Raw genomic sequence first — 112,500 nt, 5'->3', positions numbered from 1 at the left:
CTAGCATCGTGTTGCTAGGCTAGAGAACAGAATGAGGTCAGTGAGGATAGCTAGCATCGTGTTGCCAGGCTAGAGACCAGAATGAGGTCAGTGAGGATAGCTAGCATCGTGTTGCCAGGCTAGAGAACAGAATGAGGTCAGTGAGGATAGCTAGCATCATGTTGGCTAGAGCACAGAATGAGGTCAGTGAGGCTAGACAGCAGAATGAGGTTAGTGAGGCTAGACAGCAGAATGAGGTCAGTGAGGCTAGACAGCAGAATGAGGTCAGTGAGGCTAGACAGCAGAATGAGATCAGTGAGGCTAGACAGCAGAATGAGGTCAGTGAGGCTAGACAGCAGAATGTGGTCAGTGAGGCTAGACAGCAGAATGAGGTCAGTGAGGCTAGACAACAGAATTAGGTTAGTGAGGTTAGCTAGCATCGCACTGCTAGGCTAGAGAACAGAATGAGGTTAGCGAGGCTAGACAGCAGAAAGAGGTCGGTGAGGTTAGCTAGCATCGCACTGCTAGGCTAGAGAACAGAATGAGGTTAGTGAGGCTAGACAGCAGAAAGAGATCAGTGAGGTTAGCTAGCATCGCACTGCTAGGCTAGAGAACACACAGCAGCCATTATGGTTTGGTCCCACTAAGATACTTAACCTTCTGTAGCTAGCCTAGTGCTAAATAGGAAACAACTGACTACGTACAACAGGTAGAAAGAAAGCTTTCTCCTTCTCTCTCATTATATCCCTTCATCTCTAGGCTAGGGAAAACACAGCAACCGTTATGAGTACATAATAACAGATAGAATGTGAAATTCTCTCTCTCTACTAGTGAGCGTTAGCAGGCATTGCCTCTTACTCTCTCTGTCTCTCTCTCTCTCTCTCTCTCTCTCTCTCTCTCTCTCTCTCTCACACACACACACACACACACACACACACACACACACACACACACACACATACACATACACACACACACACACACACACACACACACACACACACACACACACACACACACACACACACACACACACACACAGAGTAATCCGTGTATGGTTAAGCGTGTAATCCAGTGATTAGTATATCTGAAGAGTGTGAATGTTAAATCAGAGCATGTACAGACCAGCTGGCTGGAGTGTTTACGGACATATTCAAATCTCTCCCTACCCCCAGTCTGATGTCCCCACTTGCTTTATGTACGTTCACTATTGTTTCTCTACACGAGAAAGCTAAAGGTAACTGAACTAAATGACTCATGAAGTGCTTTGAGAGACTGGTCAAGGACCATATCAACTCCACCTTATCGGACACCCTAGACCCACTACAATTTGCATACCGCCCCAACAGAACCAAGGACAATTGACCTCGCCCTATCCCTATCCCACCTCAATTGACACTGCCCTATCCCAGCTGGGCAAGAGGAACACCTATGTAAGAATGCTGTTCATTGACTACAACTCAGACTTCAACACCATAGTACCCTCCAAGCTCGTCACTAAGCTATGGCTATGCACGTCTCCAAGTCAATCATCAAGTTTACGACACAACAGTGGTAGGCTTGATTTACAGCAATGACAAGAGCCTACAGGGAGGTGATTAGAGCCATGGCGGAGTGTTGCCAGGAAAATAACCTCTCTCTCTCTCAACGTCAATAAAACGAAGGAGCTGATTGTGGACTACAGGAGACAGCAGAGGGAGTACGCTCCTATCCACATCGACGGGCTTCAGGTTCCTAAGCGTGTACACCACACCGCCTCTTCAACCTCAGGCGGCTGAAGATATTCAACTTCCACCGATGCACTATTGAGACGATTCTGTTGGGCATCGCCGCCTGGTACGGCGACTGTACTGCCCTCAACAGCACGTCTCTCACCTGGAGCACGCTGCCTGTCCTCCAGGACATCTACAACACTCGTCGTCACAGGAAGGCCAAGAAGATCATCAAGGACCTCAGCCCCTCGAGCCACGGGCGGTTCACTCTGCTACCATCTAGAAGATCATCAAAGCCCCCACAAAGTACATGGTAGAGTCCCAGGTAAATACTTCCCCCATAAGGTACATGGCCCTTCTTACATCAGCTGATATCTCAAAGTGCTGTACAGAAACCCAGCCTAAAACCCCAAACAGCAAGCAATGCAGGTGTAGAATCACTGACCCAACACCATGTTTCACCGTGGGCATCAGGTGCCTCTCCTTGTATGCATCTCTGTTTCGACGCCAGACATGCCGATGCTGTTTCTGACCAAAACGCTCAATTTTGGTCCCATCTGACCAGAGCACCTTCCTCCAGTCATAATTTAAATGACGTTTGGCTCCCAGCGTTTGCGTCTGTGTCTTGGGGTCAGAAAGGGCTTTCTTCTGGCAACCCTTCCAAAGAGCCTGTGGTTGTGGAGGTGGAGTCTGATGGTGCTTTCTTCTGGCAACCCTTCCAAAGAGCCTGTGGTTGTGGAGGTGGAGTCTGATGGTGCTTTCTTCTGGTACCCTTCCAAAGAGCCTGTGGTTGTGGAGGTGGAGTCTGATGGTGCTTTCTTCTGGTACCCTTCCAAAGAGCCTGTGGTTGTGGAGGTGGAGTCTGATGGTGCTTTCTTCTGGTACCCTTCCAAAGAGCCTGTGGTTGTGGAGGTGGAGTCTGATGGTGCTTTTTGGGGGGATTTTGTTGCTTCTCTCACCATCCCCCTCCCTATATTGGGGGGGCAAATGCATCAAAAGATCTTTTAATCTTTAGATTTTTTTAATAATTGCCCTGACAGTGCTCAGTGGTAATAGTCAATCGTTTGTGGATCTTCTTGAAGCCATTACCAGATTTATGAAGGTCTACGACCATCTGTCTCTTTTTCAACAGCCAGTTCTTTTGTTTTCTTCGTGGTGTTGGATCACAGCGGGATGTTGCATGTGTGTTACCTCATTTTGATGCCCTAGTGAAACAGGAAGTGATGTAATGGCTCAACATAGTTCCTTAAGACTTAGATAACCTTAAATAAGTGGAATTTAATTCCTGGTTTAATTTTGGTAGATGTTATTTACAATCATCTGTAAAGGTGCCATTAATTGTGGAACCTTGATTTTGGAGGACATTGATTTTTAATTAAATCAATCAATTATTTTGTTGGGTTCCATTGAAACATTAATAGTACAGTATTTATCACATGTTGTTATTTTGAGTTTATCTCTATAATTAATATTGTTTATATTTATTTTAAGTGTTTGTTCATTGCCAGTCAGAGGTGTTGAGCCTGCTGTACATACTTTACGTATTCTCATACATACCTATTGCTGTGTATCTACACCTTCTCCTTCTATCTATACTGCCTATACACTGGGTATACCAAACACACACACACACACACACACACACACACACACACACACACACACACACACACACACACACACACACACACACACACACACACACACACACGGTGGCAGGCTCTGGTCTACAGACATCACCTAATCTGGAACACAAGGGACATACTGAATACACTTATTGGAACTCATTCAATCCTTTGTTTGTTTTTATATCCCAGAAAGTTAAATCAGATACTAACATACAGATGCCGTATCTTAATTTGATACAGTTTCATACAGCAGTAAATAATCCTACAGCAAGAGGACATGTTGCATTGTTATGTGGATTATAACTAACAGACATGTTTTTGTAAAGTGTTGATACGTTTTTTTTTTTTTTTTACTTTAAATACACTACACGTTTGCATTTACTGGTGTGCTGGGAAATTCCTGCAACAACAGGATGATCAAATTAAGATACAGCATGTGTAGGAGTAAACAATCACTAGCTCCCTTTCTACTGTGGGCTAAACCTGGTGCTTGTTGGTTCCAGAGTTCCTAGAGTCCATTTCCATTGTGTTCTCCTAGGCCATAATAACAGGGTTTATCCAATATCTCTAGTCTAGGCCAAGTGCTTATGTTCCATGCAGAAGTTCCTGGGCTGAGATTATTGGGCTTCAAGCCCTAGTCGAAAATGTATTGTTATGTGCTATGTAGGTTGAGGAGAGCCAATAGAGCATACCCACCAGAGAAAGTTGGGTTGAGGGAGCCAATAGAAGCACTCGCCAGAGAAATCTGGGTCGAGGGGAGCCAATAGAGCATACCCACCAGAGAAAGTTGGGTTGAGGGAGCCAATAGAAGCACTCGCCAGAGAAAGCTGGGTTGAGGGGAGCCAATAGAGCATACCCACCAGAGAAAGTTGGGTTGAGGGAGCCAATAGAAGCACTCGCCAGAGAAATCTGGGTCGAGGGGAGCCAATAGAGCATACCCACCAGAGAAAGTTGGGTTGAGGGAGCCAATAGAAGCACTCGCCAGAGAAAGCTGGGTTGAGGGGAGCCAATAGAGCATACCCACCAGAGAAAGTTGGGTTGAGGGGAGCCAATAGAGCATACCCACCAGAGACATCTGGGTTGAGGAGCCAATAGAGCATACCCACCAGAGACATCTGGGTTGAGGAGCCAATAGAGCATACCCACCAGAGAAAGTTGGGTTGAGGAGCCAATAGAGCATACCCACCAGAGAAAGTTGGGTTGAGGAGAGCCAATAGAGCATACCCACCAGAGAAAGTTGGGTTGAGGAGAGCCAATAGAGCATACCCATCAGAGAAAGTTGGGTTGAGGGGAGCCAATAGAGCATACCCACCAGAGAAAGTTGGGTTGAGGGGAGCCAATAGAGCATACCCACCAGAGAAAGTTGGGTTGAGGGGAGCCAATAGAGCATACCCACCAGAGAAAGTTGGGTTGAGGGAGCCAATAGAAGCACTCGCCAGAGAAAGTTGAGTTGAGGGAGCCAATAGAAGCACTCGCCAGAGAAAGCTGGGTTGATGGGAACCAATAGAGCATACCCACCAGAGAAAGTTGGGTTGAGGGGAGCCAATAGAGCATACCCACCAGAGAAAGTTGGGTTGAGGGGAGCCAATAGAGCATACCCATCAGAGAAAGTTGGGCTGAGATTATTGGGCTTCAAGCCCTAGTCGAAAATGTATTGTGATGTGCTATCTAGACCAAGTGCTTATGAAGTTCCAGGCTGAACGGCTTGGGCGGTATACCGTATACACTGTACTGAATCCCGGGGAATCTGGGAAATAACCACGGGATGGTTTTTCAAAATTATAAATACCGTTGAAACTATTTCTTTGAAGTTTTTCCGATACATTTGAATATTTGTAGCTACTTTTTAAGTAAATATACGCAGTCAGCGTGTGCAATACGTTAATGAGATAAAGCAGATGTCTTTGGCTGGATGTCCTTTGGATGGTGGAGCATTCTGGATACACGCAGGAAACTGTTGAGCACGAACAAACCCAGCAACGTTGCAGTTCTTGACACAAAGCGCTGCGCCTGGCACCTACTACCATAACCCCGTTCAAAAGGCACTTAAATATTTTATCTTGTACATTCATCCTCGGAATGGAGCACATACACAATCCATGTCTCAATTGTTTCAAGGCTTAAAAATCCTTCTTTAACCTGTCTACTCCCTTTCATCTACACTGATTGAAGTGGATTTAACAAGTCACATCAATAAGAGATCATAGATTTCACCTGGATTCACCTGGTCAGTCTATGTCATGGAAAGAGCAGGTGTTCTTAATGTTTTGGACACTCAGTGTATGATAAACAGAGGAGCACCAATGTATGTGAATAGTGTGTAAGTGTCTCTGTGTGTGTTGGAGTGTCAGTGTAGTGTGTGTGAGTGTGTGGTGTCAATATGAATGTGTGTGTCATTGTGTGTAGAGTGTGTGTGTGTGTTGGAGTGTCAGTGTAGTGTGTTGGAGTGTGTGGTGTCAATATGAATGTGTGTGTCATTGTGTGTAGAGTGTGTGTGTGTGTTGGAGTGTCAGTGTAGTGTGTTGGAGTGTGTGGTGTCAATATGAATGTGTGTGTCATTGTGTGTAGAGTGTGTGTGTGTGTTGGAGTGTCAGTGTAGTGTGTGTGAGTGTGTGGTGTCAATATGAATGTGTGTGTCATTGTGTGCAGAGTGTGTATGTTTTGGAGTGTCTATGTGTGAGTGTGTGAGTGTGTGGTGTCAATATGAATGTGTGTGTCATTGTGTGTAGAGTGTGTGTGTGTGTGTTGGAGTGTCTATGTGTGAGTGTGTGGTGTCAATATGAATGTGTGTGTCATTGTGTGTAGAGTGTGTGTGTGTGTGTTGGAGTGTCAGTGTAGTGTGTGAGTGTGTGGTGTCAATATGCATGTGTGTGTCATTGTGTGTAGAGTGTGTGTGTGTGTTGGAGAGTCAGTGTAGTGTGTGTGAGTGTGTGGGTAGAGTCCAGTGAGTGTACATAGAGCCAGTGCAAGAGAGTCAGTGTAGTGTGTGTGTGGGTAGAGTCCATTTTGAAGCCTTTTGATGAACTGTTCAGGAGTCTGATGGCTTAGGGGGGGCAGAAGCTGTTCAGCAGTCTGATGGCTTGGGGATAGAAGCTGTTCAGGAGTCTGATGGCTTGGGATAGAAGCTGTTCAGGAGTCTGACGGCTTGGGGATAGAAGCTGTTCAGGAGTCTGATGGCTTGGGGATAGAAGCTGTTCAGGAGTCTGATGGCTTGGGGATAGAAGCTGTTCAGGAGTCTGATGGCTTGGGGATAGAAGCTGTTCAGGAGTCTGATGGCTTGGGGGCAGAAGCTGTTCAGGAGTCTGATGGCTTGGGGATAGAAGCTGTTCAGGAGTCTGATGGCTTGGGGATAGAAGCTGTTCAGGAGTCTGATGGCTTGGGGATAGAAGCTGTTCAGGAGTCTGATGGCTTGGGGGCAGAAGCTGTTCAGCAGTCTGATGGCTTGGGAGTAGAAGCTGTTCAGCAGTCTGATGGTTTGGGGTAGAAGCTGTTCAGCAGTCTGATGGTTTGGGATCCTGACGGCCTAGGAACCTCCATCTCCTATCTATCCAAGTAGTAGTAGTTCTAATATAGAACACCAACCTCCATCTCCTATCTATCCAAGTAGTAGTAGGTCTAATATAGAACACCAACCTCCATATCCTATCTATCCAAGTAGTAGTAGGTCTAATATAGAACACCAACCTCCATCTCCTATCTATCCAAGTAGTAGTAGGTCTAATATAGGATACCAACCTCCATCTCCTATCTATCCAAGTAGTAGTAGGTCTAATATAGAACACCAACCTCCACCTATCTATCCAAGTAGTAATAGGTCTAATATAGGATACCAACCTCCATCTCCTATCTATCCAAGTAGTAGTAGGTCTAATATAGGATACCAACCTCCATCTCCTATATATCCAAGTAGTAGTAGGTCTAATATAGAACACCAACCTCCACCTATCTATCCAAGTAGTAGTAGGTCTAATATAGGATACCAACCTCCATCTCCTATCTATCCAAGTAGTAGTAGGTCTAATATAGGATACCAACCTCCACCTCCTATCTATCCAAGTAGTAGTAGGTCTAATATAGGATACCAACCTCCACCTCCTATCTATCCAAGTAGTAGTAGGTCTAATATAGGATACCAACCTCCATCTCCTATCTATCCAAGTAGTAGTAGGTCTAATATAGAACACCAACCTCCACCTATCTATCCAAGTAGTAGTAGGTCTAATATAGAACACCAACCTCCACCTATCTATCCAAGTAGTAGTAGGTCTAATATAGGATACCAACCTCCATCTCCTATCTATCCAAGTAGTAGTAGGTCTAATATAGGATACCAACCTCCATCTCCTATATATCCAAGTAGTAGTAGGTCTAATATAGAACACCAACCTCCACCTATCTATCCAAGTAGTAGTAGGTCTAATATAGGATACCAACCTCCATCTCCTATCTATCCAAGTAGTAGTAGGTCTAATATTGGATACCAACCTCCACCTCCTATCTATCCAAGTAGTAGTAGGTCTAATATAGAACACCAACCTCCATCTCCTATCTATCCAAGTAGTAGTAGGTCTAATATAGGATACCAACCTCCATCTCCTATCTATCCAAGTAGTAGTAGGTCTAATATAGAACACCAACCTCCACCTCCTATCTATCCAAGTAGTAGTAGGTCTAATATAGAACACCAACCTCCACCTCCTATCTATCCAAGTAGTAGTAGGTCTAATATAGAACACCAACCTCCACCTATCTATCCAAGTAGTAGTAGGTCTAATATAGGATACCAACCTCCATCTCCTATATATCCAAGTAGTAGTAGGTCTAATATAGAACACCAACCTCCACCTATCTATCCAAGTAGTAGTAGGTCTAATATAGGATACCAACCTCCATCTCCTATCTATCCAAGTAGTAGTAGGTCTAATATAGGATACCAACCTCCACCTCCTATCTATCCAAGTAGTAGTAGGTCTAATATAGAACACCAACCTCCATCTCCTATCTATCCAAGTAGTAGTAGGTCTAATATAGGATACCAACCTCCATCTCCTATCTATCCAAGTAGTAGTAGGTCTAATATAGAACACCAACCTCCACCTCCTATCTATCCAAGTAGTAGTAGGTCTAATATAGGATACCAACCTCCATCTCCTATCTATCCAAGTAGTAGTAGGTCTAATATAGAACACCAACCTCCACCTCCTATCTATCCAAGTAGTAGTAGGTCTAATATAGGATACCAACCTCCATCTCCTATCTATCCAAGTAGTAGTAGGTCTAATATAGGATACCAACCTCCACCTATCTATCCAAGTAGTACTAGGTCTAATATAGGATACCAACCTCCATCTCCTATCTATCCAAGTAGTAGTAGGTCTAATATAGAACACCAACCTCCACCTATCTATCCAAGTAGTAGTAGGTCTAATATAGGATACCAACCTCCATCTCCTATCTATCCAAGTAGTAGTAGGTCTAATATAGGATACCAACCTCCATCTCCTATCTATCCAAGTAGTAGTAGGTCTAATATAGGATACCAACCTCCATCTCCTATCTATCCAAGTAGTAGTAGGTCTAATATAGGATACCAACCTCCATCTCCTATCTATCCAAGTAGTAGTAGGTCTAATATAGGATACCAACCTCCATCTCCTATCTATCCAAGTAGTAGTAGGTCTAATATAGAATACCAACCTCCATCTCCTATCTATCCAAGTAGTAGTAGGTCTAATATAGGATACCAACCTCCATCTCCTATCTATCCAAGTAGTAGTAGGTCTAATATAGGATACCAACCTCCATCTCCTATCTATCCAAGTAGTAGTAGGTCTAATATAGGATACCAACCTCCACCTCCTATCTATCCAAGTAGTAGTAGGTCTAATATAGGATACCAACCTCCACCTCCTATCTATCCAAGTAGTAGAAGGTCTAATATAGGATACCAACCTCCACCTATCTATCCAAGTAGTAGTAGGTCTAATATAGGATACCAACCTCCATCTCCTATCTATCCAAGTAGTAGTAGGTCTAATATAGGATACCAACCTCCATCTCCTATCTATCCAAGTAGTAGTAGGTCTAATATAGGATACCAACCTCCATCTCCTATCTATCCAAGTAGTAGTAGGTCTAATATAGGATACCAACCTCCACCTCCTATCTATCCAAGTAGTAGTAGGTCTAATATAGGATACCAACCTCCACCTATCTATCCAAGTAGTAGTAGGTCTAATATAGGATACCTAGTATCAGCTGGTGGAGATGACCTCCATGAGGATGAGCTCTTACATGTGCTACATGGATACAGGAAGGTGTGCTCACTGCTCAGTGAAGATGCCCTCCACTGTTGTCCCCCACCATTCTCATCCAGCCACATCTGGACACACGAAGGTAGTGGACTAAACTCCACGGTGAAGGAAGCTCATCTGAGGAAGCTCCTCTGAGGAAGCTCATCTGAGGAAGCTCCTCTGAGGAAGCTCCTCTGAGGAAGCTCCTCTGAGGAAGCTCCTCTGAGGAAGCTCATCTGAGGAAGCTCATCTGAGGAAGCTCATCTGAGGAAGCTCACCCACCTGAAGCTCACCCACCTGACTCCAATAATCAATGAATCATGATCTTCAGTTTAGAATACAATTAGTTGAATCAGTTGTGTTAGCGAGGGCTGGGGGGAAAAGTAAAACACCAATCAGGAGTTGCCCATCCCTGGCATAACGCTTCTTAGAGAAGGCCTAATCTAGGATCAGTTTAGACTTTTAAATCATAATGAATAATACAGGGGGACCTGATCCTAGATCAGCACTTCTACTGAGACGCTATGTGGATATGGCCCCAGGTAAAACTGCAGTTAGCATTCCCAGCCCAGCTAGTTGTACCGGTATATATCATTAGACCATCCAGCCTTGACACATTCCAGTGATCTGTAGACGACAGTAGCTAGCTGAGCAGGACCAGCAAGTTTCCATCCACAACAACAGCAAAATGTTCAACTGTTTAGCTTCTAAAAAACAACCATTCTGCTATTCAGGTGGTGAGAGAGAAACACACTACACCTGTAGGCCAATGTAGCGGACAAGAGTCCCATGGGGGACCCAGGTTCATAACCCGTCCATGACACCTACAAATCAAATCAAATGTATTCATGAAGCCCTTCGTACATCAGCTGATATCTCAAAGTGCTGTACAGAAACCCAGCCTAAAACCCCAAACAGCAAGCAATGCAGGTGTAGAAGCACGGTGGCTAGGAAAAACTCCCTAGAAATGCCAAAAGCGAGGAGGAAACCAAGAGAGGAACCCAGGCTATGAGGGGTGGCCAGTCCTCTTCTGGCTGTGCCGGGTGGAGATTATAACAGAACATGGCCAAGATGTTCAAATGTTCATAGATGACCAGTCCTCTTCTGGCTGTGCCGGTGGAGATAATAACAGAACATGGCCAAGATGTTCAAATGTTCATAAATGACCAGCATGGTCAAATAATAGATAATAATAATCACAGTGGTTGTCGAGGGTGCAACAGGTCAGCACGGCCAGGTGGACTGGGGACAGCAAGGAGTCATCATGCCAGGTCATGGTCCTAGGGCTCAGGTCATCTGAGAGAGAGAAAGAAAGAAAGAAAGAGAGAAAGAGAGAATTAGAGAGAGCATACTTAAATTCACACAAGACACCGGATAAGACAGGAGAAATACTCCAGATATAACAAACTGACCTTAGCCCCCCGACACACAAACTACTGCAGCATAAATACTGGAGGCTGAGACAGGAGGGGTCAGGAGACACTGTGGCCCCATCCGATGAATCCCCCGGCCAAACAGGCAGGATATAACCCCACCAACTTTGCCAAATCACAGCCCCCACACCACTAGAGGGATATCTTCAACCACTAACTTATCATCCTGAGACAAGGCCGAGTATAGCCCACATAGATCTCCGCCACGGCCCAACCCAAGGGGGGGGCGCCAACACAGACAGGAAGACCGCGTCAGTGACTCAACCCACTCAAGTGATGTACCCTCCTAGGGACAGCTTGGAAGTGCACCAGTAAGCCAGTGACTCAGCCCCTGTAAAAGGGGTAGAGGCAAAGAATCCCAGTGGAGAGAGGGGAACTGGCCAGGCTGAGACAGCAAGGGTGGTTCGTTGCTCCAGTGCCTTTCCATTCACCTTCACACTCCTGGGTCGGACAACACTCAATCATAGGACCTACTGAAGAGATGAGTCTTCATTAAAGGTAGAGACCGAGTCATCGTCTCTACCCTGCATCCAGCTGTTCAAATTAGGAGGCCTGCATTTGAGTTGTGAGACTCTGCTGTAGTGCTCATCACTCCCCCTAACTGTGAGGGGGCCAGAGACAATTACTCGATGCCGACACATCTTTCTAGCTGATTTACACGCTGAAGCTATGTTGCGCTTGGTGACCTCTGACTGTTTCATTCTAACATCATTGGTGCAGATGTGGATAACAATATCTCTATACTCTCTACACTTGCCAGTTTTAGCTTTAGCCAGCACCATATTCAGATTAGCCTTAACGTCGGTAGCCCTGCCCCCCGGTAAACAGTGTATGATCGCTGGATGATTCGTTTTAAGTCTAATACTGCAGGTAATGGAGTCGCCATTGACTAGAGTTTTCAATTTGTCAGAGCTAATGGAGTTAGTGTTCGGCAGTACAATGGCCCCCTTTCAGGCAGGGAGGGGTCCATGGTGGTGCCTGTAGCCCTGGCAGGGATGCTGTCTGTAGGGGTAGCCCTGGGTGAGATGGAGCAGGGTGTTGGAGGAACTAGGCTGCAGCACCGGTGACACCAACGGCCCCAGGGTGGGTTAGAGGCACTGGGTAGAAAGATCCACCAGCGCCTCTCTGTTCCTCTGTCCCCTGCTGCCTCTCTGTTCCTCTGTCCCCTGCTGCCTCTCTGTTCCTCTGTCCCCTGCTGCCTCTCTGTTCCTCTGTCCCCTGCTGCCTCTCTGTCCCTCTGTCCCCTGCTGCCTCTCTGTTCCTCTGTCCCCTGCTGCCTCTATGTTAGCTAGCCAGGTGATGTTTGCCAGTCTCATCTTCTGCTGTAGCTGCCTGGCCGTGTCCCAGGGGGCTCCCTGGTGACGTGAACCCCAGGAAGGGACCTCCGGGCCCAGGGTAAGGTGCTGCCAGACCCTTCTGTACAGTTCTGTGGCCCCAATCCGGCCTGGTAGGCCACCAGACCCCTGGTCAGACATGACAACACACGGTCATACCGGTCCCTTATCTCGGCCAAAAGACATGTCTCAATGCAGGCTGGAGATCTAGACAGAGGAGAGAGAGATAAGAGGAGAGAGAGATAAGAGGAGAGAGAGATAAGAGGAGAGAGAGATAAGAGGAGATCTAGACAGAGGAGATTTAGACAGAGGAGAGAGAGATAAGAGGAGAGTTGAAGGGGAGAGGAGAGTTGAAGGAGAGTTGAAGGAGAGTTGAAGGGGTCAGAAGGAGAGTTGAAGGGGACAGAAGGAGAGTTGAAGGGAGGAGAAGGAGAGTTGAAGGAAAGTTGAAGGAGAGTATGAGAGTTGAAGGAGAGTTGAAGGGGAGGGAAGGAGAGTTGAAGGAGAGAGAAGGAGAGTTGAAGGAGAGTTGAAGGGGAGGGAAGGAGAGTTGAAGGAGAGAGAAGGAGAGTTGAAGGAGAGTTGAAGGGGAGAGAAGGAGAGTTGAAGGGGAGAGAAGGAGAGTTGAAGGGGAGAGAAGGAGATTTGAAGGGGAGAGAAGGAGAGTTGAAGGAGAGTTGCAGGGGAGAGAAGGAGATTTGAAGGGGAGGGAAGGAGAGTTGAAGGAGGGTTGAAGGGGAGGGAAGGAGAGTTGAAGGAGAGTTGAAGGGGAGAGAAGGAGAGTTGAAGGGGAGGGAAGGAGAGTTGAAGGAGAGTTGAAGGGGAGAGAAGGAGGTTTGAAGGGGAGAGAAGGAGAGTTGAAGGAGAGTTGAAGGGGAGAGAAGGAGAGTTGAAGGGGAGAGAAGGAGAGTTGAAGGGGAGGGAAGGAGAGTTGAAGGGGAGTTGAAGGGGAGAGAAGGAGGTTTGAAGGGGAGGGAAGGAGAGTTGAAGGAGGGGTGATAGGGGAGAGAAGGAGAGTTGAAGGGGAGAGAAGGAGAGTTGAAGGGGAGGGAAGGAGAGTTGAAGGAGAGTTGAAGGGGAGAGAAGGAGGTTTGAAGGGGAGAGAAGGAGAGTTGAAGGAGAGTTGAAGGGGAGAGAAGGAGAGTTGAAGGGGAGAGAAGGAGAGTTGAAGGGGAGGGAAGGAGAGTTGAAGGGGAGTTGAAGGGGAGAGAAGGAGGTTTGAAGGGGAGAAGGGGAGAGTTGAAGGAGAGTTGAAGGGGAGTTGAAGGGGAGAGAAGGAGGTTTGAAGGGGAGAGAAGGAGAGTTGAAGGAGAGTTGAAGGGGAGAGAAGGAGAGTTGAAAGGGAGAGAAGGAGAGTTGAAGGGGAGGGAAGGAGAGTTGAAAGGGAGGGAAGGAGAGTTGAAGGGGAGGGAAGGAGAGTTGAAGGGGAGGGAAGGAGAGTTGAAGGAGAGTTGAAGGGGAGAGAAGGAGGTTTGAAGGGGAGAGAAGGAGAGTTGAAGGAGAGTTGAAGGGGAGAGAAGGAGAGTTGAAGGGGAGAGAAGGAGAGTTGAAGGGAAGGAAGGAGAGTTGAAGGAGAGTTGAAGGGGAGTTGAAGGGGAGAGAAGGAGGTTTGAAGGGGAGAAGGGGAGAGTTGAAGGAGAGTTGAAGGGGAGTTGAAGGGGAGAGAAGGAGGTTTGAAGGGGAGAGAAGGAGAGTTGAAGGAGAGTTGAAGGGGAGTTGAAGGGGAGAGAAGGAGGTTTGAAGGGGAGAGAAGGAGAGTTGAAGGAGAGTTGAAGGGGAGAGAAGGAGAGTTGAAGGGGAGAGAAGGAGAGTTGAAGGGGAGGGAAGGAGAGTTGAAGGAGAGTTGAAGGGGAGAGAAGGAGAGTTGAAGGGGAGGGAAGGAGAGTTGAAGGAGAGTTGAAGGGGAGAGAAGGAGAGTTGAAGGGGAGGGAAGGAGAGTTGAAGAAGAATTGAAGGGGAGAGAAGGAGAGTTGGAATCTCAGGGCCACCAAAAACACTAGAGCCCAAGTGAAGGCTGAGGATTGAGAAGCAGGGTAAAGCAAGAGGCCAACCTCTAGGTAACTAGTTTCCTTTAAATCACATGATGCAAACATACGTGGTGCAGCCGGAGGGTGATGATTTTATGGCTGTGAACAACAAACCAAAACAACTTGGTACAGTGAACAAAATGAATCCATACCGGTTTTAAAATGTCTTGTACAGACATGAGTCAAGTCATGAACTTAAACTAGCACTACTACATTTACAAGTATTCATTCAAGAGTTTGAAGTCGAGAAACAAGTTGCTATTATTTTGTTCATGTGATCGCTACTTACCTAGGAAGCGTCGTTTACAAGATTTAAAATGCATAAAAAAAAGTTATTTGTCCAGTGGGCGTCTACAGAGGAAGCTGAGCGCTGTGTTCGTCATTTCCCAGCAGCTTCAAGTCTCAGGTGGACTTACGTTGCCAAACCTGCAGAGGCGAGAGACCGTCAGCGACGTATTCATTAAGCCAATTCTGTTATAAAACGTTTCTTTAAAAAAATAAAAAACAAAAACAGAAACAAATATAAACTTGTGGACTAATGATTACACCCAAAGGTAGTAGTCATTAGTGCACACTGCATCAAAATGTTTTGCAATTGAAAACAATCTAATGAGTTTACATTTTCCAGCCACGACAGCATTATGGACACTATGGCAATATTTGAGGAATGATTGTAAAAAAAAAAAAAAAAGTACAAATTCCCAACTCACTTTGAGCTCTTGTACTTGATGAGGTACATCTTGTGGAGGTCCCTAAGGTAGGGTGTGACCTCTGCCAGGGTGTAACCTGTGAAGATGCACAATGCCTAAGGCCTGGATAACAGAAACCACAATTAGCTGGGAGAGTCAGAAACCGGTCTAAAAAGCATACTGAAACAAATGGCGCCTAAGGGGAAATGTCACCGATTATCAGGAATGCGTTTCGTAAAATAGAGAAGAGGATAAGAGTCCATTAGAGAGACATTAGTATTCTTGATTTAAGTTCCCTGGTTGCAGTAAACAGTCAGCACAGGATGTCTAGAGTACAGCAGAAAGACAGGCTCGTCTTACCTAGAGAGCCATGTTGAGGGTACAGTTGGCCAGACCAAGGCTGCAGCCGTCACCATAGATGGGATGTACTGCTGAGCTCTGCCACATACTGAGAGTACAATTAGTCAACTAAAGACGCTAGGTGGTCAACTGGTGCAACAAAACACCACTGCACAATTAATGTTTGATTTGATAACAAAAATAAATACCAACCATTTAGCCAGTATGTTTAACCTTTTAATTTAACCAGGTCAGTTATTGTGGAACACATTTTACAATAATGGCTGTGGACCCCATTGAATGAGTACTTGGTATAGAGTACTTGGTATTCAGAGTACTTGGTATAGAGTACTTGGTATAGACTACTTGGTATAGAGTACTTGGTATTCAGATACTTGGTATAGAGTACTTGGTATAGAGTACTTGGTATAGAGTACTTGGTATTCAGAGTACTTGGTATAGAGTACTTGGTATTCAGAGTACTTGGTATAGAGTACTTGGTATAGAGTACTTGGTATTCAGAGTACTTGGTGTAGAGTACTTGGTATAGAGTACTTGGTATAGAGTACTTGGTATAGAGTACTTGGTATTCAGAGTACTTGGTATAGAGTACTTGGTATAGAGTACTTGGTATTCAGAGTACTTGGTATAGAGTACTTGGTATTCAGAGTACTTGGTATAGAGTACTTGGTATAGAGTACTTGGTATAGAGTACTTGGTATTCAGAGTACGTGGTGTAGAGTACTTGGTATAGAGTACTTGGTATAGAGTACTTGGTATTCAGAGTACTTGGTATAGAGTACTTGGTATTCAGAGTACTTGGTATAGAGTACTTGGTATAGAGTACTTGGTATAGAGTACTTGGTATTCAGAGTACTTGGTGTAGAGTACTTGGTATAGAGTACTTGGTATAGAGTACTTGGTATAGAGTACTTGGTATTCAGAGTACTTGGTATAGAGTACTTGGTATAGTGTACTTGGTATTCAGAGTACTTGGTATTCAGAGTACTTGGTATAGAGTACTTGGTATAGAGTACTTGGTATTCAGAGTACTTGGTATTCAGAGTACTTGGTATAGAGTACTTGGTATTCAGAGTACTTGGTATAGAGTACTTGGTATTCAGAGTACTTGGCATAGAGTACTTCAACGGATTGCCCTGACGCCATGCTGTTAGCCTACAGACAAATTACAAAGACAAGTGCACTGCAAATACATGAAATACACTCGTCATTCAAATCTAGCTAGCAGTCCAACCACGCAAAAACGCCGTTAAACAACTAGTCCCACTACATAGCAGGGCGAGGCCCTCAGTCTTGAAACGGGCTTCATGGACGGGGAGGAAATGGTGGGGACGGTCATGTCGAAGGCCAGCACATTCAGCGCTGTTCCTCACGAAGCAGCTGCTTCTTGGTGTCGTCTGTGATGACCAGTCATCCACCTGTGGAGGGTAGATCTCCTCGTATTTACTACCACAAGAGTACAGGTAGGGTTAAAAAAAACAATCCTTTCCCTAAACAGCTGAAAGTGCATTATAGCTAGAGACCTACGGTTCTGCTGTATTGTCTGCCACAAGTGGTGCGATCAGACCTGATCAAAAGTCAGTTTAAAATGGACAACTTCCTCTAAATTTGTGAAGTTCCCACTTAGGCGGCCGACAGAAGGGCGGCAGTGCCCACCAGCTGCAACCCCGCAGTACCGACATGCAGGAGAGGAAGCAGTCCATGTAGTTAACGACCAGGCAGATTGTCTCCCCACACAGCCAACCTCCACAAGTCAGTACACCAGGATGACATGCATGTCCGTCTGCTTCCGCATGTAGCCAGGCATCAGACGATCTGGGGCAGAGAGGGTTTTAAGACATTACAGCCTTCGGTTACTGATCCATTTCAAACCACCATGTCATTTTAGAGAATTCCATTCAACTGGTTGTGGGTGAGGCGAACAGAGGGATAACGTTTAAACAAAACCACAACTACAGTGCTAATGGTGTCTTGACCCAGAACTACCACATGGTGGCGATGAATACAATCCATTACAGCATTTCAATTTAGTTGACGCCCTTTTCAAAAGTCTTCATAAAAATGCAAACGAGACATTTATAGTATTGATTGCACACGTCGCTCTCCCGTAAGTGTTTGTGGATGTCCTCTGCATTCTCTGCTAGACACATGACATCCTGAGGGCCGAAAGCTTCGTTGTCATCGATCGACTGAATAGACGTGTCCATACATGACATCCTGAGGGCCGAAAGCTTCGTTGTCATCGATCGACTGAATAGACGTGTCCTTACATGACATCCTGAGGGAGGAAAGCTTCGTTGTCATCGATCGACTGAATAGACGTGTCCTTACATGACATCCTGAGGGAGGAAAGCTTCGTTGTCATCGATCGACTGAATAGACGAGTCCTTACATGACATCCTGAGGGAGGAAAGCTTCGTTGTCATCGATCGACTGAATAGACGAGTCCATACATGACCCTGCAAAACAAACAAAAGCGTAATGCATCAGTGAATATGGGCTGATAAAGGACGACAACAATTACAATACTGAGCCTTTGGTATGTGTAATGACACCATAGGCAGACCGCCTACCTGAGCCCAGGTCGAACAGCCTGAAATCTTTATGTTGCAGCTTCCTCATCCACCACCCAAGGATCTGCAGCCACCACCTCGCTAGAGGCTGGTAGGACGACCTTGCATGGCTCATCCACATACATCTCAAAGCTAGAACTGGAGGGACAACCCAGGAGAGAGAGAGTTGTCTGAAATGGATCCACGTTTGGACAAGTAAACTCCCTAAAACAAAAAAATTATTTGCCATTATGAACAAATGAAAGAACGATTGACGTTAAAGTTCTAAAACCACCCACCTGACCAAAAGATGAGATCCGTTTTCAGTTCAAGACGCTGAGCACCTTCCTTTGTCTGTTTGACCCAGTTCATCCGGGATGAAGTCATCCTATTTGAGGCCAGAACGTTCTCCTGCTACGGCTGGCAAGACAGAACATTCTCCTGCTACGGCTGGCAAGACAGAACATTCTCCTGCTACGGCTGGCAAGACAGAACATTCTCCTGCTACGGCTGGCAAGACAGAACGTTCTCCTGCTACGGCTGGCAAGACAGAACATTCTCCTGCTACGGCTGGCAAGACAGAACATTCTCCTGCTACGGCTGGCAAGACAGAACGTTCTCCTGCTACGGCTGGCAAGACAGAACATTCTCCTGCTACGGCTGGCAAGACAGAACATTCTCCTGCTACGGCTGGCAAGACAGAACATTCTCCTGCTACGGCTGGCAAGACAGAACATTCTCCTGCTACGGCTGGCAAGACAGAACATTCTCCTGCTACGGCTGGCAAGACAGAACGTTCTCCTGCTACGGCTGGCAAGACAGAACATTCTCCTGCTACGGCTGGCAAGACAGAACGTTCTCCTGCTACGGCTGGCAAGACAGAACATTCTCCTGCTACGGCTGGCAAGACAGAACATTCTCCTGCTACGGCTGGCAAGACAGAACGTTCTCCTGCTACGGCTGGCAAGAGCGGCGCTTATATTTAGATATTACCCAATTTGCCAAGTGGAAACAAACCTGGCTGCCACGGTTACTGGCAGTGGAGGGGTTAACACGTTTGCTGGTCGCCTTGTTGAACTTCTTTAGCTTGCAAACCTAGCATCGCAAAGCTATGACAGACTTTCGAAAAACAAATCAATCAGTCCCTAGATGGGAGACCAGATGCTGCTGAAAGTGGTGTAGGAGGCACTCTTTCCGGTTTGGTCGGTAGGGATATCCTTGTCTCATCGCACACCAGCGACTCCTGTAGCGGGCCGGGTGCAGTGCGTGCTAACCAAGGTTGCCAGTGCACGGTGTATCCTCCGACACATTGGTGCGGCTGGCTTCCGGGTTGGATGCGTGCTGTGTTAAGAAGCAGTGCGGCTTGGTTGTGTTGTGTATCGGAGGACGCATCACTTTCAACCTTCGTCTCTCCCGAGCCCGTACGGGAGTTGTAGCGACGAGACAAGATAGCAGCTACTAAACAATTGGAAACCACGAAATTGGGGAGAAAAAAGGGGTAAAATAAAAAGATATATATCAATTAAAAAATGTAAAAAATTGTAGCGGTGTTGCAGAGAGAAGGGTACATATAGGAAGTATCTCTGAGTGTTTGTGTTTTCAGAAAGTTGCAGTTGGTTTAGATTATTGATCAGGATTTGTAACTATTTGACTTTATGATGGGTACATGCTGTACTATCATCTGTCATAGGTTACAGAGCACTATAAATATTGCTGATCTCTCTGTCACTGTCCCCCCTATCCTGCTCTCTGTCTCTCTGTCTCTCTGTCTCTCTCTCTCTCTGTCTCCCTCTGTGTCTCCCTCTGTGTCTCTCTCTCTGTCTCTCTCTCTGTCTCTCTCTGTCTCTCTCTGTCTCTCTCTGTCTCCCTTTGTCTCTCTCTGTGTCTCTCTCTCTCTGTCTCTCTCTCTGTCTCTCTCTCTGTCGCTCTCTGTCTCCCTTTGTCTCTCTCTGTGTCTCCCTCTGTGTCTCTCTCTCTGTCTCTCTCTGTCTCCCTTTGTCTCCCTCTGTGTCTCCCTCTTTGTCTCCCTCTGTGTCTCTCTCTCTGTCTCTCTCTCTCTCTCTCTCTGTCTCTCTCTGTCTCCCTTTGTCTCTCTCTGTGTCTCCCTCTGTGTCTCTCTCTCTGTCTCTCTCTCTCTCTCTCTCTCTCTCTGTCTCCCTCTGTGTCTCCCTCTGTGTCTCCCTCTGTGTCTCCCTCTGTGTCTCTCTCTCTGTCTCTCTCTCTGTCTCTCTCTCTGTCTCTCTCTGTCTCCCTCAATTCAGTTCAAAGGGCTTTATTGGCATGGGAAACATATGTTAACATTGTTATCTATTTCACTTGCTTTGGCAAACAGAAGTGAAATAAACAATAAAAAAATGAATAGTAAACATTACACTCACAAAAGTTCCAAAGGTATAGAGACATTTCAAATGTAATATTATGTATGTATACAGTGTTGTAATGAAGTGCAAATAGTGAAAGTACAAAAGGGAAAATAAATAAACATAAATATGGGTTGTATTTACAATGGTGTTTGTTCTTCACTGGTTGACCTTTTCTTGTGGCAAAAGGTCACAAATCTTGCTGCTGTGATGGCACACTGTGGTTTTTCACCCAGTAGATATGAGACAAAATTAGATTTTGTTCTCTAATTCTTTGTGGATCTGTATAATCTGAGGGAAATATGTGTCTCTAATATGGTCATATATTTGGCAGGAGGTTAGGAAGTGCAGCTCAGTTTCCACCTCATTTTGTGGGCAGTGAGCACATAGCCTGTCTTCTCTTGAGAGCCATGTCTGCCTACGGCGGCCTTTCTCAATAGCAAGGCTATGCTCACCGAGTCTGTACATAGTCAAAGCTTTCCTTAAGTTTGGGTCAGTCACAGTGGTCAGGTATTCTGCCACTGTGTCCTCTCTGTTTAGGGCCAAATAGCATTCTAGTTTGCTCTGTTTTTTTGTTAATTCTTTCCAATGTGTCAAGTAATTATTTTTTTGTTTTCTCATGATTTGGTTGGGTCTAATTGTGCTGTTGTCCTGGGGCTCTGTAGTGTGTGTTTGTGTTTGTGAACAGAGCCCCAGGACCAGCTTGCTTAGGGGACTCTTCTCCAGGTTCATCTCTCTGTAGGTGATGGCTTTGTTATGGAAGGTTTGGGAATCACTTCCTTTTAGGTGGTTGTAGATTATATTTATCATCATTAGTCATTTAGGTCAACATTGGATCATTCAGAGATCCTCACTGAACTTCTGGAGAGAGTTTGCAGCACTGAAAGTAAAGGGGCTGAATAATTTTGCACGCCCAATTTTTCAGTTTTTGATTTGTTAAAAAAGTTTGAAATGTCCAATAAATGTCGTTCCACTTCATGATTGTGTCCCACTTGTTGTTGATTCTTCACAAAAAAAATACAGTTTTATATCTTTATGTTTGAAGCCTGAAATGTGGCAAAAGGTCGCAAAGTTCAAGGGGGACGAATATTTTCGCAAGGCACTGTAGTTAGGCACAGAAGCACCAGATCATCAGCAAACAGTATACACCTGACTTCAGATTCAGTAGGGTGAATGACAGGGTGTTGTCCAAGGTCACGCCAAGGTTCTTTGCACTCTGGGAGGGGGACGCCGTTGAATTGTCAACTGTGATGGAGAGGAGCAGGCAGGCCTTACTGTCTGTTACCGTCTGGTACTGTCTGTTACCGTCTGTTACCGTCTGGTACTGTCTGTTACTGTCTGTTACTGTCTGTTACTGTCTGTTACTGTCTGCTACTGTCTGTTACCGTCTGGTACTGTCTGGTACTGTCTGTTACCGTCTGGTACTGTCTGTTACTGTCTGTTACTGTCTGTTACTGTCTGTTACCGTCTGGTACTGTCTGTTACTGTCTGGTACTGTCTGTTACCGTCTGTTACTGTCTGTTACTGTCTGTTACCGTCTGGTACTGTCTGTTACTGTCTGGTACTGTCTGTTACTGTCTGTTACTGTCTGCTACTGTCTGTTACCGTCTGGTACTGTCTGTTACTGTCTGTTACCGTCTGGTACTGTCTGGTACTGTCTGTTACTGTCTGTTACTGTCTGTTACTGTCTGGTACTGTCTGTTACCGTCTGTTACTATCTGGTACTGTCTGTTACTGTCTGCTACAGTCTGTTACTGTCTGTTACTGTCTGCTACAGTCTGTTACTGTCTGTTACAGTCTGTTACTGTCAGTTAGTGTTGGTTACTGTCTGTTACTGTCTGTTACCGTCTGTTACCGTCTGTTACTCTCTGCTATTTGTCAGATGTTGACTTTTGACATTCTTCCCTGTACATGTAACCATTGTAAAATATTTTTAAAGTTGTTTATTATTGTAATTATCTATGTTGTATGTTGTAATGTAAAGTTTGCAAACAAAATAAAGTGTGTTTTTCATTGAATTCCTGACTGTGTTCCAGGACACCTCCCACTGGGGACAGACAATTCAACATCTATTCCGCGTTGGTTCCACATCATTTCATTGAACCAAAGTGGAAAAAACTCTGCTCTGAAACCTCATCTCGCTTTTCAAGTGACAAACAACAATTTTTTATCACACCAGGATTCCATAGTCAGTCGGGTGATTGAAACAGGTTAGTGTACTTCTGAGAGTGACTCATAACGCACAGTGGGAGATGCTTCTGTAAATGTGTGTGTGTGATTATGTGTGTGTGTGTGTGTGTGGGTGTGTGTGTGTGTGTGTGTGTGTGCGTGTGTGTGTGTGTGTGTGTGTGTGGGTGTGTGTGGGCAGTTCAGTGTGCTTGCAGATTAATGTGCGCATGTGCCTCTGCTGAACATGTATCTATTAAAGCAGAGTCTGATCTCAGAGAGACTCAGAGAGAGAGAGAGACAGAGAGAGAGACAGAGAGACAGACAGACAAACAGAGAGAGACAGACAGACAGAGACAGAGAGAGAGACAGACAGAGAGACAGACAGAGAGACAGACAGACAAAGAGCCTGGGAGACAGACAAAGAGCCTGGGAGACAGACAAAGACAGACAGACAGACAGTATGTCTCCCTCCCAGTCCTCCCTACTACTGCTACTGCTGATGGTCTCCTGCTCCTGGGCCTCCCACTTTTTAGGAGGAACCATGACCTTCAACCCCAGAGAGACCAACCCAGACGGAACCTACAGGGTGAGACCAATGAAGACCAATAAGACCAATGACAATGATGATGCTTCCTATTAAATATCCTGCCATTTCCTGGTTGCTACAATTCTAATAGTTTGCGTAATTTCAGTTTGTGACAAAACAAACATGTATAGTTTAGATGTATACCGCTGTGAAATATCTTTTCAATAACCAACAATATAGTTTTTTCAGCTGTTTGAAGCTGGTGTACAAAACAGACAGTACAAGACACAAAAAGACAGATCTATAACTCACGTTTCTATGTATTGCAGCTTTAAGTGTTTTCTTCAAATGAGAGAATTTGTTTTGATTTGATTTGTTCTTGCTTTTCATCTTGAAAAATACGTTATTCTTGAGGCCGTAGGTTTACTGGTAACTTTGTAAATGTACAATACATTTTAATTTTTTAATTTATTTTATTTCACCTTTATTTAACCAGGTAGGCTAGTTGAGAACAAGTTCTCATTTGTTGGCTTTAGGGATGATCAGTGAGATACACCTGCGGGAGCGCGTGCTACGGGTGGGTGTTGCCATCGTGACCAGTGAACTGAGATAAGGCGGAGCTTTACCTAGCATGGACTTGTAGATGACCTGGAGCCAGTGGGTCTGGCGACGAATATGTAGAGAGGGCTGCAGTGGTGGGTGGTATAAGGTGCTTTAGTAACAAAATGGATGGCACTGTGATAAACTGCATGCAGTTTGCTGAGTAGAGTATTGGAAGCTATTTTGTAGATGACATCGCCGAAGTCGAGGATCGGTAGGATAGTCAGTTTTACTAGGGTAAGTTTGGCGGCGTGAGGGAAGGAGGCTTTGTTGTGGAATTGAAAGCCGACTCTAGATTTGATTTTAGATTGGAGATGTTTGATATGAGTCTGGAAGGAGAGTTTACAGTCTAGCCAGACACCTAGGTACTTATAGATGTCCACATATTCTAGGTCGGAACCATCCAGGGTGGTGATGCTAGTCAGGCGTGCGGGTGCAGGCAGCGAACGGTTGAAAAGCATGCATTTAGTTTTACTAGTGTTTAAGAGCAGTTGGAGGCCACGGAAGGAGTGTTGTATGGCATTGAAGCTCGTTTGGAGGTTAGATAGCACAGTGTCCAAGGACGGGCCGGAAGTATACAGAATGGTGTCGTCTGCGTAGAGGTGGATCAGGGAATCGCCTGCAGCAAGAGCAGCATCATTGATATATACAGAGAAAAGAGTCAGCCAGAGAATTGAACCCTGTGGCACCCCCATAGAGACTGCCAGAGGACCGGACAGCAGGCCTTCCGATTTGACACACTGAACTCTGTCTACAGAGTAGATGGTGAACCAGGCAAGGCAGTCATTAGAAAAACCAAGGCTACTGAGTCTGCCGATAATAATATGGTGATTGACAGAGTCGAAAGCCTTGGCAAGGTCGATGAAGACGGCTGCACAGTACTGTCTTTTATCGATGGCGGTTATGATATCATTTAGTACCTTGAGCGTGGCTGAGGTGCACCCGTGACCGGCTCGGAAACCAGATTGCACAGTGGAGAAGGTACGGTGGGATTCGAGATGGTCAGTGACCGGTTTGTGGACTTGGCTTTCGAAGACCTTAGATAGGCAGGGCAGGATGGATATAGGTCTGTAACAGTTTGGGTCCAGGGTGTCTCCCCCATTGAAGAGGGGGATGACTGCGGCAGCTTTCCAATCCTTGGGGATCTCAGACGATGTGAAAGAGAGGTTGAAGAGGCTGGTAATAGGGGTTTGCGACAATGGCGGCGGATAGTTTCAGAAATAGAGGGTTCAGATTGTCTATCCCAGCTGATTTGTACGGATCCAGGTTTTGCAGCTCTTTCAGAACATCTGCTATCTGGATTTGGGTAAAGGAGAAGCTGGGGAGGCTTGGGCGAGTAGCTGTGGGGGTGGTGTGGAGCTGTTGGCTGAGGTTGGAGTAGCCAGGAGGAAGGCATGGCCAGCTGTTGAGAAATGCTTGTTGAAGTTTTCGATAATCATTGATTTATCGGTGGTGACCGTGTTACCTAGCCTCAGTGCAGTGGGCAGCTGGGAGGAGGTGCTCTTGTTCTCCATGGACTTTACAGTGTCTCAGAACTTTTTGGAGTTAGAGCTACAGGATGCAAATTTCTGCCTGAAGAAGCTGGCCTTTGCTTTCCTGACTGACTGCGTGTATTGGTTCCTGACTTCCCTGAACAGTTGCATATCGCGGGGACTATTCGATGCTATTGCAGTCCGCCACAGGATGTTTTTGTGCTGGTCGAGGGCAGTCAGGTCTGGAGTGAACCAAGGGCTATATCTGTTCTTAGTTCTGCTTTTTTTGAACGGAGCATGCTTATCTAAAATGGTGAGGAAGTTACTTTTAAAGAATGACCAGGCATCCTCAACTGACGGGATGAGGTCAATATCCTTCCAGGATACCCGGGCCAGGTTGTTTAGAAAGGCCTGCTCACAGAAGTGTTTTAGGGAGCGTTTGACAGTGATGAGGGGTGGTCGTTTGACTGCGGATCCGTAGCGGATACAGGCAATGAGGCAGTGATCGCTGAGATCCTGGTAGAAGACAGCGGAGGTGTATTTGGAGGGCCAGTTGGTCAGGATGACGTCTATGAGGGTGCCCTTGTTTACAGATTTAGGGTTGTACCTGGTGGGTTCCTTGATGATTAGTGTGAGACTGAGGGCATCTAGCTTAGATTGTAGGACTGCCGGAGTGTTAAATACTACCCATCCTGCATGCGGGAGCGTAACGTAGCCTCAAACGAATTAGCATAACGCAGCGGACATAAATCTTCCTAGAAAATGTTCCTATTCATGAAAATCACAAATGAAATATATTGAGACACAGCTTAGCCTTTTGTTAATCACACTGTCATCTCAGATTTTTAAAACATGCTTTACAGCCAACGCTAGACAAGCATTTGTGTAAGTTTATCATGGCATAATGCTATGCTAGGCTCTGCTGGCAGCAGGCAACATTTTCACAAAAATAAGAAAAGCAATCAAATTAAATAATTTACCTTTGAAGAACTTTGGATGTTTTCACTCAGGAGACTCCCAGTTAGATAGCAAATGTTCCAAAAATATAATTTTTTGTAGGCTAAATAGCTCCCATTTGTTCGTCAGGTTTGGCTGAGAAATCGATCTGAAAATGCAGTCACTACAACGCCAAACTTTTTTCCAAATTAGCTCCATAGTATCTACAGAAACATGGCAAACGTTGTTTAGAATCAATCCTCAAGGTGTTTTTAACATATATATTTGATAATATAGCCGTCGAGAATTTTGATTTCTCAAAAGAAGCGATTGGAAAATGGCTATCTCAGTATTTTACGCAAGATTTTCTGTGGGAGACACCATGTGACCACTTGCTAAATGTGGTCCCTTACGGCTATTCTTCAACATAAATGAGTAAAAAGACGTCACAATGCTGTAGACACCTTGGGGAATACGTAGAAAACGTAAGCTCATTCACAGCCATATAAGGAGTCATTGGCATGAGGCGTTTCAAAAAATGCGGCACTTCCTGATTGGATTTTTATCTGATTTTTATCTGGGTTTCGCCTGTAACATCAGTTATGTTGCACTCACAGACAATAACTTTGCAGTTTTGGAAACGCCAGAGAGTTTTCTATCCAAAGCTGTCAATTATATGCATAGTCAAGCATCTTTTCGTGACAAAATATCTTGTTTAAAACGGGACCGGGAACGTTTTTTATCCAAAAATGAAAATACTGCCCCCTAGTTAGAAAAGGTTATTAATTAAGCATCCCATTTCCAGCTTCTACATTTAAAAATCCACCTTTCCAGAAATAAGTCTCTCACTGTAGCCGCTTGTTATAGACCCCCGTCAGCTCCCAGCTCTGCCCTGGACACCATATGTGAATTGATTGCCCCCCATCTATCTTCAGAGTTCGTTCTGTTAGGTGACCTAAACTGGGATATGTTTAACACCCCGGCCGTCCTACAATCTAAACTAGATTCCCTCAATCTCACACAAATGATCAATGTCAATATATCCGTAAACAACCTCATAGATACCATCCTGACCATCCTGCCCTCTGAATACACCTCTGCTGTCTTCAACCAGGATCTCAGCGATCACTGCCTCATTGCCTGCATCCGTAATGGGTCAAACGACCACCCCTCATCACTGTCAAACTCTCCCTAAAACACTTCAGCGAGCAGGCCTTTCTAATCGACCTGGATGGATACTGACCTCATCCGGTCAGTAGAGGATGCCTGGTTGCTCTTTAAAAGTGCCTTCTTCACCATCTTAAATAAGCATGCCCCATTCAAAACATTTTGATCTGAGAACAGATATAGCCCTTGGTTCACCACAGACTTGACTGCCCTTGACCAGCACAAAAACATCCTGTGGCGTACTGCACTAGCATCGAATAACCCCCGTGATGTGCAACTTTTATGGTAAGTCTGGAACCAATATACACAGGCAGTTAGCCGTCCTTTAGCCGTCTTTCCTTCCACTTCTCTGCTGCCAATGACTGGAACGAATTGCAAAAATCAGTGAAAGTGAAGTCTTATATCTCCCTCACTAATTGTAATCATCAGCTGTCAGAGCAGCTTACCGATCATTGTACCTGTACCTGTACACAGTCAGTCTGTCAATAGCCCAATATCATCTGTAAATATATAGTATATAGCCCACCCAACTACCTCATCCCCCATATTGTTTGTTTTTCTTTCTCCTTTACACCCCAATATCTCTACTTGCACATCATCATCTGCACATTTATCACTCCAGTGTTAATGCTAAATTGTAATTATTTCACCACTATGGCCTATTTATTGCCTTACCTCCTCATGCCATTCCTTACCTCATTTGTACACACTGTACATAGACTTTATTTTTTCTCTTGTGTTATTGACTGTACGTTTGTTTATTTCATGTGTAACTCTGTGTTGTTGTTGTTTGTGTGGCACTGCTTTGCTTTATCTTGGCCAGGTCACAGATGTAAATGAGAACTTGTTCTCAACTGGGGTACCTGGTTAAATAAAGGTGTAATAAATATATATATATATATATATATATATAAAAAAAGTGTTCAAAACCAAAAGTAAAAGACACAAAAATACAGATCTATATCTATATCTACGTTTTTTCTTCAACTGAGAAAAATGCTTATTTGTTCCTGATGTCATCTTGAAAAATACGTTCTTCACAGGGTTTGAGTATTACTGGTAACTTTCTAAATGTACCAGTAAACTACCAGCATTTACCAGTTAACTACCAGCATTTACCAGTAAACTACCAGCATTTACCAGTAAACTACCAGAATTTACCATAAACATTCAAGGAGTTTCCAAACAGGGAAAAATATCAAATAATACAAGAATGTACATCACAAATCTTTAAAACAAAGCTGTAAAACATGATCCTTCATATTACCGATCAATTTGTAAATTAAGTACGTTTTGGAAACCTATTCTCAGCTCAACAGGCTTGTAAAATGGACTCTAGACGAGAGAATGGAACGCATGTTTCCATTTTGGTCTGTGGTGCATGTTTGCTGCCCTCTAGTGGTCTTTGTCATGTATGGCTCTACTTTTCTAACTTCTTATACCAACTCCTATTCACTACTTATACCTGCTCCCATTCACTACTTATATCCACTACTATTCACTACATATTTCCACTCCCATTCACAGCATATACCCACTACTATTCACTACATACAGCCACTCCCATTCACTACTTATACCCACTCCTATGCACTACTTATACCCACTCCTATTCACTACTTATACCCACTCCTATTCACTACTTATACCCACTCCTGTCCACTACTTATACCCACTCCTATTCACTACTTATACCCACTACTTATACCCACTCACATTCACTACTTATACCCACTCATATTCACTACTTATACCCACTCATATCCACTACTTATACCCACTCATATCCACTACTTATACCCACTCCTATTCACTGCTGATACCCACTCTAATTCATTACTTTTACCCACTCATATTCACTACTTATGCCCACTCCTATTCAATACATATACCCACGTCTATTCACTACTTATACCACTACTATTCACTGCTTATACCCACTGCTATTCACCACTTATACCCACTTCTTATCCCCACTCCTATTCAATACTTATACCCACTACTATTCACTACTTATACCCAATAGTTATACCCACTCCTATTCACTACTTATACCCACTACAATTCACTACTTATACCCACTCCTATTCACTACATATACCCACTCCTATTCACTACTTATAGCCACTCCTATTCACTACTTATACCAACTCCTATCTACTACTTATACCCGCTCCTATTCACTGCTGATACCTACTCCTATTCACTACTTATACCCACTCCTATTCACTATGTATACCCACTCCTATTCACTACTTATACCACTCCTATTCACTGCTTATACCCACTCCTATCCAATACTTATTCCCACTCCTATTCACTGCTGATACCCACTCCTATTCACTACTTTTACCCACTCCTTTTCACTACTTATACCCTCTCATATTCACTACTTATACCCACTCCTATCCACTACTTATACCAACTACTATTCACTACTTTTACACACTCATATTCACTACTTATACCCACTCATATTCACCACTTATAACCACTCCTATTCACTATGTATACCTACTCCTATTCACTACTTATACCCACTCCTATTTACTACTTTTACCCACTCCTATCCACTACTTATACCCACTCCTATTTACTACTCATACCCACTCATATTCACTACTTATACCCACTCCTATTCACTGCTGATACCCACTCCTATTCACTACTTTACCCACTCCTATTCACTGCTTATACCCACTCCTATTCACTACTTATACCCACTCCTATCCACTACTTATACCCACTACTATTCACTACTTATACCCACTCCTATTCACTACTTATACCCACTCCTATTCACTGCTGATACCCACTCCTATTCACTACTTATACCCACTCCTATTCACTACTTATACACACTCCTATTCACTTATACCCACTCCTATCCACTACTTATACCCACTCCTATTCGCCACTTATACCCACTCCTATTCACTGCTGATACCCACTCCTATTCACTACTTATACCCACTCCTATTCACTACTTATACACACTCCTATTCACTTATACCCACTCCTATCCACTACTTATACCCACTCCTATTCACTGCTGATACCCACTCCTATTCACTACTTATACCCACTCCTATTCACTACTTATACACACTCCTATTCACTTATACCCACTCCTATCCACTACTTATACCCACTCCTATTCACTACTTATACCCACTCCTATTCACTATGTATACCCACTCCTATTCACTACTTATACCACTCCTATTCACTGCTTATACCCACTCCTATCCAATACTTATTCCCACTCCTATTCACTGCTGATACCCACTCCTATTCACTACTTTTACCCACTCCTTTTCACTACTTATACCCTCTCATATTCACTACTTATACCCACTCCTATCCACTACTTATACCAACTACTATTCACTACTTTTACACACTCATATTCACTACTTATACCCACTCATATTCACCACTTATAACCACTCCTATTCACTATGTATACCTACTCCTATTCACTACTTATACCCACTCCTATTCACTACTTTTACCCACTCCTATCCACTACTTATACCCACTCCTATTCACTACTCATACCCACTCATATTCACTACTTATACCCACTCCTATTCACTGCTGATACCCACTCCTATTCACTACTTTACCCACTCCTATTCACTGCTTATACCCACTCCTATTCACTACTTATACCCACTCCTATCCACTACTTATACCCACTACTATTCACTACTTATACCCACTCCTATTCACTACTTAGACCCACTACTATTCACTACTTATTCCCACTCCTATTCACTGCTGATACCCACTCCTATTCACTACTTATACACACTACTATTCACTACTGATACCCACTCATATTCACCACTTATACCCACTCATATTCACTACTTATACCCGCTCCTATTCACCACTTATACCCACTCCTATTCACTGCTGATACCCACTCCTATTCACTACTTATACCCACTCCTATTCACTACTTATACACACTCCTATTCACTTATACCCACTCCTATCCACTACTTATACCCACTCCTATTCGTCACTTATACCCACTCCTATTCACTGCTGATACCCACTCCTATTCACTACTTATACCCACTCCTATTCACTACTTATACACACTCCTATTCACTTATACCCACTCCTATCCACTACTTATACCCACTCCTATTCACTGCTGATACCCACTCCTATTCACTACTTATACCCACTCCTATTCACTACTTATACACACTCCTATTCACTTATACCCACTCCTATCCACTACTTATACCCACTCCTATTCACTACTTATACCCACTCCTATTCACTACTTATACACACTCCTATTCACTTATACCCACTCCTATCCACTACTTATACCCACTCCTATTCACTGCTTATACCCACTCCTATTCACTACTTATACCCGCTCCTATTCACTACTTATACTCGCTCCTATTCACCACTTATGCCCATTCCTATTCCCTGCTTATACCCACTACTATTCACTACATAGTCCCACTCCTATTCACTACATATACCCACTACTATGCGCTAACGTCACCCACTCCTATTCACTACTTATACCCACTACTATTCACTACTTATACCCACTCCTATTCACTACTTATACCCGCTCCTGTCCACTACTTATACCCACTCCTATTCACTGCTGATACCCACTCATTTTCACTACTTTTACCCACTCCTATTCACTACTGATACCCACTCCTATTCACTACTTATACCCACTCCTATTCACTACTTATACCAACTCCTGTCCACTACTTATACCCACTCCTATTCACTGCTGATACCCACTCATTTTCACTACTTATACCCACTCCTATTCACTACTTATACCAACTACTTATACCCACTCATATTCACTACTTATACCCACTCCTATTCACTACTTATACACACTCCTATTCACTTATACCCACTCCTATCCACTACTTATACCCACTCCTATTCACTACTTATACCCACTCCTATTCACTACTTATACACACTCCTATTCACTTATACCCACTCCTATCCACTACTTGTACCCACTCCTATTCACTGCTTATACCCACTCCTATTCACTACTTATACCCGCTCCTATTCACTACTTATACCCGCTCCTATTCACCACTTATGCCCACTCCTATTCCCTGCTTATACCCACTACTATTCACTACATATTCCCACTCCTATTCACTACATATACCCACTACTATGCGCTAACGTCACCCACTCCTATTCACTACTTATACCCACTACTATTCACTACTTATACCCACTCCTATTCACTACTTATACCCGCTCCTGTCCACTACTTATACCCACTCCTATTCACTGCTGATACCCACTCATTTTCACTACTTTTACCCACTCCTATTCACTACTGATACCCACTCCTATTCACTACTTATACCCACTCCTATTCACTACTTATACCAACTCCTGTCCACTACTTATACCCACTCCTATTCACTGCTGATACCCACTCATTTTCACTACTTTTACTCACTCCTATTCACTACTGATACCCACTCCTATTCACTACTTATACCCACTCCTATTCACTACTTATACACACTCCTATTCACTTATACCCACTCCTATCCACTACTTATACCCACTCCTATTCACTGCTTATACCCACTCCTATTCACTACTTATACCCGCTCCTATTCACTACTTATACCCGCTCCTATTCGCCACTTATGCCCACTCCTATTCCCTGCTTATACCCACTCCTATTCACTACATATACCCACTACTATGCGCTAACGTCACCCACTCCTATTCACTACTTATACCCACTACTATTCACTACTTATACCCACTCCTATTCACTACTTATACCCGCTCCTGTCCACTACTTATACCCACTCCTATTCACTGCTGATACCCACTCTTTTTCACTACTTTTACCCACTCCTATTCACTACTGATACCCACTCCTATTCACTACTTATACCCACTCCTATTCACTACTTATACCAACTCCTGTCCACTACTTATACCCACTCCTATTCACTGCTGATACCCACTCATTTTCACTACTTATACCCACTCCTATTCACTACTTATACCCACTACTTATACCCACTCATATTCACTACTTATACCCACTCATATTCACTACTGATACCCACTCATATCCACTACTTATACCTACTCCTATTCACTGCTGATACCCACTCCTATTCACTACTTTTACCCACTCCTATTCACTACTAATACCCACTCCTATTCACTACATATACCCACTACTATTCACTACTTACACCCGCTCCTATTCAGTACTTATACCCACTGCTATTCACCACTTATATCCACTTCTTATCCCCACTCCTATTCAATACTTATACCCACTACTATTCACTACTTATACCCAATACTTATACCCGCTCCTATTCACTACTTATACCCACTACTATTCACTACTTATACCCACTCCTATTCACTACATATACCCACTACTATTCACTACTTATACCCACTCCTATTCCCTACATATACCCACTACTATTCACTACTTATACCCGCTCTTATTCACTACTTACACCCACACCTATCTACTACTTATACCCGCTCCTATTCACTGCTGATAACCACTCCTATTCACTACTTTTACCCACTCCTACTCACTACTTATACCCACTCCTATCTACTACTTATACCCGCTCCTATTCACTGCTTATACCCACTCCTATTCACTACATATACCCACTCCTATTCACTATGTATACCCGCTACTATTCACTTCTTATACCCACTTCTTATCCCCACTCCTATTCAATACTTATACCCACTACTATTCACTACTTATACCCAATACTTATACCCACTCCTATTCACTACTTATACCCACTAATATTCACTACTTATACCCACTCCTATTCACTACTTATACCCAGTAATATTCACTACTTATACCCACTCCTATTCACTACTTATACCCACTCCTATTCACTGCTGATAACCACTCCTATTCACTACTTATACCCACTCCTATTCACTACTTATACCCACTCCTATCTACTACTTATACCCGCTCCTATTCACGGCTGATACCCACTCCTATCCACTACTTATACCCACTCCTATTCACTATGTATACCCACTCCTATTCACTACTTATACCCACTCCTATTCACTGCTGATACCCACTCCTATTCACTACTTATACCCAGTAATATTCACTGCTTATACCCACTCCTATTCACTACTTATACCCACTCCTATTCACTGCTGATAACCACTCCTATTCACTACTTATACCCACTCCTATTCACTACTTTTACCCACTTCTATTCACTACTTATACCCACTACTATTCACTGCTTATACCCACTCCTATTCACTACTTATACCCGCTCCTATTCACTACTTATACCCGCTCCTATTCACCACTTATGCCCGCTCCTATTCCCTGCTTATACCCACTACTATTCACTACATATTCCCACTCCTATTCACTACATATACCCACTACTATGCACTAACGTCACCCACTCCTATTCACTACTTATACCCACTACTATTCACTACTTATACCCACTCCTATTCACTACTTATACCCACTCCTGTCCACTACTTATACCCACTCCTATTCACTGCTGATACCCACTCATTTTCACTACTTTTACCCACTCCTATTCACTACTGATACCCACTCCTATTCACTACTTATACCCACTCCTATTCACTACTTATACCAACTCCTGTCCACTACTTATACCCACTCCTATTCACTGCTGATACCCACTCATTTTCCCTACTTTTACCCACTCTTATTCACTACTTTTATCCACTCCTATTCACTACTTATACCCACTTATATTCACTACTTATACCCACTCCTATCCACTACTTATACCCACTACTATTCACTACTTATACCCACTCCTATACACTACTTATACCCACTCCTATTCAATACTTATTCCCACTCCGATTCACTGCTGCTACCAACTCCTATTCACTACTTATACCCACTCCTATTCACTACTTATACCCACTCCTATTCGCTACTTATTCCTGCTACAATTCACTACTTATACCCACTCCTGTTCACTACTTATGCCCACTCCTCTCTACTACTTATGCCCACTCCTATTCACTACTTATACCCACTTCTATTCACTACTTATACCCACTCCTATGCTCTACTTATACCCACTCAATGCTGGTAACCACTAATATTCACTACTGATAACCACTCCTATTCACCACTTATACCCTCTCATATTCACTACTTATACCCGCTCCTATTCACCACTTATACCCACTCCTATTCACTGCTGATACCCACTCCTATTCACTACTTTTACCCACTCCTATTCGCTACTTATACCCACTGCTATTCACTTGTACCCACTCCTATCCACTACTTATACCCACTCCTATTCACTACTTATACCTGCTCCTATTCACAACCTATTCCCACTCCTATTCACTGCTGATACCCTCTCCTATTCACTACTTTTACCCACTTCTATTCACTACTTATACCCACTCCTATTCACCACTTATACCCACTCCTATTCACTGATGATACCCACTCCTATTTACTACTTATACCAACTCCTATTCACTACTTATACCCACTGCTATTCACGTATACCCACTCCTATCCACTACTTATACCCACTCCTATTCACTACTTATACCCACTCCTATCCACTACTTATTCCCACTACTATTCACTGCTGATACCCACTCCTATTCACTACTTATATCCACTCCTATTCACGTATACCCACTCCTATCCACTACTTATACCCACTCCTATTCACTACTTATACCCACTCCTATCCACTACTTATACCCACTCCTATTCACTGCTGACACCCACTCCTATTCACTACTTTTACCCACTTCTATTCACTACTTATACCCACTACTATTCACTGCTTATACACACTCCTATTCACTACTTATACCCACTCCTATTCACTACTTATACACGCTCCTATTCACCACTTATACCCACTCCTATTCACTACTTATACCTGCTCCTATTCACTACTTATACCTGCTCCTATTCACTACTTATACCCACTGCTATTCACTACTTATGCCCACTCCTATTCGCTACTTATACCCACTTCTATTCACTACTTATACCCACTCCTATTCACTACTTATGCCCACTCCTATTCACTACTTATACCCACTCCTATTCACTACTTATACCCACTCCTATTCACTACTTATACCCTCTCCAATTCACTGCTGGTGACCGCTACTATTCACTACTGATACCCACTCCTATTCACCACTTATACCCACTCATATTCACTACTTATACCCGCTCCTATTCACTACTGATACCCACTCCTATTCACCACTTATACCCACTCATATTCACTACTTTTACCCACTTCTATTCACTACTTATACCCACTACTATTCACAGCTGATACACACTCCTATTCACTGCTTATACCCGCTACTATTCACTACTTATACCCACTCCTATTCACTGCTAAATTCCCACTCCTATTCACTACTTATACCCACTCCTATTCACTACTTATACCCACTCCTATTCACTACTTATACCCACTCCTATTCACTACTTATACCCACTCCTATTCACTTATACAAACTCCTAATCACTTATACCCACTCCTATCCACTACTTATACCCACTTCTATTCACTACTTATACCCACTACTATTCACTGCTTATACACACTCCTATTCACTACTTATACCCACTCCTATCCACTACTTATACCCACTCCTATTCACTACTTATACCCACTCCTATTCACTACTTATACCCGCTCCTATTCACTACTTATACCCACTCCTATCCACTACTTATACCCACTCCTATTCACTACTTATACCCACTCCTATTCACTACTTATACCCACTCCTATTCACTACTGATACCCACTCCCATTCACCACTTATACCCACTCATATTCATTACTTTTACCCACTTCTATTCACTACTTATACCCACTACTATTCACTGATGATACACACTCCTATTCACTGCTTATACACACTCCTATTCACTACTTATACCCACTCCTATTCACTGCTTATACCCACTCCTATTCACTACTGATACCCACTCCTATTCACTACTTATACCCACTCTTATTCACTACTTATACCCACTCACTACTTATACCCACTACTATTCACTACTTATACCCACTCCTATTCACTACTTATACCCACTCACTACTGATACCCACTCCTATTCACTACTTATACCCACTCCTATTCACTACTTATACCCACTCCTATTCACTACTTATACCCACTCACTACTTATACCCACTCCTATTCACTACTTATACCCACTCCTATTCACTACTTATACCCACTCTTATTCACTACTTATACCCACTCCTATTCACTACTGATACCCACTCCTATTCACTACTTATACCCACTCGTATTCACTACTTATACCCACTCACTACTTATACCCACTACTATTCACTACTTATACCCACTCCTATTCACTACTTATACCCACTCACTACTGATACCCACTCCTATTCACTACTTATACCCACTCCTATTCACTACTTATACCCACTCCTATTCACTACTTATACCCACTCACTACTTATACCCACTCCTATTCACTACTTATACCCACTCCTATTCACTACTTATACCCACTCTTATTCACTACTTATACCCACTCACTACTGATACCCACTCCTATTCACGTCTTCTCAGTATTTCAGGCTTTAATTAGCATTATGACAATACAGTGCCTAGTGAGAGTCTACCCACTTGTCAAAACGTGCTGCTTCTAAATTACTTCTACAAGGGATCACCATTAGATTACCACCCCCCCAAGTCATCTAGTTTGTATGGTGTGATTTTTATTATTAATCTGGAAATGCTTTTACAATGTCTCTTTCATTTTATAAATGCAAAGTGTGTAGATGAATAGGAAAACAATCTCATTTCATCCATATTTAGATTTAATTTTAAGCCATCAAATTGTGCAAGGAGGGTGTGTAGAATTTCTCTAGGCATTATATATGTATTTCAACATTTGGAATTGATATTATCTATCTGTTGTTAATAACTAAGTGTTGTTATGAGTTGATATTATCTATTGTTGATAACTAAGTGTTGTTTTGAATTAATATTATCTATTGTTGATACCTAAGTGTTGTTTTGAGTTGATTTTGTCTGTTGTTGATAACTAAGTGTTGTTTTGAGTTGATTATGTCTGTTGTTGATACCTAAGTGTTGTTTTGAGTTGATTATGTCTGTTGTTGATACCTAAGTGTTGTTTTGAGTTGATTATGTCTGTTGTTGATAACTAAGCATTGTCCACCAATGATTGTTGTGCCTAACCACTCCCTCTTCAGGCCTTGATGGAACATGGTTTGTTCTCTACAGAAGGCTTGTTGAATCATTGTAATCCCTGACAAAGGCTGAAATGAATCAGAGTTTAGAATGTTCTGTACTATTGAACATACCATAATGATAAAGGCATTTAGCTATATGAAGAATGCCTTGCTCCTGCTTGTTCTCTTACCCTCCTTACCAAACAGAACATTTATCTAGGTTGCACACTTGTTAAAGACAGCCGTCTTGCAGTGTGTCTGAAGTGGTGGTTTAATGAAGTGTGTCGTTGCAGGTGGACCTTGATTACAAGACAACCTTCCACTCTACCGTCTGCCTAACTGATACCTGGTATTGTATCAGTGAGGACTGTGGGAATGAGATCAGTTTAGTGGTTAACATCGTGGACCAGGGGATATCTGAGGACTGGTGTCAGACAGAGGGAGTCATGACTAGACACGTCTCCAATAACACACAGACCTTTGATCTGCTGTGAGTGTTTCTTTTCTATTCAAATCTTCCATCCGTTACCAGTGTGATTATGAACCTGATTTGTAGTAACAGGGAACAGCTCAGTTATTTTATCCTGGTTACCAAAGTACTTATAGACAATATGTCCAAATTGTCCCATTACATCAGAAAGGACAAAACACACATTAGTTAAAACACACAGTATTGTACATGATGAACATCATCACAACAGTGTTTAGGATGTGTTTTTGGAACTCACCTTTCACCTTTGTCTCTTTATCATTACAGATTGGATAGCGGAAACTGGATAGATAATGATAATTATGTTAGTGCTTGGAGGCTGTGGACTCATGTGGATCTTGGGGTCAGGTCTGACACGACGACAGTCAACCGATCTCCACAGACCACTGTCATGCCTCTGATGCGGTAAATACTCCTACTTATCGGTGTTAAATTATTTAGTTTGACGAACAAGTGATTTTATCAATCTGTGTGTTGTATTCAGTCAATAGAAAACATCTCTCTCTCTCTCTCTCTCTCTCTCTCTCTCTCTCTCTCTCTCTCTCTCTCTCTCTCTCTCTCTCTCTCTCTCTCTCTCTCTCTCTCTCTCTCTCTCTCTCTCTCTCTCTCTCTCTCTCTCTCTCTCTCTCTCTCTCTCTCTCTCTCTCTCTCTCTCTCTCTCTCTCTCTCTCTCTCTCTCTCTCTCTCTCTCTCTCTCTCTCTCTCTCTCTCTCTCTCTCTCTCTCTCTCTCTCTCTCTCTCTCTCTCTCTCTCTCTCTCTCTCTCTCTCTCTCTCTCTCTCTCTCTCTCTCTCTCTCTCTCTCTCTCTCTCTCTCTCTCTCTCTCTCTCTCTCTCTCTCTCTCTCAGTGTCCCTGCTAATTGTCCAAGAGATTTCAACCTGTTGTCGTTTGATCCAGACGGGGATGAGGTCAGATGCAGATATGCAGTACCAACGAATGAGTGTGTCACATCAAGTGACCTTCCTAATGACTTCACTCTAAGAGAGGTTAATATCCAAATAGAACAACACAAGCAACAATAGACTATGATGATGAAGGCAACAACCAGCTGGCCAAAGCAGGTTACTGTCATTGTAACAGAGCAGAGCAACAACCAGCTGGCCAAAGCAGGTTACTGTCATTCAACATGCCAAGGCAACAACCAGCTGGCCAAAGCAGGTTACTGTCATTGTAACAGAGCAGGGCAGCAACCAGCTGGCCAAAGCAGGTTACTGTCATTGTAACAGAGCAGGGCAGCAACCAGCTGGCCAAAGCAGGTTACTGTCATTGTAACAGAGCAGGGCAGCAACCAGCTGGCCAAAGCAGGTTACTGTCATTGTAACAGAGCAGGGCAGCAACCAGCTGGCCAAAGCAGGTTACTGTCATTCAACATGCCAAGGCAACAACCAGCTGGCCAAAGCAGGTTACTGTCATTTAACAGTAAGTTAGAGTAACATAAATAGGACTTTCTGCATTACTAGATTATAACATAATATGGCCAAGATGTTCAAATGTTCATAAATGACCAGCATGGTCAAATAATAATAATCACAGTAGTTGTCGAGGGTGCAGCAAGTCAGCACCTCAGGAGTAAATGTCAGTTGGCAGTTGGCTTTTCATAGCCGATCATTAAGAGTATCTCTACCGCTCCTGCTGTCTCTAGAGAGTTGAAAACAGCAGGTCTGGGACAGGTAGCACGTCCGGTGATCAGGTCAGGATTCCATAGCCGCAGGCAGAACAGTTGAAACTGGAGCAGCAGCACGGCCAGGTGGACTGGGGACAGCAAGGAGTCATCATGCCAGGTAGTCCTGAGGCATGGCTCAGGTCCTCCGAGAGAGAGAAAGAAAGAGAGAATTAGAGAGAGCATACTTAAATTCACACAGGACACCGGATAAGACAGGAGAAGTACTCCAGATATAACAAACTGACCCTAGCCCCCCGACACATAAACTACTGCAGCATAAATACTGGAGGCTGAGACAGGAGGGGTCAGGAGACACTGTGGCCCCATCCGATGATACCCCCGGACAGGACCAAACAGGAAGGATATAACCCCACCCACTTTGCCAAAGTACAGCCCCTACACCACTAGAGGGATATCTTCAACCACCAACTTACCATCCTGAGACAAGAATGAGTATAGCCCACAAAGATCTCCGCCACGGCACAACCCAAGGAGGGGGCACCAACCCAGACAGGAAGATCACGTCAGTGACTCAACCCACTCAAGTGACACACCCCTGCTAGAGACGGCATGAAAGAGCACCAGTAAGCCAGTGACTCAGACCCTGTAATAGGGTTAGAGGCAGAGAATCCCAGTGGAAAGACAGCAAGGGCGGTTCGTTGCTCCAGAGCCTTTCCGTTCACCTTCCCACTCCAGGGCCAGACTAGTCTCAATCATATGACCCACTGAAGAGATGAGTCTTCAGTAAGGACTTAAAGGTTGAGACCGAGTTTGCGTCTCTGACATGGGTAGGCAGATCATTCCATAAAAATGGAGCTCTATAGGAGAAATTCCTGCCTCCAGCTGTTTGCTTAGAAATTCTAGGGACAATTAGGAGGCCTGCGTCTTGTGACCGTAGCGTACGTGTAGGTATGTACGGCAGGACCAAATCGGAGAGATAGGTAGGAGCAAGCCCATGTAATGCTTTGTAGGTTAGCAGTAAAACCTTGAAATCAGCCCTTGCTTTGACAGGAAGCCAGTGTAGAGAGGCTAGCACTGGAGTAATATGATCAAATTATTTGGTTCTAGTCAGGATTCTAGCAGCCGTATTTAGCACTAACTGAAGTTTATTTAGTGCTTTATCCGGGTAGCCGGAAAGTAGAGCATTGCAGTAGTCTAACCTAGAAGTAACAAAAGCATGGATTAATTTAGGGGTCTATATTTGGTTATTGATAAAAACTTTATTTCAGATGAAGATCAGGTTAGCTAGATACAGCTAGCAGCAGGCCCCATTCTGGTAGGAGAACCAGGTAGCAGCAGGCTCCTATTCTGATAGGAGAACCAAGGAGCAACAGGCTTTCATTCTGATAGGAGAACCAGGTAGCAGCAGGCCCCATTCTGATAGGAGAACCAGCTAGCAGCAGGCTTCCATTCTGATAGGAGAATCAGGTAGCAGCAGGCTCCCATTCTGATAGGAGAACCAGGTAGCAGCAGGGCCCCATTCTGATAGGAGAACCAGCTAGCAGCAGGCTTCCATTCTGATAGGAGAATCAGGTAGCAGAAGGCTCCCATTCTGATAGGAGAACCAGGTAGCAGCAGGCCCCACTCTGATAAGAGAACCAGCTAGCAGCAGGCCCCATTCTGATAGGAGAACAAGGTAGCAGCAGGCCCCATTCTGATAGGAGAACCAGCTAGCAGCAGGCCCCATTCTGATAGGAGAACCAGGTAGCAGCAGGCCCCATTCTGATAGGAGAACCAGCTAGCAGCAGGCTCCTATTCTGATAGGAGAACCAGGTATCTGCAGGCTCCCATTCTGATAGGAGAACCAGGTAGCAGCAGGCTTCCATTCTGATAGGAGAACCAGGTAGCAGCAGGCTTCCATTTGATAGGAGAACCAGGTAGCAGCAGGCCCCATTCTGATAAGAGAACCAGGTAGCAGCAGGCCCCATTCTGATAGGAGAACCAGGTAGCAGCAGGCCCCATTCTGATAGGAGAACCAGGTAGAAGCAGGCCCCATTCTGATAGGAGAACCAGGTAGCAGCAGGCTTCCATTCTGATAGGAGAGCCAGGTAGCAGCAGGCTTTCATTCTGATAGGAGAACCAGGTAGCAGCAGGCTTTAATTCTGATAGGAGAGCCAGGTAGCAGCAGGCTTTAATTCTGATAGGAGAACCAGGTAGCAGCAGGCTTCCATTTGATAGGAGAACCAGGTAGCAGCAGGCTTTAATTCTGATAGGAGAACCAGGTAGCAGCAGGCTTCCATTCTGATAGGAGAACCAGGTAGCAGCAGGCTTTAATTCTGATAGGAGAGCCAGGTAGCAGCAGGCTTTAATTCTGATAGGATGACCAGCTAGCAGCAGGCTTCCATTCTGATAGGAGAACCAGGTAGCAGCAGGCTTCCATTCTGATAGGAGAACCTTGGATTACCTAGTGACTTTCCTGTAAATGTATTTTTACGACAGTTGAAATAAGATCATAAGGCATTATTAAGTTATATCCTTCAAGAATCTATAGGTTTATATAGTTGATTTAAAAGTCAAAAATGTATGTAGCCATAACACATTTAATCTTGTTTTTATCTTGTCTCCCTCAGAACTGCACCTTGTCATTTTGGGGCAACAGTAATACCACTAGAACATATGCAGTTCAGTTAGTGATGGAAGATTTCCCGACTCAGTCCATCTCTCTCTCCTATACTGACGGATCTCAATCTATCAGGACCTCAAACAACACACTCTGCAAACTACCTGTTCAGTTTGCAGTGAGAGGTACATATATATTCTATATAGTTTATCTGTATATCTAGGTTTATCTTTTATCTAGTTAGTTTATATCTAGGTAGTTTATCTTTATATCTAGGTAGTTTATCTTTATATCTAGGTAGTTTATCTTCATATCTAGGTAGTTTATATCTAGGTAGTTTATATCTAGGTAGTTTATCTTTATATCTAGGTAGTTTATATCTAGGTAGTTTATATCTATATAGTTTCTCTTTATATCTAGGTAGTTTATATCAATATAGTTTATCTTTATATCTAGGTAGTTTATATCTAGGTAGTTTATATCAATATAGTTTATCTTTATATCTAGGTAGTTTATATCTAGGTAGTTTATATCAATATAGTTTATCTTTATATCTAGGTAGTTTATATCTATATAGTTTATCTTTATATCTAGGTAGTTTATCTTTACATCTAGGTAGTTTATATCTATATAGTTTATCTTTATATCTAGGTAGTTTATATCTAGGTAGTTTATATCTATATAGTTTATCTTTATATCTAGGTAGTTTATATCTATATAGTTTATCTTTATATCTAGGTAGTTTATATCTAGGTAGTTTATATCTATATAGTTTATCTTTATATCTAGGTAGTTTATCTTTATATCTAGGTAGTTTATATCTAGGTAGTTTATCTTTATATCTAGGTAGTTTATATCTAGGTAGTTTATATCTAGGTAGTTTATCTTTATATCTAGGTAGTTTATATCTAGGTAGTTTATCTTTATATCTATATAGTTTATCTTTATATCTATATAGTTTATCTTTATATCTATATAGTTTATCTTTATATCTATATAGTTTATCTTTATATCTATATAGTTTATCTTTATATCTATATAGTTTATCTTTATATCTAGGTAGTTTATATCTATATAGTTTATCTTTATATCTAGGTAGTTTATATCAATATAGTTTATCTTTATATCTATGTAGTTTATCTTTATATCTATATAGTTTATCTTTATATCTAGGTAGTTTATATCTATATAGTTTATCTTTATATCTATATAGTTTATCTTTATATCTAGGTAGTTTATCTTTATATCTAGGTAGTTTATATCTATATAGTTTATCTTTATATCTAGGTAGTTTATCTTTATATCTAGGTAGTTTATATCTAGGTAGTTTATCTTTATATCTAGGTAGTTTATATCTAGGTAGTTTATATCAATATAGTTTATCTTTATATCTAGGTAGTTTATCTTTACATCTAGGTAGTTTATATCTAGGTAGTTTATCTTTATATCTAGGTAGTTTATATCTAGGTAGTTTATATCAATATAGTTTATTTTTACATCTAGGTAGTTTATATCTAGGTAGTTTATCTTTATATCTAGGTAGTTTATATCTAGGTAGTTTATATCAATATAGTTTATCTTTATATCTAGGTAGTTTATATCAATATAGTTTATCTTTATATCTAGGTAGTTTATCTTTATATCTAGGTAGTTTATATCTAGGTAGTTTATCTTTATATCTAGGTAGTTTATCTTTATATCTAGGTAGTTTATATCTAGGTAGTTTATCTTTATATCTAGGTAGTTTATATCTATATAGTTTATCTTTATATCTAGGTAGTTTATCTTTATATCTAGGTAGTTTATCTTTATATCTAGGTAGTTTATCTTTATATCTAGGTAGTTTATCTTTATATCTAGGTAGTTTATCTTTATATCCAGGTAGTTTATCTTTATATCTAGGTAATTTATATCTATATAGTTTATCTTTATATCTAGGTAGTTTATATCTAGGTAGTTTATCTTTATATCTAGGTAATTTATCTTTATATCAATATAGTTTATCTTTATATCTAGGTAGTTTATCTTTATATCTAGGTAGTTTATATCTATATAGTTTATCTTTATATCTAGGTAGTTTATCTTTATATCTATATAGTTTATCTTTATATCTAGGTAATTTATATCTAGGTAGTTTATCTTTATATCTAGGTAGTTTATATCTAGGTAGTTTGTCTTTATATCTAGGTAGTTTATATCTAGGTAGTTTATCTTTATATCTAGGTAGTTTATATCTAGGTAGTTTATATCTAGGTAGTTCATCTTTATATCTATATAGTTTATCTTTATATCTAGGTAGTTTATCTTTATATCTAGGTAGTTTATATCTAGGTAGTTTATCTTTATATCTAGGTAGTTTATATCTAGGTAGTTTATCTTTATATCTAGGTAGTTTATCTTTATATCTAGGTAGTTTATCTTTATATCTAGGTAGTTTATATCTATATAGTTTATCTTCATATCTAGGTAGTTTATCTTTATATCTATATAGTTTATCTTTATATCTAGGTAATTTATATCTAGGTAGTTTATCTTTATATCTAGGTAGTTTATATCTAGGTAGTTTGTCTTTATATCTAGGTAGTTTATATCTAGGTAGTTTATCTTTATATCTAGGTAGTTTATATCTAGGTAGTTTATATCTAGGTAGTTCATCTTTATATCTATATAGTTTATCTTTATATCTAGGTAGTTTATCTTTATATCTAGGTAGTTTATATCTATATAGTTTATCTTCATATCTAGGTAGTTTATCTTTATATCTAGGTAGTTTATATCTATATAGTTTATCTTTATATCTAGGTAGTTTATCTTTATATCTAGGTAGTTTATATCTAGGTAGTTTATCTTTATATCTGGGTAGTTTATCTTTATATCTAGGTAGTTTATATCTACATAGTTTATCTTTATATCTGGGTAGTTTGTATCTACATAGTTTATCTTTATATCTAGGTACTTTATATCTACATAGTTTATCTTTATATCTAGGTAGTTTATATCTACATAGTTTATCTTTATATCTAGGTAGTTTATATCTACATAGTTTATCTTTATATCTATATAGTTTATCTTTATATCTCGGTAGTTTATATCTATATAGTTTATCTTTATATCTAGGTAGTTTATATCTACATAGTTTATCTTTATATCTAGGTAGTTTATATCTACATAGTTTATCTTTATATCTAGGTAGTTTATATCTACATAGTTTATCTTTATATCTAGGTAGTTTATATCTAGGTAGTTTATCTTTATATCAATATAGTTTATCTTTATATCTAGGTAGTTTATCTTTATATCTAGGTAGTTTATATCTAGGTAGTTTATCTTTATATCAATATAGTTTATCTTTATATCTAGGTAGTTTATCTTTATATCAATATAGTTTATCTTTATATCTAGGTAGTTTATCTTTATATCTAGGTAGTTTATATCTAGGTAGTTTATCTTTATATCTAGGTAGTTTATCTTTATATCTAGGTAGTTTATCTTTATATCTAGGTAGTTTATCTTTATATCTAGGTAGTTTATATCTATATAGTTTATCTTTATATCTAGGTAGTTTATCTTTATATCTATATAGTTTATCTTTATATCTAGGTAATTTATATCTAGGTAGTTTATCTTTATATCTAGGTAGTTTATATCTAGGTAGTTTGTCTTTATATCTAGGTAGTTTATATCTAGGTAGTTTATCTTTATATCTAGGTAGTTTATATCTAGGTAGTTTATATCTAGGTAGTTCATCTTTATATCTATATAGTTTATCTTTATATCTAGGTAGTTTATCTTTATATCTAGGTAGTTTATATCTAGGTAGTTTATCTTTATATCTAGGTAGTTTATCTTTATATCTAGGTAGTTTATCTTTATATCTAGGTAGTTTATATCTATATAGTTTATCTTCATATCTAGGTAGTTTATCTTTATATCTAGGTAGTTTATATCTATATAGTTTATCTTTATATCTAGGTAGTTTATCTTTATATCTAGGTAGTTTATATCTTTTTTTTTTATTTTCTTTTTTTTATTTCACCTTTATTTAACCAGGTAGGCTAGTTGAGAACAAGTTCTCATTTGCAACTGCGACCTGGCCAAGATAAGGCATAGCAGTGTGAACAGACAACACAGAGTTACACATGGAGTAAACAATTAACAAGTCAATAACACAGTAGAAAAAAAGGGGAGTCTATATATACATTGTGTGCAAAAGGCATGAGGTAGGCAAATAATTACAATTATGCAGATTAACACTGGAGTGATAAATGATCAGATGGTTATGTACAGGTAGAGATATTGGTGTGCAAAAGAGCAGAAAAATAAAAATAAATAAATAAAAACAGTATGGGGATGAGGTAGGTGAAAATGGGTGGGCTATTTACCAATAGACTATGTACAGCTGCAGCGATCGGTTAGCTGCTCAGATAGCAGATGTTTGAAGTTGGTGAGGGAGATAAAAGTCTCCAACTTCAGCGATTTTTGCAATTCGTTCCAGTCACAGGCAGCAGAGAACTGGAACGAAAGGCGGCCAAATGGGGTGTTGGCTTTAGGGATGATCAGTGAGATACACCTGCTGGAGCGCGTGCTACGGATGGGTGTTGCCATCGTAACCAGTGAACTGAGATAAGGCGGAGCTTTACCTAGCATGGACTTGTAGATGACCTGGAGCCAGTGGGTCTGGCGACGAATATGTAGCGAGGGCCAGCCGACTAGAGCATACAAGTCGCAGTGGTGGGTGGTATAAGGTGCTTTAGTGACAAAACGGATGGCACTGTGATAAACTGCATCCAGTTTGCTGAGTAGAGTGTTGGAAGCAATTTTGTAGATGACGTCGCCGAAGTCGAGGATCGGTAGGATAGTCAGTTTTACTAGGGTAAGTTTGGCGGCGTGAGTGAAGGAGGCTTTGTTGCGGAATAGAAAGCCGACTCTTGATTTGATTTTCGATTGGAGATGTTTGATATGGGTCTGGAAGGAGAGTTTAGAGTCTAGCCAGACACCTAGGTACTTATAGATGTCCACATATTCAAGGTCGGAACCATCCAGGGTGGTGATGCTGGTCAGGCGTGCGGGTGCAGGCAGCGAACGGTTGAAAAGCATGCATTTGGTTTTACTAGCGTTTAAGAGCAGTTGGAGGCCACGGAAGGAGTGCTGTATGGCATTGAAGCTCGTTTGGAGGTTAGATAGCACAGTGTCCAAGGACGGGCCGGAAGTATATAGAATGGTGTCGTCTGCGTAGAGGTGGATCAGGGAATCGCCCGCAGCATGAGAAACATCATTGATATATACAGAGAAAAGAGTCGGCCCGAGAATTGAACCCTGTGGCACCCCCATAGAGACTGCCAGAGGACCGGACAGCATGCCCTCCGATTTGACACACTGAACTCTGTCTGCAAAGTAATTGGTGAACCAGGCAAGGCAGTCATCCGAAAAACCGAGGCCACTGAGTCTGCCGATAAGAATACGGTGATTGACAGAGTCGAAAGCCTTGGCAAGGTCTATGAAGACGGCTGCACAGTACTGTCTTTTATCGATGGCGGTTATGATATCGTTTAGTACCTTGAGCGTGGCTGAGGTACACCCGTGACCGGCTCGGAAACCAGATTGCACAGCGGAGAAGGTACGGTGGGATTCAAGATGGTCAGTGACCTGTTTGTTGACTTGGCTTTCGAAGACCTTAGATAGGCAGGGCAGGATGGATATAGGTCTGTAACAGTTTGGGTCCAGGGTGTCGCCCCCTTTGAAGAGGGGGATGACTGCGGCAGCTTTCCAATCCTTGGGGATCTCAGACGATATGAAAGAGAGGTTGAACAGGCTGGTAATAGGGGTTGCGACAATGGCGGCGGATAGTTTCAGGAATAGAGGGTCCAGATTGTCCAGCCCAGCTGATTTGTACGGGTCCAGGTTTTGCAGCTCTTTCAGGACATCTGCTATCTGGATTTGGGTAAAGGAGAACCTGGAGAGGCTTGGGCGAGTAGCTGCGGGGGGGGGGGAGCTGTTGTCCGAGGTTGGAGTAGCCAGGCGGAAGGCATGGCCAGCCGTTGAGAAATGCTTGTTGAAGTTTTCGATAATCATGGATTTATCGGTGGTGACCATGTTACCTAGTCTCAGTGCAGTGGGCAGCTGGGAGGAGGTGCTCTTGTTCTCCATGGACTTCACAGTGTCCCAGAACTTTTTGGAGTTGGAGCTACAGGATGCAAACTTCTGCCTGAAGAAGTTGGCTTTAGCTTTCCTGACTGACTGTGTGTATTGGTTCCTGACTTCCCTGAACAGTTGCATATCGCGGGGACTATTCGATGTTAGCGCAGTCCGCCACAGGATGTTTTTGTGCTGGTCGAGGGCAGTCAGGTCTGGAGTGAACCAGGGGCTATATCTGTTCTTAGTTCTGCATTTTTTGAACGGAGCATGCTTATCTAAAATGGTGAGGAAGTTACTTTTAAAGAAAGACCAGGCATCCTCAACTGACGGGATGAGGTCAATGTCCTTCCAGGATACCCGGGCCAGGTCGATTAGAAAGGCCTGCTCACAGAAGTGTTTTAGGGAGCGTTTGACAGTGATGAGGGGTGGTCGTTTGACTGCGGCTCCGTAGCGGATACAGGCAATGAGGCAGTGATCGCTGAGATCCTGGTTGTAGACAGCGGAGGTGTATTTGGAGGGCCAGTTGGTCAGGATGACGTCAATGAGGGTGCCCTTGTTTACAGAGTTAGGGTTGTACCTGGTGGGTTCCTTGATGATTTGAGTGAGATTGAGGGCATCTAGCTTAGATTGTAGGACTGCCGGGGTGTTAAGCATATCCCAGTTTAGGTCACCTAACAGAACAAACTCTGAAGCTAGATGGGGGGCGATCAATTCACAAATGGTGTCCAGGGCACAGCTGGGAGCTGAGGGGGGTCGGTAGCAGGCGGCAACAGTGAGAGACTTATTTCTGGAGAGAGTAATTTTCAAAATTAGTAGTTCGAACTGTTTGGGTATGGACCTGGAGAGTATGACATTACTTTGCAGGCTATCTCTGCAGTAGACTGCAACTCCTCCCCCTTTGGCAGTTCTATCTTGACGGAAGATGTTATAGTTGGGTATGGAAATCTCAGAATTTTTGGTGGCCTTCCTGAGCCAGGATTCAGACACGGCAAGGACATCAGGGTTAGCAGAGTGTGCTAGAGCAGTGAGTAAGACACACTTAGGGAGGAGGCTTCTGATGTTGACATGCATGAAACCAAGGCTTTTTCGATCACAGAAGTCAACAAATGAGGGTACCTGGGGACATGCAGGGCCTGGGTTTACCTCCACATCACCCGCGGAACAGAGAAGGAGTAGTATGAGGGTGCGGCTGAAGGCTATCAAAACTGGTCGCCTAGGGCGTTGGGGACAGAGAATAAGAGGAGCAGGTTTCTGGGCATGGTAGAATATATTCAGGGCATAATGCGCAGACAGGGGTATGGTGGGGTGCGGGTACAGCGGAGGTAAGCCCAGGCACTGGGTGATGATGAGAGAGGTTGTATCTCTGGACATGCTGGTTGTAATGGGTGAGGTCACCGCATGTGTGGGGGGTGGGACAAAGGAGGTATCAGGGGTATAAAGAGTGGAACTAGGGGCTCCATTGTAAACTAAAACAATGATAACTAACCTGCACAACAGTATACAAGGCATATTGACATTTGAGAGAGACATACAGCAAGGCATACAGTAATCACAGGTGTTGAATTGGGAGAGCTAGCTAAAACAGTAGGTGAGACAACAACAGCTAATCAGCTAGCACAACAACAGCAGGTAGAATGGCGATTGATTAGGCAGAGAGGGTCGGATTAACTACACACAGAGCCTAAATGCGGCTGGGGCCGACAGATAAAACATAAACAAGCAGAATGGATTACCGTGAATTAATGGACAGTCCAGCATGCATCAGCTATGTAGCCAAGTGATCAGTGTCCAAGGGGCAGCGGTGGATGGGGCAGGGAAGCTGGACTGGCGAGTGTTATCCAGGTTAGAAAACTAACAATGACTAAATAGCTTGTAGCCAGTTAGCTGGTTAGCTTCTGAAGGTTCTTGAGTGTGTTCTAAAAATGTAAAGATAATAGCGGTTCCGTATCACATTGGGTGAGGCAGGTTACCGGAAGGTATAAACAAATAAAAAATCGAAAAGGGATAGAAAGTAAATATGGGTTCAGTGAGTGTTTGGGACGCGGCGATTCAGATGGTTAGCAGGCCTGTGCTAACAAGCTAACAGTTAGTAGACGGTGCTAAACACGGTAGCAGTTAGCGGACCGGGCTAAACAAGCTAGCAGTTAGCAGGCCGAATTTGCAAGCAAGGAGATAGCAAGGGCTAGAGAGTTAGCCTTTGGGGACGTCGCGATGGGGGGAGTCTGTTTATTCCTCTTCATGCGGTGACATCAATGGACCGGTCGTGGGTCTGGATATTGTAGCCCAGGAGCTCAAAATGTTCCGTTTGCGATGGGAATCCGGGGGTGAAAAATAAAAATAAAATAATAGATAGGTCCGTTATGCTCTGGTTAGAGTCGCGTTGTTCGAACTGGCGAGAGCTTTCCGAGCTAAAGGTTAGCTGATGACCGGTTAGCTGACCGGTTAGCTGAAGACCGCTAGCAATGTTTTGCTGGAGCTGGTAGTTAGTTTGCTAGTTGGCTAGCTTCAGTTGAGGGGTTCCAGATCCGAAGTAAATATAAATACTTTAGGAAAAAAAGCTACGTTGGGTGAGGCGGGTTGCAGGAGAGTATTTAGAAGAAGTTGAGGTTCAGCAAAAAGTTTTAAAGATATGTGAAGAAAACGAAACGAAAACAAACGATATATACAATATATATACAAGGAACACGACAACACGTCCTACTGCTACGCCATCTTGGAACTATATCTATATAGTTTATCTTCATATCTAGGTAGTTTATCTTTATATCTAGGTAGTTTATATCTAGGTAGTTTATCTTTATATCTGGGTAGTTTATCTTTATATCTAGGTAGTTTATATCTACATAGTTTATCTTTATATCTGGGTAGTTTATATCTACATAGTTTATCTTTATATCTAGGTACTTTATATCTACATAGTTTATCTTTATATCTAGGTAGTTTATATCTACATAGTTTATCTTTATATCTATATAGTTTATCTTTATATCTCGGTAGTTTATATCTATATAGTTTATCTTTATATCTAGGTAGTTTATATCTACATAGTTTATCTTTATATCTAGGTACTTTATATCTACATAGTTTATCTTTATATCTAGGTAGTTTATATCTACATAGTTTATCTTTATATCTATATAGTTTATCTTTATATCTCGGTAGTTTATATCTATATAGTTTATCTTTATATCTAGGTAGTTTATATCTACATAGTTTATCTTTATATCTAGGTAGTTTATATCTACATAGTTTATCTTTATATCTAGGTAGTTTATATCTACATAGTTTATCTTTATATCTAGGTAGTTTATATCTAGGTAGTTTATCTTTATATCAATATAGTTTATCTTTATATCTAGGTAGTTTATCTTTATATCTAGGTAGTTTATATCTAGGTAGTTTATCTTTATATCAATATAGTTTATCTTTATATCTAGGTAGTTTATCTTTATATCAATATAGTTTATCTTTATATCTAGGTAGTTTATCTTTATATCTAGGTAGTTTATATCTAGGTAGTTTATCTTTATATCTAGGTAGTTTATCTTTATATCTAGGTAGTTTATCTTTATATCTAGGTAGTTTATCTTTATATCTAGGTAGTTTATCTTTATATCTAGGTAGTTTATATCTAGGTAGTTTATCTTTATATCAATATAGTTTATCTTTATATCTAGGTAGTTTATCTTTATATCAATATAGTTTATCTTTATATCTAGGTAGTTTATCTTTATATCTAGGTAGTTTATATCTAGGTAGTTTATCTTTATATCTAGGTAGTTTATCTTTATATCTAGGTAGTTTATCTTTATATCTAGGTAGTTTATCTTTATATCTAGGTAGTTTATATCTATATAGTTTATCTTTATATCTAGGTAGTTTATCTTTATATCTATATAGTTTATCTTTATATCTAGGTAATTTATATCTAGGTAGTTTATCTTTATATCTAGGTAGTTTATATCTAGGTAGTTTGTCTTTATATCTAGGTAGTTTATATCTAGGTAGTTTATCTTTATATCTAGGTAGTTTATATCTAGGTAGTTTATATCTAGGTAGTTCATCTTTATATCTATATAGTTTATCTTTATATCTAGGTAGTTTATCTTTATATCTAGGTAGTTTATATCTAGGTAGTTTATCTTTATATCTAGGTAGTTTATATCTAGGTAGTTTATCTTTATATCTAGGTAGTTTATCTTTATATCTAGGTAGTTTATCTTTATATCTAGGTAGTTTATATCTATATAGTTTATCTTCATATCTAGGTAGTTTATCTTTATATCTAGGTAGTTTATATCTATATAGTTTATCTTTATATCTAGGTAGTTTATCTTTATATCTAGGTAGTTTATATCTATATAGTTTATCTTCATATCTAGGTAGTTTATCTTTATATCTAGGTAGTTTATATCTATATAGTTTATCTTTATATCTAGGTAGTTTATCTTTATATCTAGGTAGTTTATATCTAGGTAGTTTATCTTTATATCTGGGTAGTTTATCTTTATATCTAGGTAGTTTATATCTACATAGTTTATCTTTATATCTGGGTAGTTTATATCTACATAGTTTATCTTTATATCTAGGTACTTTATATCTACATAGTTTATCTTTATATCTAGGTAGTTTATATCTACATAGTTTATCTTTATATCTATATAGTTTATCTTTATATCTCGGTAGTTTATATCTATATAGTTTATCTTTATATCTAGGTAGTTTATATCTACATAGTTTATCTTTATATCTAGGTAGTTTATATCTACATAGTTTATCTTTATATCTAGGTAGTTTATATCTACATAGTTTATCTTTATATCTAGGTAGTTTATATCTAGGTAGTTTATCTTTATATCAATATAGTTTATCTTTATATCTAGGTAGTTTATCTTTATATCTAGGTAGTTTATATCTAGGTAGTTTATCTTTATATCAATATAGTTTATCTTTATATCTAGGTAGTTTATCTTTATATCAATATAGTTTATCTTTATATCTAGGTAGTTTATCTTTATATCTAGGTAGTTTATCTTTATATCTAGGTAGTTTATCTTTATATCTAGGTAGTTTATATCTATATAGTTTATCTTTATATCTAGGTAGTTTGTCTTTATATCTAGGTAGTTTATATCTAGGTAGTTTATCTTTATATCTAGGTAGTTTATATCTAGGTAGTTTATATCTAGGTAGTTCATCTTTATATCTATATAGTTTATCTTTATATCTAGGTAGTTTATCTTTATATCTAGGTAGTTTATATCTAGGTAGTTTATCTTTATATCTAGGTAGTTTATATCTAGGTAGTTTATATCTAGGTAGTTCATCTTTATATCTATATAGTTTATCTTTATATCTAGGTAGTTTATCTTTATATCTAGGTAGTTTATATCTAGGTAGTTTATCTTTATATCTAGGTAGTTTATATCTAGGTAGTTTATCTTTATATCTAGGTAGTTTATCTTTATATCTAGGTAGTTTATCTTTATATCTAGGTAGTTTATATCTATATAGTTTATCTTCATATCTAGGTAGTTTATCTTTATATCTAGATAGTTTATATCTATATAGTTTATCTTTATATCTAGGTAGTTTATCTTTATATCTAGGTAGTTTATCTTTATATCTAGGTAGTTTATATCTATATAGTTTATCTTTATATCTAGGTAGTTTATCTTTATATCTAGGTAGTTTATATCTAGGTAGTTTATCTTTATATCTGGGTAGTTTATCTTTATATCTAGGTAGTTTATATCTACATAGTTTATCTTTATATCTGGGTAGTTTATATCTACATAGTTTATCTTTATATCTAGGTACTTTATATCTACATAGTTTATCTTTATATCTAGGTAGTTTATATCTACATAGTTTATCTTTATATCTATATAGTTTATCTTTATATCTCGGTAGTTTATATCTATATAGTTTATCTTTATATCTAGGTAGTTTATATCTACATAGTTTATCTTTATATCTAGGTAGTTTATATCTACATAGTTTATCTTTATATCTAGGTAGTTTATATCTACATAGTTTATCTTTATATCTAGGTAGTTTATATCTAGGTAGTTTATCTTTATATCAATATAGTTTATCTTTATATCTAGGTAGTTTATCTTTATATCTAGGTAGTTTATATCTAGGTAGTTTATCTTTATATCAATATAGTTTATCTTTATATCTAGGTAGTTTATCTTTATATCAATATAGTTTATCTTTATATCTAGGTAGTTTATCTTTATATCTAGGTAGTTTATATCTAGGTAGTTTATCTTTATATCTAGGTAGTTTATCTTTATATCTAGGTAGTTTATCTTTATATCTAGGTAGTTTATCTTTATATCTAGGTAGTTTATATCTATATAGTTTATCTTTATATCTAGGTAGTTTATCTTTATATCTATATAGTTTATCTTTATATCTAGGTAATTTATATCTAGGTAGTTTATCTTTATATCTAGGTAGTTTATATCTAGGTAGTTTGTCTTTATATCTAGGTAGTTTATATCTAGGTAGTTTATCTTTATATCTAGGTAGTTTATATCTAGGTAGTTTATATCTAGGTAGTTCATCTTTATATCTATATAGTTTATCTTTATATCTAGGTAGTTTATCTTTATATCTAGGTAGTTTATATCTAGGTAGTTTATCTTTATATCTAGGTAGTTTATATCTAGGTAGTTTATCTTTATATCTAGGTAGTTTATCTTTATATCTAGGTAGTTTATCTTTATATCTAGGTAGTTTATATCTATATAGTTTATCTTTATATCTAGGTAGTTTATATCTTTTTTTTTTATTTTATTTTTTTTATTTCACCTTTATTTAACCAGGTAGGCTAGTTGAGAACAAGTTCTCATTTGCAACTGCGACCTGGCCAAGATAAGGCATAGCAGTGTGAACAGACAACACAGAGTTACACATGGAGTAAACAATTAACAAGTCAATAACACAGTAGAAAAAAAGGGGAGTCTATATATACATTGTGTGCAAAAGGCATGAGGTAGGCAAATAATTACAATTATGCAGATTAACACTGGAGTGATAAATGATCAGATGGTTATGTACAGGTAGAGATATTGGTGTGCAAAAGAGCAGAAAAATAAAAATAAATAAATAAAAACAGTATGGGGATGAGGTAGGTGAAAATGGGTGGGCTATTTACCAATAGACTATGTACAGCTGCAGCGATCGGTTAGCTGCTCAGATAGCAGATGTTTGAAGTTGGTGAGGGAGATAAAAGTCTCCAACTTCAGCGATTTTTGCAATTCGTTCCAGTCACAGGCAGCAGAGAACTGGAACGAAAGGCGGCCAAATGAGGTGTTGGCTTTAGGGATGATCAGTGAGATACACCTGCTGGAGCGCGTGCTACGGATGGGTGTTGCCATCGTAACCAGTGAACTGAGATAAGGCGGAGCTTTACCTAGCATGGACTTGTAGATGACCTGGAGCCAGTGGGTCTGGCGACGAATATGTAGCGAGGGCCAGCCGACTAGAGCATACAAGTCGCAGTGGTGGGTGGTATAAGGTGCTTTAGTGACAAAACGGATGGCACTGTGATAAACTGCATCCAGTTTGCTGAGTAGAGTGTTGGAAGCAATTTTGTAGATGACGTCGCCGAAGTCGAGGATCGGTAGGATAGTCAGTTTTACTAGGGTAAGTTTGGCGGCGTGAGTGAAGGAGGCTTTGTTGCGGAATAGAAAGCCGACTCTTGATTTGATTTTCGATTGGAGATGTTTGATATGGGTCTGGAAGGAGAGTTTAGAGTCTAGCCAGACACCTAGGTACTTATAGATGTCCACATATTCAAGGTCGGAACCATCCAGGGTGGTGATGCTGGTCAGGCGTGCGGGTGCAGGCAGCGAACGGTTGAAAAGCATGCATTTGGTTTTACTAGCGTTTAAGAGCAGTTGGAGGCCACGGAAGGAGTGCTGTATGGCATTGAAGCTCGTTTGGAGGTTAGATAGCACAGTGTCCAAGGACGGGCCGGAAGTATATAGAATGGTGTCGTCTGCGTAGAGGTGGATCAGGGAATCGCCCGCAGCATGAGAAACATCATTGATATATACAGAGAAAAGAGTCGGCCCGAGAATTGAACCCTGTGGCACCCCCATAGAGACTGCCAGAGGACCGGACAGCATGCCCTCCGATTTGACACACTGAACTCTGTCTGCAAAGTAATTGGTGAACCAGGCAAGGCAGTCATCCGAAAAACCGAGGCCACTGAGTCTGCCGATAAGAATACGGTGATTGACAGAGTCGAAAGCCTTGGCAAGGTCTATGAAGACGGCTGCACAGTACTGTCTTTTATCGATGGCGGTTATGATATCGTTTAGTACCTTGAGCGTGGCTGAGGTACACCCGTGACCGGCTCGGAAACCAGATTGCACAGCGGAGAAGGTACGGTGGGATTCAAGATGGTCAGTGACCTGTTTGTTGACTTGGCTTTCGAAGACCTTAGATAGGCAGGGCAGGATGGATATAGGTCTGTAACAGTTTGGGTCCAGGGTGTCGCCCCCTTTGAAGAGGGGGATGACTGCGGCAGCTTTCCAATCCTTGGGGATCTCAGACGATATGAAAGAGAGGTTGAACAGGCTGGTAATAGGGGTTGCGACAATGGCGGCGGATAGTTTCAGGAATAGAGGGTCCAGATTGTCCAGCCCAGCTGATTTGTACGGGTCCAGGTTTTGCAGCTCTTTCAGGACATCTGCTATCTGGATTTGGGTAAAGGAGAACCTGGAGAGGCTTGGGCGAGTAGCTGCGGGGGGGGGGGAGCTGTTGTCCGAGGTTGGAGTAGCCAGGCGGAAGGCATGGCCAGCCGTTGAGAAATGCTTGTTGAAGTTTTCGATAATCATGGATTTATCGGTGGTGACCATGTTACCTAGTCTCAGTGCAGTGGGCAGCTGGGAGGAGGTGCTCTTGTTCTCCATGGACTTCACAGTGTCCCAGAACTTTTTGGAGTTGGAGCTACAGGATGCAAACTTCTGCCTGAAGAAGTTGGCTTTAGCTTTCCTGACTGACTGTGTGTATTGGTTCCTGACTTCCCTGAACAGTTGCATATCGCGGGGACTATTCGATGTTAGCGCAGTCCGCCACAGGATGTTTTTGTGCTGGTCGAGGGCAGTCAGGTCTGGAGTGAACCAGGGGCTATATCTGTTCTTAGTTCTGCATTTTTTGAACGGAGCATGCTTATCTAAAATGGTGAGGAAGTTACTTTTAAAGAAAGACCAGGCATCCTCAACTGACGGGATGAGGTCAATGTCCTTCCAGGATACCCGGGCCAGGTCGATTAGAAAGGCCTGCTCACAGAAGTGTTTTAGGGAGCGTTTGACAGTGATGAGGGGTGGTCGTTTGACTGCGGCTCCGTAGCGGATACAGGCAATGAGGCAGTGATCGCTGAGATCCTGGTTGTAGACAGCGGAGGTGTATTTGGAGGGCCAGTTGGTCAGGATGACGTCAATGAGGGTGCCCTTGTTTACAGAGTTAGGGTTGTACCTGGTGGGTTCCTTGATGATTTGAGTGAGATTGAGGGCATCTAGCTTAGATTGTAGGACTGCCGGGGTGTTAAGCATATCCCAGTTTAGGTCACCTAACAGAACAAACTCTGAAGCTAGATGGGGGGCGATCAATTCACAAATGGTGTCCAGGGCACAGCTGGGAGCTGAGGGGGGTCGGTAGCAGGCGGCAACAGTGAGAGACTTATTTCTGGAGAGAGTAATTTTCAAAATTAGTAGTTCGAACTGTTTGGGTATGGACCTGGAGAGTATGACATTACTTTGCAGGCTATCTCTGCAGTAGACTGCAACTCCTCCCCCTTTGGCAGTTCTATCTTGACGGAAGATGTTATAGTTGGGTATGGAAATCTCAGAATTTTTGGTGGCCTTCCTGAGCCAGGATTCAGACACGGCAAGGACATCAGGGTTAGCAGAGTGTGCTAGAGCAGTGAGTAAGACACACTTAGGGAGGAGGCTTCTGATGTTGACATGCATGAAACCAAGGCTTTTTCGATCACAGAAGTCAACAAATGAGGGTGCCTGGGGACATGCAGGGCCTGGGTTTACCTCCACATCACCCGCGGAACAGAGAAGGAGTAGTATGAGGGTGCGGCTGAAGGCTATCAAAACTGGTCGCCTAGGGCGTTGGGGACAGAGAATAAGAGGAGCAGGTTTCTGGGCATGGTAGAATATATTCAGGGCATAATGCGCAGACAGGGGTATGGTGGGGTGCGGGTACAGCGGAGGTAAGCCCAGGCACTGGGTGATGATGAGAGAGGTTGTATCTCTGGACATGCTGGTTGTAATGGGTGAGGTCACCGCATGTGTGGGGGGTGGGACAAAGGAGGTATCAGGGGTATAAAGAGTGGAACTAGGGGCTCCATTGTAAACTAAAACAATGATAACTAACCTGCACAACAGTATACAAGGCATATTGACATTTGAGAGAGACATACAGCAAGGCATACAGTAATCACAGGTGTTGAATTGGGAGAGCTAGCTAAAACAGTAGGTGAGACAACAACAGCTAATCAGCTAGCACAACAACAGCAGGTAGAATGGCGATTGATTAGGCAGAGAGGGTCGGATTAACTACACACAGAGCCTAAATGCGGCTGGGGCCGACAGATAAAACATAAACAAGCAGAATGGATTACCGTGAATTAATGGACAGTCCAGCATGCATCAGCTATGTAGCCAAGTGATCAGTGTCCAAGGGGCAGCGGTGGATGGGGCAGGGAAGCTGGACTGGCGAGTGTTATCCAGGTTAGAAAACTAACAATGACTAAATAGCTTGTAGCCAGTTAGCTGGTTAGCTTCTGAAGGTTCTTGAGTGTGTTCTAAAAATGTAAAGATAATAGCGGTTCCGTATCACATTGGGTGAGGCAGGTTACCGGAAGGTATAAACAAATAAAAAATCGAAAAGGGATAGAAAGTAAATATGGGTTCAGTGAGTGTTTGGGACGCGGCGATTCAGATGGTTAGCAGGCCTGTGCTAACAAGCTAACAGTTAGTAGACGGTGCTAAACACGGTAGCAGTTAGCGGACCGGGCTAAACAAGCTAGCAGTTAGCAGGCCGAATTTGCAAGCAAGGAGATAGCAAGGGCTAGAGAGTTAGCCTTTGGGGACGTCGCGATGGGGGGAGTCTGTTTATTCCTCTTCATGCGGTGACATCAATGGACCGGTCGTGGGTCTGGATATTGTAGCCCAGGAGCTCAAAATGTTCCGTTTGCGATGGGAATCCGGGGGTGAAAAATAAAAATAAAATAATAGATAGGTCCGTTATGCTCTGGTTAGAGTCGCGTTGTTCGAACTGGCGAGAGCTTTCCGAGCTAAAGGTTAGCTGATGACCGGTTAGCTGACCGGTTAGCTGAAGACCGCTAGCAATGTTTTGCTGGAGCTGGTAGTTAGTTTGCTAGTTGGCTAGCTTCAGTTGAGGGGTTCCAGATCCGAAGTAAATATAAATACTTTAGGAAAAAAAGCTACGTTGGGTGAGGCGGGTTGCAGGAGAGTATTTAGAAGAAGTTGAGGTTCAGCAAAAAGTTTTAAAGATATGTGAAGAAAACAAACGATATATACAATATATATACAAGGAACACGACAACACGTCCTACTGCTACGCCATCTTGGAACTATATCTATATAGTTTATCTTCATATCTAGGTAGTTTATCTTTATATCTAGGTAGTTTATATCTATATAGTTTATCTTTATATCTAGGTAGTTTATCTTTATATCTAGGTAGTTTATATCTAGGTAGTTTATCTTTATATCTGGGTAGTTTATCTTTATATCTAGGTAGTTTATATCTACATAGTTTATCTTTATATCTGGGTAGTTTATATCTACATAGTTTATCTTTATATCTAGGTACTTTATATCTACATAGTTTATCTTTATATCTAGGTAGTTTATATCTACATAGTTTATCTTTATATCTATATAGTTTATCTTTATATCTCGGTAGTTTATATCTATATAGTTTATCTTTATATCTAGGTAGTTTATATCTACATAGTTTATCTTTATATCTAGGTAGTTTATATCTACATAGTTTATCTTTATATCTAGGTAGTTTATATCTACATAGTTTATCTTTATATCTAGGTAGTTTATATCTAGGTAGTTTATCTTTATATCAATATAGTTTATCTTTATATCTAGGTAGTTTATCTTTATATCTAGGTAGTTTATATCTAGGTAGTTTATCTTTATATCAATATAGTTTATCTTTATATCTAGGTAGTTTATCTTTATATCAATATAGTTTATCTTTATATCTAGGTAGTTTATCTTTATATCTAGGTAGTTTATATCTAGGTAGTTTATCTTTATATCTAGGTAGTTTATCTTTATATCTAGGTAGTTTATCTTTATATCTAGGTAGTTTATCTTTATATCTAGGTAGTTTATCTTTATATCTAGGTAGTTTATATCTAGGTAGTTTATCTTTATATCAATATAGTTTATCTTTATATCTAGGTAGTTTATCTTTATATCAATATAGTTTATCTTTATATCTAGGTAGTTTATCTTTATATCTAGGTAGTTTATATCTAGGTAGTTTATCTTTATATCTAGGTAGTTTATCTTTATATCTAGGTAGTTTATCTTTATATCTAGGTAGTTTATCTTTATATCTAGGTAGTTTATATCTATATAGTTTATCTTTATATCTAGGTAGTTTATCTTTATATCTATATAGTTTATCTTTATATCTAGGTAATTTATATCTAGGTAGTTTATCTTTATATCTAGGTAGTTTATATCTAGGTAGTTTGTCTTTATATCTAGGTAGTTTATATCTAGGTAGTTTATCTTTATATCTAGGTAGTTTATATCTAGGTAGTTTATATCTAGGTAGTTCATCTTTATATCTATATAGTTTATCTTTATATCTAGGTAGTTTATCTTTATATCTAGGTAGTTTATATCTAGGTAGTTTATCTTTATATCTAGGTAGTTTATATCTAGGTAGTTTATCTTTATATCTAGGTAGTTTATCTTTATATCTAGGTAGTTTATCTTTATATCTAGGTAGTTTATATCTATATAGTTTATCTTCATATCTAGGTAGTTTATCTTTATATCTAGGTAGTTTATATCTATATAGTTTATCTTTATATCTAGGTAGTTTATCTTTATATCTAGGTAGTTTATATCTATATAGTTTATCTTCATATCTAGGTAGTTTATCTTTATATCTAGGTAGTTTATATCTATATAGTTTATCTTTATATCTAGGTAGTTTATCTTTATATCTAGGTAGTTTATATCTAGGTAGTTTATCTTTATATCTGGGTAGTTTATCTTTATATCTAGGTAGTTTATATCTACATAGTTTATCTTTATATCTGGGTAGTTTATATCTACATAGTTTATCTTTATATCTAGGTACTTTATATCTACATAGTTTATCTTTATATCTAGGTAGTTTATATCTACATAGTTTATCTTTATATCTATATAGTTTATCTTTATATCTCGGTAGTTTATATCTATATAGTTTATCTTTATATCTAGGTAGTTTATATCTACATAGTTTATCTTTATATCTAGGTAGTTTATATCTACATAGTTTATCTTTATATCTAGGTAGTTTATATCTACATAGTTTATCTTTATATCTAGGTAGTTTATATCTAGGTAGTTTATCTTTATATCAATATAGTTTATCTTTATATCTAGGTAGTTTATCTTTATATCTAGGTAGTTTATATCTAGGTAGTTTATCTTTATATCAATATAGTTTATCTTTATATCTAGGTAGTTTATCTTTATATCAATATAGTTTATCTTTATATCTAGGTAGTTTATCTTTATATCTAGGTAGTTTATATCTAGGTAGTTTATCTTTATATCTAGGTAGTTTATCTTTATATCTAGGTAGTTTATCTTTATATCTAGGTAGTTTATCTTTATATCTAGGTAGTTTATATCTATATAGTTTATCTTTATATCTAGGTAGTTTATCTTTATATCTATATAGTTTATCTTTATATCTAGGTAATTTATATCTAGGTAGTTTATCTTTATATCTAGGTAGTTTATATCTAGGTAGTTTGTCTTTATATCTAGGTAGTTTATATCTAGGTAGTTTATCTTTATATCTAGGTAGTTTATATCTAGGTAGTTTATATCTAGGTAGTTCATCTTTATATCTATATAGTTTATCTTTATATCTAGGTAGTTTATCTTTATATCTAGGTAGTTTATATCTAGGTAGTTTATCTTTATATCTAGGTAGTTTATATCTAGGTAGTTTATCTTTATATCTAGGTAGTTTATCTTTATATCTAGGTAGTTTATCTTTATATCTAGGTAGTTTATATCTATATAGTTTATCTTCATATCTAGGTAGTTTATCTTTATATCTAGGTAGTTTATATCTATATAGTTTATCTTTATATCTAGGTAGTTTATCTTTATATCTAGGTAGTTTATATCTATATAGTTTATCTTCATATCTAGGTAGTTTATCTTTATATCTAGGTAGTTTATATCTATATAGTTTATCTTTATATCTAGGTAGTTTATCTTTATATCTAGGTAGTTTATATCTAGGTAGTTTATCTTTATATCTGGGTAGTTTATCTTTATATCTAGGTAGTTTATATCTACATAGTTTATCTTTATATCTGGGTAGTTTATATCTACATAGTTTATCTTTATATCTAGGTACTTTATATCTACATAGTTTATCTTTATATCTAGGTAGTTTATATCTACATAGTTTATCTTTATATCTATATAGTTTATCTTTATATCTCGGTAGTTTATATCTATATAGTTTATCTTTATATCTAGGTAGTTTATATCTACATAGTTTATCTTTATATCTAGGTAGTTTATATCTACATAGTTTATCTTTATATCTAGGTAGTTTATATCTACATAGTTTATCTTTATATCTAGGTAGTTTATATCTAGGTAGTTTATCTTTATATCAATATAGTTTATCTTTATATCTAGGTAGTTTATCTTTATATCTAGGTAGTTTATATCTAGGTAGTTTATCTTTATATCAATATAGTTTATCTTTATATCTAGGTAGTTTATCTTTATATCAATATAGTTTATCTTTATATCTAGGTAGTTTATCTTTATATCAATATAGTTTATCTTTATATCTAGGTAGTTTATCTTTATATCTAGGTAGTTTATATCTAGGTAGTTTATCTTTATATCTAGGTAGTTTATCTTTATATCTAGGTAGTTTATCTTTATATCTAGGTAGTTTATCTTTATATCTAGGTAGTTTATCTTTATATCTAGGTAGTTTATCTTTATATCTAGGTAGTTTATCTTTATATCTAGGTAGTTTATCTTTATATCTAGGTAGTTTATCTTTATATCTAGGTAGTTTATCTTTATATCTAGGTAGTTTATATCTATATAGTTTATCTTTATATCTAGGTAGTTTATCTTTATATCAATATAGTTTATCTTTACATCTAGGTAGTTTATCTTTATATCTAGGTAGTTTATATCTATATAGTTTATCTTTATATCTAGGTAGTTTATCTTTATATCAATATAGTTTATCTTTATATCTAGGTAGTTTATCTTTATATCTAGGTAGTTTATATCTAGGTAGTTTATCTTTATATCTAGGTAGTTTATCTTTATATCTAGGTAGTTTATCTTTATATCTAGGTAGTTTATCTTTATATCTAGGTAGTTTATCTTTATATCTAGGTAGTTTATCTTTATATCTAGGTAGTTTATATCTATATAGTTTATCTTTATATCTAGGTAGTTTATATCTATATAGTTTATCTTTATATCTAGGTAGTTTATCTTTATATCTAGGTAGTTTATATCTATGTAGTTTATCTTTATATCTAGGTAGTTTATCTTTATATCTAGGTAGTTTATATCTATATAGTTTATATTTATATCTAGGTAGTTTATCTTTATATCTAGGTAGTTTATATCTAGGTAGTTTATATCTAGGTAGTTTATCTTTATATCAATATAGTTTATCTTTATATCTAGGTAGTTTATCTTTATATCTAGGTAGTTTATATCTATATAGTTTATCTTTATATCTAGGTAGTTTATCTTTATATCAATATAGTTTATCTTTATATCTAGGTAGTTTATCTTTATATCTATATAGTTTATCTTTATATCTAGGTAGTTTATCTTTATATCTAGGTAGTTTATATCTAGGTAGTTTATATCAATATAGTTTATCTTTATATCTATATAGTTTATCTTTATATCTAGGTAGTTTATCTTTATATCTATATAGTTTATCTTTATATCTAGGTAGTTTATCTTTATATCTACATAGTTTATCTTTATATCTATATAGTTTATCTTTATATCTCGGTAGTTTATATCTATATAGTTCATCTTTATATCTATATAGTTTATCTTTATATCTAGGTAGTTTATCTTTATATCTAGGTAGTTTATATCTATATAGTTTATCTTTATATCTAGGTAGTTTATATCTACATAGTTTATCTTTATATCTAGGTAGTTTATATCTTCATAGTTTATCTTTATATCTAGGTAGTTAATATCTACATAGTTTATCTTTATATCTAGGTAGTTTATATCTAGGTAGTTTATCTTTATATCAATATAGTTTATCTTTATATCTAGGTAGTTTATCTTTATATCTAGGTAGTTTATATCTAGGTAGTTTATCTTTATATCAATATAGTTTATCTTTATATCTAGGTAGTTTATCTTTATATCAATATAGTTTATCTTTATATCTAGGTAGTTTATCTTTATATCTAGGTAGTTTATATCTAGGTAGTTTATCTTTATATCTAGGTAGTTTATCTTTATATCTAGGTAGTTTATATCTAGGTAGTTTATCTTTATATCTAGGTAGTTTATCTTTATATCTAGGTAGTTTATCTTTATTTCTAGGTAGTTTATCTTTATATCTAGGTAGTTTATCTTTATATCTAGGTAGTTTATCTTTATATCTAGGTAGTTTATCTTTATATCTAGGTAGTTTATATCTACATAGTTTATCTTTATATCTAGGTAGTTTATATCTACATAGTTTATCTTTATATCTAGGTAGTTTATATCTACATAGTTTATCTTTATATCTAGGTAGTTTATATCTAGGTAGTTTATCTTTATATCAATATAGTTTATCTTTATATCTAGGTAGTTTATCTTTATATCTAGGTAGTTTATATCTAGGTAGTTTATCTTTATATCAATATAGTTTATCTTTATATCTAGGTAGTTTATCTTTATATCAATATAGTTTATCTTTATATCTAGGTAGTTTATCTTTATATCAATATAGTTTATCTTTATATCTAGGTAGTTTATCTTTATATCTAGGTAGTTTATATCTAGGTAGTTTATCTTTATATCTAGGTAGTTTATCTTTATATCTAGGTAGTTTATCTTTATATCTAGGTAGTTTATCTTTATATCTAGGTAGTTTATCTTTATATCTAGGTAGTTTATCTTTATATCTAGGTAGTTTATCTTTATATCTAGGTAGTTTATCTTTATATCTAGGTAGTTTATCTTTATATCTAGGTAGTTTATCTTTATATCTAGGTAGTTTATATCTATATAGTTTATCTTTATATCTAGGTAGTTTATCTTTATATCAATATAGTTTATCTTTACATCTAGGTAGTTTATCTTTATATCTAGGTAGTTTATATCTATATAGTTTATCTTTATATCTAGGTAGTTTATCTTTATATCAATATAGTTTATCTTTATATCTAGGTAGTTTATCTTTATATCTAGGTAGTTTATATCTAGGTAGTTTATCTTTATATCTAGGTAGTTTATCTTTATATCTAGGTAGTTTATCTTTATATCTAGGTAGTTTATCTTTATATCTAGGTAGTTTATCTTTATATCTAGGTAGTTTATATCTATATAGTTTATCTTTATATCTAGGTAGTTTATATCTATATAGTTTATCTTTATATCTAGGTAGTTTATCTTTATATCTAGGTAGTTTATATCTATGTAGTTTATCTTTATATCTAGGTAGTTTATCTTTATATCTAGGTAGTTTATATCTATATAGTTTATATTTATATCTAGGTAGTTTATCTTTATATCTAGGTAGTTTATATCTAGGTAGTTTATATCTAGGTAGTTTATCTTTATATCAATATAGTTTATCTTTATATCTAGGTAGTTTATCTTTATATCTAGGTAGTTTATATCTATATAGTTTATCTTTATATCTAGGTAGTTTATCTTTATATCAATATAGTTTATCTTTATATCTAGGTAGTTTATCTTTATATCTATATAGTTTATCTTTATATCTAGGTAGTTTATCTTTATATCTAGGTAGTTTATATCTAGGTAGTTTATATCAATATAGTTTATCTTTATATCTATATAGTTTATCTTTATATCTAGGTAGTTTATCTTTATATCTATATAGTTTATCTTTATATCTAGGTAGTTTATCTTTATATCTACATAGTTTATCTTTATATCTATATAGTTTATCTTTATATCTCGGTAGTTTATATCTATATAGTTCATCTTTATATCTATATAGTTTATCTTTATATCTAGGTAGTTTATCTTTATATCTAGGTAGTTTATATCTATATAGTTTATCTTTATATCTAGGTAGTTTATATCTACATAGTTTATCTTTATATCTAGGTAGTTTATATCTTCATAGTTTATCTTTATATCTAGGTAGTTAATATCTACATAGTTTATCTTTATATCTAGGTAGTTTATATCTAGGTAGTTTATCTTTATATCAATATAGTTTATCTTTATATCTAGGTAGTTTATCTTTATATCTAGGTAGTTTATATCTAGGTAGTTTATCTTTATATCAATATAGTTTATCTTTATATCTAGGTAGTTTATCTTTATATCAATATAGTTTATCTTTATATCTAGGTAGTTTATCTTTATATCTAGGTAGTTTATATCTAGGTAGTTTATCTTTATATCTAGGTAGTTTATCTTTATATCTAGGTAGTTTATATCTAGGTAGTTTATCTTTATATCTAGGTAGTTTATCTTTATATCTAGGTAGTTTATCTTTATTTCTAGGTAGTTTATCTTTATATCTAGGTAGTTTATCTTTATATCTAGGTAGTTTATCTTTATATCTAGGTAGTTTATCTTTATATCTAGGTAGTTTATATCTATATAGTTTATCTTTATATCTAGGTAGTTTATCTTTATATCAATATAGTTTATCTTTACATCTAGGTAGTTTATCTTTATATCTAGGTAGTTTATCTTTATATCTAGGTAGTTTATCTTTATATCTAGGTAGTTTATATCTATATAGTTTATCTTTATATCTAGGTAGTTTATCTTTATATCAATATAGTTTATCTTTATATCTAGGTAGTTTATCTTTATATCTAGGTAGTTTATATCTAGGTAGTTTATCTTTATATCTATATAGTTTATATTTATATCTAGGTAGTATATCTTTATATCTCGGTAGTTTATCTTTATATCTAGGTAGTTTATCTTTATATCTAGGTAGTTTATCTTTATATCTAGGTAGTTTATCTTTATATCTAGGTAGTTTATCTTTATATCTAGGTAGTTTATCTTTATATCTAGGTAGTTTATATCTATATAGTTTATCTTTATATCTAGGTAGTTTATATCTATATAGTTTATCTTTATATCTAGGTAGTTTATCTTTATATCTAGGTAGTTTATATCTATATAGTTTATCTTTATATCTAGGTAGTTTATCTTTATATCTAGGTAGTTTATATCTATATAGTTTATCTTTATATCTAGGTAGTTTATCTTTATATCTAGGTAGTTTATATCTAGGTAGTTTATCTTTATATCAATATAGTTTATCTTTATATCTAGGTAGTTTATCTTTATATCTAGGTAGTTTATATCTATATAGTTTATCTTTATATCTAGGTAGTTTATCTTTATATCAATATAGTTTATCTTTATATCTAGGTAGTTTATCTTTATATCTATATAGTTTATCTTTATATCTAGGTAGTTTATCTTTATATCTAGGTAGTTTATATCTAGGTAGTTTATATCAATATAGTTTATCTTTATATCTATATAGTTTATCTTTATATCTAGGTAGTTTATCTTTATATCTATGTAGTTTATCTTTATATCTAGGTAGTTTATATCTATATAGTTTATCTTTATATCTAGGTAGTTTATATCTATATAGTTTATCTTTATATCTAGGTAGTTTATCTTTATATCTAGGTAGTTTATATCTATGTAGTTTATCTTTATATCTAGGTAGTTTATCTTTATATCTAGGTAGTTTATATCTATATAGTTTATATTTATATCTAGGTAGTTTATCTTTATATCTAGGTAGTTTATATCTAGGTAGTTTATATCTAGGTAGTTTATCTTTATATCAATATAGTTTATCTTTATATCTAGGTAGTTTATCTTTATATCTAGGTAGTTTATATCTATATAGTTTATCTTTATATCTAGGTAGTTTATCTTTATATCAATATAGTTTATCTTTATATCTAGGTAGTTTATCTTTATATCTAGGTAGTTTATATCTAGGTAGTTTATCTTTATATCTATATAGTTTATATTTATATCTAGGTAGTATATCTTTATATCTCGGTAGTTTATCTTTATATCTAGGTAGTTTATCTTTATATCTAGGTAGTTTATCTTTATATCTAGGTAGTTTATCTTTATATCTAGGTAGTTTATCTTTATATCTAGGTAGTTTATCTTTATATCTAGGTAGTTTATATCTATATAGTTTATCTTTATATCTAGGTAGTTTATATCTATATAGTTTATCTTTATATCTAGGTAGTTTATCTTTATATCTAGGTAGTTTATATCTATATAGTTTATCTTTATATCTAGGTAGTTTATCTTTATATCTAGGTAGTTTATATCTATATAGTTTATCTTTATATCTAGGTAGTTTATCTTTATATCTAGGTAGTTTATATCTAGGTAGTTTATCTTTATATCAATATAGTTTATCTTTATATCTAGGTAGTTTATCTTTATATCTAGGTAGTTTATATCTATATAGTTTATCTTTATATCTAGGTAGTTTATCTTTATATCAATATAGTTTATCTTTATATCTAGGTAGTTTATCTTTATATCTATATAGATTATCTTTATATCTAGGTAGTTTATCTTTATATCTAGGTAGTTTATATCTAGGTAGTTTATATCAATATAGTTTATCTTTATATCTATATAGTTTATCTTTATATCTAGGTAGTTTATCTTTATATCTATGTAGTTTATCTTTATATCTAGGTAGTTTATCTTTATATCTATATAGTTTATCTTTATATCTAGGTAGTTTATCTTTATATCAATATAGTTTATCTTTATATCTAGGTAGTTTATCTTTATATCTAGGTAGTTTATCTTTATATCTAGGTAGTTTATCTTTATATCTAGGTAGTTTATCTTTATATCTAGGTAGTTTATATCTATATAGTTTATCTTTATATCTAGGTAGTTTATATCTATATAGTTTATCTTTATATCTAGGTAGTTTATCTTTATATCTAGGTAGTTTATATCTATATAGTTTATCTTTATATCTAGGTAGTTTATCTTTATATCTAGGTAGTTTATATCTATATAGTTTATCTTTATATCTAGGTAGTTTATCTTTATATCTAGGTAGTTTATATCTAGGTAGTTTATCTTTATATCAATATAGTTTATCTTTATATCTAGGTAGTTTATCTTTATATCTAGGTAGTTTATATCTATATAGTTTATCTTTATATCTAGGTAGTTTATCTTTATATCAATATAGTTTATCTTTATATCTAGGTAGTTTATCTTTATATCTATATAGATTATCTTTATATCTAGGTAGTTTATCTTTATATCTAGGTAGTTTATATCTAGGTAGTTTATATCAATATAGTTTATCTTTATATCTATATAGTTTATCTTTATATCTAGGTAGTTTATCTTTATATCTATGTAGTTTATCTTTATATCTAGGTAGTTTATCTTTATATCTATATAGTTTATCTTTATATCTAGGTAGTTTATCTTTATATCAATATAGTTTATCTTTATATCTAGGTAGTTTATCTTTATATCTAGGTAGTTTATCTTTATATCTAGGTAGTTTATCTTTATATCTATGTAGTTTATCTTTATATCTAGGTAGTTTATCTTTATATCTAGGTAGTTTATATCTATATAGTTTATCTTTATATCTAGGTAGTTTATCTTTATATCAATATAGTTTATCTTTACATCTAGGTAGTTTATCTTTATATCTAGGTAGTTTATCTTTATATCTAGGTAGTTTATCTTTATATCTAGGTAGTTTATATCTATATAGTTTATCTTTATATCTAGGTAGTTTATATTTATATCTAGGTAGTATATCTTTATATCTCGGTAGTTTATCTTTATATCTAGGTAGTTTATCTTTATATCTAGGTAGTTTATCTTTATATCTAGGTAGTTTATCTTTATATCTAGGTAGTTTATCTTTATATCTAGGTAGTTTATCTTTATATCTAGGTAGTTTATATCTATATAGTTTATCTTTATATCTAGGTAGTTTATATCTATATAGTTTATCTTTATATCTAGGTAGTTTATCTTTATATCTAGGTAGTTTATATCTATATAGTTTATCTTTATATCTAGGTAGTTTATCTTTATATCTAGGTAGTTTATATCTATATAGTTTATCTTTATATCTAGGTAGTTTATCTTTATATCTAGGTAGTTTATATCTAGGTAGTTTATCTTTATATCAATATAGTTTATCTTTATATCTAGGTAGTTTATCTTTATATCTAGGTAGTTTATATCTATATAGTTTATCTTTATATCTAGGTAGTTTATCTTTATATCAATATAGTTTATCTTTATATCTAGGTAGTTTATCTTTATATCTATATAGATTATCTTTATATCTAGGTAGTTTATCTTTATATCTAGGTAGTTTATATCTAGGTAGTTTATATCAATATAGTTTATCTTTATATCTATATAGTTTATCTTTATATCTAGGTAGTTTATCTTTATATCTATGTAGTTTATCTTTATATCTAGGTAGTTTATCTTTATATCTATATAGTTTATCTTTATATCTAGGTAGTTTATCTTTATATCAATATAGTTTATCTTTATATCTAGGTAGTTTATCTTTATATCTAGGTAGTTTATCTTTATATCTAGGTAGTTTATCTTTATATCTATGTAGTTTATCTTTATATCTAGGTAGTTTATCTTTATATCTAAGTAGTTTATATCTAGGTAGTTTATCTTTATATCTATATAGTTTATCTTTATATCTAGGTAGTTTATCTTTATATCTAGGTAGTTTATCTTTATATCTAGGTAGTTTATCTTTATATCTAGGTAGTTTATCTTTATATCTAGGTAGTTTATCTTTATATCTAGGTAGTTTATCTTTACATCTAGGTAGTTTATCTTCATATCTAGGTAGTTTATCTTTATATCTAGGTAGTTTATCTTCATATCTAGGTAGTTTATCTTTATATCTAGGTAGTTTATCTTTATATCTAGGTAGTTTATCTTTATATCTAGGTAGTTTATCTTTATATCTATATAGTTTATCTTTATATCTAGGTAGTTTATCTTTATATCTAGGTAGTTTATCTTTATATCTAGGTAGTTTATCTTTATATCTAGGTAGTTTATCTTTATATCTAGGTAGTTTATCTTTATATCTAGGTAGTTTATCTTTATATCTAGGTAGTTTATCTTCATATCTAGGTAGTTTATCTTTATATCTAGGTAGTTTATCTTTATATCTAAGTAGTTTATATCTAGGTAGTTTATCTTTATATCTATATAGTTTATCTTTATATCTAGGTAGTTTATCTTTATATCAATATAGTTTATCTTTATATGTAGGTAGTTTATCTTTATATCTAAGTAGTTTATCTTTATATCAATATAGTTTATCTTTATATCAATATAGTTTATCTTTATATCTAGGTAGTTTATCTTTATATCAATATAGTTTATCTTTATATCTAGGTAGTTTATATCTAGGTAGTTTATCTTTATATCTAGGTAGTTTATCTTTATATCTAGGTAGTTTATCTTTATATCAATATAGTTTATCTTTATATCTAGGTAGTTTATCTTTATATCTAGGTAGTTTATCTTTATATCTAGGTAGTTGATATCTAGGTAGTTTATCTTTATATCTAGGTAGTTTATCTTTATATCTAGGTAGTTTATCTTTATATCTAGGTAGTTTATCTTTATATCTAGGTAGTTTATCTTTATATCAATATAGTTTATCTTTATATCTAGGTAGTTTATATCTAGGTAGTTTATCTTTATATCTAGGTAGTTTATCTTTATATCTATGTAGTTTATCTTTATATCTAGGTAGTTTATCTTTATATCTAAGTAGTTTATATCTAGGTAGTTTATCTTTATATCTATATAGTTTATCTTTATATCTAGGTAGTTTATCTTTATATCTAGGTAGTTTATCTTTATATCTAGGTAGTTTATCTTTATATCTAGGTAGTTTATCTTTATATCTAGGTAGTTTATCTTTATATCTAGGTAGTTTATCTTTATATCTAGGTAGTTTATCTTTATATCTAGGTAGTTTATCTTCATATCTAGGTAGTTTATCTTTAAATCTAGGTAGTTTATCTTCATATCTAGGTAGTTTATCTTTATATCTAGGTAGTTTATCTTTATATCTAGGTAGTTTATCTTTATATCTAGGTAGTTTATCTTTATATCTATATAGTTTATCTTTATATCTAGGTAGTTTATCTTTATATGTAGGTAGTTTATCTTTATATCTAGGTAGTTTATCTTTATATCTAGGTAGTTTATCTTTATATCTAGGTAGTTTATCTTTATATCTAGGTAGTTTATCTTTATATCTAGGTAGTTTATCTTCATATCTAGGTAGTTTATCTTTATATCTAGGTAGTTTATCTTTATATCTAGGTAGTTTATCTTTATATCTAGGTAGTTTATCTTTATATCTAGGTAGTTTATCTTTATATCTAGGTAGTTTATCTTTATATCTCGGTAGTTTATATCTATATAGTTTATCTTTATATCTAGGTAGTTTATCTTTATATCAATATAGTTTATCTTTACATCTAGGTAGTTTATCTTTATATCTAGGTAGTTTATCTTTATATCTAGGTAGTTTATCTTTATATCTAGGTAGTTTATATCTATATAGTTTATCTTTATATCTAGGTAGTTTATCTTTATATCAATATAGTTTATCTTTATATCTAGGTAGTTTATCTTTATATCTAGGTAGTTTATATCTAGGTAGTTTATCTTTATATCTATATAGTTTATATTTATATCTAGGTAGTATATCTTTATATCTCGGTAGTTTATCTTTATATCTAGGTAGTTTATCTTTATATCTAGGTAGTTTATCTTTATATCTAGGTAGTTTATCTTTATATCTAGGTAGTTTATCTTTATATCTAGGTAGTTTATATCTATATAGTTTATCTTTATATCTAGGTAGTTTATATCTATATAGTTTATCTTTATATCTAGGTAGTTTATCTTTATATCTAGGTAGTTTATATCTATATAGTTTATCTTTATATCTAGGTAGTTTATCTTTATATCTAGGTAGTTTATCTTTATATCTAGGTAGTTTATCTTCATATCTAGGTAGTTTATCTTTATATCTAGGTAGTTTATCTTTATATCTAGGTAGTTTATCTTTATATCTAGGTAGTTTATCTTTATATCTATATAGTTTATCTTTATATCTAGGTAGTTTATCTTTATATCTAGGTAGTTTATCTTTATATCTAGGTAGTTTATCTTTATATCTAGGTAGTTTATCTTTATATCTAGGTAGTTTATCTTTATATCTAGGTAGTTTATCTTTATATCTAGGTAGTTTATCTTCATATCTAGGTAGTTTATCTTTATATCTAGGGAGTTTATCTTTATATCTAAGTAGTTTATATCTAGGTAGTTTATCTTTATATCTATATAGTTTATCTTTATATCTAGGTAGTTTATCTTTATATCAATATAGTTTATCTTTATATGTAGGTAGTTTATCTTTATATCTAAGTAGTTTATCTTTATATCAATATAGTTTATCTTTATATCAATATAGTTTATCTTTATATCTAGGTAGTTTATCTTTATATCAATATAGTTTATCTTTATATCTAGGTAGTTTATATCTAGGTAGTTTATCTTTATATCTAGGTAGTTTATCTTTATATCTAGGTAGTTTATCTTTATATCAATATAGTTTATCTTTATATCTAGGTAGTTTATCTTTATATCTAGGTAGTTTATCTTTATATCTAGGTAGTTTATATCTAGGTAGTTTATCTTTATATCTAGGTAGTTTATCTTTATATCTAGGTAGTTTATCTTTATATCTAGGTAGTTTATCTTTATATCTAGGTAGTTTATCTTTATATCAATATAGTTTATCTTTATATCTAGGTAGTTTATATCTAGGTAGTTTATCTTTATATCTATGTAGTTTATCTTTATATCTAGGTAGTTTATCTTTATATCTAAGTAGTTTATATCTAGGTAGTTTATCTTTATATCTATATAGTTTATCTTTATATCTAGGTAGTTTATCTTTATATCTAGGTAGTTTATCTTTATATCTAGGTAGTTTATCTTTATATCTAGGTAGTTTATCTTTATATCTAGGTAGTTTATCTTTATATCTAGGTAGTTTATCTTTATATCTAGGTAGTTTATCTTCATATCTAGGTAGTTTATCTTTATATCTAGGTAGTTTATCTTCATATCTAGGTAGTTTATCTTTATATCTAGGTAGTTTATCTTTATATCTAGGTAGTTTATCTTTATATCTAGGTAGTTTATCTTTATATCTAGGTAGTTTATCTTTATATGTAGGTAGTTTATCTTTATATCTAGGTAGTTTATCTTTATATCTAGGTAGTTTATCTTTATATCTAGGTAGTTTATCTTTATATCTAGGTAGTTTATCTTTATATCTAGGTAGTTTATCTTCATATCTAGGTAGTTTATCTTTATATCTAGGTAGTTTATCTTTATATCTAGGTAGTTTATCTTTATATCTAGGTAGTTTATCTTTATATCTAGGTAGTTTATCTTTATATCTAGGTAGTTTATCTTTATATCTCGGTAGTTTATCTTTATATCTAGGTAGTTTATCTTTATATCTAGGTAGTTTATCTTTATATCTAGGTAGTTTATATCTAGGTAGTTTATCTTTATATCTATATAGTTTATCTTTATATCTCGGTAGTTTATATCTATATAGTTTATCTTTATATCTAGGTAGTTTATATCTAGGTAGTTTATCTTTATATCTGGGTAGTTTATCTTTATATCTGGGTAGTTTATCTTTATATCTCGGTAGTTTATCTTTCTATCCAGGTAGTTTATCTTTATATCTAGGTAGTTTATCTTTATATCTATATAGTTTATCTTTATATCTAGGTAGTTTATCTTTATATCTAAGTAGTTTATATCTAGGTAGTTTATCTTTATATCTAGGTAGTTTATCTTTATATCTAGGTAGTTTATATCTAGGTAGTTTATCTTTATATCTAGGTAGTTTATCTTTATATCTATATAGTTTATCTTTATATCTAGGTAGTTTATCTTTATATCTATATAGTTTATCTTTATATCTAGGTAGTTTATCTTTATATCTAGGTAGTTTATATCTAGGTAGTTTATATCTAGGTAGTTTATATCTAGGTAGTTTATATCTAGGTAGTTTATCTTTATATCTAGGTAGTTTATATCTAGGTAGTTTATATCTAGGTAGTTTATATCTAGGTAGTTTATATCTAGGTAGTTTATCTTTATATCTAGGTAGTTTATCTTTATATCTAGGTAGTTTATATCTATATAGTTTATCTTTATATCTAGGTAGTTTATATCTACATAGTTTATCTTTATATCTAGGTAGTTTATCTTTATATCTAGGTAGTTTATATCTATATAGTTTATCTTTATATCTAGGTAGTTTATATCTACATAGTTTATCTTTATATCTAGGTAGTTTATCTTTATATCTAGGTAGTTTATATCTATATAGTTTATCTTTATATCTAGGTAGTTTATATCTAGGTAGTTTATCTTTATATCTAGGTAGTTTATCTTTATATCTGGGTAGTTTATCTTTATATCTAGGTAGTTTATATCTAGGTAGTTTATCTTTATATCTATATAGTTTATCTTTATATCTAGGTAGTTTATCTTTATATCTAGGTAGTTTATCTTTATATCTCGGTAGTTTATATCTATATAGTTTATCTTTATATCTAGGTAGTTTATCTTTATATCTAGGTAGTTTATATCTATATAGTTTATCTTTATATCTAGGTAGTTTATCTTTATATCTAGGTAGTTTATCTTTATATCTAGGTAGTTTATCTTTATATCTAGGTAGTTTATATCTAGGTAGTTTATCTTTATATCTAGGTAGTTTATATCTATATAGTTTATCTTTATATCTAGGTAGTTTATCTTTATATCTAGGTAGTTTATATCTATATAGTTTATCTTTATATCTAGGTAGTTTATATCTAGGTAGTTTATCTTTATATCTAGGTAGTTTATCTTTATATCTGGGTAGTTTATCTTTATATCTCGGTAGTTTATCTTTCTATCCAGGTAGTTTATCTTTATATCTATATAGTTTATCTTTATATCTATATAGTTTATCCTTATATCTAGGTAGTTTATCTTTCTATCTAGGTAGTTTATCTTTCTATCTAGGTAGTTTCTAACAAGTTGTTTCTCTTCATAGAGAATAAGATGATGCCTATGGCTTGTTTCCAGTAGTAGAAGTAGCATCGTAAAGTGGTTGTGGTAATGATTTATACTGAAAAACATGACGCTGTGTATTGTATCTCAACTCCATGGTTTGTCTCTCAGTGGACCCCCCGGTGACATCCTGTATGGAGGGGTTGTACCTACCCATGTTCCTGTCTCCAACACCAGCCCAGGGTGCACTGCTCTACGCCTCTGCAGACCAACCCCTGGAAATCACTGTCAGAGCACAGGCTACCCAGTCCACGTAAGAGAAAGGAAACATGGAAACACTTAGCCGATAGGTAGAGACTAAAATCAGGGGTTTTAAATGCAATAGTTGGAACAACAGGTGTGTCAGCGGGTTTTTGCTCTTCCCTTGCCGTACAATCAGATTTAAAAAACAGATACAAATACACCTTATGGAACAGCGGGGACTGTAAAGCAACACAAACATTGGCACAGACACATGCATACACACACACACACACACACACACACGATAACATACCCACTATACATACACATGGACTGTAAAGCCTTGGCAGCAGCTAATGGGGATCCGTAATGAACACAAATACAAACATTCAGTCAACACATAAACTGATCTGGTTCCTGATCTGGCATCTACAGTCAATACATAAACTGATCTGACATCTACAGTCAATACATAAACTGATCTGGCATCTACAGTCAATACATAAACTGATCTGGCATCTACAGTCAATACATAAACTGATCTGACATCTACAGTCAATACATAAACTGATCTGACATCTACAGTCAATACATAAACTGATCTGGCATCTACAGTCAATACATAAACTGATATGGCATCTACAGTCAATACATAAACTGATATGGCATCTACAGTCAATACATAAACTGATCTGGCATCTACAGTCAATACATAAACTGATCTGGCATCTACAGTCAATACATAAACTGATCTGGCATCTACAGTCAATACATAAACTGATATGGCATCTACAGTCAATACATAAACTGATCTGGCATCTACAGTCAATACATAAACTGATCTGGCATCTACAGTCAATACATAAACTGATCTGGCATCTACAGTCAATACATAAACTGATATGGCATCTACAGTCAATACATAAACTGATCTGGCATCTACAGTCAATACATAAACTGATCTGGCATCTACAGTCAATACATAAACTGATCTGGCATCTACAGTCAATACATAAACTGATATGGTTCCTGATCTGGCATCTACAGTCAATACATAAACTGATCTGCCATCTACAGTCAATACATAAACTAATCTGGCATCTACAGTCAATACATAAACTGATATAGTTCCTGATCTGGCATCTACAGTCAATACATAAACTGATCTGGCATCTACAGTCAATACATAAACTGATATGGTTCCTGATCTGGCATCTACAGTCAATACATAAACTGATCTGACATCTACAGTCAATACATAAACTGATCTGGCATCTACAGTCAATACATAAACTGATCTGGCATCTACAGTCAATACATAAACTGATCTGACATCTACAGTCAATACATAAACTGATATGGTTCCTGATCTGACATCTACAGTCAATACATAAACTGATCTGGCATCTACAGTCAATACATAAACTGATATGGTTCCTGATCTGGCATCTACAGTCAATACATAAACTGATCTGGCATCTACAGTCAATACATAAACTGATCTGACATCTACAGTCAATACATAAACTGATATAGTTCCTGATCTGGCATCTACAGTCAATACCTAAACTGATCTGACATCTACAGTCAATACATAAACTGATATAGTTCCTGATCTGGCATCTACAGTCAATACATAAACTGATCTGACATCTACAGTCAATACATAAACTGATCTGGCATCTACAGTCAATACATAATCTGATCTGACATCTACAGTCAATACATAAACTGATCTGGCATCTACAGTCAATACATAAACTGATCTGGCATCTACAGTCAATACATAAACTGATCTGGCATCTACAGTCAATACGTAAACTGATCTGACATCTACAGTCATTACATAAACTGATCTGGTTCCTGATCTGACATCTACAGTCAATACATAAACTGATCTGGCATCTACAGTCAATACATAAACTGATCTGGTTCCTGATCTGGCATCTACAGTCAATACATAAACTGATCTGACATCTACAGTCAATACATAAACTGATCTGACATCTACAGTCAATACATAAACTGATCTGACATCTACAGTCAATACATAAACTGATCTGACATCTACAGTCAATACATAAACTGATCTGACATCTACAGTCAATACATAAACTGATCTGGCATCTACAGTCAATACATAAACATATATGGTTCCTGATCTGACATCTACAGTCAATACATAAACTGATCTGACATCTACAGTCAATACATAAACTGATATGGCATCTACAGTCAATACATAAACTAATCTGGCATCTACAGTCAATACATAAACTGATCTGGCATCTACAGTCAATACATAAACTGATCTGACATCTACAGTCAATACATAAACTGATATGGTTCCTGATCTGACATCTACAGTCATTACATAAACTGATCTGCCATCTACAGTCAATACATAAACTGATCTGGCATCTACAGTCAATACATAAACTGATATAGTTCCTGATCTGGCATCTACAGTCAATACATAAACTGATCTGGCATCTACAGTCAATGCATAAACTGATCTGGCATCTACAGTCAACACATAAACTGATCTGGCATCTACAGTCAATACAAAAACTGATCTGGCATCTACAGTCAATACATAAACTGATCTGGCATCTACAGTCAATACATAAACTGATATGGTTCCTGATCTGGCATCTACAGTCAATACATAAACTGATCTGACATCTACAGTCAATACATAAACTGATCTGGCATCTACAGTCAATACATAAACTGATCTGACATCTACAGTCAATACATAAACTGATATGGTTCCTGATCTGACATCTACAGTCAATACATAAACTGATCTGGCATCTACAGTCAATACATAAACTGATATGGTTCCTGATCTGGCATCTACAGTCAATACATAAACTGATCTGGCATCTACAGTCAATACATAAACTGATCTGACATCTACAGTCAATACATAAACTGATATAGTTCCTGATCTGGCATCTACAGTCAATACCTAAACTGATCTGACATCTACAGTCAATACATAAACTGATATAGTTCCTGATCTGGCATCTACAGTCAATACATAAACTGATCTGACATCTACAGTCAATACATAAACTGATCTGGCATCTACAGTCAATACATAATCTGATCTGACATCTACAGTCAATACATAAACTGATCTGGCATCTACAGTCAATACATAAACTGATCTGGCATCTACAGTCAATACATAAACTGATCTGGCATCTACAGTCAATACGTAAACTGATCTGACATCTACAGTCATTACATAAACTGATCTGGTTCCTGATCTGACATCTACAGTCAATACATAAACTGATCTGGCATCTACAGTCAATACATAAACTGATCTGGTTCCTGATCTGGCATCTACAGTCAATACATAAACTGATCTGACATCTACAGTCAATACATAAACTGATCTGACATCTACAGTCAATACATAAACTGATCTGACATCTACAGTCAATACATAAACTGATCTGACATCTACAGTCAATACATAAACTGATCTGACATCTACAGTCAATACATAAACTGATCTGGCATCTACAGTCAATACATAAACTGATCTGGCATCTACAGTCAATACATAAACTGATCTGACATCTACAGTCAATACATAAACTGATATGGTTCCTGATCTGACATCTACAGTCAATACATAAACTGATCTGACATCTACAGTCAATACATAAACTGATCTGGCATCTACAGTCAATACATAAACTGATCTGACATCTACAGTCAATACATAAACTGATCTGGCATCTACAGTCAATACATAAACTGATCTGACATCTACAGTCAATACATAAACTGATATGGTTCCTGATCTGGCATCTACAGTCAATACATAAACTGATCTGGCATCTACAGTCAATACATAAACTGATCTGACATCTACAGTCAATACATAAACTGATATGGTTCCTGATCTGACATCTACAGTCAATACATAAACTGATATGGTTCCTGATCTGACATCTACAGTCAATACATAAACTGATCTGGCATCTACAGTCAATACATAAACTGATATAGTTCCTGATCTGGCATCTACAGTCAATACATAAACTAATCTGGCATCTACAGTCAATACATAAACTGATGTGGTTTCTGATCTGACATCTACAGTCAATACATAAACTGATCTGGCATCTACAGTCAAAACATAAACTGATCTGGCATCTACAGTCAATACATAAACTGATCTGACATCTACAGTCAATACATAAACTGATATGGTTCCTGATCTGACATCTACAGTCAATACATAAACTAATCTGGCATCTACAGTCAATACATAAACTGATCTGGTTCCTGATCTGGCATCTACAGTCATTACATAAACTCATATGGTTCCTGATCTGGCATCTACAGTCAATACATAAACTGATCTGACATCTACAGTCAATACATAAACTGATCTGACATCTACAGTCAATACATAAACTGATCTGGCATCTACAGTCAATACAGAAAACTGATCTGGTTCCTGATCTGGCATCTACAGTCATTACATAAACTGATCTGGCATCTACAGTCAATACATAAACTGATCTGACATCTACAGTCAATACATAAACTGATCTGGCATTTACAGTCAATACATAAACTGATATGGTTCCTGATCTGACATCTACAGTCAATACATAAACTGATCTGACATCTACAGTCAATACATAAACTGATCTGACATCTACAGTCAATACATAAACTGATATGGTTCCTGATCTGACATCTACAGTCAATACATAAACTGATCTGGCATCTACAGTCAATACATAAACTGATCTGGCATCTACAGTCAATACATAAACTGATCTGACATCTACAGTCAATACATAAACTGATCTGGCATCTACAGTCAATACATAAACTGATGTGGTTCCTGATCTGACATCTACAGTCAATTCATTAACTGATCTGGTTCCTGATCTGACATCTACAGTCAATACATAAACTGATCTGACATCTACAGTCAATACATAAACTGATCTGGCATCTACAGTCAATACATAAACTGATCTGGCATCTACAGTCAATACATAAACTGATCTGGCATCTACAGTCAATACATAAACTGATCTGGCATCTACAGTCAATACATAAACTGATATGGTTCCTGATCTGGCATCTACAGTCAATACATAAACTGATCTGGCATCTACAGTCAATACATAAACTGATCTGTCATCTACAGTCAATACATAAACTGATCTGGCATCTACAGTCAATACATTAACTGATCTGGCATCTACAGTCAATACATAAACTGATATGGTTCCTGATCTGGCATCTACAGTCAATACATAAACTGATCTGGCATCTACAGTCAATACATAAACTGATCTGTCATCTACAGTCAATACATAAACTAATCTGGCATCTACAGTCAATACATAAACTGATCTGGTTCCTGATCTGGCATCTACAGTCAATACATAAACTGATATGGTTCCTGATCTGGCATCTACAGTCAATACATAAACTTATCTGGCATCTACAGTCAATACATAAACTGATCTGGCATCTACAGTCAATACATAAACTGATCTGGCATCTACAGTCAATACATAAACTGATCTGGTTCCTGATCTGACATCTACAGTAAAAACATAAACTGATCTGACATCTACAGTCAATACATAAACTGATCTGACATCTACAGTCAATACATAAACTGATCTGACATCAACAGTCAATACATAAACTGATCTGACATCTACAGTCAATACATGAACTGATCTGGTTCCTGATTTGACATCTACAGTCAATACATAAACTGATATGGTTCCTGATCTGGCATCTACAGTCAATACATAAACTGATCTGGCATCTACAGTCAATACATAAACTGATCTGACATCTACAGTCAATACATAAACTGATATGGTTCCTGATCTGACATCTACAGTCAATACATAAACTGATATGGTTCCTGATCTGGCATCTACAGTCAATACATAAACTGATCTGGCATCTACAGTCAATACATAAACTGATCTGACATCTACAGTCAATACATGAACTGATCTGGTTCCTGATTTGACATCTACAGTCAATACATAAACTGATATGGTTCCTGATCTGGCATCTACAGTCAATACATAAACTGATCTGACATCTACAGTCAATACATAAACTGATCTGACATCTACAGTCAATACATAAACTGATCTGGCATCTACAGTCAATACATAAACTGATCTGGCATCTACAGTCAATACATAAACTGATCTGGCATCTACAGTCAATACATAAACTGATCTGGCATCTACAGTCAATACATAAACTGATATGGTTCCTGATCTGACATCTACAGTCAATACATAAACTGATCTGACATCTACAGTCAATACATAAACTGATCTGACATCTACAGTCAATACATAAACTGATCTGGCATCTACAGTCAATACATAAACTGATCTGGCATCTACAGTCAATACATACACTGATCTGGCATCTACAGTCAATACATAAACTGATCTGGCATCTACAGTCAATACATAAACTGATCTGGCATCTACAGTCAATACATAAACTGATCTGGTTCCTGATCTGACATCTACAGTCAATACATAAACTGATCTGACATCTACAGTCAACACATAAACTGATCTGACATCTACAGTCAATACATAAACTGATCTGGTTCCTGATCTGACATCTACAGTCAATACATAAACTGATCTGACATCTACAGTCAACACATAAACTGATCTGGCATCTACAGTCAATACATAAACTGATCTGACATCTACAGTCAATACATAAACTGATCTGGTTCCTGATCTGACATCTACAGTCAATACATAAACTGATATGGTTCCTGATCTGACATCTACAGTCAATACATAAACTGATCTGACATCTACAGTCAATACATAAACTGATATAGTTCCTGATCTGACATCTACAGTCAATACATAAACTGATCTGACATCTACAGTCAATACATAAACTGATATAGTTCCTGATCTGACATCTACAGTCAATACATAAACTGATCTGGCATCTACAGTCAATACATAAACTGATCTGACATCTACAGTCAATACATAAACTGATCTGGCATCTACAGTCAATACATAAACTGATCTGACATCTACAGTCAATACATAAACTGATCTGACATCTACAGTCAATACATAAACTGATCTGACATCTACAGTCAATACATGAACTGATCTGGTTCCTGATTTGACATCTACAGTCAATACATAAACTGATCTGACATCTACAGTCAATACATAAACTGATCTGACATCTACAGTCAATACATAAACTGATCTGGTTCCTGATCTGACATCTACAGTCAATACATGAACTGATCTGGCATCTACAGTCAAAACATAAACTGATCTGGCATCTACAGTCAATACATAAACTGATCTGGCATCTACAGTCAATACATAAACTGATGTGGTTCCTGATCTGACGTCTACAGTCAATACATAAACTTATCTGACATCTACAGTCAATACATAAACTGATCTGGCATCTACAGTCAATACATAAACTGATCTGGCATCTACAGTCAATACATAAACTGATATGGTTCCTGATCTGACATCTACAGTCAATACATAAACTGATCTGGTTCCTGATCTGACATCTACAGTCAATACATAAACTGATCTGGCATCTACAGTCAATACATAAACTGATCTGGCATCTACAGTCAATACATAAACTGATCTGGCATCTACAGTCAATACATAAACTGATCTGGCATCTACAGTCAATACATAAACTGATATGGTTCCTGATCTGACATCTACAGTCAATACATAAACTGATCTGACATCTACAGTCAATACATAAACTGATCTGACATCTACAGTCAATACATAAACTGATCTGGCATCTACAGTCAATACATAAACTGATCTGGCATCTACAGTCAATACATACACTGATCTGACATCTACAGTCAATACATAAACTGATCTGGCATCTACAGTCAATACATAAACTGATCTGGCATCTACAGTCAATACATAAACTGATCTGGCATCTACAGTCAATACATAAACTGATCTGGCATCTACAGTCAATACATAAACTGATCTGGCATCTACAGTCAATACATAAACTGATCTGGCATCTACAGTCAATACATAAACTGATCTGGCATCTACAGTCAATACATAAACTGATCTGGTTCCTGATCTGGCATATACAGTCAATACATAAACTGATCTGGCATCTACAGTCAATACATAAACTGATCTGTCATCTACAGTCAATACATAATCTGATCTGACATCTACAGTCAATACATAAACTGATCTGGCATCTACAGTCAATACATAAACTGATCTGGTTCCTGATCTGGCATCTACAGTCAATACACAAACTGATCTGACATCTACAGTCAATACATAAACTGATCTGGCATCTACAGTCAATACATAAACTGATCTGACATCTACAGTCAATACATAAACTGATCTGGCATCTACAGTCAATACATAAACTGATCTGACATCTACAGTCAATACATAAACTGATCTGACATCTACAGTCAATACATAAACTGATATGGTTCCTGATCTGGCATCTACAGTCAATACATAAACTGATCTGACATCTACAGTCAATACATAAACTGATCTGGCATCTACAGTCAATACATAAACTGATCTGGCATTTACAGTCAATACATAAACTGATCTGACATCTACAGTCAATACATAAACTGATCTGGCATCTACAGTCAATACATAAACTAATCTGGCATTTACAGTCAATACATAAACTGATCTGACATCTACAGTCAATACATAAACTGATCTGGCATCTACAGTCAATACATAAACTGATCTGGTTCCTGATCTGACATCTACAGTCAATACATAAACTGATCTGGCATCTACAGTCAATACATAAACTGATCTGACATCTACAGTCAATACATAAACTGATCTGGCATCTACAGTCAATACATAAACTGATCTGTCATCTACAGTCAATACATAAACTGATCTGGCATCTACAGTCAATACATAAACTGATCTGGCATCTACAGTCAATACATAAACTGATCTGGCATCTACAGTCAATACATAAACTGATCTGGCATCTACAGTCAATACATAAACTGATCTGGCATCTACAGTCAATACATAAACTGATCTGACATCTACAGTCAATACATAAACTGATCTGACATCTACAGTCAATACATAAACTGATCTGGCATCTACAGTCAATACATAAACTGATCTGGTTCCTGATCTGACATCTACAGTCAATACATAAACTGATATGGTTCCTGATCTGACATCTACAGTCAATACATAAACTGATCTGACATCTACAGTCAATACATAAACTGATCTGGCATCTACAGTCAATACATAAACTGATCTGGCATCTACAGTCAATACATAAACTGATCTGGCATCTACAGTCAATACATAAACTGATCTGACATCTACAGTCAATACATAAACTGATCCGGCATCTACAGTCAATACATAAACTGATCTGACATCTACAGTCAATACATAAACTGATCTGACATCTACAGTCAATACATAAACTCATCTGGCATCTACAGTCAATACATAAACTGATCTGACATCTACAGTCAATACATAAACTGATCTGGCATCTACAGTCAATACATAATCTGATCTGGTTCCTGAGGGATAATCAGCTTTATTCAAGCCATTTTTATCTTCAACATGTAACACTTTCCATTTCAATACAGGACTTTTTTATTCATTTGATTCGTATTTTGAAGTGATGCAGTTCTGTCCTTGATCTTTTCTTGTCTATTAATGTTACATATAATGTCATGTTGTATGTTTTGACCCCAGGAAGAGTAGCTGCTGCTTAAGCTAATGGGGTTCATAATGAAAAATAATAATAATAATATAATAAATATATAATAATAATGACATTGTATTTTTTTCTCCCTGTGTGTTTCAGGGTTTCAGAGCTGTTGGTGAGTGGACCTTCCAGTATCACAGAGAACACCACTGTCCCAGGAGAGTACCTTCTAAGATGGACGCCCACTGAGGATGAGGAGGGAGGGTACTATCCTGTGTGCTTCATCGCTCAGGGAGTGAACGACAAGTCAGTCTGCAGCCACATCAACATTCCAATGACTTACCTGATTAAATAAAGGCACAAAATAAACTGACATAATCCATCATTTCTGTAGGCTACTATCAAGACGATTAGTTGAATATACATTTAGTCACATTTTGGTAGAATCCATTCAGTTGTGCAACTGACTAGGTTTTAACCTGCCTTTCCCTTCAATGGTATGTGGTTTGTTTGGTTTTAACCTGCCTTTCCCTTCAATGGTAAGTGGTTTGTTTGGTTTTAACCTGTTTCATTTACTTCTCTGGGACGGCATCGTCCTACTTCGCCAAATTCAAAACAAAATAAATCTCAAAATTAAACAAACATACAAATATTATACACCATTTTAAAGATCAACTTCTCGTTAATCAGTGTCGGATTTCAAACAACTGTTACGGTAAAAGCACACCATGCAACTAAAAACTACAAACCTCAGATTTCCCACTTCCTGGTTGGACTTCTTCTCCGGTTTTTGCCTGCCATTTGAGTTCTGTTATACTCACAGACAACATTCAAACAGTTTTAGACACTTCAGAGTGTTTGCTATCCACGTCCACTAATTATATGCATATTCTAGCTTTTGGGCCTGAGTGGAAGGCAGTTTACTCTAGGCACCTTATTCATCCAAGCTACTCAATACTACCCCCCAGTCCATTGGAATGTGGTTTGTGTGGCTTTGACATGTTTTTTTTTAAACCAATGGAATGTGGTTTGTTTGGTTTTGTAATGTTTTATAAAATGCTGTTTAACAAAGATCTGAACAGTTTAACAGTTGTTCTGTTGATCTTCTCAGTTCCACGTATCACTCTGAGCTGCGCTGTCTGATCGTCAGGGTTGGAAACACAAGTGGTGGGTACAGTTTCACTACAGCATGAGGTTAATGATCCCCTTTCTGGTGTTCTGCTAGTCTCACTGTTATTTACAGAGGCTAGTTGAAATGCATGTTTGAGACAATTACCAACCAATCAACCAATCAACACATCTCTGTCTGTCTGTCTGTCTTTGTGCTACAGCCATCAGAACCACAGAGGAACCAACACCCTCCCCTCCCCTGACAATAAATCTCACAACCACAGAGGAACCAACACCCTCCCCTCCTCTGACAATAAACCTCACAACCACAGAGGAACCAACACCCTCCCCTCCTCTGACAATAAACCTCACAACCACAGAGGAACCAACACCCTCCCCTCCTCTGACAATAAACCTCACAACCACAGAGACACCAACAACCTCCCCTCCTCTAACAACAAACCTCACGACCACACAGATTTCACCTGCACTTCCAAATACCACCCAAACAACTACTGAACTCACAACCACACCCACAAATGTCAGTACGTACGCACCCACAACTACCAATGTGACCACAACTACCACAGCATCCACAACTTTAAGTACACACCCAACCACCGATCTCACAACCGATATTGTGGACGGTACAACAACGAGCAGTGTGCCTAGTAAGTACAAAATGAACTTTTGTTCAAATTTTAACAAATTATTTGTGTATGTGTGTTGTAATAATGTGGACTGACTGTGTTTCCACAGGATACGTTGTTGTACTGAGGATAAAACTGTCCTCTCTGATCGCACTCACAGATGATTACATCAGAAACGTGGTTTTACAGCAGGTCAGTGTCAGATCAGACAGGTTTCTCCTCAGCTCTACCTGATAATCACTGTGTGTGTTGTGTTTCCAGCTCCGTGAGGAACTGATCAGACAAGGGCTGCCAGGGGACTTCGCGCTACGCCTGAGAGCCACTCATGGGATCAGTTCCTGAGGGAGGAACAGGAATTCAGATCAACTTTGATCACTCCTACTTGTCTTTTCTTCCTGGTTCTGATTCTGCAGAAAGTTCTTCTGAAGAAGAAGTGGTTCCTTATAATGACAGAATATGGTTGATTTGTACTAATCTCTTGGGACAGACGCACGTAAAATAAATGATGATATTTGTTCTGGATTGCCAGGATTAGTTGAATGGACTGACTACTTCTGACTGGATGTTAGTTAAATGGACTGACTACTTCTGACTGGATGTTAGTTAAATGGACTGACTACTTCTGACTGGATGTTAGTTAAATGGACTGACTACTTCTGACTGGATGTTAGTTAAATGGACTGACTACTTCTGACTGGATGTTAGTTGAATGGACTGACTACTTCTGACTGGATGTTAGTTGAATGGACTGACTACTTCTGACTGGATGTTAGTTGAACGGACTGACTACTTCTGACTGAATGTTAGTTGAATGGACTGACTACTTCTGACTGGATGTTAGTTGAATGGACTGACTACTTCTGACTGGATGTTAGTTGAATGGACTGACTACTTCTGACTGGATGTTAGTTAAATGGACTGACTACTTCTGACTGGATGTTAGTTGAATGGACTGACTACTTCTGACTGGATGTTAGTTAAATGGACTGACTACTTCTGACTGGATGTTAGTTAAATGGACTGACTACTTCTGACTGGATGTTAGTTGAATGGACTGACTACTTCTGACTGGATGTTAGTTGAATGGACTGACTACTTCTGACTGGATGTTAGTTGAATGGACTGACTACTTCTGACTGGATGTTAGTTGAATGGACTGACTACTTCTGACTGGATGTTAGTTGAATGGACTGACTACTTCTGACTGGATGTTAGTTAAATGACTAAAATGTAAATGTTTTATGTCCAGAAGAAGAAATACAACATTAATATGTTTTTTAACGTACAGAGGTAGACTGGGGTTCTTTCCTGTTTGGTAATGTACAGAGGTAGACTGGGGTTCTTTCCTGTTTGGTAACGTACAGAGGTAGACTGAGGTTCTTTCCTGTTTGGTAACGTACAGAGGTAGACTGGGGTTCTTTCCTGTTTGGTAACGTACAGAGGTAGACTGGGGTTCTTTCCTGTTTGGTAACGTACAGAGGTAGACTGGGGTTCTTTCCTGTTTGGTAACGTACAGAGGTAGACTGGGGTTCTTTCCTGTTTGGTAATGTACAGAGGTAGACTGGGGTTCTTTCCTGTTTGGTAACGTACAGAGGTAGACTGGGGTTCTTTCCTGTTTGGTAATGTACAGAGGTAGACTGGAGTTCTTTCCTGTTTGGTGATGTACAGAGGTAGACTGGGGTTCTTTCCTGTTTGGTAATGTACAGAGGTAGACTGAGGTTCTTTCCTGTTTGGTAACGTACAGAGGTAGACTGGGGTTCTTTCCTGTTTGGTAACGTACAGATGTAGACTGGGGTTCTTTCCTGTTTGGTAATGTGCAGAGGTAGACTGGGGTTCTTTCCTGTTTGGTGATGTACAGAGGTAGACTGGGGTTCTTTCCTGTTTGGTAATGTACAGAGGTAGACTGGGGTTCTTTCCTGTTTGGTGATGTACAGAGGTAGACTGGGGTTCTTTCCTGTTTGGTAATGTACAGAGGTAGACTGGGGTTCTTTCCTGTTTGGTGATGTACAGAGGTAGACTGAGGTTATTTCCTGTTTGGTAATGTACAGAGGTAGACTGGGGTTCTTTCCTGTTTGGTGATGTACAGAGGTAGACTGAGGTTATTTCCTGTTTGGTAACGTACAGAGGTAGACTGGGGTTCTTTCCTGTTTGGTAACGTACAGAGGTAGACTGAGGTTCTTTCCTGTTTGGTAATGTACAGAGGTAGACTGAGGTTCTTTCCTGTGTCAAGAATAGTTGGTTGAGGCTCAGTTTTCTGTGACATTTTAGTGACAGAGGACACCGGTAGGTAGGACCCACTTGTAAACACCCACACACACTCAGGAAGACGTTTCACTTTCACTCACACATGGAACATAAAGAAGAATGAACAATGAGGTTGAATTGACACTGACGAAAGAGAAGAAATTAACTGACTGACGAAAGAGAAGAAGAAATGAATTGGGACTGGAATTGATTGAAATCCTAATTAAAGGTTAAACATATTAAATGTTAAAGGTTGAAAACATTGGGAGATATTAAAGGTGTTAAAATAATGCAGGTAAAGGTAAAGAGAGTTATAATGTAGTTTTCTTTAAGTTGTGAATCATATAGACTGTGTTTGATTCTGCTTAGAGGACAAGGCCTTAGGAGGTTGATAACGAGACGTTATAATGGTCAAATGTTATAATGTTGAAATGTTTAAAATATTGAAGTATTAAAATATAACTGGAGTAATAAATTAGGTTGTAGTAAGATTAGAATTGAGTAAAGGTCGTTTGAAAAATTTATGTTTTAAGAAGTTGATGTTAATGAAGTATAGTAAAGGTGCTAGCTTGATCTGGAAATCCCTTAATGTTACCTCATTGATAGAAGTGTTCTAGTACACTCTAGGTGGAACCCTTAATGTTACCTCATTGATAGAAGTGTTCTAGTACATTCTAGGAGGAACCATTAATGTTACCTCATTGATAGAAGTGTTCTAGTACATTCTAGGAGGAACCATTAATGTTACCTCATTGACAGAAGTGTTCTAGAACATTCTAGGAGGAACCCTTTAGGTTACCTAATTGGTAGAAGTGTTCTAGAACATTCTAGGAGGAATCCTATAGGTTACCTCATTGGTAGAAGTGTTCTAGTAGCTGTTAGTTTTTTAGACACCAACTGAGGGACTGAGCATCCTGAGGGGGGAGACAAAAATCTGTTTATAAGTTGTAGAAGGTAAGAACGTGTTTTTCTTGTTATTAAATACAGTGCTTCTCATTAAATTGTGAAAAAAAATATATAATATTGGTAGACCCTAATAAGGGTTTAGTTAAGGGTTTAGTTAAGGGCGCTCAATTTAATCCAAGGAAATGTTTTGCTTATCATCGATTGGTGATATTGATTTGTGATTGGTTGATCGAGGGTTTTTTATGCCTGTTTCTGGAATTTTGAATAAACTTGCTTTATTGTTCTGAAACCCTGTGTCATCAAAGAGTCATACAAGCGCATGTCGTTTTACTCCAGGTTTCTGAAACAGACTGGATTAATTCAGGATTTGTAGCATCTGGTTAAATAGTCTATCGGGAACCTGAATTGCTGGTATGAAGGAACCTGAGACCCAACTAATGGTACTGAGCGCATTGGTAGGAGTCGTATGAGGGGTGATTCTGCGCTAAACCAACCCAGGAGAGAGTATCCACTCATAGTGTTTTAAGGTCCACGCTCTGGCCAGGACGATCCTGAAAAAGAGGCGGATTCTCAACGAGCTTCATGATGTAGTCACCTGGAACGCATTTCAATTTACAGGTGTGCCTTGTTAAAAGTTCATTTGTGGAATTTATTTTCATGAGCCAATTAGTTGTGTTGTGACATGGTAGGGGTGATATACAGAAGACAACCCTATTTGCTAAAAGACCCAAGTCAATATTATGGCAAGAACAGCTCAAATAAGCAGAGAGAAACGACAGTCCATTATTAAATTTAAGACATGAAGGTCAGTCAATCCGGAAAATGTCAAGAACTTTGAAAGTTTCTTCAAGTGCATTCGCAAAAACCATCAAGCGCTATAATGAAACCACAAAATGTTCAATGATGGCCTAGAAACAGTGGGTTAACTGTCTTGTTCAGGGGAACAGTGGGTTAACTGCCTTGTTCAGGGGAACAGTGGGTTAAATGCCTTGTTCAGGGGAACAGTGGGTTAACTGTCTTGTTCAGGGGAACAGTGGGTTAACTGTCTTGTCCAGGGGAACAGTGGGTTAACTGTCTTGTTCAGGGGAACAGTGTGTTAACTGCCTTGTTCAGGGGAACAGTGGGTTAACTGCCTTGTTCAGGGGAACAGTGGGTTAACTGCCTTGTTCAGGGGAACAGTGGGTTAACTGCCTTGTTCAGGGGAACAGTGGGTTAACTGCCTTGTTCAGGGGAACAGTGAGTTAACTGCCTTGTTCAGGGGAACAGTGGGTTAACTGCCTTGTTCAGGGGAACAGTGGGTTAACTGCCTTGTTCAGGGGAACAGTGGGTTAACTGCCTTGTTCAGGGGAACAGTGGGTTAACTGCCTTGTTCAGAAGAACAGTGGGTTAACTGCCTTGTTCAGGGGAACAGTGGGTTAACTGCCTTGTTCAGGGGAACATAGGGTTAACTGCCTTGTTCAGGGGCAGAACAACAGATGTTTTACCTTGTCAGCTCGGGGATTCGATCTTGCAACCTTTTAGTTGCTAGTCCAACACTCTAACCACTAGGCTACCCTGCCGCGCCATAATTCCATCCAGGTCATCAGAATTATACGTCCTGACCTTAGTTCCTTTTTTTATGTCTCTATTTTAAATATGACGAACACTGACAACGCTGCGTCTTGGTCCGATCCTTCCTACTCCTCCTCAGAAGAGGAGGACGAAAACCGTTACAGAACTACCCACCAAGAAAGGACCAAGCAGCGTGGTAACCTGGAGCAGAGGGTTCTGGACTCCTGGACATGGGAGGAGATTTTTGGACGGTAAGGGACCCTGGGCACAGAGCTGGAGGCAGCTAAAGCCGAGCAGCGGCATTATGAGGAGTTATCATGGCATCGCAACAGAGACGAGAGGCAGACCCAAACATTTCTTAGGGGGGGCACACGGGGAGTGTGGCTAAGCCAGGTAGGAGACCTGTGCCATCTCGTATTGGGGGAGGGGGCACACGGGGAGTGTGGCTAAGTCAGGTAGGAGACCTGAGCCAACTACCCGTGCTTACCGTGGAGAGAGGTTGACCGGGCAGGCACCGTGTTATGCCGTGAGGCGCACGGTGTCCCCAGTGAGAACGCATAGCCCGGTGAGCTACATCGCAGCTCCTCGTATCGGCCGGGCAGGAGTGGGCATCGAGCCAGGAGGAATGAAGCCGGCTCAGTGCAACTGGTCTCCAGTGGGTCTCCTCGGCCCGGGTTATATGGCACCAGCCAGCCTGGTGTCCCCGGTTCGCCAGCACAGCCCAATGCGGTCTGTTCCACCCCGCCGCACTTGCCAGGCTACAGGGGGTATCCAGCCAGGACAGGTTGTGCAGGCTCGGTGCTCGAGACCTCCAGTGCGCTTCCACGGTCCGGTCCATCCGGTGCCTCCTCCACGCACCAGGCCTCCTGTGGCAGCCAAACGCACCAGGCTGTCTCTCTCCGTCTCCTCCCTCCAGAGTCCCCTCCTGTCCAGCGCTTCCAGAGCCTCCCTCCTGTCAGGAGCTGCCAGAGTCGCCCTTCACTCCGGAGCTGCCAGAGTCGCCCTTCACTCCGGAGCTGCCAAAGTCGCTCTTCACTCCGGAGCTGCCAGAGTCGCCCTTCACTCCGGCGCTGCCAGAGTCGCCCTTCACTCCGGCGCTGCCAGAGTCGCCCTTCACTCCGGCGCTGCCAGAGTCGCCCTTCACTCCGGAGCTGCCAGAGTCGCCCTTCACTCCGGAGCTGCCAGAGTCGCCCTTCACTCCGGAGCTGCCAGAGTCGCCCTTCACTCCGGCGCTGCCAGAGTCGCCCTTCACTCCGGCGCTGCCAGAGTCGCCCTTCACTCCGGAGCTGCCAGAGTCCCCCTTCACTCCGGAGCTGCCAGAGTCGCCCTTCACTCCGGAGCTGCCAGAGTCGCCCTTCACTCCGGCGCTGCCAGAGTCGCCCATCGCCCATCGAGCTGTTTTATGATGTACTACAAACCCATGGCAGGATTACACAGATGGGTTACAGATAAGAGTTCCTTGGGTCCCAGCCCATGTGGGGATGGAGGGGAATGAGGCAGTTGATGTACTAGCTAACCAACCACTAAGTAGTGGGATGTTGATGTACTAGCTAACCAACCACTAAGTAGTGGGGATGTTGATGTACTGGCTAACCAAGCACTTAGTAGTGGAGATGTTGATGTACTGGCTAACCAAGCACTTAGTAGACAGTGATGGTGTAGAGATGACAGGAGCAGGTTAATAGCCTGATATAGACAGTGATGGTGTAGAGATAACAGGTTAAAAGCCTGATATAGACAGTGATGGTGTAGAGATGACAGGTTAAAGCCTGATATAGACAGTGATGGAGTAGAGATGACAGGTTAAAGCCTGATATAGACAGTGATGGTGTAGAGATGACAGGTTAAAGCCTGATATAGACAGTGATGGAGTAGAGATGACAGGTTAAAGCCTGATATAGACAGTGATGGAGTAGAGATGACAGGTTAAAGCCTGATATAGACAGTGATGGTGTAGAGATGACAGGTTAAAGCCTGATATAGACAGTGATGGAGTAGAGATGACAGGTTAAAGCCTGATATAGACAGTGATGGTGTAGAGATGACAGGTTAAAGCCTGATATAGACAGTGATGGAGTAGAGATGACAGGTTAAAGCCTGATATAGACAGTGATGGTGTAGAGATGACAGGAGCAGGTTAAAAGCCTGATATGGACAGTGATGGTGTAGAGATGACAGGTTAACAGCCTGATATGAACAGTGATGGTGTAGAGATGACAGGAGCAGTGGAATAGAGATACTAAGGGCAGGCAGAGGAAATTCGAGGAGGGGAGGACGGCAGGACGGGACAGAAGAGAGGAGGCTATTTTTACAAGATTAAGTGTTGGACACAGTCTGTTGAATAAGACCTTAAATGTGATAGGAAAGCATCCAACAGGAAAGTGTGATTATTGCCAGGAAACAGAGACCGTAGAGCATGTGTCAGTGTGGGCAGTATGAGAGGGAAAGAGAGAGGTTGAGATCTAGTATGATGGAAAAGGGAATACAGGAAATTCGTTTCAAGATTATATTGAGTAGAACGCCTTTTTATATCGTCTCAAATATGTTGTTGTCTTTTTTTAAGAGCAAACGGGTCTGACAGGTAGGGTTTAGTTTCTCTGTCTCCTGCGGCCCACACTCCAGTACAGTAGTCGGCGGTAACGCATCGTCATTTTGGATGCCAACCGTCGATAAACCCCACCGGAGAAGGAGAAGAGACTCCTCCTTGTCTTCGTTTATTTTTGTTGTGAGAATGTTTGTCTGCTAGCAAGCATTTCTGGTATGTATAAATACAATTATGTGATTGACTATTTTAGAGCAGCCAACAGTCAGGTATAACCGTATTATTCTGTTTTTCCAGTTAATTGAACGTGGTCCATCACTTATTGCCCGAACTCACTCAGATCTACTTAGGTGAAGGAGAGGGGGTGGAAATGTCAAGCTAACCAGCATGGTAACTACCTAAAGTCCTATTTTTACTAGCCAGCTATCGTTAAACTTACAATTTACTAGTAATAATATATATTTTTATCCCAATCATGAGTGAAGAGGAGAGTAACACGTCAGCGGGTAACAACAATAAGGACTCGAGCATTATCCTCAACAAAGACGGACAGACGTACTACGTTGACAAGAGCGGTGTTGTCGACAGTAGAAATGTAATCACACGTCAAGAGTCGGACAACAACATGTTCTCCTATGATATGGATGATGCCGAAGAGGAGAGCGATGTTTTGGACACGTCGGACCCGCGGGATAACGCTGCGAGTCCCGAAGAACCCAACGACGAAGACGATGATGATGAAGAAGGCTACGGGGATAGCGATAACATTTCAAAGACTTGTACATACGACGGGTGCACGGAAACTACGACTCAGGTAGCCAAGCAGCGGAAGCCGTGGATGTGTAAAAAACACCGCAACAAGATGTACAAAGACAAATACAAGAGGAAGAAGAGCGACCAGGCTATGTCCACTAGCAAACAAGATGTAAGAATGTATCTGACTAACACACAAACAGATATACACAAACACGTTGCAATATATGTGCATGATTTTGTTCCAGCCCAGTACTAATACATATCCAACTAATCATCATATATATATATATATATATATATATATATATATATATATATGTATATGTATATGTGTATGTTTAATTGTCTGTTATATTTAGTACAAGGCTGGAACAAAACCTTACTGTGGATCCCCAAGACTAGGACTAGAGAGTTCTGATCTAGTCTAAACAATGTGATGGCTATTTGTTGAACTGTACTCTGTGTGTGTGTGTGTGTGTCCTGTGTTGATCAGGAGAGCTTGGAGGAGAGGCCTGTATCTGTGAACAAGCAGCGTCTTGGTACCGTGGGGGACCGGCCGGCCAGACCCTCCCTCATCGAACAGGTGCTCAACCAGAAGAGACTGGTGAGTCATGGGCACAGACAGACTGTAAATACTGACTGACTGACTGACTGACTGCCTGTAAATACTGACTGACTGACTGACTGACTGACTGACTGCCTGTAAATACTGACTGACTGTAAATACTGACTGATGGACTGTAAATACTGACTGACTGTAAATACTGACTGACTGACTGACTGACTGTAAATACTGACTGACTGACTGTAAATACTGACTGACGGACTGTAAATACTGACTGACGGACTGTAAATACTGACTGACTGACTGACTGTAAATACTGACTGACTGACTGACTGTAAATACTGACTGACTGACTGACTGTAAATACTGACTGACTGACTGACTGTAAATACTGACTGACTGACTGACTGTAAATACTGACTGACTGAGTGTAAATACTGACTGACTGACTGTAAATACTGACTGACTGACTGACTGTAAATACTGACTGACTGTAAATACTGACTGACTGACTGTAAATACTGACTGACTGACTGTAAATACTGACGACTGACTGACTGACTAAATACTGACTGACTGACTGTAAATACTGACTGACTGTAAATATGACTGACTGCCTGTAAATACTGACTGACTGCCTGTAAATACTGACTGCCTGTAAATACTGACTGCCTGTAAATACTGACTGACTGACTGTAAATACTGACTGACTGACTGTAAATACTGACTGATTGTAAATACTGACTGACTGTTAATACTGACTGACTGTAAATACTGACTGACTGACTGTAAATACTGACTGTAAATACTGACTGACTGACTGACTGTAAATATTGACTGACTGACTGTAAATACTGACTGACAGTAAATACTGACTGACTGTAAATACTGACTGACTGACTGTAAATACTGACTGACTGTAAATACTGACTGACGGACTGTAAATACTGACTGACTGACTGACTGTAAATACTGACTGACTGACTGTAAATACTGACTGACTGAGTGTAAATACTGACTGACTGAGTGTAAATACTGACTGACTGACTGACTGACTGTAAATACTGACTGACTGACTGTAAATACTGACTGACTGACTAAATACTGACTGACTGACTGTAAATACTGACTGACTGTGAATACTGACTGACTGTAAATACTGACTGACTGACTGTAAATACTGACTACCTGTAAATACTGACTGCCTGTAAATACTGACTGACTGACTGTAAATACTGACTGACTGTAAATACTGACTGACTGACTGTAAATACTGACTGACTGACTGTAAATACTGACTGACTGACTGACTGACTGACTGACTGACTGTAAATATTGACTGACTGACTGACTGTAAATATTGACTGACAGTAAATACTGACTGACTGACAGTAAATACTGACTGACTGTAAATACTGACTGACTGACTGTAAATGCTGACTGACTGACTGTAAATACTGACTGACTGACTGTAAATACTGACTGACTGACTGACTGTAAATACTGACTGACTGACTGTAAATACTGACTGACTGTAAATACTGACTGACTGTATATACTGACTGACTGTAAATACTGACTGACTGTAAATACTGAATGACTGACTGTAAATACTGACTGACTGTAAATACTGACTGACTGACTGTAAATACCGACTGACTGACTGACTGTAAATACTGACTCACTGACTGACTGTAAATACTGACTGACTGACTGACAATACTGACTGACTGACTGTAAATACTGACTGTCTGACTGACTGACTGTAAATACTGACTGTCTGACTAACTGACTGACTGACTGTAAAGACTGACTGACTGACTGTAAATACTGACTGACTGACTGTAAATACTGACTGACTGACTGACTGTAAATACTGACTGACTGACTGTAAATACTTACTGACTGACTGTCTGACTGACTGTAAATACTGACTGACTGACTGTAAATACTGACTGTCTGACTGACTGACTTTAAATACTGACTGTCTGACTAACTGACTGACTGACTGTAAATACTGACTGACTGACTGTAAATACTGACTGACTGACTGTAAATACTGACTGACTGACTGTAAATACTGACTGACTGTATATACTGACTGACTGTATATACTGACTGTCTGACTAACTGACTGACTGACTGTAAATACTGACTGACTGTAAATACTGACTGACTGTAAATACTGACTGACTGTAAATACTAACTGACTGACTGACTGACTGTAAATACTGACTGACTGACTGACTGTAAATACAGACTGACTGACTGTAAATACTGACTGACTGACTGACTGTAAATACTGACTGACTGACTGTAAATACTGACTGACTGACTGTAAATACTGACTGACTGACTGTAAATACTGACTGACTGTAAATACTGACTGACTGGCTGACTGTAAATACTGACTGACTGACTGACTGTAAATACTGACTGACTGTAAATACTGACTGACTGACTGTAAATACTGACTGACTGACTGACTGTAAATACTGACTGACTGACTGTAAATACTGACTGTCTGTCTGTTAGTCAGTATTAACTGTCTGTCAGTATTAACTGTCTGTCTGTCTGTCTGTCTGTCTGTCTGTCTGTCAGTTAATACTGCTGTAGTTATGCCAGTTCACCCACATCTCTAGTGGTTGCAAAATAGGTCTAAATTATGAATTCAGACAATGCACTACATATCACACTAATGTCTGTCTGTCTGTGTGTGTGTTCTGTCCCCAGTCTTTGCTGAGGAGTCCTGAGGTGATCATGTTTTTACAGCAGCAGCAGCGTCTCCTGGCCACCCAGAGCCTCAGCCAATCACAGCCTCACTTCCAGGGCTGCTAACGGCAACAGCGGGAGGAGCCAGCTTCTCTGGGTGTTCTGGAACTATTTCCCTGATTCCATCTCTGATTCTGACAGGAGAAGGACCATAGAGATCCTATTCAATTCCTAATTCTGTGAGAAGGATTGACTCATTGGAAATAGAATACTAGAATGGCCATGGACCTTCTTATGATGAGATAAAGATCAGCCATGTTGGTCAGGGAGTGTTGTGATAAGATGTTGTATAAAACAATGACTTTGAAGAATGTATCTGCACTGTATGTTTGTTAGCCAGTACGTTAGAGAGGAATGATTAAATAAATGTTTTTAATGAACTACCCAAAATGCCCAACATTATATTCAAACAATGCAGTCAATCTACAGCCAGACGCTGGCTGAAATCAGTTGATGATCGGATTTAGACAAGTTGTAAATGCTAACAAGTACTGAAATTCACTCACAACTTTCCAATATATTTTTTTTGGACATTTATGGTCTGTTGAAATATATTTTAGAGGTTGTTTTATACAGAACATGTGTATAAACTGTATTTATAACTATATGACAATAGTTGATATATCACATATTTTATTTTCCTACATAAGTCAAATCAGGAAATGCGTCACCTATGCCTCTACTGCTATTCATTCCAATTAGACTGGTTTTGTATTTCTCCCTGACCAAAATGGCTGCCATTTCATTCTATTCTGGAACCTTGAGGGATTATAACATAGCCCCTCTAGTCATTGAATAGGATCTCCGTGGTCCTTAGGAACTGTACTATAATCATCAATGACCGAGCTTCCATGATCAATCAATAAATAATTTATACCATACATGAACCTGTTAGTGCCAACAACATAAACATGTTTCACTCTTATCAGCTAAAAAACACAAGTTGTTTTATTTTGTATTGTCATCTATGTTCTTGTGTTGTTAGCTATTAAGTTATTACAAAAGGACCTGTCTTGGCTTCTTGCTCAAATCTATTACATTTTAAAACCAGACCTAACAGATACTAAAAGTCAATTATATAATTTTATAAACTTCTGCTGATAACTTGGCAGCAAATACTAGTGTGGTTGCTAAAATGGCTCATTTATGAAGTCTGAATTCACTATCAGTTTGTCTGTTTGTTTGTTTTTTTTTTTTACATGTGACAATCATGCTTCTTGGTGTGCAGTTACGTGTGTGTGTGAGTGTGTTCATGCACACCATAGCATGGTTTCTAGAAGGTACTAATGCTCGAGAGCTACTGTGTCGTCGTGTTACGCCAGATAGCGTGGCGATTTTGCCTTGAGAGACGAGGACTCCACCTGACCTCATTGCTACCGTGTGTTTTTAACTCTACAATCTGTTGTGATGTGTGTATTCTGTATCTTGGGGTAGAAGTTGTACCACAGACCTAGGATCAGATGACCTATCCATAATACTAATATTGAACATTTAAGCCATGATATACCAGGGGTCGGGGTGATTAATTACAATTCTCTTCAATACTTTTCAATGAGGAAAGTTTGGAATTTAAATTAGGTTTACTTTCTGAATCGGCTGGAATTGACCCCAACCCTGATGTATACCCTTAGTATTATGGATAGGTAATTGACTGGAATTGACCCCAACCCTGATGTATACCCTTAGTATTATGGATAGGTAATTGACTGGAATTGACCCCAACCCTGATGTATACCCTTAGTATTATGGATAGGTAATTGACTGGAATTGACCCCAACCCTGATGTATACCCTTAGTATTATGGATAGGTAATTGACTGGAATTGACCCCAACCCTGATGTATACCCTTAGTATTATGGATAGGTAATTGACTGGAATTGACCCCAACCCTGATGTATACCCTTAGTATTATGGATAGGTAATTGACTGGAATTGACCCCAACCCTGATGTATACCCTTAGTATTATGGATAGGTAATTGACTGGAATTGACCCCAACCCTGATGTATACCCTTAGTATTATGGATAGGTAATTGACTGGAATTGACCCCAACCCTGATGTATACCCTTAGTATTATGGATAGGTAATTGACTGGAATTGACCCCAACCCTGATGTATACCCTTAGTATTATGGATAGGTAATTGACTGGAATTGACCCCAACCCTGATGTATACCCTTAGTATTATGGATAGGTAATTGACTGGAATTGACCCCAACCCTGATGTATACCCTTCGCATGAAAGCATCTTATCAACCGGCTACACAAAATTGTCATCCTGCCTTGTTGAAACAAATTGGCGGGGCTGCCCACGTGTGCATATTTTTTGTGCTACGCGAGTAAATATTATTCTGCGTTCTTCAGAAATGAGGCTTTAGGGGACAGAAACATATCTGCCCTTGGAATCAGTGATTACTGGGGGAAACTTCAACCTACTAGGTAACCCTGTTCCTGGAGGTAGCGCAAGATTTTGTCCAAACTAGGCACAACACCTGACCAACTGAGCTAATTGATCAGTTCAGTGATTGCCTTTAATTCAACACACCTGGTCTTCCGGATCGGTTTAAATCATGAACATGAAGGGCCTGTGGTACCCCAGGACCAAGGTTGCCTGGTTAACCTGATACAGTTGAAGTCTGAAATGTACATACACCTAGGTTAGAGTCATTAAAACTCGTTTTTCAACCACTCCACAAATTTCTTGTTAACAAACTGTAGTTTTGGCAAGTCGGTTCGTGCATGACAAGTCATTTTTACAACAATTGTTTACAGATTATTTCACTTATAATTCACTGTAGCACAATTCCAGTGGGTTAGAAGTTTACATACACTAAGTTGACTGTGCCTTTAAACAGCCTGGAAAATTCCAGAAAAATGTCATGGCTTTATAAGCTTCTGATAGGCTAACTGACATAATTTGAGTCAATTGGAGAGGTACCTGTGGATGTATTTCAAGGCCGACCTTCAAACTCAGTGCCTCTTTGCTTGACATCATGGGAAAATCAAATGAAATCAGCCAAGACCTCAGAAAAATAAATTGTAGACCTCCACAAGTCTGGTTCATCCTTGGGAGAAATTTCCAAACATCTGAAGGTACCATATTCATCTGTACAAACAATAATACACAAGTATAAACACCATGGGACCATGCAGCCGTCATACGGCTCAGGAAGGAGACGCGTTCTGTCTCCTAGAGATGAATGTAGTTTGGTGAGAAAAGTGCAAATCAATCCCAGAACAACAGCAAAGGACCTTGTGAAGATACTGGAGGAAACAGGTACAAAGGTATCTATATCTACAGTAAAACGAGTCCTATATCGACACAGCCTGGCTGTAGACTACGGTTTGCAACTGCACATGGGGACAAAGATCATACTTTTTGGATAAATGTCCTCTGGTCTAATGAATCAAAAATATAACTATTGGCCCATAATGACCATCGTTATGTTTGGAGGAAAAAGGGGGAGGCTTGCAAGCCGAAGAACACCATCCCAATCGTAAAGCACATCAGTCAGAAAGTTAAAGCTTGGTCGCAAATGGGTCTTCCAAATGGACAATGACCTCAAGCATACTTCCAAAGTTGTGGCAAAATGGCTTAAGGACAACAAAGTCAAGGTATTGGAGTGGCCATCACAAAGCCCTGACCTCAAGCCTATAGAACATTTGTGTGCAGAACTGAAAAAGCGTGTGCGAACAAGGAGGCCTACAAACCTGACTCAGTTACACCAGCTCTGTCAGGAGAAATGGGGCAACATTCACCCAACTTAATGTGGGAAGCTTTTGGAAGGCTAGCCGAAACGTTTGACACAAGTTAAACGATTTAAAGGCAATACTACCAAATACTAATTGAGCGTATGTAAACTTCTGACTCACTGGGAATGTGATGAAAGAAATTAAGAGCTGACATTTCACATTTTTAAAATAAAGTGGTGATCCTATCTAACTGACCTAAAACAGATCATTTTTTACTCGGATTAAGTTAAGGAATTGTGAAAAACTGAGTTTAAATGTATTTGGCTAAGGTGTATGTAAACTTCAGACTTCAACTGTATATCTGCTATTAACCCTGTGAACATCAAATGAGAATAATGATGAACGTGATGGTCCTCCTCAGGCTGTGTCTATGAAATCCATTAAACAAGCTGTTTGATCACATATCGAGAGCGTTTTCTAGTGTTCACTATGTTTTGTAAGAATCACTAGTACAACAACTAGAATCTAGGCCGGGATTCAATCCTATTGCACGTTACAATTGTCCCTTTTAAAGGTAATGTGCCCGCATATGCAGAGATCCCATTCATTGTAAACACTTTATGTCAGCTCAATAGGAAATTACCTTTAAATTTCAATTGACTTGACGCCTTATTCACAGAGAACACTAGTATAAGTGCTTATGAGAATAGTTCATCAGTGTATGATAAATATACATAAAATAAGTACTTAATACTACTTTAAATGCTAAGGAAAAAGCTTTAATGAAATAAGCAAAACGAAAGCCATTAGACATTAGTAAACATGAAGTAAAGAAACCATTAGACATTAGTAAACATGTTTCCCTATAAAACATCGTAGTAAACATGGACGTTTAAATTTGGATTAGTACTTGCTGTAAATGTACAGTGGGGCAAAAAAGTATTTAGTCAGCCACCAATTGTGCAAATTCTCCCACTTCAAAAGATGAGAGAGGCCTGTAATTTTCATCCTAGGTACACTTCAACTATGACGGACAAAATGAGAGAAAAAAATCCAGAAAATCACATTATAGGATTTTTTATGAATTTATTTGCAAATTATGGTGGAAAATAAGTATTTGGTCACCTACAAACAAGCAAGATTTCTGGCTCTCACAGACCTGTAACTTCTTCTTTAAGAGGCTCCTCTGTCCTCCACTCGTTACCTGTATTAATGGCACCTGTTTGAACTTGTTATCAGAATTAAAGACACCTGTCCACAACAGCCCAGCAACAGCCCCAAAACATCACTGCTCTAGAGGAGATCTGCATGGAGGAATGGGCCAAAATACCAGCAACAGTGTGTGAAAACCTTGTAAAGACTTACAGAAAATGTTTGACCTCTGTCATTGCCAACAAAGGGTATATAACAAAGTATTGAGATAAACTTTTGTTATTGACCAAATACTTATTTTCCACCATAATTTGCAAATAAATTCATTAAAAATCCTACAATGTGATTTTCAGATTTTTTTTCTCTCATTTTGTCTGTCATAGTTGAATTGTACTTATGATGAAAATTACAGGCCTCTCTCATCTTTTTAAGTGGGAGAACTTGCACAATTGGTGGCTGACTAATTACTTGTTTTGCCCCACTGTATATCCCATGTTCCCTTGATGCATCTCAAATGGAACCCTATGTCCTATGTAACACACAGCTTTTGACCAGGGCTCTACAGGACTCCCATAGGGCTCCACATGGCTCCAGAGGGCTCTACAGGACTCCCATAGGGCTCTACAGGACTCTACAGGACTCCCATAGGGCTCCACATGGCTCCAGAGGGCTCTACATGACTCCCATAGGGCTCCACATGGCTCCAATAGGGCTCTACAGGACTCTACAGGGCTCCCATAGGGCTCTACAGGACTCCCATAGGGTTCTACAGGACTTTACAGGACTCCCATAGGGCTCTACAGGGCTCTACAGGACACATAGGGCTCTACAGGACTCACATAGGGCTCTATAGGGCTCTACAGGACTCCCATAGGGCTCTACAGGACTCCCATAGGGCTCTACAGGACTCCCATAGGGCTCCCACAGGGCTCTACAGGACTCACATAGGGCTCCAATAGGGCTGTATAGGACTCCCATAGGGCTCCAATAGGGCTCTACAGGACTCCCATAGGGCTCTACAGGACTCCCATAGGGCTCCAATAGGGCTCTACAGGACTCACATAGGGCTCTACAGGACTCCAATAGGGCTCTACAGGACTCCCATAGGGCTCTACAGGACTCCCATAGGGCTCTACAGGACTCCCATAGGGCTCTACAGGACTCCAATAGGGCTCTACAGGACTCCCATAGGGCACTACAGGACTCCCATAGGGCTCCAATAGGGCTCTACAGGACTCCCATAGGGCTCTGCAGGACTCCAATAGGGCTCTACAGGACTCCAATAGGGCTCTACAGGACTCCCATAGGGCTCTACAGGACTCCCATAGGGCTCTACAGGACTCCCATAGGGCTCTACAGGACTCCCATAGGGCACTACAGGACTCCCATAGGGCTCCAATCGGGCTCTAAAGGACTCCCATAGGGCTCCAATAGGGCTCTACAGGACTCCCATAGGGCTCTACAGGACTCCCATAGGGCTCCAATAGGGCTCTACAGGACTCCAATAGGGCTCTACAGGACTCCAATAGGGCTCCCACAGGACTCCCACAGGGCTCTACAGGGCTCTACAGGACTCCCATAGGGCTCCAATAGGGCTCTACAGGACTCCCATAGGGCTATACAGGACTCCCACAGGGCTCTACAGGACTCCCATAGGGCTCTACAGGACTCCCATAGGGCTCTACAGGACTCCCACAGGGCTCTACAGGACTCCCACAGGGCTCTACAGGACTCCCAAAGGGCTCTACAGGACTCCCAAAGGGCTCTACAGGACTCCCATAGGGATCCATAAAGCTCTACAGGACTCCCATAGGGCTCTACAGGACTCCCATAGGGCTCTGGTCAACAGTAGTGCCCTGTAAAGGTAACAGGGTACCATTTGGGACACATTCCTTGTCTGTGAGTGCAGTTAAAGGTTTATTTAAAGGTTTATTTAAGCAGCTACGTGTGGTTGAATGCTGCCTTGTAGCTCACAGTAAACGAAAGGCTGTCTGAGGGACCATTAAAACCATGGTTACGACACTAGTAGCTACAACCATACCATGTGTGTGTGTGTGAAGCGTTGTTCCTATCTGCAGCACTGACGGAAAGCTACGGTAGTGCAACCTACTCGTGATTACCTGCCATGAACTGAAACATAATGTTGTTTAATTCAGAACTGATGGTTGTTTCCAGTAAGGCTATTTCCAATAGCATCAATGGAGATAAGCACAGAGACACATGGAGATGTGTGTGTGTGTGTGTGTGTGTGTTAGGACACAGAGATGGGGCTGTGTGTGAGGAGATGGGGTTGTGTGTGTTAGGACACAGAGGAGATGGGGCTGTGTGTGAGGAGACGGAGTTGTGTGTGTTAGGACACAGAGATTGGGCTGTGTGTTAGGACACAGAGATTGGGCTGTGTGCGAGGAGACGGGGTTGTGTGTGTTAGGACACAGAGATTGGGCTGTGTGTTAGGACACAGAGATGGGGCTGTGTGTGAGGAGACGGGGTTGTGTGTGTTAGGACACAGAGGAGATGGGGCTGTGTGTGAGGAGACGGGGTTGTGTGTGTTAGGACACAGAGGAGATGGGGCTGTGTGTGAGGAGACGGGGTTGTGTGTGTTAGGACACAGAGATTGGGCTGTGTGTTAGGACACAGAGATGGGGCTGTGTGCGAGGAGACGGGGTTGTGTGTGTTAGGACACAGAGATTGGGCTGTGTGTTAGGACACAGAGATTGGGCTGTGTGTGAGGAGACGGGGTTGTGTGTGTTAGGACACAGAGATTGGGCTGTGTGTTAGGACACAGAGATGGGGCTGTGTGCGAGGAGACGGGGTTGTGTGTGTTAGGACACAGAGATGGGGCTGTGTGTTAGGACACAGAGATGGGGCTGTGTGCGAGGAGACGGGGTTGTGTGTGTTAGGACACAGAGATTGGGCTGTGTGTTAGGACACAGAGGAGACGGGGTTGTGTGTGTTAGGACACAGAGGAGATGGGGCTGTGTGTGAGGAGACGGGGTTGTGTGTGTTAGGACACAGAGATTGGGCTGTGTGCGAGGAGACGGGGTTGTGTGTGTTAGGACACAGAGATTGGGCTGTGTGTTAGGACACAGAGATTGGGCTGTGTGTGAGGAGACGGGGTTGTGTGTGTTAGGACACAGAGATTGGGCTGTGTGTTAGGACACAGAGATGGGGCTGTGTGCGAGGAGACGGGGTTGTGTGTGTTAGGACACAGAGGAGATGGGGCTGTGTGTGAGGAGACGGGGTTGTGTGTGTTAGGACACAGAGATTGGGCTGTGTGTTAGGACACAGAGATGGGTCTGTGTGCGAGGAGACGGGGTTGTGTGTGTTAGGACACAGAGATTGGGCTGTGTGTTAGGACACAGAGATTGGGCTGTGTGTGAGGAGACGGGGTTGTGTGTGTTAGGACACAGAGATTGGGCTGTGTGTGAGGAGACGGGGTTGTGTGTGTTAGGACACAGAGGAGACGGGGTTGTGTGTGTTAGGACACAGAGGAGATGGGGCTGTGAGTGTTAGGACACAGAGGATATGGGGCTGTGTGTGTTAGGACACAGAGGAGATGAAGTTGTGAGTGTGTGTTAGGACACAGAGGAGATGGGGCTGTGAGTGTTAGGACACAGAGGAGATGGGGCTGTGTGTGTTAGGACACAGAGGAGATGGGGTTGTGAGTGTGTGTTAGGACACAGAGGAGATGGGGCTGTGAGTGTTAGGACACAGAGGAGATGGGGCTGTGTGTGTTAGGACACAGAGGAGATGGGGTTGTGGGGAGAGCCCATCTGTGTGAGGACCTTGTCCAGCCATTGCAGAGGGCCGTGCAGGTGCACCTCTATCCAGCAGGGGGTGCTGGTGACGTCCTGACGGTGGTACTCTGCACCCCAGCCCTGCACAGCGGAAGTAAATACAATTATCAGTTGGGTCACATTCATTAGTGCACACTGTAGCAAAACAGCGCAAAAGGGTTTGGCAACATAAAAGGAAAATGGGTGTTTCTTGTAGGATAAGTTCAGTTCAACCCTCCATGTTTCAGTTAGTTTTCTTCTGTTTCAGTCCATTTTCTTCGGTCTGCCTAGTGAACTAGTGAATTTCACCTTGTGTTCTGTTTGGTGACTAGTGAATTTAACCTTGTGTTCTGTTTGGTGACTAGTGAATTTAACCTTGTGTTCTGTTTGGTGACTAGTGAATTTAACCTTGTGTTCTGTTTGGTGACTAGTGAATTTAACCTTGTGTGTATGTGTGTGTGCTAGAGGTCGACCGATTCTGATTTTCAACGCCGATACCGATACTGATTATTGGAGGACCAAAAAAAGCCGATACTGATTATTGGAGGACCATAAAAAGCCGATACTGATTATTGGAGGACCAAAAAAAGCCGATACTGATTATTGGAGGACCAAAAAGCCGATAGTGATTATTGGAGGACCATAAAAAGCCGATACTGATTATTGGAGGACCAAAAAAAGCCGATACTGATTATTGGAGGACCATAAAGCCGATACTGATTATTGGAGGACCATAAAGCCGATACTGATTATTGTAGGACCAAAAAAAGCCGATACTGATTATTGTATTGATTAATCGGTCGATTTTCTATATATATTTTTGTTATAATGACAATTACAACAAGACTGAATGAACAATGAATACTTTTATTTTAACTTAATATAATACAAAAATAACATCTATTTAGTCTCAAATAAATAATGAAACATGTTCAATTTGGTTTAAATAATGCAAAAACAAAGTGTTGGAGAAGAGAGTAAAAGTGCAATATGTGCCATGTAAAAAAGCTAACGTTTAAGTTCCTTGCTCAGAACATGAGAACATATGAAAGCTGGTGGTTCAATATTCCCAGTTCTTCAATATTCCCAGTTAAGCAGTTTTAGGTTGTAGTTATTATAGGAATTATGATGCGTCAACTATTTCTCTCTATACAATTTGTATTTCAAATACCTCTAACTATTGGATGTTATTATAGGCACTTTAGTATTGCCAGCCTAATCTCTGGAGCCTTGAAGTCATAAAAAGCGCTGTGTTTCAAGCATTGCTAAGAGCTGCTGGCAAACGCAGGAAGTGCTGTTTGAATGAATGCTTACGAGCCTGCTGCTGCCTACCACCGCTCAGTCAGACTGCTCTATCAAATCATAGACTTAAATATAATATAATAAACACAGAAATACGAGCCTATGGTCATTAATATGGTTAAATCCGTAAACTATCAATTTGAAAGCAAAATGTTTCTTCTTTTAGTGAACTTGAAACTTGAAATCGGCCCTAATTATTCGGCCATGCCGACTAATCGGTCGACCTCTTGTGTAACGGATGTGAAATGGCTAGCTAGTTAGCGGTGGTGCCCGCTAATAGCGTTTCAATCTGGTAACGTAACTCGCTCTAAAACCTTGAAGTAGTGGTTCCCCCCTTTGCTCTGCAAGGGCCGCGGCTTTTGTGAAGCGATGGGTAACGATGCTTTGTGGGTGACTATTGTTGATGTGTGCACAGGGTCCCTGGTTCGCGCCCGGGTCGGGACGAGGGGACAGACTAAAGTTGTACTGTTATCTGGGTTTGTGTATCTGTCACTAGATACGTCCGTGACCAATACGTGTGTCGTGTGTTCCGGAACCCTGTGTCATCACTCCAGGCTGGAGCCAAAGATCAGAAAAACACGCATTGAGTTACCGTGGAAACAGCGGAACGTCATTCAGCAACACATTCTACTTAATGTCTTACAGTTCTTCTTACAAACACCACTTTACTGCTGAAATCAAGTCAAATCATAAACCATAAATGTTTAGCAAATATAAAAAGCAGTTGAATGCACCCTGGGCTGTAAAGATATGTGTTGTACACTAGTAAATATCTGTGTTCACTAGTAAATATCTGTGTTGTACACTAGTAAAGATCTGTGTTGTTCACTAGTAAATATCTGTGTTCACTAGTAAAGATCTGTGTTCACTAGTAAAGATCTGTGTTCACTAGTAAAGATCTGTGTTGTTCACTAGTAAAGATCTGTGTTCACTAGTAAAGATCTGTGTTGTACACTAGTAAAGATCTGTGTTGTACACTAGTAAAGAACATTGTTTCACCAGACATCTCAGTAACTCTTTTCTGTAGACAAAACATCTGTTCAAATGTGATGAATCGTTTCAGAGCCGTATTCACTGCCCATGTCGAGGTCACGTGACAAAACGACAATAATAACCACGACAGGTATTACCTCGACAAAGCCACTAAAAGTGGCAGTAATAAAGCCTCTCTTGAAAAAGCCAAACCTTGACCCAGAAAATATAAAAAACTATCGGCCTATATCGAATCTTCCATTCCTCTCAAAACATTTAGAAAAGGCTGTTGCGCAACAACTCACTGCCTTCCTGAAGACAAACAATGTATACGAAATGCTTCAGTCTGGTTTTAGACCCCATCATAGCACTGAGACTGCACTTGTGAAG

The 112,500-nt window shown here is 38.7% G+C and overlaps 3 protein-coding genes across 5 annotated transcripts in view; 2 read left to right on the top strand and 1 right to left on the bottom strand.

Annotated features, from left to right (window-relative positions):
• The first annotated feature begins 22,804 nt into the window (after nt 1-22,804).
• On the top strand, nt 22,805-93,315 carry LOC110518095 (mucin-17). Of its 2 annotated transcripts, XR_005053514.1 has the most exons (12): nt 22,805-23,122; nt 38,843-39,039; nt 39,307-39,444; nt 39,887-40,025; nt 43,273-43,447; nt 78,272-78,413; nt 88,280-88,426; nt 89,232-89,287; nt 89,452-89,901; nt 89,990-90,072; nt 90,142-91,170; nt 91,399-93,315. XR_005053514.1 is itself a non-coding variant. In XM_036989462.1 (11 exons), the coding sequence occupies exons 1-11, from the start codon at nt 22,997-22,999 to the stop codon at nt 90,220-90,222; spliced, it is 1,734 nt and encodes a 577-aa protein (XP_036845357.1). In that variant the 5' UTR covers nt 22,805-22,996; the 3' UTR covers nt 90,223-93,315. The 2 variants fall into 2 exon arrangements, 1 of the variants encoding a protein (XP_036845357.1); XM_036989462.1 differs by having other exon boundaries at nt 90,142-93,315.
• A 3,867-nt stretch (nt 93,316-97,182) lies between these two features.
• On the top strand, nt 97,183-102,097 carry LOC110533260 (regulatory factor X-associated protein). The gene is made up of 4 exons (XM_021617347.2): nt 97,183-97,339; nt 97,421-98,048; nt 98,373-98,483; nt 101,178-102,097. Exons 2-4 carry the CDS (start codon nt 97,599-97,601, stop codon nt 101,280-101,282), a joined length of 666 nt encoding a protein of 221 aa, XP_021473022.2. The 5' UTR covers nt 97,183-97,339; nt 97,421-97,598; the 3' UTR covers nt 101,283-102,097.
• A 6,737-nt stretch (nt 102,098-108,834) lies between these two features.
• LOC118966680 (mothers against decapentaplegic homolog 9-like) overlaps nt 108,835-112,500 on the bottom strand; it is a 26,707-nt gene continuing 23,041 nt past the window's right edge. For both annotated transcript variants that reach the window (XM_036989461.1, XM_036989460.1), the window contains exon 7: nt 108,835-109,938. In XM_036989461.1, coding sequence (XP_036845356.1) covers nt 109,795-109,938 — 144 coding nt within the window. In that variant the 3' untranslated portion in view covers nt 108,835-109,794. The remainder of the gene's footprint in view (nt 109,939-112,500) is intronic.

Source organism: Oncorhynchus mykiss, chromosome 10, assembly GCF_013265735.2.
Source record: "Oncorhynchus mykiss isolate Arlee chromosome 10, USDA_OmykA_1.1, whole genome shotgun sequence".
Lineage (NCBI taxonomy): Eukaryota > Metazoa > Chordata > Actinopteri > Salmoniformes > Salmonidae > Oncorhynchus > Oncorhynchus mykiss.
This window is presented reverse-complemented; position numbering and strand designations above follow the sequence as displayed.

Excerpts from the sequence above, each read along its gene's own strand:
- LOC110518095 (XM_036989462.1), top strand. The coding sequence starts at position 22,997 with ATGTCTCCCTCCCAGTCCTCCCTACTACTGCTACTGCTGATGGTCTCC. Across the intron at positions 23,123-38,842 it reads ACCCAGACGGAACCTACAGG|GTGGACCTTGATTACAAGAC; the intron begins GTGAGACCAATG and ends GTGTCGTTGCAG. Across the intron at positions 43,448-78,271 it reads TGTTCAGTTTGCAGTGAGAG|TGGACCCCCCGGTGACATCC; the intron begins GTACATATATAT and ends TTTGTCTCTCAG.
- LOC110533260 (XM_021617347.2), top strand. The coding sequence starts at position 97,599 with ATGAGTGAAGAGGAGAGTAACACGTCAGCGGGTAACAACAATAAGGAC. Across the intron at positions 98,049-98,372 it reads TGTCCACTAGCAAACAAGAT|GAGAGCTTGGAGGAGAGGCC; the intron begins GTAAGAATGTAT and ends TGTGTTGATCAG. Across the intron at positions 98,484-101,177 it reads TGCTCAACCAGAAGAGACTG|TCTTTGCTGAGGAGTCCTGA; the intron begins GTGAGTCATGGG and ends TTCTGTCCCCAG.